Below are 144,179 nucleotides of genomic sequence, written 5' to 3'. Positions count from 1 at the left end.
AAGAACACACACTAGCACTTACCAAAACACCGCATTTTTCTCCAAATCCAGATGTAACACTACTGATGTTTAACTTAGGGGAGAGGGGGAGCAGAGAGGGATCATTCCTACTGTTACAAATTGCGGAGCATTTCACATCCCCCCTTCCTTCTTACAGAATATAAGGTGATAAATCTAGTTGATACAAATCAAATCAGTTATGGAAGAACACAAGCTTCCTAAATACATTTTTAAATCAAGGGCAGGATTCTCTTTCAGTACTAGATCAAAAGCTAAAGTTATATTTAAACTTTAATGAGAAGCAGCCTTATTTATTGGATGGTGGTTGGGGCATAATGCCAGGAAAGCTTCTGTGTTCTAACTCTTTACACGATACTGAATCATTTTACAGTTTTGGACAAGTCTGGAGCTCCATTTCTCCATCATATCAGCAGGGAGTATAATATTTAGTTACCTCACAAGGGCCTTAAGAGAATATTTTTAAGACTCTTAAGAGTCAGTCTGTGTTGTATTTAATAAACTATCCTGCAGGATTTGTAACCTAAAAGGAAGCATAAGAAAAGAGAAAAATTAAAAAAGAAAGTAATTTTTACATTAGAATAACACAATTTCAGTTCTGAAGAGTTATTTCTGCCCTGAACATCAGTAAGGGAGGGTCAGAGACCCTTATTTCTCTGATTGGCACATTGTTTAACAATGGCAGAAAAACACTCCAACTCACCCCCAAAAATGTTACACAACCTAAAAAAGGTAGCCAACCTTGATTCTTTCCTTGTATGTTAGTTTCATCCACAGTAGATGTTTCTTACATCAAATTATGTCCCAAGTTACCCATGCACAGCACAGTGTCACTGTGGGTATAATCTGGCCTGTGTGCCTCTCCCCCTTCCGCTCCAGAAGTGACTCTTCTAGGACACCACTGGGAAACGACAGCAAAGCCAGGTATTTGCTTGTGAAAGAAGCAGGAGAGACACCACCACTGTGGTTCTCCATGGAGCCACAAGGCATTCAAGAGGGCAAAATAAATAGGCATCACTACCCCTGAGGACAAGGATACCTCTGGAAGTGGGCTGCTGGCACTGCACTGCAGGTTCTGGCCATAGACACCTGAGGCACAGGTGCAAAGGCAGATAAACATGAGGAACAGCAGAAGAAGAATTCAATAGGACTAGAACATACACCGTGCAGCCGCTCGCCTGTTGAGACCAATGTCCCAAACTGCAGGAGACTATGGGTTTAATCACAGCCACATACACATCAACTGACCCACAGCTAGCATCCTTGCGCTGTCCATGTATACATACATTCCGTCCTCTGCCCTAAAAGGTCTCTCAGCCCTCTGTAGATCCAAGAGAAAAGACACGCTTTTCACCCTACACTAAACCAAAGCCACACTGGGGCTTACACATCTTTCTCAAAGTGCCGTGGACACACAAAAAGGGAAACACCCAATAGCCTGGGAGGTGCGCCAGTCGGACCACAGGGGAAGGGACGACAGCACGAGGCTGCAGCGGGAAACTGAATATTTCCACAGCAGCCCTTTGAACCTGTATGCTGCGGGAAGTAAAAAAGCTTGGGCTGAACACAGTGCCAGAGCTGCATGCCCTGAAACAGCTCACCAGGTGTTTAGAAACCAGCCCAAACAGCTGCATCTGGCACAAGGGGCAACAAGGTAGAAAAGAGACAGGAGCATGGCCCTCAAGATGCCAGAGCACTGGGAGCAGTGTAAGGTGGCAGCTGACTGTGCAAGTGTTGTGCTCGAACATGAGATTTCTAATGGTATACAAGCAGGTTCTAAATCCATGTTTTTCTTTTTTAAGTAAAAAACATGTTTACGGTGATCCCTTTCACACTTTATTAGTGGTAGCTTGTCCAAGTACCTCCAGTGATTTACATGGCAGTACTATCAGAGAGAGCAACCACCTTGTAAGGAAAAAAGTTCATACACCTTTTTTCAGGCTTTATAAGTCAAAGAATCTCAAGAATCCACTCACAGTGATGATTCTACTGCATATAGCACAACAAGAGAAGGGAAAAAGAAAAAAAGCTTCATTTTCTAGTCTCAAGTTGAATTTGTAGTATTTACATTTTGGAAAATACCTGTTTTCCCCATCTTTCATTATTTTTTATACTTGATGCCACTTCACAGTCACTTTTTCTAGCATAGAAAAGGCGTTATGGTTCAGACTTTTCTAAAGAGGCCTTGAAAATGCTACAGCCTGTATGGACTCAGCTGTTTAAAGTAGTTCTTGTCTAGAAAGCAGAGGATGTATTTTCGTGAAAGCTCAGTGCTATAAAATAGAAATGACCTGGCAGAAGAATCAGAAAAGATTTCAAGTTTCAGCATTTGTAAGTGCTTTTGAACTTGTTCTATGTAATACTTCAGAGCAGGTGTAGAGCAGGCATGGCTGCATGCTATATTCAATACTCCTAGTATGAACTACAATACCTGATTTTATTAAATAAATCAGAAAAGACTTTGGAGTACAGAAAAAGTTAAAGCAGATCACTCACATTTTTGTTTCTGACTCTTCTTTATCTGTTTAGAGATTCTGAGACCTTTTGTTTTTTAAACCAGTTTAACAACCTGCAGAACCTTGAGTGAATCTTCTGGTTTAAAAAAAAAAAAAAAAAAAAAAAAATCCCATGAGCTGAATGGCTCCACTGCAGAACAGCAACACAATTTCCAAAGAAGATGTAAATATCACATTCAAGCAAGTCACTGCTGCTCATAGGAGCAAAGTTTCAAAATATGGACATTTATGTTGTCTGTCAGCAAGAAGCTAAAATTAATTGGTAGTTTGAAAGCTGTTTGAACAGCAACGTATTCAGTTAGTATTTATTTGGACAACAGTTTATTGATATTTAAGATGAGAGAAAAGCATGACAAAAATCAATTATAGTTTAGAAAATAATTATTCTTAGAACTATTTTAACCTTCAAAATGCCTTACCCCCTAACTATTTTCAATTTAATCTTAATCCCATTTCTGGAAATTTACAAATCCAATGGGAGCATCTTATAAGTAGTAAATGATAAGAAGGAAGAGAAATGATGGTCAAGGGTCGGATTACTAGACAGAAGCTCAAGAGACTCAAATTCTGCATCATTAGACTCAACTTATAAAATGTTATGTAACCAACTTGCTTGCACAGGGGTATTGTGAATAAAAGATTCTCACAGTCTGCAAGATAAAATTCTACAGAGGCGAAGGACATAACAGTCCTTCTGTTAGGAAAATAGGACTATTAGGAGGTAATATGGTTTTAGTTTATACACAACGAAATACAAGTCCTTCTGCCAATTATGATTTGACACAAAAGTTGCTCCCACTATAGTGGGAAATTGAATAGATAATGGCAAAGTGATTAATACAAAGAGTTTTGAGGCCTAACAAACATTTTATTCAAAGTCATGCCTTTTAATTCCCAAAGTGTTTTTTTTTTTTTTAATCTCTGTGACAGTAGGAGTTGTGAAAGGTACATCCTAAACCAGGTCAGCTTAATGAAACAGCATTATTTGTACTTTAAGAGCAAATGACAAGCAAATTTGGGAAAAAAAAAAAAAAAAAAAAAAAAAAAAGAACAGCATATCATATTTAAATATAAAAAGTGTCTTTCAAATTAAAACAACAAGACCCGAAGCTGGAAGCCAGACTACAGTTCTTAATATATTAGCCATTAAACTAAGGTAAGGATTACATCTTAGAGTGATCCTCAATTGGTAGGACTGCCAAGCTTAACAAATATGTTCCAACAATTCACTGATCATGCTATAGAAACTAACCAAACTAGAGAAAATCTAGGGAAAATAGAGGAGAGAGGCCTAAAACTCTGCACTGAAAGTCAGCTGAAGTTCTTCCCTTCTCCTCGGCAGGAGATTTCTTATGTTACCTTTATTAAATCAACTAGGAACAGATTTCCCAATATACAGAACTCAAAATCATCAGTCTATATCTTTAAAATTGTTGAGTACCCATTTAAGGAATGAAATGCAGAGTAGATTTCCATGGGCTGCCTACTGCCATGGGGATGCTTAGGGATAGATTGCTCAGTGCTGAAAATTGCAAACTTTTAAATCTCTAAACTCCTTGTATTGAGGTCATGAAAATCTGATCCCTAATCTTTTTGTCCTTCTGTTTACTGTTTCTGCAAAAGAAAAAATACTACTTTCTTTTCTCAAAGGAAGTCTCATGTAATTAGATTGTAAGATGGTCAAGTTTTGTCTCTTTCCACACATGTAGAAAGTCAGACAGCAGAACCCTAATTTTAGCTGGAGTTTCTAAACACAACTATAATACAAACAAACCCCCAATCCTTTCAGTGTATTGCTATATCTTAACAGCCAGTTACTAGATATGAAAGAACTTATGTATGGAATATAATCAAACAATATTTGACAATGGAAATTTATAAATTGATTCAGTCTTAAAACAGAACAAAAAGATGAATAATTCTAAACCTGTTACAGAACATATACTGATTTCTCTTACAAAAATTAAGGCTATAAACAAAAATGCTATCTATACATTTAACTGCATTTTTGAGGGGGAAAGGTTTTCTAAATCTTACAAAAATATGTCTATATATTCCTTCAGAACAAACATGTGCATTTAACAATGGATGTGACACAATTTCACAACTATGTTCTCAGTGAAAAAGCTATGTCTCAGTGATCATCTCTCTACGTTGTTCCAACTACGTAAGAAATGATCTCTGAGCTTGCGCAGCACTACTAGTCCAAAAGCTACGCTTGAACAGACACGGACCTCCAACCTGTTAGCAAATAGAGGGCTAGCCTGAAATACTCTTCCACTGCAAGAGTCACAGGGGGCTTCCAAAGCCCTTGACTGTGCAAGCTGGTTTAGGTGTTTGCAGCTCTAATTTAAACACTCAAAGTCAATAGGTTCAATCACGAAGTCAATGTGAATTTTGGTACAGATCACAGGATGGAGCCTATAATTAGCTATAAGGACATTTAATGTAAGTATAAAATGGTCTTAAGAACAAATCAGCAGGCAACTTAGTGTAGTCAAGGCCTAGAGCTTCAAGTGAACAGATTAACCTATTATTTCTTTATAATACTATTACACACATACTACCTAGTCTTCCCTGATGTACTACGGCCTACGTGCTATTTTGGGTACCCATTTCCTCCTTAGGATAAATTAGAACAGGGAGTTTCTACAGAAATGAAGTTCCAGTTGTACAACTAGACTACAGGAAAATTATTTAAGCTTTCCATAAAAAAACAAAACAAAACAACAGAAAAATCCTACCATATGTCAAAATCACAGTCACACCTGCCTCTCAAGCTATGCAACTATGAAAAAAATATAACCTGTCAGGTGCACCATTACTGTTGGGGTTTATTTTGCTAAAATTGTGTCTCCTTCTTACAACTTCCCATATGAATTCCATAGAAGCAGTAGAATCATTTTTATGTTCTTGTTATAGCTCTTCTTTCTGCTCTCCTACAGTAACTTTACTCAAGAAAATAAAAAAAGATCAAGATACCTCCTTTCAAAACATATGTGTGTGTCTGAATTTGCATGTTCTTGTAATATTCAAAAGGATACATCTGCCCAAAAACAAATCCTTAACATGCACATGTAATTCCAAACACTGAAACTATCATTGAATCTGAAATTACATGGTAAACTCTAGGAGAAAGCAGTCTTTCCCAGGTCTTTTTGAATGCTCGGGTGCATCAATTTGCAGACCATTCTGGCCATTTCCCAGGGGTTCAGAACACTCTGACTTGTGAGTGTTATCAAGAGGGACCTTAAGGCATTTTCAGTGGGGTTGAAAGTACATCGGAAGCAAACAGATCAGAGAGCACTATATGGAGAACCTTAAGAGGGTAAAACTGCATTCACATCGCAAAGCATTTTCACTTTTTCAAAGCATCTAAGCTGTAGGCATTTTCCTGTCACTAAACTGCAAGATTTCTTCCTGAACTTCAAATTTAAGGAACACTGTGTTAAAAAAACACATTAAAAAACAGCGTCAGCAGCCACCACAATTTTTTCAGTCTCAAGGGGAAGGGGTGAGAGTGTCTATTACAGATCACATAAAGCATGTGAAGAAAACATGCCACCAGGTAGGGAGTTTATTCAATTAAATTCACATGTACATGCCAAGATAAGTCTTATTTAAATTGTATGGAGCTGCAAAAACACGGCTAGGTTTGATAAATTAAAGCTGGATCTTACCGCTGTGCAGTTTGCGCTAGTCACTCCTTTCCCATTTGCCTCTTCAGTCCCTGGACAACAGAACGAACTCCTTTTATTTACAGTATAAATCGTCTTCCTACTGAGAAGAACAACATTGCACCTCTCAGCAGAGCAAGTTCAGTGCATTATTTATAGTCCAATTTTAATTAATTAATTTTTTATAACCCACTGAGAAAAAAAATTAACTAAAAAGACAAGCAACGTAATTGTCCTAATTTTTCCTTCTGCACACTCAGGAGGGGAATTCCACAGGGTCTGTCTTCTCAGGAACAGAAAAGCTCATGCACCCCCTAAACAGAGCAGTATGTGTGGAGACTAGTGCTTCTTAAGAGTATGTTGTTACACCCCTACTAGGTACAGATTTGAAATGTTCTCTGAATTGTTAAGGAAAAATAAATCTCACATCAGCAAGGTAGCTCTAAAATACATGTCCATACTTTTTGAGCAGAGGATAATTTATCATTACAGAGGCAGCTTGTTACGAAATCAGCTCTCTTGTGGAGAGCCTTTTATGTAACCAGATCAAATCCTTGGTGGATTGTCCACAAACAGAAACTAAGATCCCTTCTTGAATCTCCAGAACTAGCATTTTTATTTTCATTTTTTGTTTTTACAATAGCGCACTGTTTCTTTTTCCTTGAAAACCAGGGGGAATGCTAAGCTTCCTGCACTTTATTCATAATGCAAAAGCTCCAAAATAAATCTGTGCAAACTTGCACTGAAATATTTGTCTTAATCTTCTATGAAAAAATAATTTAAATTTGAATTAAAAACTGCTGAGCACCACTTCAGGGAACATTCAAATGCCAGAGAAGCTTCCAGTAAATGATGCAAGAATTAAATAATTAGCTGGTTTATCTATATTTAAACCAGAATAACCTTTCCTTTGTCTCTCTGCTTCAGTTATAACTTTATTTTAAAATCAAATAGATCATTTTAAACTACACTAAAACATACCTGATTTATGAAATGCTGTTTAAACTGCAACAGTTTGAATAGGCCAGCATTAAAAGACCTAACAGTGACTGGTTCATGTCATTTACATCCCCTCTGTGAGGCAAAGAAAGATTTACAGGGTTTCATTTCAGTACTAACTTTGAATAAAAACACAAAATGGCCGAAGTACCTGATCCTGAATGAATGAAAATACCGAATCATATTTTCTAATCCTTTCAACATGCTTGTCAGTATTGCTTGCAGTATGTACATGTGCAATTACTGATGACTAATTCTCTACTAATTAAATATAACTGGTACTGTACCCTAATCAACAGTTGTTTGGGGATATCACAACATTTCTTTTTTTTGAAATGGTGACCACTGCAAGGCATAATTTAAGTCTACATCTACAACAAAATGCGTGAAATTCAGAACTGCGTGTGCGGTAAGAAGGCTTTCTCATTGCAGAGTTAGGCACTTCAGTAAAAGATTCAAGACAACGTTTGAGGAGACAAACTTATAATATGGGCAGGTAACTACTTAGAGCTAGGTAATACGAAGTACCGGGGATGAAGAAAAAACAGCTTGCCAGTTGTATGTCTCAGTTGGACTTCAGATGTTTTAATTAGGATTTCAAGGAAGTGCCTATATTCTTTGGGGATCCAAAGCGGAAAAAAAATGGTGTCCATACCCTTTTCTATTTGAGTCCTTTCTTGTGGCTTGAGGAGTTATTTTGGCTATTCTCTTTCCCATATTTTTTCTAAAATTCTGTAAAATTTTCACTAACAACAGACAACATCAGAGAGTGGGCTGTGTTTCATAGAAAGGAGGTTTTAAAGATACAACATTAGTTGTCAGGAGTTTTGGCACAAATTTACAATGAAATTTTGGTAAGCCTCTCAAATCTTTACTTTTGTTACTCATTAGGCTTAAATTCAGTGATCCACAGGAACTAATATTTCTCTGCCCCCCCCCCAAAAAAAAAAAAAAAACTCACCAAAGGCAGATTTTAGGAAAAGGGTTCAGTCACCTCTGCAGCCTTCCTTCCGGCACCACAACACACCATGGAAATTGTGCGAAGACAGTGGTAAGGTACAGGAGACATAATCCAGCCAGGAAGCCTGAACACCAGAGACAAGGAGAGAGGAATAAGGGAGACTGGCAAAAAAGGTAAATGCCATTATTGAACAGAGACAAAACAAAACACTTCATTTGTTGAATCATATATATAAATCAGAGTATTTGATTAGAAAATACCAAGTGAAATAACTATCCCAGTCATTGTTTTCCTAAGTGGTAAGTATTGCAGTTAAAAAAAAACAAAAACAAAAACAAAGAAAACATTAATTCCCATAGATCAAAGCTCAGGATTTCATGCTATTTTTCTCATAACTGAAAGAACAAGAGAGGTCTTCCCATAGTCTTAGCTGGAGCTATTCAGCTTTCTGAACTCTTCCATTATCTAGTCTACTTCATATGAATTGTGCAAAGATCTCTTGCCCTTATTAATAAGGCTCTCAAACTTTGATAGAGCTTTGAATCAATTCCTTACTTCTTCTATATAAGGGCAAATCACTTTAAAAACCAACATTCTTTGGCCAAAAAGGCCATTAAAGCACACCCTGCTCAACCATTTCACACTTAAATGACGGAAACATTTACATGAAAAATCAGAAGAGAGTGAGATGAAGAAAAATGACAAAAAAGAAAGGTGTGAGGAACAGCTTAGTGAGGGGAAAGCTATGGCTTCCTATAGACACTAGAAAAATGCAGGGGAATAGCAAAAAGTATACATGAAGAGGGAACGCAAGAAAGAAAGCTTGTTTTGCTTTTAAATCACACATTGATTTTTTCCTAGGATTACACTCCAGCCTCGCCAGTAACTCTGATAGGTTTACTTGCTGCTTTCTTTTACTTTTTTTATAACGCATAACTGTTAAGATGCCAAAGTGGTTCCAGTTCAGCCCAATATGCCAAGATCTTGTCAGTGGTCAGCACAGAGAATTTTCTTGCAGCATATAAAAATACATATTTATGTCTTTTTGTATCAAATCTGGTTTATGTCACGCTCTAGTTTAACTACTAACATGACACTGGATGGATTAATACAACAGCAAGTTTCCTAACCTAGAAAATATCCTATATTTTACAGTGAGGTTACACAAAAGTCCTCTTCTAAGAGACACTGACAGAGACTGATAGTAGATGCTGTAACTTAATCTCAGAACCCTGATGATGTCAAACCTCTTGAGCATCGTATGCAGTTTATGGTACGGTATCATCACAATCCTTCAACAGAATTACAGTTTTGTAACTAATCTCTCCCTATCAGTTACACAACATAGAAACTGTGAAGTCCAAATACAAAGAGACTATGGGTGTGAATGATTGCACTTGAGTCTTTTCCCCCAACCATATTTCTAAGTCTGAGAGTTATAAATAGCACACCAGTTATAAATGGGCAATAGGGTCAGTGGAACTAAAAGCGGAGAGTTCAAAGAAAAGTCACAATTCTTAAGAGTTCAGGAAGAGGCCACAGACTGATGTCGCAATGCTTCATGATAAATGGCCAGAGTTGTTATACTGCAATTAGAGAAGATAGTTGACTGGCAAATAACCGTGGCAATATGAACGCTACAGCCTCAGCCCATCCGAATCACCTTACTAGCCGTTAAACGTTAAAGCTTTTCCTTATCAATGTAAATTTTTTCCCGTGACAAAGACTAAATTGCCATAAAAATAGCCACAGGGAAATTAATTTCTGCAAAGGATATTAATTAGATGAATTAAAAATAAATCAATCACTTATATCTACACTAGTCCCCATGATGATGCTGAAGTCTGAGAGATGAGGGACTTCTCTCATTATGTCCATTAACAACATTTATCAAGGCAGACTGAAGGCCAAATCCACCGACCCAGGAACCAGCTTAATTCAACAGATCTGCATGGACACCTGAATCTCTGCATGTGCAAGTCATAAGGGGGCGGGGACGGTGTCAGCATCTCTTCTTTTGCGTAAGTGGTTTAATGTTTGGAACGTTTGCTCAGGCATTAAGAAAATTTGGATTTTAGACCCTCCCGTAACTCCCAGAATCCAATCACCACCCTGCTCACCAGGAGCACTTTCCACCCTTACCACCACAACTGTGCATTTCTGCAATCAAGTGAGCAAGATCGCTGGACCCCAAAGGAAGGCAGGCAAGAGGGAATGCAATGATGTGGCCTCTTGCAGTTCTCATGCAGGGGGCAAAGATCAGATGGTTCCTTATCTCAGCTCCATTATACTCCCACTTTTTAGACGATAATCTGATGTAAAAACAACCATACTGGTGAAGCCTGGAACAAGTCTCCTTTCTTCTAAGTAACGTTCATATAAGCTAAGTCAGCTCTCCAGAGGTGCTCCAGCTCTAGAAAAGAATTACCGAACAGACTTTCCTCAGCTGCATTTCCAGATCCCCCAAATCTTCTTATGTCATGATTTTATATGCTTGCTTTTGCATGATCAGAGCCTAAAATTTGAAATCAAAAGTGTTCATGTACTATAATACAAGCAAAGATTTACATCAGGCATTAAATTACATATATTTTCTAAATCCTCCACTCCGAAATAAGCAACCTCAATCCTTGCTTACTACTTTTTAATGAATCTCCGCAATAATGCTAAAAAAAAGAAAAGTTCTATGTCAAATATTTTACAGAAAAGTCTGAACAGTAGTGAACTAAAAATAGGTAAATATTTGCCAAAAGATACTTTGAGGCAGAGCATGTGGAGAATTTACATGGAATAGCTATTCACTCTATCTGAAAATATTCTCCAGAGATCTGTATCAGCTCCTACAATGAAATTACAGAAAAGAGAATAATTGGCCATCCTCACTATCATATTATAGACTTACACAAAGGATTAAATGTGCTAGCAATACTAAAACAATTCACCTATAAAATGAATGACAAGGGAGAACTTAAGAGAACTTGTTTACTTTTAAAGACTAGAGTTGCAATGGGACTAAGAAACACTGTTCACAATGGCCAGAACATTGGTAAATGTTACTTCAAATATCACTGTTTGACTTCCTCTGTTGAATCACCTCTTACCCTGGGACTCTCTCCATATTGTTTTCAAAATTTAAAAAATACTTTAAAAGTTTTTAAGTAAAACATTCACAAGGCAGGAAATGGGGAAATTAATTTTGCATCTCCCTTATTTGCATATACAGATTTGACATAGAGTCATAGTTATGTGCTCATATAACATTTGCTACAGCATTCACTCCCTCATTACAAATATCAAATGGGTAGTTACTCAGTTTGTCACCACTTTTGACTTACAAAGTTCCTAAACTAAAAATTGGTGGATGCTGGGAGAATGCTCTTGGGAAGTATCACCACATGTTGATATATTACATGCTCTTCCTTAAGCATCCACTTTTAGCTGTTGTCAGAGACATAAAACCAGGGTGCATAGAGTTGTGCCCTGACCCCATACAGCCACACTAACAGTACCAGGATGGTTACAGTCATTGGCTAACAAATGTTATACACGCAGTTAATATCGCCTCCTTTATTCTCTGATACCAGAGAATGGCATTTGCTGTATTTATTCTTTCCAGTATGCTTTGGAAGACAGGCTCACCTAAGCATGAATGATGCGCTTTCATCTAGTTGTACGTCTTGACATGTAATAGTATTTAAAGGCAACTTGTTAAAAGGAGCCTACCTTACCCAGTGAGCCTGACTGGTCTATAAAGTCATCTGCACCTTAAAAGTTGCAATAGTTTTATTTCATTTTCTCCACATCACGGGCTCCCCCTCTGAGACATGTCAGTATTTGAGCATTCACCTGGGCAAAGCACAGGCAAATCTTATGTAGTCTGATTCCCCCAGCACTTCAGAGCCAACCGCATAGGCAGGGCAGACAGGGAGGCAAGGAGGAAGTAGTGCCAGTTTGATGAGAGGCCTGGGGTGGGCAGTGAGGGAAAAAAATGAGGAGGCAAGGATGAAAGACGTGAGAATAAGGCAGAAGCTACATGGACATCTTCAGAACAGATTGATCTAGAGTAGTGGTTCTCAGTCAGCAGGGTAATCAGTGCCCCTGAAATAAGAATCGGTCCACAGGAACCCACCACTGTCATCCCTTCTTCAGCCAACCATTTTTTAGCTCTTTTCATGAGGACTGCACTTACTTTGTAAAGGAGTATCTATTTAAGGTGCTGTCTCTAGGGTATCATTGAGACAACTTGTCTGTAAGTCTATTGCCTCCTTTTGCACTTTCATCCTTGTGTAATTCCCTCCCTCATTATCTAGATGCCTTCCACAGCAAACCTGGGACCTCACAAACAACCCAACTTACTACACAACCCTGATTCATTCTTTGCAGGTGATCTGAGCTACGCATGGCATTTAGCAAGTATTCTGCGTGTGGTAGAAGGTCAGGGAGAGGCATATGATCACATTATCACATACTATCACTACAAGCTAAGAGAGTGGGGGCAGGGGGGAAGGCATTTCACATCATAATGGAAACCAAAGTTTGTCATTTATTCAAAATTATAGGTTTTCACATGGTGGAGAATCCATGGTGTCCAAGCTGTTCCAAAAGTTATTTCTTGGTGATTCAGAAGGGGGCTTTGAACCTTGGTCTCCAAGGTCCCTAAGCTGTAACCTGATCACCATGCTATTAGCTATTATGGAGAGGTATCTCCAGCTCAGCTGGAGCTATTCCACATTGTATAAGCAGTGAGAGAGACCCTGTATGGATAGCTGGTAGCTAGGAGACACCCTTCAGCCATGCAGGAGAGAGACATGGGAGCCTGCAACTCAGCTTCATGGCAGTGCCTTCATAACTGTATTATTTGCTATTTGCAGAAGATGCACACACACATTCTCTCCCCTCCCCCTTCCCACCCACCTAAAAGCTTGTCAAGAAAACTTCTTATGAATCAGCACTTTAATTTGAAAATTCCCAACTAGCTCCATTTATGCAAGGCAGAAGCAGAGCAAATTAAAAATTGTGCAGGCATTCTAATGATTCCAATGTAGTAAAAGTTTGCCTTTACAACCTAAACACCTCCTGATACTCTTTTGGGGGGTACACACAAATGCATTGCATCTGTCACAGATACAGTTTACATTTGTTCCTACTAAATGAAAACCAGAATTCACCTTTAGCGAGATCTGTTTTTTTCCTGTTACAATTTTAACCCTTGAGACAAAATCAGCAATTCTGAGAACAAAGACCACCAAAATGTGGAGTCTAGATGTCAGAAGGCAGCAACTGCAACAAGGCAAACACTGAACCTGGAAGTCCTGAACTTCCAATTAGGACTGTAAAAGTCCCTATCATTCACATTTAAACCAGTGATTTTCCTCCAAAGTACAGACTGTTCTGAAACTCTCTTGCAGAAGACCCTGAACTTTATCCTCCATTCTGAAAATACTGCTCTGAAATACAACTTGGCACTTCAAAAGAGATATTTGGCTTATCCTTGTCTCAAATGATTGCCCCTTATAGCCCTTGAACAATGGCAGCTTTGGGAACGTTTCAAAGAGAAATGCTCTAGCAACTTGCTCACTTGGTATCAAAGACAGCAGTTAATCTGAGTTTCTGTAATTCACATTATCATATATTCTGCATATGTTATACTTCTTAGCTAGAGATATAGCTTAATCTTCTCAGTCTTTTCTTTAAGCTGTGGTGGCTACCGCAGCTGATATTTAAGATTAGGAAAAGGTGTGTTAACCCTCCCCCCACCAATCAAATCTGAAGAAAGTAATAGCTGCAGCCATTTTGGGCAGTAATAGCTGAAGAACATTAGCTTCTTAAATCTTGTGGCAAAATGTAATCTGTTATTCTTAAGAAAATAATCACTATCTTTCATAGGCACACTTTGGGTTTTTTTTAAATTTATTTAGGTGACAGCTTGTGCATGTACACTTTGGTGTGTATATGGTTATGCTCTAAAATCATTTCCCATATTGGAAAAGCAGAATTCCCAATATCTTTCTGCATTTCATTTAAAACACTTCATTATTCATACTGCTTTCTATTAGGTTCTCAGATATGCGACATCTGATTTAAAACCTTACAGCAAGGCTACAAAAAGGAACAGAATCAGGTCACCACATTGAACTAGATTTTTCTTTTACATTGGCTCTCAGACAAATCTGGATATTTTCCTTGTTATTTATAAAGACATTAAGACGGTCTTGTTCTTTCTATCTTAGTGATTTATTCTTTCCATATGCAGATGTGGTAATTCTTTAGATGCTGGTTAATTAAACATTCTAGTAATAACAATAGGATCTTAACAGAATAACTTTGATTTATCGACCTTATAAAAGCTTCTGCCCTCACCTTTCAGGAATCTGATTTTACTATGGGATGTGCTAAATTAAAATAACAATTCTTAAAATAAATTAGTTAAAAAGGTCGATATCTGGCACCCCAAGATAGAGCTACAAATATAATCAATGCTTTGACATAAATATTTGACAGCTTGTTAAAAAACACTTACAAAAATAACCTGTAACATCAGAAAAATCAAAAGTTAAGCTAGTATTGAAAATTACCTGGTGAGAAGGGATGCTTTTAAACAAACATCTGATAGTGTTAACAAATACACTTTGCATAGTTGCAATACACTCCCACACAAAATTTTGTTAAAAAAAGAGATCAGGGAAAAACAGATCTTCATTCAGCTATGTAATTTTTTAAGTATATATTTTGCATTCAAAATAGGACTAGTTTTATTGCTAAACCTTTCCAAACTTAGCCTCAGCTATGAGGATTGGGTATTGGGGTGCAGATGTAAAGTTTTGGAAGTGCTTCTATTCAGATATTTTACACTTGGACTGTGTGGACCAAACATTTATAACCTTGATCTGACACAAACCACAGAAAATCTGGAACCTCATGTGTTTTGCTGACTTACTTCATGCTGCATTTAAATCTTTTAGGGGTCATTGGTCACCTCAGCTGTTTACTCTCACAGTCAAAGCCTGGCAGCCAGAGGTCTATCAAGTTCTTTCTCCTCGTCTGTTCCCCAGATCGGGAATTACCTTGTTCTGTCTTATCATCCCACCTGCAGAGGCTTGGGATCCAGTCCACATCCATTCTTACCTAGAACGCGTGTAGATCACATAACCCGCTGACTACAGCACTGAGCATACAAATACATGCGTTTAAGATTGCTCACATGAGTAGCCATAAGGAATTCAGTCACATCATAAAGATAAATATCAGGACCAGTACTATGAGACACGATATAACACATCACTACCACCAGAAAAACCTTCAGAAACTCTCTTCTGTTATCCTGCCTGCCCTTTCCAATATCATTATTTCCCTTATTCCCTCTAAAGAAAAAGACTGTGATTCACTAGGACTATTACATGTCATATATAGTGTCATTGGGTATGAACCAGATGATTCCCCTCCTGCAGAAAGCTGTCGTTTGTAAGAAAGTTTTTATTTTTATTTTTTTGGTATCAAAAATAACTGATGCACAGAGAACTGGAGTCGTTACTCACCCAAACTTACCCAGGCAGTTCCATGGGACAATTAATTGGTCACAGAAGCTTTTAGAAGAGAAGGATCCCTGTAGAATGAATCAAAGTAGTATCAAATTTACATGAGATGAAGAGCAAATTGCAAATGCACCAATGGATTCTGAAAGATCTATTGGTAAAACCAGAGGCACCCTTTTTTCAGGAGGCTATTTCTTAAGAGCATGCCATGCTGTGCTGAGCTGTGCTATTTGTGTGTATATATGTATTCAGTAAGGCCCAGTGAAAAATTCAAAACCTTATCTAAATTAACACAGTATGTGCAATCAAGGAATATGGTCTATAGCAAAGACACTAATGTTTGCTTCCTTAATTGTCAATTAGAAAGTTATACTTTTTCACAGGAAAAAATATTGCACTAGTAGACAGTCATACATACAGTCAGGTTTTTATGTATCAGCTTTAACATCATCCTTGTTGTGATCAAAACACAAGTACTACGGTCCTGCAGAATAATGACAACAAATAATTCTTGCCACTGTCACTGCTACCTAAATGTGTTCAGCGGCTTGCATGATTGGACATTAACCAAACTGGAACAGATTCTTACCAAGCCTGCTTTTGTCTACATTTAAGAAAAAAATGCTCTGTTCTTTAACTACTTGAAGTTACATAGCTCAACAACATATATTCAATATTCCTCCTGTAAAATTTGGTACTATGGTCATATCAAAGATACGGTTAACTTGCCTGGAAAGCCCCTTAGGAAAACTTACCTTATGTGGAGGGGAGAAATTAAACCCAAGTTTGCAGCTTGAGACTTTTTTTTTCTTCTAAAGATGAATTTCTCTCTTTTCAGTTCAGTACCTCTGTGCTCTCTTCTGACCTAATTTTGTCTGTGATAAATGCCAGAGTTTCAGTGGAGTCACTTGAGCTCCTGTAAGAAAAGAACTGAAGTAAAAAATGAATGCACTCAACATTCCTGCTCTGACAGATTGCTTGTCAGGACACTAAAAGCCTTGCAAGGCTATAGGTGAGGAAAAGCCTCAGAAGTGCCATTCTTTAGACAAAATTGCATTTCAGGTTTCTACTAATTACTCTGTACTAACATAATGAAGTTAAAGCTCATTCAGACTAAACAGGTCTACAATTCATACAGGCCTGATACAGACTGTTTTACAGGATACATTCCCAGGGGTATTGCATGGCTAGAGAACATTCAAATTAAATTTCAGCTGTGGTTTAGACAGAAGAAAGACAACACAAGCATTCTACTGAGAAGCACTACAAAGCATAGCTGCCCAAAGAAGTTTCTCATTTTAACGACTTTCTATTCTTTCCCTACCCAAGCACCTTGCAGGGAACGTTTTTCACTCACTGATAAAGGGTCAGCACATAGCCTGAACGACTGAGCACAGCTGGATCTGCTGTTGCAGAAATGGGTATAAAATGATTGCAGAAGCTGCAGGATAGCCTCCCTCCTCACCTTTCTGGATGGACCCCGAGACGCGCTGGAGAAGCTGCCGCCAAAGCCCATGTCACAGAATGAGGCAAGCAGGAAAGCTCAGCCACATTAGGTAACACAACAGAAAAATGGCTGTATTGGATGAGACCAAAAGTTCATCCAGCCCAGCATCCCGCCTCTGACATGATCTAGTAATGAATTATGGAAGAAATACAAGGGCAAGCATTTTGTGATTTTTTCCTCTAGTATATGCTCCCAGCTTCTGACAGTCTGCAGCCTTGGGATTTACTGAACCAGAAGGTATATTTTTCAAGGCTAGCAGAAACATAAGGGCTCATTGCTCACCCCTGTTAAACTCATCCTAGATTTACAGGACTCACTTAGAGGACTCTACCTCAACAACAGGAGAGAGTCCCTCATACAGCAGAGGATTTAGCTGGAGGGGAAAAATGAAGAAAGCAGAAGATCAGATAATCTCATAGCCACACATCATAAAACATTTAAGGAAGGAGAGTCTTTTCTCTAGAAACTTTGCCTAGAAGCTGTCCCACAGTATGTGACACCTTATGAAACAGTTGGAGGTGTATTTATTAATAAAGCCAACAATTAAATAATACATGGCTACATGATACACACAGTTAAGTCTCATGATAACTCCAGAAGCCTTGCAATAAAAAATTACCAAAGGATTGTTTACAGGAGATTTTGCACCAAAGTGTGCTATTTAAGTACCACAATCACGTCCAGTGATACATTCTAACCATTCCAAAGTACTTTCAGTTCATCAGAAACTGTGAAAATATATGACAATCCTTCTGTGGTCTCAATTTGTCGAACAGACAAAATTTTATAAAAAGGACTGCCCAGTTTCATGTCCTAATAGCAAAAGAAAAACATACCTTACCTGAAGCATAGAAGAGCAAAGGTTGGCTGCTTATGCTGTTAGTAAACATTAATTCCAAATGAGATGAGCAAGAAAACACTTCCAGTAAAAGAACAAATTCCCCATTAGAACAGCTCCTTTCTTGCTAGAAATGTCCTCTCTTTCCTCTGAAAATGAAAAAATAAATGAAAAGATCATCTTTTTTTAAAGGAACAGGATGAAGAGTTTTCTGAACTAATAGTAAAATGCAGTATTGTATACATGTTAGAGTACAGTATTTCTCAAGCCTATATGAAAAAATTCCAGTGTCTTAAAAGATTCACTGAGACACTGAAAGGTCAATATTTAATAATACATGTTAAGTCTTACTTTCAGATGCTCAAGTGAGCACTTAAAAAAAAATCAATATCTAAAATAATAAGCTACAGCTCTTCTTCACTTCAGTATTGCTATGAAGATGGGTAAATTCACATAGTTACCATAACACTGTGCACATCCATTACTTAGGTATCATCAAAATTGGCAGACCTACTTAAGAAGAATACATTTGTGAAAGTTTTTATAGTTCCCATTCTTGTTTTTGGAGGAAGAGTGGGCAGCTTTCATTGCTATTGCTTAAACATTTCTTCATCTTCTGGAACACATTTTCAAAGAGGGTTTACAAAAATTGTGTACTGTCCCCCAGCATCAATTATACTAGGTTGTTTAACTAAGTAGACTCTCTTTCGAAAGCTCACCCTCAATTACAAAGGAAATGCAAAAGGCATAGACGTATTAATCATTAGTATTCTCTCTTGCTTCATTCTTCCCCATTTCTTTCACCGTACTTAAATAGCTAAGCTGCATAGAAATCACAGTACAACTTACAAAAGCACCTTGATCATGTAGAACGTAATAGGACACAATCGGCTCTGTAGAAAACGCATTCATATGCTACTAAAATCTTATCCTAACTCACTTTTTCCACTGATGACTTGGGCACCTCAGAATCTTTTGCAGCAAGTCAGTGATATTTAAAGGCCTCAGTACTCCATTCACTTCTGAAAACAGAATAATATTGTTTATTTTCTCATGTTATTTTCCTCAAATAAATCATACTATTACTTATGCAACAGGCAAAAGAATATCAGAACACCAGTTATGGAAAACACAGCAGCAATACCTTCAAAAGCTTTGCATTATTGTTGCATAATTTCCTAATTTTGGTACTCCTTTTATAAGCACAACAGGCATCCTGGCAAAGGAAGGAGTTTAGGGTGCCATGTGGCAATGTGACAGTCCAACATGGAAGATTTTTCAAAAGAACTGCCAGCTGCATGAAAACTCGCCCTCCTTGTGAATCTACCTGGTCCAGATTCAGACCTGCTTCTTCTAAACCTTGTAGGGATCACAGAGAAGGAATTGCCTCAAGGCGTTTATACCACTTATTCCCAAGAATAGTTTGCACAGTGCTTTGGTCTACTATGATTGAGAGGAATGGAAAGCAGAAAGTTCTGATGCTAGTGATGACACCACACATTTCATTGATCGGGTTGTTCTTTTTTTCTTTTTTTGAAAGGGAAAGGAGGACAACTAAATAAAGACTAAAAGCAGAATCCAAGAAGCAGTTGTCACTAAATGATCATTTCAACAAGGCTGGTTTGCATTGGTATCCAAGTTGCTATGCAAACAGTGATCTATGGTAGCCATGCAAAAAGCCGTGTATGAAACAACTCTGATTTCTGGAATATTACAGTTCACTTGGGACACAGAGGCTTTAACAGAGAAAAAGACCTATAAACTAGAAACTCAAATTGACAGTTTGAGTCCCAGTTCTGCCTTTCATGTTTACCAGAACCAATACCTTGGCTGCAATTCCATATAGCAGAGAAAAACCCAATAGCTGAATAATTTGCTAAGGTGCACACACTCCAATACCTTTACTACTGGCATAATTGAATGAAAATGAATTCTAATCGACTTTGACATTAATCTAAAATGAATGTTACCCTGCTTAAAATTATATTTTAATAACATTTATTTCATATTACCTTGTAAGTAGTAACGTTATGCGAGACAAGAACACAGATTAAACTTGGAATATATATGATGAGATATCACATAGCAAAGGCTAATCAACAGTCTGAAATGTGTCTTTGTTCCATATTACATTCCAAAACTTGTATGCTTGTATTTCTTCTATTATCTATATAGATTTCTCCCAGTTTATTTTATATTTTCATATGCTTAGTTAGTGACATTTTGAAACTGATTTTAAAAATTATTATTTAGAATTTCAAAAATCAAAACAAAAAAAAATCTTGAAAGCTTTTTTTCAAGACTGCATATTTGCAAAGCTCTGGATGGTTTGTGTCAAAGATCTTGGTTATCAGTATACAAGATTTAGAACCACTGAGTCCTTACAAATAAATCTGTTTATATGGCAACCTACAGCCATCCTGATCTTCATAAAATGTGAGTTTCTGATGTTTTTTGTCTTTGCTGAACATACAGTATATTCTATTTTCTCCTCTGTGGAGGAAGTATCAGAATATATACAAATATAAATATATATATATATACACAGATGTGTGTGTGCACACACATATGTAATGGAGTAGAAATATGAGAAAAGCTACAGACAACATTTACACTGAATTGCAGGCTCTGGGCAGCAACTCTGCTGTCAGTAATATATAGGAGGAATAGACCAAGACTGAGTAGATAGCACATAATCAAGATTTGCTTTTAACATATTTTAGGCTTTCTTGAGTGGGAAAGAGGGAGCATTCAACAGTTTCTCTGACAGCTTGTGACTCTGTAAGTAAAATTCAACACTCTGGCCAGAAACTTAGTCCTCAAACACATGGCTTAATCTTATTTTTTTTCTTTCTGCTCAGTTTCCTTTCCATATACTGAGGAGAACATATCTTTCTCCGCACTGTCTTTTAAAATCATAACACGTTCAGGACAGACATTCACTCTTACCATTTATGATTTGAGTATGCTAACACAGCAGAACTTTCCTCTCAGTGGAGGTTTCAAGAATATACTCTAATGCAACTCAGTAACTGATGATGTAAACACAATAATATCTTTACATCTCATGCTGCACCTTTCCACAGGTGAGTGTTGGCTCCAATCGATCCAAGGTCGTATGCGCTCAATGATGCATGCTTATAAATCACGACAAATAGTACATCCTTCTCTGAAAATGAAAGCATGTTTCCAAGAGGTGCATAACCCACTTGAGCAGGAATCTTTATTTTGCATACTTTTATAACCCCTCATTACAACATATGACATGAAGATTTTTCCACATGTATGTAACTCTAAGCTATACAGCTTATAACTACATACTCCCACTGGATGTTTCCATTACAGCCTAAACTGTGATGAATGAACCACAGGCAGGAGACTTATAAGCCTTGATACATGAAGTGGGGTTGGGACTGCACTATGTTAGTTTTAATATATTAGACAGCAAGTCAGTAAAGAAACCTCCAAACATAGTCTAGAAAGACCTTAGCAACAGCAAAAATAAAGACCTTAATGACAAAAACCAATTTACTGCCCTTCAGCTCTGTAACAATGTGTACAGCTGGTGATAATGTAAGGTAAAACACCGTCCATTTGCAGTTTACAAACAGCTCTGCTTTCCTTTCACTTCACCCATCACTGTAGATACTATGTTAGCAAAAATCCAGTATCTCGGTCTGGAATTCTGTAGCTATAGGTTGCTCATTCCAGGTTAAACCCAGCAAATTAGCATTAAAAAAATGTGACAAACAATCCTTTGGCATTTCACCAAGGAAAATACAAAAATAAAAGTCAGTTTTTCAGAACCATCTCAACAAGGCCCAAGAGGGGAGGTGCTTAAAATCACTTCAGGTTGAAAGTCTGGAACCAAACATGTTTTATGTATTTCTAGCTACAGTTACTCTCTGAGAATAGATCAAGAATTGTGAGAGCAAAAATCCATGTGATAAGAGAACTGAGTTTTACTATACATGTGCTAACTCCTGGCCTTGAATTTTGGCAAACCTTTTCTAAACTAAAGAATCGCACTCCTCCAAAATAAACGAACACATGCGCACACACACACCCACCCACCCACCCTTACTGCTACTCTTCAGCAAAGCATTTGGAAGTGAAACTACCAGAAGAGCTCAGTACCAGAAGTATGACATATTTCCTTTTGCTCAACGTCATGATTTGCGATAGAGAATACTGGGAACCGAGGATGTCATCAGCCCCCAAGCTTCCCATTTGCAAAGTGACAGAAGTCTATCCTCACAAGACTGACACCATATGATGTTGTCAGCAATTTGCAGTGTAACACAGCTACCCAGTAATGCAGAGTTCTTGTAGCAGGTAAGGGAACATCTTTAGCCAGAAAAGCAGGAAGGAAACTAGCAAGCACAAAACCATGGCTACTTTAATGAAACCCATCAAATAGCAGCTCTTTAGCTATAACACCACAAGTGGCCAAATGCTGCAGTCCAGGTTCTGGCTGAGCGCTGTATCTTACAAACAGTGGAAGAATATGTATTACTGCAGGAAAGAAAAATGCAGCAATCCAGGTCTTGAGGTTTCTTTGCTTGCTTGTTATTAAATCCTCTTGTTGATAAATGAAAAACTCTGTATCAGAGAGATTTTGTGCTTTAAATCTGCCTTCAATTTAATAGGCCAAGTTTGAGCGAATAAACCTGCATCTTTTCTTGTCTGTATGATTTCTCATGGAGTGAGGCTGTGAAGGGGAAAAAGAAAATTTCAGAAGTCCAAAAGCATGTAGGGTGAGAAGAAATGCTCACAGGAAAGCTCTTGCAGATATGTTGTTGCAGACCCAAATTCCATCTATCTGTGTGATCTAAATCACCAGCACATCTAAGCATCTCAAGTTATCTCCAGTGTTCTCACAATTGTCTTGTGAAGTGCTATTTTGTAGACATGAAACTGAGTGACACAGAGGAGCAAAATTTGAGCATAACTTAAATTCATCAAGAACAAAAAAACTGCCAAAAGTCCTGGTCCAAAAATTGAAAATGACTAGTCTTACCTTCCAGTATGAGCAGCAAATAATACTGCTTAATATACGCTGCTTTGTAGCCTTCATCTCCACCACAAACAACTTTGGCCAGTCATTTAAATTTCTGTGTAAATTTGCATCTCATGGGACCTTGGGTAGAAGGAACTCCTTACTGCGTGAGGGATGCACAAACATCCTAATATGTGTCACAGAAAAGGCAACCCAAAGGAAAGACAGCAGAAGTCAAAGGGACAGAACAGTACTGCCCTTAGGGAGAGCTTACTTTCTTCATTCATGCTTGCAAGAAAGCCCTAGCTAGTTTCACTAGCAGTAAGCGATGCAGAAACTAAGGCAGAGGCGCTTGTGGGCACGCATCCAGCTCAGGGCAACATGCTTGGGCGCCAGCAGCCAACATGCTTGGGCGCCAGCAGCCAGAGCACCGTGATGCTCTCCTGTGCCTCTGCACACCTGGCGGAGCAGGTGCCCCCAGACCTATCCCTGTGCCCCCTGCCTCACCGAGCAACCCTTGCCTTGTTTGCCTGCAAGTGGAAAACTAGCCCAGTGCATGATGACATGCCATTCTGGAGAGCCTATTTAAAAGGTTAATAACTTTAAAAATCCAATTAAAGAGTCTAATTAGCTAAAATAATCTGTAAAGTAAAGTAATCAAAAAAAAAAGTCTATTAAATCTCAAACTAGGTGAACATAATAAAGATTAATCTCTTCTTCATTTTTTCTTAGGCACCAAAAGGATGCTGGAGACTGCTGAGCACCTCTGTCTTCAGGTGGGTGTCATGATGAATGCCTTCCTCAGAGCAAGTTCAAACACAGCAGAAAAGCTCAACTCACAGACCTCATGTACCATTGCGATGCTGATACTTCAGTCCTGAGAGGTGGCTAAGGGACACTGTCATACACACTAGAGTGGAGACTAAATTGCCATTTTTTGAGCAGCTATATTGGCAAGATGAGCAAGCAGGACCTAAATTATCTCATTTGCTAGAAATAGTGGCAGTTAAAATATGGTGTTGAAAATTATAGGTGGCAGTATCATGTCCTCACTCAAGTATCTCTGTGGATTTTTTCCTTTATGATTTACACCAGGTTAGATCAATTTATTTTCACTATTAGTTCTTCACACACACACATTTCCAAACAGGGCAAGAAGCCTGTTAGTCAGTTACTAACCCAGTAACCACTGCTGGTTCTAGGCATCCACTGAAATCCCATTCCAAATTTTGTAGACCATATTTTCTCTTCCCTACTAGACATCAAAAGCAATCATATACAATAAACTGAAATAACTAATCGCATAAAAACTTAAAGAAAACTCCAACAAAAACTCCCCAAATTCCAGTGTATCGGCTTTCCTGAAACTGTCATTAGCTCTTAACCTCAAGGACAGATTAAACTCACAATACATCAGATCATTTTTAAACGTCTTTTAATCAACTATCCTTCACCCTTACAAAAACCATTTTCTCAGGCACCATAGGGATTCAAAAAGCCCCACCAATTTCCTAGGAATGCTTCATGGGAACCTGCCCATTCTGCCAAAGAGATGTAATTGGTACAAATCAAAACATGAATTTCACAGGAAAAGAACCAGTCACTATAAATATAGTACCACTAGTCACTCATTTTAAAATCAGAAAGCTGTTTAGTATGAATGGCTACAGTAATTACAGCCATCAGAAAAACTACTGAAAGAAACCATCTTCCATAACAAAATAACCTAATCGCTTAAGGCTTTCTGTGTTAAAATACCTTGTTCGACCTTGTGTCCAATCCAAGCTAATTTTGCATTAGAAAAAGGAAAAGAAGAAACTGTTCTGATTCACATAAGACATTATCAGCAAAAAGTGTAAAATTATTTTCCCTTACTACAGACAGATGCAGGTATGAAACGTCATAACCAAAAATAAACTAATGCCCACAGGACCTCTAATATGCCTTTCTGCACAGGCAGGGCAAGCATGGGATTAACTACTGAAAAATCAAAATTATTTTAAAAGGTCACTAGCTTTTTAATGACTCAATTAGCTTTGGTGTTCATTCAAGAACTGGGCATTAGAAACATCTGTAAGAAACTCATTCTACATATCCTGTAAATAGTTAAAATAGGTGAGCAGTGGTTACCGGTACACTTTTCTGACCTTCTAAGACTCAAAAAGAACCAAACAAAAAAACAGAACAGAAGGACAGCTATTTTACTTAGCACTTGACTGGTGGAAAAACACTGCTGCTTTGCTGGAAGAACAATTTTTAATCACCAGCAGATGTCACTCCTGTTCCACAAAAACACAGCTGCAAGAGCTGTTTTTATCTCATGGGAAGAGATGCTACGCAAATTCCCACTTCTACACAGGAGATGACTACATCTGGGTAAACAAATCTCACTGGAGTCATGCAAAAGGAGCTATAGGAGCTCCTGGTTATGGGACTCATGTACAGCACGTGTTTTGATAGAATGAGCAAGTTTGTCAAAATAGCCAAAAGACATTAGCACGTCGGTGCGCTGACAACTTGAGTTTGAAGCTCTTTGGACATTGGCTTCAAAGTGTAAGAAATGAGACCTCCTGCCTCCCTGTGATCAAAAGCATTTTGTGTAAGGGGCAGAGAGCATGTGATGTTCTTATCCTGAAGTCTTTCATGGAATTATGCTCCGAGTGCAAGCAGCACCCCGTGGCTGCTGCTCTACAATTTCACTAAAAGTCAGACTTCAATACTTTCTGTAAATCTACATAGGCAGAAGAAGTTTGAAATAATCCACAGTCTTTTTAGCCTGGAGGTTAAAAATCCCACAGCCTTCCCAGATAAGTAACTGTCTGGGAAACAAGATTCCACCTCTTAAGGAAGCATTCTCATTTTTAATTGAGAGGGGCACTGATACATTTTAGGCCTTCACAAGCTCTGCATTATTACCTGAGACAACACATCATTCGGGATTCTGATCACTTATACCACTAAGCTCTCTAGAAAAGATAACATTAAGAGTATGATGAGAGTAAAAACAAACCAAACCTAGTCCAGACAAAACCCATAGGCATTGTAGAATGTGAAATATAAAAGCATTTTAAATAATACATATGTTTTCTACACTTAAAAAGGAAGAGCTATTCAAATTAATGTATTCGTTTTAAATGACTTCCTAAATACTCAACAGGAAAGCGCTATCAAAAAAGTTACTTATAGCATGTCATTGAGAGCTCCAGTGAGAACTTCCAGAATTCTAGTTTCAGAAGGGAAACCACTTAAGATAAGAAATAGAAACCTTTCAAATATTACAATACAGTAGGTAAGAGCATGGTCAAAATTAAACCAATAGGAAATTTCAAACAGGTTAATTGGCTGTCCTCCCCCCCCTTGGCAGGTTGTTGTCATGTAAGATTTTTCAAACACAAAAGTTTCCTTTTCGTACATCTGTGTTCATTTGCAGACTGTCTCAAGACATTTTAACATGACTGTTTATCCTTCTCAGGTGTAGAAGACCTACTATTAATGCTGAGATTTGTAACTGTGGGACGTAACATGTACATGACAGCACGGTGTGCTGGTGCAAAAGAGTCTACTGCAAAGTCTAATTGAACAAGTTTGTATAGGGAGCTTTGTCAATACCTAAGGGGAGAGACCACAGACCACCAGAAGAGCTAGCTCATTACAGTCTCATAGCTCTTAACTCTGCCTGAAATGGTTGTAAGGATGAAAGCTTATGTTTTATTCTGCAAAAGTTTTTGTTCAGCCATGAAACAGGATTTTTTTTGTTAGTGGGAACCACTTTCCAGTGGAAGCATTACTAGTGAAGGGAAGAAAGGAGACAGGTCCTGTAAAGATTTCTTCTTGGTCCATCTTTGCCAGTGAACTGAGAAAAAATAACTGACAACATTTTTAAAAAGCCACAAAATTTGATGGAAGGGTGTACATTGCCACAAGTCAGTCAGAATTGCTGTGTAACTGAGATTAGTCTAAGAGCTGGATTCACTTGTGTACAGGTTTAATAGAGGATTCTCCACTTGGCTGTTGCGGAAGAAAGAGTATCACTTCATTTATCTGACCAGGCTTGTGTCCTGGAGAAGAAAGATTCAGAAGAGACTTCGTTTTATAGTAAGCGAAAATGAGCTTCCAGGTGTGACCCGAACAGGACACCATCAAGGCAGGCACTCACTCAAGAAAGCAGGCTGCTGCTAGGCAGACTCGTCAGTGCTGTTGGTTGCTCCGCCGACATGTGAGCCCAGGAATCGCAGGCTTGCTGATCATGCAGGGGATGGACAGGTCAAGGTGTACAGACAGTGGCTCTTCCAAAAGGAGGGGTCTTCTCCCAATAGAAGCTATTGCTTCCCACTTCCAGAAACAGTGTGCCTGGCTCTCCAGGACTCCTGTCCAAAACATGCTCTTTTCTTCTCCTCCTTCTACAGCAGAAGGGAGCCCCGCTCTTTCTCCTCTTATGGCAAATCTCAGCTTTGTCTACATGGCTGAGAAGCCTTGAGCTGATCAAATGGAAGATGCGGGAATGCAGCAGCTGTACTTTCTCCCACTCTTTGCACAGATCCTGAAAAAATAGCTGTGTCCTTTCACACTGCATTGAGTGTTTTTGTAGATAAGACTTCTAATGTCTTTTTGATCTCTGCTGGGATGAAACTCCACAGGACTTTTACTCTGAAATCAAGTTCTAGACTACAGTACTTCAGGGGTCTCAACATTTACTCTTGGTCTGGTACTTCTTTTTAGACATTCTTTGTAAAGCAGCCTTTACAGCAACCCTTCTAAACACCATTTATAACAATTAGCACAACACTTAAAACCAAATTATTCAGTTTTAATAGCAGAGGCAAAACATAAGATAAATCAGTTTAAAAACTGTCTATATTACAGACCTCAACTAGAGCTTACCATTCTTTGTTAGGTACCTTAGGCCCTCTTGTAGCAAAAAGGTCTCTTTACCAAAAGACTGCTTTCTACCCCCCAAAAGAGGAATATTACACCCTACCATGAGCCCATTATTTAGTTTCACAAGCCAGCTAACAAGATAGAGGTATCTGCCAAGTTTTATAACTTCATTTTCGGTTAACAATAGCCTTCTGAACTCAACATGCTCTTCATTCCTTATAAGTGAGAATTGATGTCACGTAGTTATAAAACAAGCCTCTTGAAAACAAACATACATAAAACAAAATACTCATAAAACTACTACAGAGCAGTTCAAAATCCATCATGAATACTTTTGAGTCAGTATTTTCAGGTATACCTCTATTCAAAAATCAAAGAGAAGAAAATAACACACTATCATCTTCCTAAGGGATTATGGCCAGTTTTAACACTTGCTAGATTTCACCTAGTGGCTTTTATTTTCTTAGAAAAGGGACTCAACTTTCCAAATCTTGTGGGACACTGTGCTAACAGAGAAATTATTTAATTTTGTTACTAATTATAAAACATCATTATGGCTCTCCTTCTCTGTCAACTACAACTAGCACGTAATTAGCTCCATCATTTTCCCTTTCAGATAATTTCAGATAATTTCACAGAGCACAAAACACTAAAAAAAACTTTTAAGAAGCCTGGATATCACATTATGACACTGTGTCCAATGTAAGAGATATGAATAATTGCAAACCAAAGCAGTACTAATTTCCTTGTTCAGTGCAAAGCGTTAGAGTAATAGGATTAGACTGCACAAAAAAAGGGGAGAGGGAACCCAATGCTTTGAACACAGCAGCACATACCATTGTATGCAATGTACATTCTACAGAATGAATTATGAAGGGTTTGAGCATTTAGAAAACAGAAAACAAAGTGAGAGAAAACCCAGGCATGGTTAAATCATCAAATAACATTTAGAAAGTTCTCAAATACCCCCAAATATTGCAATGAAAGTATCATATTATTGTTGCAGACACCATGTAGAAGTGATTATTGTGCGGTCATAATAAAACCAAGACACCGAGCAGAAAGGTAGCATCACATCACGTAAACCTCAGTGATGGAAAAAAAACCCCACAGAAACTCTTTGCATCAGCTCAGGATACTGCCTGTTCCCAGGAGACTTCTTTCCCCAGCAGTGGTTGGGGTGCAAGATGGCACTGAGGGCCTTCTAACCTCTCTCCACTGGTCCTGCCCTCTGGAAGGGACATCCTTCTCTGGGCCTACAGCTCCCACTCCTAAGGGCTTGGCAAGGCCACTGCTACTGGCTCCTGGAGAAAAGGGAGCAGGACTCTCTTAATTCCTCCTTCAGGCCAAGTCAAGGGAGAGGTGCTGCAAATAGCACTGCCCAAGAGAGGGCAGAAGCACACTGAACACAGGGCAGACACGCAGAAAAGAAAACTAGGCCAGCCTTGGCCAGAAGTACCAAAGATGCTGCCTAATCATTTGTATAGCAAGTAGATGTAGTAGTATTGCTGTTACTGACCACAACCATCGCATGGTCTTGGATCTGGGGTGGAGGGTATGATCAGAGCTGGCTATTTGGCCACTTGCTGTCAAATACAAGAATTTGAATGGAGATCTCAGGGCCGTAATCAGAAGTAAATCTAAAGGCAATCCTGTCCAGCATATGTCAATCATCCATTCAGCATTCCTCTACTACTAAGAGTTAGTATTTGTCCCTAATGCCTCCAGTTTTGGTAAGTAACTTGATAGTAAAGGTAGGCTTGATTTACACAGGGGTGCTATGAATCTGTTAAACCATCTTTGGCAGCAGAAAGGGAATTCAAATGAGCTTTGCATGGCCCCGCAGTTCCCTCTGGAACCTGGTCTGCAGGGGAAAGAGCAGCAGGAGCTCCACCCACAGTCACGGTGAACATGAGGTCCTCAAACTTACCGGTGCCATTTTAATTTCAAATTTTGAAATTGAAGGAGATGCTGAAGTGAGGAATTGTATCACCTGGTCAAGCACTTTTCAGCAACCAAGTAACTAAAATCACCAACTGTGGAACAACTACGTGTGTGCCAAATGCAATGACGACTTTTAATCTCAAGCTAAAAGGTTTTGAAGACAACACATTTCCCTTTAAAAATTCAAAGAGAAATTTTACATGTTCCAAAACAAGGTGTACTTGTTAAAAACAGGCTGGAGCATGGAAGGGAGGAGATAAGAAATCTTTTGACCATCCAAATTCAGCTTGGACTTTCTAGAACAATATTCTTTCCCTCAGAGAAAAGTTGGGTATTTTGGGGGGGAGAGGGGGCAGGGAAGGCAGGAAAGAGGTTTGTTTTGTTTTTAAAACAACCTACTTCATGAGATACAAATCCTTCCAAGCAAAACAGCTTCATGAACAAATTACAAAAATAAATTACCTTGGCCTGTTAAAAGATTTTTGATAACATAGGCTCCATACATCAAAGTTTCTGACAAAAACCTAACCCTCCAACCTCTCCCTAAGAAAACAATCTTTTTCAAATTACACTACTTGATACTGAGTTTTTATTGCTTAAGAACTTACTAGAAAAAATGTGGGGTTTTTTTCTAATTTGTATAAAAGGTTACTATGCTTATCTAGTAAAATTCTAGTTCTATCTTACAATTACAAATTACCTATACTGCAAAAAAAGATCAATTTTTTTCAATCCCTTAGAGTCCACAGTTGAACTAAGACTTTAACTGCCACAGATTAAAGGTCACAGATAAAACACAAGTTTTGTTCCCTGAAGGAAGTCTACAGGAATTCTTGTTCTCTCCTTGCTGACTGCACATCTTTGAAATACAAATGTGTCCAGAGAACTTTAACATAGATCATAAAGATGATACAATTTCATATATGAAGTGATAGGAAATAGCTGCATACAGAACACAGATATGGGCAGGGAATATACAGATAACAGATTAGACACAGCACAGCAAGACCCGATAGCTTTTTGCTGAAGTTTATGTTTGACTGGAATTTTAATAACTCCTGATAAAATGGGAAGATCAGGTAAGATGAAGTGGTGAAGATTATTCAACATTAGGAGCAGCTTCTACAGCCTTCACAAACCCAGAAAGATAGGGCTGTGATTCTGCACTAAACAGATCACCCCTCACACTTCTAAAATGCTCATTCAGTTCAGAGTGTGCTCGGTTAATTTAGACACCAAGTTAATCAAAAATTCTTTTTTAGAAAGCATGTCAAGAAGCAGCACAGAGAAAATCTGCAGCTTCAACTAAGTAAGTATCCATACCTTTCCTCATTCAGCCTCTCAGATGTTAAGCTACCAAATACAAGGTGTGTGGACTGTGGTATTTCACCCCCAAATCCTGCACGCACATATACACAAGAGCGGAGATGAGAATTGAAGCTCCTGCTACTAAGATGGAAGTGGAAGTATCCTGGTTTCTGTATCACTAGCTATACCTGGTAATGAAGGCACGGTGGTAAGGCCAGCTGATGGTAAAGCAAAAACCACACAAGGCGGCTTGGAAGAATGGATACTCTAGTGGCTTAAACAGGGAGCAACAGGGCGGGGGGGGGGGGGGGAAAAGAGAGAATGAAAGAAGCATGGAAACAAAACACCTTTATTTGAAAAGTACTTCAAATAAGACATGAAGGAACAGATGAATGGTGATCATGTCCTTGATAATCACAATTAATCCAACCAGCGACCACCATCCTAAAATAAGCCTTTTCCCAGCCTGCAAGAAGGGATTTGGGGGTGCTCCTTACCACCGGAAAGGAAGTCAAGATGTTCTTTGGAAGTGCTGGCTCAAGAAGCCGTGTCTTAGAAGTGCAAATCTCTTCCTGCTACTTAATGTGAATACTTGAAATTCATGGAGAAGAAAAAAGTTCCTAGTCAAGACCAAGATTTTAGAGATGTGTAGAGATGTGACAGTAAAGTTGGAGTATGCAAGTGTACAGTAGCAATGGCAGAAGCTGCAAAAGTTTTGTGGCTTGGCTCTCTCAAGAATCAAAACTGAAATAGAAGAGCTGAACGAAGCAGAAATGATCTGCTGATGGAAACTCAGTGAGGTGAATGCCGATAGCTTTGGTTTGCCTACAAAGAAAGAAGCTCCTAAGGAATTAGACTGTTTTCGGCTAAAAGCTTCTCCATCAAGTCTGGGATTTCAAAAGATCTTCAAGGACACAATACATAAATAAAAACTGAAAATCAATCACATGGAAAATAATTCTATTTCATTGGAAGGAATGACTCCCCTTTTGAATTCTACCCACTGCATTTTGCTAAAAGACCTCTTTGGATAAGAGCTTTTTTATATCTATATTAATCTCCACTCCAAGAGCAAGTAATGGATAGCTGCAACCACTTTCCTCTCAATGCCATGACTGATGCCCATTTTTTTTGCATCCTTCTAGACATAAAGACAGAATATTTTAAAAATATTAACGTAAAATGCTGCACAGATGAGGTGATTTACGATATACTTTGAATGGTGCGCTTTTTCATCAACACTCTAACTTGTGTTTATATATAGCCTTCCACGGACATTTAGACTCATTGGATTTTGAGAAAAGGAAAGTTAACATGAAAATGAAGAATATAAACCACAACCCACTGTGCTTCTTCATGGGCTCTTACATTTGTTGGATAGTATCAGACTGTTTCACATGTGTTTCTATTTATATCAGTTACTTTTCTGGAGCAGCAGTTTTCACATGCATGTTGCAGTAGTAAATGAAAAATAAACTGAAAGATATTTGGGTATAATACCAACATGAACAGGTTTTTATTTTTTTCTAATGCTGGAACATGATGCATATGCTTTTAAATATTCCTCATACGTCATGTTTTCTAGAGCAAATCTGTTCATTGTATAGTCATTCACTGCTCTTAAAGTAGATTTTCCAAAAAGCAAAGGTAACTCAATAATGAGGTTCTAGTCTACCCATCTGATGTTTAGCAAGGTTTCCAGATGACCATTCCTAACAAGTATAATTCACTCCAATCCTTTTCATTTGTTTGGACTAATTCTGCTGCTGCTCATGGTCTTCTGCTAGACTGGAACTAACAGAATCGCTATGACTGCTTTAACTAGTGACAACAGTACTTCTGATACTGACTGAAACATCAGTGAAAATGCAGTAATACAGTAAGTCACCTGTAAATATGACACAGGAGTGCAAAAAAAATGGCATGTATCTGAGAAAGACTGCAGTGCCTTCGGAGTCCTTCATTTTATGAAGCAAAATCTGAAAAAAAAAAAAAAAAATCCTTGCATTTAATTCATGGTGCAGGTGATTTAGTAAATGACTTCTGGTTAAATTCTCTTATTCCTTCTATGATCTATACACTGAAAAGGCCTGATAAAGTCTCATGTTTCCCACAATGAAAAGAAAGTATTTACTTACGTAATTCAGTCAGAGATTATTAGTTAGCCAAATGAACCTACACATACTTGAGTAGGTTATGTGCTGGGGTAGTGAATGAGAGCTATCAGCTATCTTACTGCAACAAATAAAGCAACCAATTTAAAAACAGTATCTTAATTATTTAGCTGCAGGTTTAAATTAATACAGGATATTTAAAAGATATTTTAATATCTTAAAAAAACCCTACTCTACTCTTCAGACCGCAATTCTACTCAAAATTCATGTCATTGCAAATGAATATATATTTACCTTCAGTACTACGAACTTACCAATTATTTTCATATTTTAAGAAAATGAATAAACCCTGAAATTAAAAGAACAAATAATCTTGTCCTTGCTTGCTTTCTTGTAATTTAAAGATCTTAGATATTCTTCCCAAGTACAATATTTTCTTCCTGTTTTTCCTCAGAAAGTGTGCCTTTCTCTCGTTTTTCACAGAAGATTACACAGATTATATGGGAGGATCTGCAGGGCTAGTGGGGAGCTTTTCTTTAAAGCTTTTCACAAACACGTGAATTCCAAACCTGCTAGCAATAAAGAAATATAAGTCCTCTTTCACTTTTAATTGCTTTTAGCATTACTGAAGAGGCAAAGGAGAAGTTTAATCTGTTCAAAACCTTGTTTAAAAGTAAACAGTGTTAATTAAGCATATTATTCAGTTTCAAATGAAATGTGCAACAGATGCAAAACATGAAATCCTTTAAAATGCATCTTCGCTCTTTTCACAATATACATCTCTTTCTCCCTCAGAAGGTGAAATTTGAGATGTCAATAGCTTCAAGACAGAAAAAACAAACTAAAACACAAAAAATCCTGCTGAGTAGTACTGCAGCTGTAAGAGTTCAAAAAAATTTTTTAAATTGTTAATTAAATAAATGTATGGATTGACAAAATATGGCGGGCTGTAAGACTGAAAACAGAAGAGGAAAATACCCTTTAACAAATTTTGAAGTGAAGTATTACAATTCATACATCTCAAAAGCGAAAAACTTTCAAGACTGATTATGTGCTAAGACTGAAGTCAGCCTTTACTTGCATGTGAGAGGCCTACATTTATATCCATTATGTTTATTGTTGGTCTGACCTTAATCAATCCTCCTCTCCTTCTGTGCTATTTCTTTAGTAGAAATTAGAAAACACCCCACTTGAAAGCCTGTAATAAAAAGTCGATTGCTGCTCCAATAAAAACATACAAACAAATATTTACATATTTTACTGTTCTAACACAAAACGTTCTCTATAAAGAATAGGAATCAAAATGCCGTTAGGTAACAGGATTACCTAAAGACGCACAAATTTTTTTTTCCACAAAATAAGTTTTTTCATTAAAACCAGACAGTATTTCAGTTCTACAAAACAAGCTATATAGATCTTTTCTTTCACTTCTCTCAGAAACTCAATTAGAGCAGATAGAAGGTTTCTAAGATCTTTTGTTGCAACAACAGCAACCCATTTCAAGGAATTAGTGGAAGGTTTTATTTCTGGTCATTTACATGACTAAAATAACAATTAAAAAACTGATAAACTCTTAAGTTTTACAAAGCCCACTTTTTCCAAGCTCTCATTTACTCTACTCAAATAAGTGTCTAAAAATCTTGCTGAGAGTCTCTGTATAATATATTTCTACTGAAAATAGTTTTAATTGCTTTTTAAAAAAGTTTTTTCTAAGAATAGAAGGAAGGTGCCATTATTATTTAGCTTCAGAAGCCAGTCCCTACCATCAGAATAGACTTGCCATGGCCACACAAAAACAAGTGTTGAGGTGCAGTGTCATACATACCAGTAAAGAATATACAAAAACCATAGTGTATAATACTGTGACAGTTTTTCAATATATTCACATACAGTAATCTCCAACTACCTGTAGCTAAACTGGCCATAAAACCTGAAGAACCTTGTCTATAAATCGAGTAACCCATCAATATACTGTATCTCTTCTAAAAATACCCGTATTTTACACTAATATACAAGGTATCTGCTTGCAAACACAGGAGTAGCCATAAATAAAATTTTATTCTTTCATTTCATTTACAAGCTACCAAGTACCATGTATTTACACAGCACTGGACACTTAAAGTAGTTGCAGTCACAAAATGATCCAGACAGCTGTTGATAAAGTAAAGGATCTTAAGATAAAAGCAAAGTAATACTGTAACAGATAAGTGGCAAAAAAGCGGTTTTGCCATAATAATCAGACTTGCAATGTTGCATCAATTCTGGCTGAAACGACTGAGCCCCATGCGATTCTCAGCTTTAATTGTTTGCAGTCTGGCTAAAGTTTGTACAGTCATTTCTCTTTTGCAGTTATCAAAATAAAAAAAGTTAAAAACTATAGCAGCAACAAGCAAACCCTGTGATAGGAAGGCAAGGTTTAAGAACTAAAAAAGTTTATATAATGTGCTTAGGAAGGTTGCAGAATTTATCTTCCATCAGCTGGAGTTCGACTGAGCGACAACATGATTCGGGCATATCTTTCACACAGTTCATGTGTAGAGTAGGAAGGTAACTTTGGCGGGTCATTGAAACCTTTAATCTCTGTAGAACAATCTAGCAGTTTTGGCAGGAAATCTGTCAGCTTTTCTTGCAAGTTAGCTGCAAATAAAAAAAGAAAGCCAAACATTAACATTTATGTCTGCATGTGGAATTCTCCTTTTTCTGCTCAACACTTTTTTTTTTTTTTGGTGGTGGGAAGAAAGAGAGTTTCACCTGGAATAATTACTTTCTTCAGTTCTCCAAAGCATTAACTAGACATGTTGGTTCCTAGAAAGATGTAAATATAAATGCCCCTCCAAACAGACTATCAGCATGAATACTCTCCTGTTCCAAAACAAACAAACAAAAAACCCCACCACCCAAAATATTTCCTTTAAGGCCTGATATCCCATTGCAGTGCACAGAAAACTGCTGTCTATTTAAATGGGTCTGGGAGTATTCAAAAGTCTGGGTATCTCGAAATACATTACCAGTGAACAAAATATACAGGCTGAATTCAAGACATCCAAAACACTAAGACATCAAAGGTGCGTAAGAGCCTTTTACCTTAATGAATAAATAACTTACGTTCCATTTCTTGTCCAAGATAGGAACACCAACGGTTTCTCATATCTTCCACAGCAACAATATCTTTTTCTTCCATTTCATCCACCAGTAGTAATGGCAAGCATGGGACAATAAGCTCATTCATAATGATCAGGCCATTATTTACTTCCTGATCATCTCCTGATTCAAACAGTGCTGCAGCATGTTCATTTAGTTTCTTCACATACCACCACAAAAAAGGAAAGCCTTTAAGTATATAGCATTTCATGTTTTACCATGCATCAGCTTTTGTTTGGTTTAAAGCACAGTCTTCCTACGAAACTGCCTGCTAATTTGTAACAGTCATATTTGAGCTTTAACATTTAGAGTAATGATCCATATAGTGTACTAAACGATTTGATGCTGTTTAAGTCACTTGAACTGACACCTGACAACTCAACCTGTGTAGCTGTCCCTCTTGAAGACTGTGCCCTACCACCTGCTTTTGCCTTTTCTTCCTATGGCTAGAAAAAGTGACAGAATCAAGAAAAAACAAGTATTTCTCACTGATGCCTTTTCCAGTATTTGTCTCCCTGTTGAACTGTGGCAACATAGTGAGTTTGCTCACCAGCATTGTCAACTGTTGTTCATATCTATGCCAAACATGATGGCAGTGAGCACACTATTTACAATGATAAAGAAAGTGATTATTTGAACAATGGGGAACGCTTTGTCTACTAGTTCATTTCATTAAAGCTAGTTCAACTAGCGAGTTCAACTTTTTGAAACACACTTCACTCTTCACTTACTAGCAAACATTCTCGTCTGTAGTGGGATATCAGCTCTTCATCATGCCCTCTGTACGGACCTTTGGACAAGAGTTCTTTGTTATTCTGGTAAGCATAGATAAGGTAGAGCAAGGCTTCCATATAGCTAAAGCAAAGTAAAGAAACAAAAACATTAGATGCAACATCGAGGTACCATTTGTTTCAAGCTAACTGCTGTGCTCTTCAAAGGATTAATTTGGCTTACTTGTTTGACTAAGTCCACCCCTCCCCCCTCAATCTCTTCATAAAATTGCTTTTTCTAATACCACACAACTTCTTATTTTATGCACATAAGTTTTTTTTTTTAATCATCAAGTTAGATCACTTGCACAAGAAGTCTGATCCATAGCTCACTGAAACCAATGTATACCTTTCCATCCACTTCAAAAATGGCTTTGGATTAGCCTTGAATATACATGAATACCTAATTTTTCCTGCATGCATTTGTCGCATTAGGTTTGATCTTCTGGTGTCCTATAACTTGGCAGCAATCTATATGTTTGCAAATAAGATTTAACACTGTCTTATTTTCAAAACACAAACTGTAAATTTTTACATTTAGCCTCATTAACTATAAGTGCCTCCAAACCACTGAAGTCAAAAGTGATGGAAGAAGCTGGAACATCATTTCAAAAGCACAAGCACCAACAGTCTACTCGCACTTCTGCCTTTAATCTAAATGCCAATAATAGACATATGGCTCATTGATGAAGAATGAGTAACAATACCTAAGAACCTAATGGTTGATAATTAACAGAGATCTCACCAATTAATGATCTCCCAACATACGGCTGCATGCCATTTCCAGCAAACACCTTGAACTGTTAATTTTTTGACTTACAGAAACCCGGTTAAGACAGACGACCACTGAAAGCAATTCAGGCAACTCCCCTAAAAACGAGCAGTTAGAAATCTCATTTTTGTTGGACCTAGAACAAAATTCCATCCAAAAAGATAATTTTTCAGATGTTTTTCTAATGGGAAGTTACAGGAACAGTACATTACGCACTTACTGCTAGCGAGAACAGGAGGTGAAGGTTAGGATTTAAACTACCAAAACCAAAGCAGATTACTAAAAATGGCTAAAACTTATTTGCAAGCACACAAACCGAGCACAAAGGACACACAAAAAATATGTGTCAGAACTTTCCAAAGTAAGCAAATTCAAGACTGGCAGCAATACTTGCCAACAAGACAATATAAAAAGAAGGAAAAAGGTTGCTCGAAATAGTGATAGTTGCTTGAAGCTTTATCTTCAAATGTTCCTGTTTACAAGAACAAGATGAACCCCAACACCAGAATTTTAGAATGCACTGTGAAAGTATTTTTTTTACTATGACATTTGCTCATACTCACTTGTGATCCTAAGTATTTACTGCTTGAGTAGTGTACTGCGTAAATACAGTCACTATTCTCTATCTTTTTGCCTTCAAAATCCAAAGCTATGCTTTCATCAAAGGACAAAGTCTCATTCTCCTCTCCTCAAGTCCATTTCTCCTGCCCATGCAAACTCTCCACACCACTAATCACCAACTCAACTGACTATCCAGCAGAAAAAAACATCATGTGGGAAAAGGGAGAGGAAAAAGGGGTAAGATGAATACAAGAAACTGCAATTGCTGTATATGCAGCAAGAGGAGTAGAACTTTCTCTCCCTTTCCATTCTTGGTTCAGGTGTCTGTGAAACTGCACATTGAAATGATGGTGTCAACCATCATGATGAGCCAAATTAAAAACCTGCTGCTGGTGGCCTAATTCCCAGTCCCTCTTTTCCTGCTCCTTCCCCTCATTGCATGATCATCCCCTGAACCAATGATAGTGCTCATCTAACAGCAAGCTAAGTCATTTTGAATCACTTTTGTTAAGCAAATTTCAGAGATCTTGTATTATCTTTAAAGCCTGAGCAATACTACTACAGTGTAAATTAGCAAACATAGTCCATCTTTTCACATCTGAAGTGCATATAAGCTCTAGCCTATAAAAGCTCTGAAGCCTAAGCACTTAAAATCACTGAAACCACTCACAGAATTAGGTAGCTCGCTGAATCTAGGCTTTGGAAAAGAGGTAGAAAGCATAGGCTGGCTAAATTAAACTTTAGTACTGCTTTGAGAAAGGGATTTCAGTCAAGGCTGAAAAAACATATTGGCTTCCCCAAAAAGGTTAAAAAGCTTCCACTGATGCCTACAGTTAGTTCATTTCTAAGAGTAACTACCACAAGAAAGAGCTGTCTTGTGATGCAAGTAAAAAAGGTTCTTTAGGTGACTCCTGTGTTCATCCTATCCACATCAGGTGCCAACTCTATAGTACCATCAGTAAAAACATGCCTGAAGAACCCTGGTTCTTCACCTGCAGTGGAAAGAGGGCCTTATTAACCACCATGAAAGATCAGGAACAAACTTTGAAAATAGGCATGATTCCCAGCAAACAGCACCTCCATGTGATTTCTGTGGGATTCTCAGAGGTCCTAAGAAACTGTTGCTTCCTTTGTTTCCAGGTACGTATTCGCATGTTCAGCACTTCAGCACCAAGACCTATAAAAGTGGGCTACCAGCACTGAAGGAGAAAGTAGTACTCCAGACTATTTTTTTTAGTGTTGCTTTTGTGTTTGTTCAACAAACATACTACAGTTGTTTAAGGAAATCAGGGACTACCTGGGTAAAGGCTGATTGCTGGCTCTATCCAGATATTAAGCAGAATGTTCCTAGGCATTAGCATTATTAAAACTAAGAAAAGCAGCCTCGAAACAGTCCTGCTAATGAAGGTTATGTTTCAGTTAAGAAAGTTTATGTTTTTATAAATATTTTTAAAGTTACATTTTTATAATGTCAGGGTCAAGGAGGGAATCGTGAAAGGGAATCACAAGAGCTCATCAAGTAAGTTTCATTTTCAGAATGAGAATGGTAGCGTGGTCCCTTACAGTGTGCAAGAAGTGAACTGCAATAAATATTTCAGTCATGAGGAAACCTATAGCTGAAACACAGAAGCATAACTGCAATGGATGCCTTTAAAGTAGGTCAATAGATCCCCAGATCCCCACTCATCCTCCAACTATGCTTAACTACAGTCTTAGTATCTTCTTACTAAACACCTCTTTAAGCATTTATGAAATTACTTTTTTTGCCAAAGAAAATTAATGCTACACTTGTTTCAATGTTCAGTGAGTCTGACAACACTGCATATTTTTCTTTCTGTTCAATATCAGAGTATAAGACTGGTCATTCCAAGCTTGTTTGCTAAATTATGAAGATGCTTGGTAATAACTGCCTCATTCTTATTTTGCGAATTAACCTAAATACTGGAAACGCATACCAAAAATACTTTTCAGCATAGAACAGAGAACTGTGTTCCTCTGCCTCTCCCAGCCCAGTCAGAACAGATTATGGTAGGAGTGCACTAGTGAAAACACTGACATTTTACAGTGAAAGGTCCTGGAGTCTCAGTACCAAACAACCTGAAGATCTTCCTTTCCTGCCTGCGTACTTTGAATGCACATAAAGCTTGAGGGAAACAAGGAGGGTTCCTATACGCTGCACCTGTATGCCTGTGAATTTTTTGCCTCTTTAAAGGACCAAATAAGATGAGTGTGCTTATTTTTCAAATAAGGAAGGCAATCTTCTGACCAACATTTGCACATAAGCTGTTTAACACTGACAAAGTAGCGTACACAGATTTAGATTATTAATGAATATAGTATTTATTACACAGTAGCACCCAGAAGACAAACCAAGATTATGGGCTTATAGTGTTAGCTGTTAAACAAAGACATAGCTTGTCACAAAGATAAAACAGCTTTTTTTTTTTTTTTAATCAAATTTTCTTGTGTTTGGAGTCTTTTTTGTTTGGGGAGCGTGCAAAACAAGAAAGAAAGATGAAGCGATTTCCTACAGATAATACAGACAAGAAACTATGCTTGATTACTAGTTTAATTCTCTTGCTTATTGTGTTATACATGATAATCAGTGATTGATGTCAAAATTATTTGCAGAATCAGAAATTTGTATCACGTGATAGCTCAATTTTCAAAGAGCAGATAACAGCAACTAAACACTTAGTAGCTAATCATTTTGTTCCTTTGACCGGACATGAGAGAAAGAGGTCGTTTTGAACAATTCTCTTTCCAAGACTCTCTTCTGCAGAATGCTTTGAGGCATTTATATTGTTATTTTCTTGCTGCACGTAGTAAATCAGAGTATAAATTTTAGCTGCAGTGCATTAAATACATTCATGTCACCAATTTTATATATCCACAATTCCTGACCTGGTTAGAAAACAGAAGGCAATGAATTACCACTGCCTCATGTAGCTAAGAAGAGGAATTAGCTACAGCTAGAACCGTCATGCATGACAGTTCTTAAATATGTTCTCCTTTCCTGTCCTTTAAAAAATACCATGTGTGGAATTTTGCCCCCAACAAATGCAGAAGGCCAAACTCTGCTTCTGTGGGAAAAGCCAGCTAAGTAGGGGGGCTTGACCATGATGGCTGATGGAAATAGCTAAATGCATGTGCATGTATGTGGTGCAGGAGAAGAAAGATTCTTGAATCCAAGCGATACCTACAGACAGCCCTAAGAGTAGGAGAGATGGAAGAATATGGGTGCATGTGGGGGATGCTCTGAAAAGAGTCCGTGGCTTGGTTAGGAAAGAAGAAATCAAGATAAAGAGTAGGAAGCTGATGTAGATGTGAGACTAAAGAAATTAACGGACCGGCTAAATATTTAAATGAAATGAAGAACACATTAAACAGTTCTTAATTTTATAAATAGCTTTACATATCACTATTACATTTTGCCTTCAAATCACTCTACCAAATTTGAGCTCTGTAATACCACTTACCTCTTTTTTTGGAAGAACTCCAATCCTACCATAAGAAACATGGTTGTTTCCCTGAAATTTCTATAGTCTTGATGCCATCTCTGCATATAAGAAAGGGTATATAGAATTTCATCCACAAACATGAAATACAAATATTTTACACACTTTACTTAGTGCTGAATAATCACAGTAAATGATAAGGACTCCTAGTAAGGCTGCATGTGGGAAAAGTCAGTCCAAATTCCCCCACCCTCAATAAAAGGAAAACTCTTAAATACCTAAAATATTTCTAGGTTTTTTCTACTTTTTAAACAGAATGCATTATCATTTTAAAGAAATGAAAAGCATCTTTGGAGCACCATAGTCAGAATTATAGGAAATTCCCTTTTTCTTCACAGTAAGAAGGGGAGAAGCTAAATATTTTTTTTTCTTCCCTATATTACATTGAAGTATTTACTCAGTAAATGTGAAAGCCTTTTTATACACTAAGCTTAAATTTCAATATACGAATGAGACAGAAAAAGCCTGAGCACATTAAATGGGAAGCGACAAAAAAACCACGATGTCTTATTAAGCACTTCAGACTTGAGATAAAAACAGTGTTTATACTAGAGCAAAACATTAACGTTACTGCATCACCATTTATACAAACTAGTATGTTTTACAGGTAAGTGTTCTAAGTGCGAAAGGCGCTTTTATTCCAGTTGATTAGTAGCCAACTTCCAATTGCTCATTAAAGTTAAAATAAGGGACAGGAAACCATAATAGATAGCCATTTATGGATTCAACACACAGAGCATGAAAAAAGTTCCATGAAACACCAACTCACTATACAGGACAAATACTGATACAGTCTTTGGAGAAACCACTGGCTATGTGCCTCAGGAGAAAAAAAAAAAACAAAAAAACCCAAAAAAGTGCCACATATCTGCAGGGGAATAGAAGACTCCCCCCTTCTTAAAGTTAAGTCCAGAACTGTTTATTTTACCTGTGCAATGCCATACAGAAAATAGTAAGATACTGAGTCTTGCACAGTCTAAAACATGCAACAGAAAGCCCCTCACTATGACAGCCTTTTGTCCTTTCCCCTCACAGGCCATGGAGGACACATTACAATGTAGCAGCATCTACTGTAGGTCCTAAATCTGATAAAGAGAAATGCTGAGTGTGTATTTTTCACTCGGTTTGGCGAGGGGAAGATTACTTCCCTAGTCCTCCTGAACAAGGAACTGCTTGTACCAATGAGCATAATGATAAGGTTTAAGCGGTGCACTGGAATCTGCCTAGGGTACAATTAACCCCAATTCAGGGGCCTTAAGGTACAGGATTACGAGTTGAAACTGATGTAAAACCAACTACAAATTTATGTTTAAGTATGAGATGGAGTCTTTTGGCAAATAAAAGATAATTTAATGTCTGGGATTTGCTCATTTCTTTAAGCAACAATTCAAAGCTTTTCTACATAGTATAGGAGGGAAAATTAAATGCATAAGGTGGTTAAATGTGGTCTCAGCACATGGAAGTATCTGGTGCTTATAAGAGAATGGGAATGACTGCAAAGACAGCCAGAGAAAAACCACAAACGTGACCTTGATGCCTATGACACAGTTCTCAAAATGTGTAAGGCTGGTCTGAGACCACTCTCACTTCTTTACTGCTTAATAATTTCTGTATAGATAAAGCCAACCAGCTCTTATGTGCTAAATTATGAAATACTGTTAGTGACGTCAAGACGCATTAAGGAGTAAGGACAGACTGAATAAACTTGACATTTATCTACGGCTCAAGTCAAATTTGACCTCGGAACTACAGATATGGAAAAAAGGCCTACGGCTTTAGGTCAACTGGTCAGAGGAGCCTTCCTACTAATAAACAGTCTTTCAAAAACTAGTTTTAACTGCTCAAGACAAGACAAGAAGAAATTTGTTAAGATAAATTCAGAACTAAAGCATACTCATAATTATTTCATGTTACAGTTTTATTTACAGCATAAAAAATACTGACCTCATATTCCTCCATGTTTACTTCATCTGGCTTTATCATTTCAAGTTTAGCTTGAGCAACCTTCATTATGTTACGGCACCTTACAAAAAGCAACAACAAGTCATGGGAGATTACTGCAAATTCATAAAGAATATTATCTCTATAAAGACAGCAGCCTTAAACAGTATAAGCAACCGAGCGCTACAGCCCTATGCAAACAGCATGAAAACACTGTGCAAGATGTGCTATTTTGCGCAGTATGATCAGCAGGAAAGAACACGGGTTTTCATCACACCTACTTTAAAAATGTGCCGTTTAAGCTTTACTTCTTGTTTTACTCTTTTAAACTGCCGCATTGCTCACTCTTTCTTTTTAAATTAAAGTTCAGATGGTTTGAAACTCCCTGATACTCACTTTCCAAAAGTATCATCAAGATACTTCGATGACTGAGGATGAGAACCAGAGGCTTTACAGATGTCACTATGCAGAAATTACGCTAGTGTTCTCTACCTTTCAAATTGTTTTTAAATAGGTAAGTATATGGAATTTCAGTTAGAACACAGAAGTTGTCTTTCATTCAAATAAGCTACCTATTTAGCTCAGTATCCCATTTCAAGAGATGCAAGGCTTTGCAAGAGATGCTGGCTCACAGGCAGGTGATGAAATGAAAAGTACACGGCCTTGTGCGGTATTTCAAAAGAAGGTACAGAAATCTTTATGTAATTATGAACACCACCACTGAGTACTTCTCCTGATTTCCTATGGATAAAAACCAAACTTCTTGTTTACTCTTTTTACAGAGATTTTTATAAAGATTATAATTTTTATAAAATTTGTTCTTCCCTACGTCTAACACTTTGAGCAAGAAGGTAAAAGCCAAACAAATGTGCAACTCTTACCCGCTATTACACACACTATATAAACATAAAAGGGTGTCTCTAGCCTTCACAGAAGGCTCATGAGCATGGGAAATGAGACATGCTGATCTTATTACCTTTCATCAAAGCTAAGATTGTGATCTCCAAACTGTTCCAGTAACGTTCTCTCAATTATCTTCTTTGGTGCCTGGTTCTGGATGAAGTAAACAATTGCATGACGCAAACGGTAATCACATTCAGGTGGTGGATCTTCCTGTGCTAATTTTAGTAGTCGTGTGTATTCCAATTTAATCGCCTAGATAATTTTAAAAATATACTTTATTCTTCTTGGTTAACTTTTAACATGTAAATTTCACAAAACACCAGAGTAATTCACATCACATGGCCTACAAAGTATTTTTTAAACAATCCTGTATTCCACCCCCTCACAAGTTTAAACTACATTCAAAAAAGAACACCACACACACACACAGACATATGACAAATATGTTCCTGCCTCTCCCCAACTAACCCTGCCAATATCCCAGACAGACCTTTGCTTCAAAAGTAATCCCAATCCTGTGCTAAATCTCCCTGGGAGAAAGTTTATCTGATCCCTAAAGGGGCATACTGAATCATGTACTGTCCAAAAGCAACATAAGGTTTCAGACATTTTATTTAACGGGATCTTGTAAAATCTCCTAAGGTAAAAAGGTGCCTCTAACTCATGGTAAGAATGTGAATATATGAATAAAACAAATCCTACAGAAAGTTTAATGAGCGTGCATGATTTTGTAAACACTGTAAACCAGAATGAAAAATGTCTTACAACAAAAACCAAACTGTATGATTTCTAAAGAAAACATACTTCAATATTAATAGTATTAGCACCTTGTAGGGCAGGATGGACTCCTCACTGAACATTTTAGACTGACTTTAGAGGTCACCAGAAATGTTTACTTTTCTAACTTTACCAGCACATTAGGTTTTAACAAACATCATCTGTTATGTTAATTAGATTTTATGCACTGAAACTATGTAGCATGAACAACAGCAACAAGAAAAACAATTAGAAAAATGGTGACAAATCTTAATAAATTCCATAATTTATCTCTCAAAATACAGAAGTGATCACACTGCTAATTTTAAATGTCAGTTTGAAACAAATGACTTAGCACGGTAGCTTCACGCATTAATACCAAGAAAACTATCAAAGTTTCAATGCAACATGGAAACTAAATAAAACTCCAAAGCAGGTAGAAAAATATCCTGTTCAATATTCCACATTCCTTTATGCTGAAATACCTGGAAGTGGCATACTTCTTGAGGTGTCACTATGAGTGTTTCAGGCTCCCATCCCTCTCCCAATATGCACTTTGTTTCAAAACACTGAACACATGGGTAGGGCACTACTCATACAGAGTTAAATGGACAGTGTGTGGAAAACTTGAAAACTTAGAGAACGTCCTGTCTTAGTATTTGGAAGTGTTATTCAGATGCATTATTATTAAACAGGAAGTTTGGGAGAACTGGTTATAAATATCAGAAGCCATGGATAACAGTTTGCATTATCTTACATCATAAGAAGCGCTGCCATTATAAAGCCAACACAGACAACTACACAATTAAACCCCATTTATCATAGCAGGCCAGAAACAAAAATTAGTTGCTATTCTTTATTTCAGAGAATACTCAGAGAATATTATTCATTTCAGAGAATTACTTAGAAACAGAAAAAAATCTAACACACAACCTATATTTTTATACACACTCATTTAAAACAAATTAAAATGGTACTCTATGTATTTAGAAATCCTATACGCAGTGAAAAATAGCACTGTTTCTTTAAATGGCAAACAAAAAACGGAGCAATGGAAAAAAGTAACAGAAAAAAGTAAAGAATGTTATATAAAGATCTTATGGAAAACATTTTGCAAGAAACCAGCTATGAAGTTTAGAGAAGGATGACTGTAGGAGGTCACTGATCAATAAACATCTTAATAGGTTTGTGTTAGACATGCCTCAAGTTGGTGATCTGAAGGGGAAGTCAAACCTTGGTATGACCCATGTCAAATGGGTTTTGCCTGGGGTATACCAAAGCAAAAACATCATAGAAAAAAAACACAGTCATTTTAAAATACTCATATTATAAAAAACACATGGGGAAGAAAAAGAGTCTAATGATATTAAAAAAATCACAGAAGCTTTTCAGTAATTTTATGAAGTAACGTGAAATTTTATGTTATTTGTTTTAAGACATGAAATTCACTACTGAATAGAGCCACTTTATATGCATACTACATATACATTCATACTAAGCTATACCTTAAAGCTGATGTGTGTTCCACCTGTCCTAAGTTATTACAAACATGATTCAGCTTAAAATGAGTAGAGAAACTTTTCTATCGTCCACCAGTTTAGTGTCAGAACATTTTCTCAAAGAAAAATCCTTCCCCCACCACGCAGTGAAAATGTGTTAAAAATTAAATGCTAAAATTAAAAACAATGAAAGAAATGTGTAACTGTGCAATGCCTTGATAATTCCAAAGCATTTGCCACAAGTTTATTTTGAACTGCATTTTTTTTTGTTTTAAAATAATAAAAACACCCTTCATTTAAAGAAGAAGGTTCACTGTAATTAACCTTTCTGGTACAGAGCTTGATTTGCTCAAAAAAGCATTTTTTTTTTACATTGAAAAGAAATGGACAAGGAGAAGCTTTTCATTAAGTGAGAAATTTGAAAACACTGACAACTCTAAACAAAACCCATCCTATGGCAGGTATTTCTGTTCCCTGGGGGCAGGCACAGTTAACAGAAAGAGCCCTGGAAACAAATGCTGTGGTCATAACACTTCTCAAAGCATCTGTTTAAACAAACAAACAAAAACTCGAGATTTCAATTTCCTGACCAAGCTGTTAAAGACAATTTTCAATTGTATTTGACAGGATTTCTCTTAGTGTAAATACACCGTAACAGTTAAGATGGAAACAGAATGCTGCTCAAAGCCAAAAAAGAAGCTTCTTCCTTTCCTTGCAAAAAATCACATTTGAGAAGATTTTACATCGTGTCAAAGTAATCCCCTTGCTAGTATCCTGAAAATTCAAAAGGTTTTATGAGCTAAAAAAAATGCATGTAAGTTTGTGTGTTTAAGAAAACTAACACATTATTAAAATCTGGTCTTATTCTGAAGAGTTACAACCACAAAGGCCCCAATTCGCAATAATAAAACACACTGCATGAATAAAAAGTATTGACATCAAGGCAGTTAAACAAAAGAAAACAATTTATATTTAGTAAAAGTCTTTTAAGAAGGACAAAACAAGAACAACGTTTCTTTGAAATAACAAATATGACAGAACACTGATGTCCCTGAGTGAAAACACTGACGTCCCAAACAGAGTCTAGTGAAGGCATGCTTTTTGTTATGAAAAGGTAAAAATACATACTCTTGGCAATCCCACATCTAAGTTTCAAGTTACTTGCCATTACTGTTAGAGAGGTAAAATGCAGAAAAGTATTTAAGCTACTGATATCAAAACAATATATTGCTAAATGAACAGGGAAATAGCTATATATTTTTCCAGAGAGAAACATCTAAACGGAGGATTGACGTCATAGAAGAGTACTTATAAATGCTGGAAAAATCTTAAAATGCATCAAAGAATAGTCTGAGAAGGTAAATCTAACAAGAAAACTCAGAGGAGAAAAAAAGTTGAAAATGTTAGTTGTACCTTAAAGAACCCTGCTTCTGGCCCACACCTGTCATAAACATTCCTGGCTTTACCTATAGCCATGATAATACCTTGCATGTTCGGGGTCAGCATGACCTGCCATAAGGGATTTAAGGTAAAAGTTTTGAATGATTAATATTTTAATGATTAAATTCAATATGCTTTTAGTCTCATGCAAGATAAAAAACAACTTAATGCATGCATACATTGAAATGGCACGTTTCAATACAAGATCTGATGTGTGTATTCTGCAAACCAATCAAAGCACATGTACATATCTTTTCTATAACAACATATGATTTAAAGGAAGCTTACAAAAAAACTGAAGAATTGCATCAAATGCACTTTAAAAGTTACATGGTCAAAACCTCCCAGGAAAGGAACATGCATTGTTCAACATTAGTACTCATCAGAAGTTGCATACTGAACAAGTAATACCTGAAGAACCCATGGCCACCAAAGGATAAAATAAAAACTATTTCAAATACAAAGATCACCCAATCATACTTTATATGTACTACATTAAAAAGCATAGTAAACTATACTAACTATACTTTATGTGTTTCAATATCAAAATAAGGGACCCGTTGCTGTAAAAACAATTGGTCCATGAAGCATTTGCAGCCTAATTCTTAAAATAAAAGCAAGAAATCTGACAAACACAAAGCCAAACATAACATAAAAACGACCTCACAGTTATACATATCAGCTATATACACAAAATTTGTTACTTCTGGGTTACTCAAAAAGGCCTTTTCCCCTTGTTATCTGTGAGCAAAGGCAAATGGGCCCTCCCTCACTGCCCAAGGTCTAGCTGGCACAGCAACAGAAACCAGCCTTTAGGAGCAGAAGATTAGGAGCCTTAGGATTATTTCTGGAAAAGTTTCCCCCGCATTACAGCAGCATTAAAAAAATAAATAAATAAATAAAAAGCAGCAAATACATTTACAAAAGAAATGGACAGAAAAGAAAAACAAAATGGGGAAGAAAGTTAGCATCCTCTGGCATGGGGACAACAACAACAAAAAAGCAGGTCATTAGGGGAGGCTAAACGTTCCTGTCTTTAAAGGCGGAAATTACACATTTGCGAGAAGCCAAACTCAGTGCGACACTGTCAATTAGAGTATTTTGTTCCCCACCCCACACTGCCAGTTACAATTGCTCATAATTACAGGACAGAATGACCTGAAATACCCATTTGTGCAGGGAAGTGAAAGCTGCCCGCAGCCTACCCAGAAAACACGCTCAGATACCTGCAAATATGGGCTGCACCCTCTGTTCCCCACCATAACAAACACAGAGTGTGTCAAAGCAGAACAGTGAGATGACCTGGTAGTGTTTCCTTCTGCTGCCAAAAAATACTGCAGAAAATACTGCCTCTTAGGATGATGTGTGCCTCTCATCTGTTCCTCAAGTACTATTAGTTACATGCACAACCTCAGTTCTGACTTGGGAAAAAGCAAATTTATTTATTTTCTTAGGAAAGTGTTACACTTTAGGAAGTGGTATTATACAAAAAGGCTGTTATGAACTTTATGGCTGAAAGAAAAAGCAAGGAAAATATTTTCCATTCAGCTCCACCAGCCCTATCTGCTTCAGGTTATTTCCATGGACAAATTAACCCTTGGAGTCTAAAAAGCCTAACCTTGGCAAAAATGGCATCAGACTTGAACATCAGCTTTACTGGACTGACAAGAAAACACAAACATTCACAACATCACTCACTGGCCTGGCATTTTTTTTTTTTTAAAGGAACATCGTAGGAATCCACAGTCTATCACCAGCATTGCAAAAGCTATCTGGCCTAACACAGACATTCAACTTCCACAGCTATAAAGACAAAGATACCTTCAGTGTAAACTATACCATGCAAAGCGTGCCCGATTAGAGTAGCTAGTGTTTTCTTTTCATATTTCATTACAACGTAAGAGATCGTTATGGTTACAAATCGCTAAGCATTTAGTTATGCAGAAATCTGTTAGGTGTCACGATGTGCAAACATGCCAAAAATTCTCATCAGGCAGCATAAGAAAGCACCGAGTAGGAGCGGTGCACACGACTGCAATCAAATGTACCTCATCGTCATAACCCCCCTCCTCTGACTCAATCACAAAAGTCCCTACATCAGGAATCGCCACCTCTACAACTCGCTGGTTAGGAGCTGGTTGAGCTGGGGCATTATCAGAGCTCTGCAGAAGAAAATCATTATCAGTATGGGGGGGGGGTGAAAAAGAGAAAAATACAGAAAGACACAAACTGACAGCCTGATCAAGTAAAATGATGTGAACTGCTGAAGTTCTGGGGGGGGGGGGGGGGGGGGGGGGGGGGAAGAAAAAAGAAAAAAGGTAAATATCACATTCTCTCATCATTTATAATTTCTTAAATTTTTAAGCAGTGGATTTTTAATTAATCCATAATTGTGGAATTGTGTTGTTTTTCCTTTATTCACTAATCACACCTTCAGAGGGTGGTATGCCATTACTGCAACTTTGTAACATCCATTATAACTTTAAAGCAGTCATTAAAGGATGAGTCTCTGAACCACTATCTTTTTTTCATATATTCCACCAGAGAATTAATAAATACAACTGAAGTATCTGAGGAATTCATACTAAGAGATGGCGACAAGCCAAAGAATAACATTTGCTGATGCCCTGGAAGAAATACAAAAATGCCTCTAGCAGTTAAGATACTTGAAAGAATATCTAACGATGCATTACATTCAATAAGCTTTTTTTTTTTATTATTTTTTAGAAAAGTAACTACCCAGAAAAATGGAAAAGATTAATTAGTCAGTAAAAATTCTCATTATGTTAAAGTAAGCTTTTAAACAAAAACAGAGATCATCTCAGCTACTACCATCTATCATTATTTGATGGTCAGTTTGCAGAAGTTAAACCTTGATTCTAATCTGTGTAATCACAGTGTGGAAAGAAAGCCACACTACTGTTCTGCAACTATTACAATAGTTTCATTTTTCAGCAAAGATTCCAGAAACATACATAAGGAATGGTATCTATTCACCCAACATTGTATAAATACAAAGGAAGACCGTGCAGTCAGGACGAGGAGGGGGAAAGGAAAAAAGAAAAAAAAAGAAAAAAGATATGGGCACAAAATGGGAACAAATGTTCATGTGGTGAGCAGCTCATAATCCTGTTATATGTTCTGATGTTGTTTTCCTTCTTTTAAAATGGACAAATAATAAGTTGAGAAAAGCAATACACGCCTAGATGTCAGAATGCATGTGGAAGTAGAATTACAATTAAAAAGAGTAGGGAGGTAGAACTGTACTTTCCTCTCGGTGTAAGCTACCTTTGCGTATATGGACAGTAGCTCTTAAACATCAGTGAAGTACCTTTACACTAGTTTGGAATCAGCTTTAGATGCTAGCAGCTGAAAGACTTTTGTTTCTTAATAAAAGAGCTTGTTTCATTCTGCCCTTTCTCTTTTTTTTGGGCGGGGGAGAGGGGGAATGGGAAGACACCCACCTTGTTGCAGAACAATGCAGTGAAAATATTGGAATAAGGAGACTTACTTCTGCCTCCTTAAGGCTGTCATGATGTTTTAACCTTCAACTGATTTTATGCTTTACTTCTCAAATAAAATATATCCTTCAGTTCAACAACCATAGTCTTGTAAAGCCCTAAGGCTGACCACTGTGTGAAATGTCACTAGCCTAAAGTCTACCACTTGATCCCTGGAATCAAGTTTGTAAGGTTCCCACCGGGATGGATGCCCACAGACCCTACAAAGAGGATAGCATCAGGCAAGACATATAATCATGGCTTGGGTATCGTCAGAGTTTACCCTCTCAGCTGGAGAGGGCTCATTAAACAAGATCGCCCTGTGATGCTCAGTGTGCTTCAACGCAAAAAGCCAGATATGCAGTAGCCTGAACGTTAGTGGTAGAGCATCTTTTCATCCAGGGTTAGATTAGTTTTCCTGTTGGCTTTAACTTCAGTTTAGCAGAGACTCTGCTCTCCCGAGACCACAGTAGAGAGAGATGCAATAACTTTCATGTTGCAATAAGAGTCAACAAGTTGTCACGTCATTTTCAAGGGGTTTAAACAGACTTTCCTGTCGGCCACAAAGATACCTGGCACTAGACTAATTTCATTTAATGAGGATTCAGACCAGAACTTAGGAAGTACATTTGAAATTCTCCCACTTCTCCAAATTGTTCACATCACTAGTGGTGTCTGAGCAAGCTACACTGAAAAAATAAACTGATGTATTTTGTGTGCTTCATTCTGAAGGTTACAATTCCAAGATAGAGGCATATATTCCTTTAAATGCATTCACTTTTGTGGTAAATACGTTGATCATTTACCTATACACCTATAGTGAAACAAAAAAAAAAATTGCTGAAAGTAAAAACTGTTCAGCAGAAACTTAAATATTAGCTTCATTAATAACTCTTGAAGCAGTTAATTTCCAATTCTTCTTACTATTTGCAATATGAACTGAAGATACAGCATCACCCAACATTCTAGTTCTTATAATATACCAAATATATGCATCTGATAAATCACAAAGCTTAATTTTCAGAAACTTGTGAATTTGCATTAAAGCTACAGAACACTGTTAAACAAAAAGTTCTACTATATTGCCGTTTTTCTTGATGATTTTTCACCTTCGGAAATCCATTAGTTCTAAAGCTACCTTCCCTAGACATAACGTCCAAAAAAACCTCTCATCTTTAAAAGCTATTTTAGCTCCTGTGGTCCTTTTGAGAAAACTTAATTTATAATTTTATATTCCTCAGATAAAAATCATGTTTCAGGTAATACTTTTCATGCCTTTTATCTGGAATATCAATATTCACTCCTAAAATGTTAGATGATTCCATTTATTTTGGAAAAGATTGTTTGATGGTGGGCACCAATGCTTGATTGTTATTTGAAGAACATGCTGGACTCATGACAAGTACTGTAACCACATACAGGACATCTACCTTAATATTTATTATACTGTGCTCATTAACATATTACACTCTTTCTGGATGGATTTTTAGTGTTGGAGACAGAATCTTCTGTTCAAAGTTCCCCCCCGCTTTTTGTCCGTTTTCATCCTTTCCACTTGCAAAGTAAAAGGGAAAAGACATTTTAAGCTTCAAAATATCCTCACCGTATCCATAATAGCTTCTGGACCTCTATCCTCTTGTTCAGCTAAAGCTTTATTGATTGCTTGTACAGAATCTTCTTTTAAGTGCTTTGAAAGATCAGTTCTTGATGGTTGCTCTAAATATTCTGGTTCTCCTGCTTGAACTTAGTGACAGAAATAAGATAACAATTCCATATGTTAACATAAGCACGAATTTTGACTTGATTAGTTTTATTGGCATCATTGTCTCCTAAAGTAACCTGTACAGAAGATGCACAGAAGGTCATATCATTCACAAATCCAATATTACACTACATGTTTTCATTACATTACATGTTACATGACGTTTTCTGCGTCTTACAGCATTTAAAAATTTCACATAAATGGACACAATTTTACACTGAGAACATCTGACCCTTCCTGTCTATAGACTCATCAAAGCTCTCAAACGAGGGGTGTTTATCAGCCCTAAGAGGGAGGACTGAGAACAAAGATGAGATTCTACTTAGACTTTTAGTAGGATACATGCCCAATATATGGAATGATCATCAGCTACTAGAGCTCCAAAGATATCTTAACTTTACAAAATAATCAACACATTACAGTCTTCTGACTTAAGAGAAATCCCAAAGTCTCCCTCACTTGGGGAAATAAAACCGACTGGCATAAATAGTGTCTTATGTTCCACATACGAAAAGGGGAAATCTTGGCAGACAAAAATTACATACAATCATTTAATATTTTTCATTATTAATAAAAGAACTAAAACTAGTCTCAAGGCGTTTATGAAATCAAAACATATAGAAGATGAAGTCACACTCCACAGAATTTGCAAGAAGAAAAATACCATTAAATCACTGCACTTTACCTTTTATATTCAATTTGTAGTGACAGATGGTCAAGACAAATGTATGTGCAGTCTTAATGACTCAAGTACAACAATGAGAACATCTGGGCGGCAGTCTCACCATGCAAATCCATTAGGTCATCTTTGATATGATGTATGAACAGCCTTTTGCAACGGAGCAAAAGGTGGATGTAACCTAAAACCTGACAAGTTTTTCCACGTTGAAGCAGGCATATTCTTTATGCTGCTTGCCAGGGGTCTTCGTTAGTTAAGGTCCTAACAGCACTGGCTTTCACCATTGCTGTTCAGAGCATTTTGCATGGTTTTAAGATCCTCTTTTTTTAAAAAAATTGGCATAATCATTAATTAATTGAGCGCTATTATTGCTAACTGTATTCCACACATCACACCAAGTTGTTCTTCTCTTCAGATCTAAATTCTGCTCTAACTGAAATGAAAAGCTAGGTCTTCTACTCAGCTACTCCGAAGAGAAGAACATACATTACTCAAAGGCTAATTCTCAAGACTGACTGGTGAGAGCTGTTAATTATCTGTTAAAAAGGCCACAGTTTCCAAGTAAAAACAGCATTTTAATTTAGTACCAGCTAAACACAGCTGGGAATGGGAAAGAAGAACCACCAACTTATTTTTTTAAGTAAAAATTAAAATGCAACAAAAACCAATGGGTTAAGCTTCAAGTGCAGTTATCTTGGCCCAGATAAATATAATTCAAGATTACAAAAATTAACTTTGTCTTCCTTTCTTAAGCTGTGAAACAATGTATATACAAATCGATCATTTTCGGTTCTACTCCTTTTACAAACAGGTAGGAAAAACTAACCTGGAGCAGGGGAAGGTGCTGGCGCCCTGGGTATCTGAGATAGTAACTTTTCCTGCTGTGCTTTCTGAGCAAGTTCTGCATCCCATTCTTCAAGTTCCTTTTCAAAACGTTTATTGTCTTCCTTGACATAATCCCTCAAATCAGAAGGCAGTGTGTCCATTCCAACAAGTATCTGTCCTGTTTCTTTGTTAAACTCCTCTGTGGTAGCATAAAGTTTGTATTTCAGAAAAGGAAAGAACAGGTTAAAATAATAATAAAAAAAAATATATATATATATATAGAGAGAGAGAGAGAGAGAGAGAGAGCGCGCGCGCGTGAGAGCGTGCGCGCGCGAGAGAAAAACATTTACTCAAGTGAATTACTGAAAGCATGCAGTACAGCAGGAAGCATTGAGAACTGTATTACATTTACTGTTTTTATTATCTGTTGGAAACTTCTCTGCTATGGGGATGTATTGCTACTGTTCTTTCAATCTTGAGATTATACATACTTGGGCACCATTGGATCACTACCATTTTGAAAGATAAACCTTTTGGGCCATGAACACCATATGGTCCTGAACATTTGCAACAAAGGAAAAAAAAACCTGTAAGCTTGACTGTATTACTGCCATGTAGAATTGGGAACATTATCAACTTCCCAGGAGAAAAGAGGAAGGAGAGCGGGCCTATGTGGATTTGCAAAGGCAACTGATAAGAACGCGAGCTACATGAAGTAACCTTCATTTTTCCTTTGGGAATAATCTCGATAATAGTATCTCAGGTCTTGAGGGACAAACCAGCTGTATTTGTCCCCACCAGCAGGTCTCAAATGTAATTAGAGTGGCAAAGCCATCCTATAGGGCTCATAAACCCTACGGCTGCAAGTCTGCTATTAATTTGGCAATCTAGAAATGTCAAGGTTAATATCAATTCACATTTAAAACCAGACAAATGAGATTTCTAGCTTTTGCCCTATGAGAAGACTGGAACATGAAGATTTCCACTTGAAGTTCAAAACTTGTTGCTGAATCACTGGCCACTTTCAGAGCCATCTCCCTAGCCACCATTACCAGAGCCCATGAAACTCATGCTAAGAGGCCTTTCCTCTCACTCCAAACATTTCCTCATGAGCATTCTAGTTGCATACAACTGCATGACATGAAAACAGCCTTCGAGCCTATGCATTTCTTTGGTTAAAGATGTGCTTGGTAAGGCTAAGTTATTCACATTTCAATATACCACATAAAGTGTCAAGTTTCCACATTTCTGTAAAGTTCATTAGAGTTGTGAAGCTTATGGGGAAAAAAAAAGAAAAGAAAAAAAAAGATTGAGAGTATTTTCATTTTAACAGAGTCATTTTGGCTTTTCCGTATTTCAGTTTTATTCTTCAGTGAGCTTAACACCTCCTAAATACTAAACGATGTTATCATCTGCCTAAATGTTTGTGAAATGGCAAACAAATTTTGCTCTTTTAATATAATGCTGAAACACCGGCATTATCTTTATTAACCTTTATTTACGTAAAGTTGAAGAGAACTTGTTTCACCTGCAAAAAACAATATGACTGACAGTTATGAGCATACATACAACTTTCTAGCATTGTTTTTAACCATTCAAAACTCTGGAAATCATTCTGAAAGAAGCTCTGTCAATACATTCAGCTATTCTCCTCCATGCTGAAAACATATCCATGACATTACCTTGCATCAAGTATTGCTCCTTATCGTTGATATACATTAAACAATATGCACTGGCATTCCTGTAACCACCAAAAGAGTCACGTTCCAACTCTTCCCATGTTGACTTTGTCACAGAAATATCATTGTATTTCATCCATCTATTCTGGTGGTGGTCATAAATATATGCCCAGTAGTGTCCTGCATTAGCTTGACCTTCATGAACTAGCACAGCATGCAATCTATAAGGAACCTAAAAAACAAAACAAAACAAGAAGTCAAACTCTCCTTGCCAGCATTCAGTTCCTAGTAACCTGACAGTACTAATAGTTATATTAAATAAAATAAAAAGTAACAAAAATAAAATTAAGAGGATCAAAACAGAGGAAAAAAAGAGGTAAAACTAGCAACACACTAAGCTAAATGGCTTTGAACTATTTCAGTTACCATTGTTTTTACAAGAGATCTTAAAAACTTTAGTGGACCCACAGTATAAACGTCCACTCTCTTGTCTTTACTGACAGGTACCCTCTTTTCTTCTTAATTTTGTGTCAGTCCTACTGTCCTTGCATCTCAAAAAAAAAAGAAAAAGCCCTGTGTGTCAGCCTTTAGTGTCTGTGATTTGTTCCAACCCTGAACTGGTAAACTTATCCTGAAGTTTAGAAAGGCATATGTAAATTCAAGGTAATAAACTCAGTGCTTTTTATGCGTCAATGGCCATTAAGTGATTTTGTTGAAGGAGAATCTGGGAATTAAATACTTCCATTTTGAAAAGGGAAAATCCTTAGAGTGTTAATGAAACTATAAACATTGCAGAACAGGAATACAACTGTTTTCCAGGATTCAATAAATCAGTAAAAGCAGTGCTAAGAGAAGGAAGAAACATATGAAGAAGTTCTCCCTCTGAGGCAGAGAAGGAAGATATCAGTTTCCAGGACCAGCAATGCAAAAAGTATCACTGGTGATGTGTGTTCACCTGCCAGGAAGGAGGAGGAATGGAATACTTAGCTCTTGCTTAAGTCCTTAGAAATCTCAATGCTAGCAGCTTAGCTAGGATGAAAAACTTGAAACCATCTTTTCCTGCTGCCACAATTTGGACTGTAGATAAGTGGTCTATTTTTAACATGCTGTGTACTAAACAGCTGTAATCATCATCTACCACCACAATAATCAGTAACCATAAATACATATGTTACTGTGATTTGAGAAACTCTTTGAAGGTACTCTTAACCTGGTCATTCTCTTTCAGGCTACACAAAACTATCTGAAGATTCTGCAACCTCCCTTGAACTGTAAAGCTAGCTGACTGCACAGCAGCTGAAATCAGACTGCTATCCGAGAGCCTGAACCTCACGCTTTCTAAGTCTCCCAAACAGAAGCATTTGCAGAAGAAACCCTAGCAGCTCCTTAAATCTGAGTGCTCTAGAGGTTTTTACACCTGTTATCAAACCAGAGTGAAAGCCTTCTTAAAGTGATTGCAAGTCTATGCGTATGCACATAAATATATGTAGATCCCGATTAAAAAAACAGGCAAGTGAAATCTCTCTAGGCTTCTATAATAAAATTTCCTCCCCTTAAAATAGCACAGTGCAAACCCCAGCTGATTTAAAATAATTTTATTTAAAACCATGCTAACTGAGTCAACTTCAAGGCCTCTATCTTTCTCCAGCCCTGGAAAACTGGCTGTCAGTTGTCTGGTCTGAGTTTCAAGGAATGTTAACTGTTAATTGTGACTGGACAGACATACAATCCTGACAGGTGAATTCAGTCTCAAGAGAGGTGTCTTACAATAAGCTGTTACATCAACAGCAATTAGTGGCACATGGCAACACACTAGGTAAATAGTCAGCATTAAGATGCACAGCTTACACTTAACTGATCGTGAAACAAAAATGGAATTTCCTCACCTTCCTCACGTGCAATCACAGGACATACCAGAGCAGCAAAATGAAACAAACAACAAAAAAACTCAAAAACAGAGACCTGATAGGAAAAGTAATGAAAATCTGAATGGTGTCCTCATAACGTTAACAACATGACTGACACGAAGAGTACTTCACCATGACACAAAAACTTCAGTCAAGATACTGCACGCATTCACCACTGGTCAGTTTAGTAGATTATTGTTCAGAATCCTCCTGGACTACTTAAACTTTTAGATTAACAATATTTTCAAGTGACACTGGTGATGTCTTCACTGATTATATGACTTCATCCCATCTGATAAGCAGTGAACTTATGTATGTACAGCAAAACAGTATAAGGGCATAAAACCACCAGTCTAAGAGACTTAAGCTAATTGTCACTGTAACGATCCTCTTCAGCATCACAGGTACCCTGGGTATATTTTTTCCCTTTTTGGTTTCTAAATTAGGGTTTTACAAAAACAGAAGGTTATGTTCCATCTTTATAAGATGCTCAATAAGCCATTATACAGGCTATTGCAGAGGTCATCTGCAGAATCAGGGTAACGTCCATTGCTGTCCACTCTGCTCTCTAAATACAATAGAGTTCTTTTAATAGTAAGAGTGAGATCAAGCTATGAAGCTTTTCTTAGTTCCAGCTTGAGACTAGGACGAATTCCCATAGGAACAACAGATACCTCTTATCTCTTTTCTTATCCTCCACAGCCAGTTCATGAAAGGAGGAAAAGAGGGGACTCATACGGAGCCAATGAATCTATTCATTCATGAGGATGAGACAAAATAACGATTTCAGAATTATATTTCACATGATGATTTGACAAAGGTTTTATGGACAAGCATAGTTTCCTTAGAATCAAAATAATACACAAGTAGTAGCTTATTAGGAGCTTCTTATATAGTTCATACAGACATAAGAAAGTGTCCTGCAAGTATCACACTACTTCCTTACAAAACAGTTTAATTTTATGTGCCCAAATGTCACTGATTCAGAAGAGAAAAAGTCCCCCAGATAAGAGGCTAATACTAAACCATCCAATCAACCAGATGCAGAGATGGGCAAGGGAAGGTAAATAGACAGCTATATGCACCTGCCTCTTTCCTACTTTACCAAAACACCCACCTGGATAAGACAGGCTGAGTTGCAGAAGGGCAGCCTTTACTTCTACTTTGTGATTTCGGACACGTTCGGCAGCTACTTGTTCTCTAACAATCATGTAACAACACACATCACTACTTTCAACTGCAGGCATGGTACAGAACTCCCTTCTACAAGTCTATGTGCTATCTTGGTCTTCTTCCATTTCCAGAATTGTTTCAAAAGGGAATAAAAATAAATATCTACTCTATCTAAATAGATATCTATTATATAGATCTGTACCAGAAAAAGTGGCTTTTTTTTTTTTTTTTTTAAACCAAGTGGCCTTTCTCTGGTTTAATATTTGCTCACTAATATCCTAGCCAGGAAGAGGTATTTCTTCCTGTAACAGGTAAGCCAACAAAGGTACAGGTTATTTGCATGTAAGATCACCTCGAAAGCAGAAAAAATAAGTGCCTTTACCCTGAGTTGCATAACAGTCCAAAAAACTGACTAGCTGCACCCAGCAGTTAAGTCCTCAAATTACTTAATGTACTGTTAGATGGCATGTAGCCTGTAGCCTCCCTGGTACAACACAAGTCTTTGGGGGGGAAAAAAAAATGCCTGCCAGTAGAAAATTTAAAGAAAGCCATCCAGGCAACTCTGCCTGAAACTCTTAACATCAGAGTTCAGCTGTCATGAACTGTAACAAGCTATGTACGAAACTAAAACGTACCTCAAGGAAGAGTGTAGGCTGAACAGACTCTAATTGGAAGGAAAATATTTCTTCTTATTAACAGAAAGTAACAGAGGAATAAACCTTAACCTTAAAACTTGCCTAAGGAAGTGAATACAAGAATACCACAGAAGGCACGAGTGCATAGTAAAGCATCCTAAAACTCCTGTTCAGATTACAGAACATGACAATTTTCCAAGTGGACAGCTCAGGCTAATAGTTAGGATTCTCATCAGTATTAAATCAAGAGAGAATTAAAATAAAAAATTATCACTAGCATTATTAACGACAAATTTAAAACAGGAGCCTTGAAGTTCTGCATCTTGATATGGAAGTTGCAAAATACAATGCTAATAAGTACTAAAGTATACAAATAATGGTTTGCTGTATATAACATTTTGCGATCTTAAAACCATCAGACTATATAGCAATATGGTCAAATCATGGTGAGAAAAGTTTACTGTGCTACAGGAAAAACTGAGGTTCTGAATTCTCGTCAAAAGAGCTGATCAGAGATGAAACCTATTTTGGCCTTTTGTTACAAAGTCAGTTAAACTTACGCAAGTTGAATGTTAAACTTGCCTTATGTCACCTGTAAAATACTATAAAGCTGCCCTTCACCTAATTGTGCATAATCAAAAGGTTTGCAAAAGCCATTATGATTTTCCAATGAAATTTCTCAAACTGTTTATAATAGCTGGATATTTGCTCTATTTTTAAGCAGCTAAGAGTTGTAATAAAAGTGACAAAAAGGATCTATTTTGGGTTATCTCATGCAGAAAGTTTACTTACTTGGACCATTGTTTTGTCAGAGTACATCAATTCAATTGTCCGATGTATTCTAGATATACTTTCTTGTAAATCTAAAGGAATGATAAAAAAGAAAAAGAAGAGTGAAGCCACACAATGGTACACTGATACATCTTCATTTTTTCCTTATTAAAGGCTCAAACAAGAGTACCTATTTCACATTTGGTGCATCTACAGGACAAACACTGAAACTTTTTGGAAGAAAAAGCAGATAGAATGATTCATGATATGCCACAGCTTGCTTGTTGGAGCTCAACCAATTCCACCCCAGTTATTTTATAACTAGTGCCCCTTTTTTCCTCAGAGCAATACAACAGACCATAAGCTCTACCAACTGCAAAAAGCCTTTGCTCAGAAATTTCGTCATTTCTCCCTCACAAAAGGTGGTTATCTTAAACACCCCCACAGAATATCAAGATAAAAAATCAGCCCAACCCACTATCACACTGACAGCTAAATCTTCCTTGTAGAAAGTTTTCTGGCATGGATACCACTTGTGCTCTACCCTATTCTTGCCAATGCCTTACCATACACACAGAAACCTGTGCAGAAATGTCCCCATGTGTTACAAGCTCAATGCCCAGGTTGCATCTTCCTTTTATATACCTCTAGTCTACTAAGATCTGGTATAACTAGCTTCCCTTCCTATGAGTTAGAGATAAGTTTAACACTAATGAAACAACCTGACACACATATATGCACATGAAGGCTATTCCCCATCCCCCGCTTCCCACTCTACAGATCCTTTTCAACTGCAACTACTTTCTCCAACTTGTGGCAATACCTCTAGTGTCATTTTCTACTTCAGTCCTCCAACGATGTAAACAACCTTCTAGAACAGAAAGCTCTTCCTCAGTGATGTGCCTTGGTGCTGGATGCATCGGCAGATCAGGAGGAATTCGTGATTGTGTGAAGGGTTTATGTATTACTGATCTTTGTACAGGAGATGTGCTTGGAACATCTGAAGAGGAAGGCCCCTGCTGCTCCATTGTGCTGCATTCATTCAAAACATGAAATACGAAAGTGAAGTCATCCTGTAAACGAACTGAAAGCTGCACAATAAAAATAAGCTTTTTCATCTGAATACAGAAATTTTAAAGCTGGTAAGTTCCTTCAGTGCAATCCAGACAAGGTACCTACAATATCAGTGTGGAATTACTATACAGTTTCTGAAAACTTTCTGCTAGAGCAGCAGAATGTTAAAAATTAAAATCTGTTACCAATTTTTCTCCTCCCATCAACTAAGAGACCTATATGGAGTCCTAGACATAACATGAATGTGAAGATCCTTCTAGCAAGCCACTGCTTATTTACTTTGGGTATGGCATCATGACGTCGCCTGAGGAGCCTGGAGTCTTTAGTAATTTAGAAAGTCCTGAGAACATTAAGAGCTGACAATACCACTCTACATAACATACTTTCACGTTTCTATAGCTTGACAAAACAGTTGTAATATCTATATTTTACAATATAAACCTCCTGCATACCAGTTTGAACACAGTATAGTACTTTTGATACTGTAGTGCAGGCAAACAATGGTATCTTTTTAGATTTTGTCTTCTCTTATCAGTAATCAGTATCTCTATTGGCATTATATCGGCAAGGCATCTGAAGACTTTTACAGGCTTTTTAGACTCATTTACTTCACTTTTCTGAAGTACAGAATCTTCACTGGACCTAGAACCCAAGTTGCAGAACCCAGTATCAAAGCTCTGACATAAACCCAGTGTCCACACAGCCAAGTCTTATCCTAATTTATACAGCCACTCTCCTAATTTCAATAATGAGTAAAACAACATTACTGGACCTCTATCTCTCTGATATTTGGCTATTCGGTGTACAAGAAGTCAGAATGTTTACTTCTTGACAATGTCAGACAGCAAGTTAAGTGGCAGGGCTGAAGCGCTTAACTCTCAGGAAAAAAAAAAAAAAAGACACCACGAAGGTGTGCAGCATGCATGTGCTGTCCAAATTCAAATTCTTAAAAACAATATAGGCTACCTGAAAAACAATGACATCATCAGACATCATGTTTATCTGGAGTTGTAAGTGTCATTTCAAGTACACAAGAGATAACGACCCGGTGTTTAGAAAGCTAAGCAAGCACCAATGTTCAACACCACAAAGCACTACAGTCTTTAGTTTTACTTTGAAATTGGTAATTCTCTAATTTGCTTATAAAATACAAGTTTTTATAAGCATATTAGACAATCTCATATCTATAAATCTATCATACTAGCAAATACGTCTAGGAAGAATGCAGAAACTTTACCTATCCCCATTAAGGGACGCTCAGTTTTACTGGCACTGTGAATTAAATAGCTGAATTCCCTCTCATCTCTCTCTGCTCTGGAGAGACACGGTTCCATTTTAAATGGTTTATTACCCGATTCCAAAGAGAGTTTCTAAAAGCAGGGGGAGCAGACGTGGCGCAGAGTGGAGGGGCAGTGGTTACCTTGGCGTGGTCTGCACAGGCAGCGTGCCGCTAGAGGGAGCGCTGGCATCGAGATCATCAACGGGAGACGTGCAAACGGGCTTGCTGGAGGCAAACTCCAAGGCATACTGCAGTACATCTACCAAGGGGAATCGTTTAGGACCAGAACCATAGCTTAAATATCTGTTAACCACAAAACGTATTAATGCCATGACTCACAGATACAGGGAAAAAAAAAGAAAAAGAAAAGAAAGAAAAAAAATAAAAATGGCTTTCTGGCAGGCTACAATTAAATAAAAGAAACCTTTCCTAATAAATTTAATGCATCAAAACTACTGCTTTTATACAAGTTTCCAAGTAAAACAGTAAAAAAAAAAAAAAAGAGAGACACAGCAGGGAAATTTAGAACAAATAACTACTACACACAAAGTGTATAGATGAGTTATTTTGTTTTACATAGCCCATATTACTTGCATTTACACTGAGAACAGTTATCTATAGTACCGTTCTAATCTTTGTTGTAAAACTGTGAGGTATTCTCTAAGTCTCTTGATTTCATCCCGTTTAATTCTTGTTATTTCTCTGTTTTTGTGCATGTATCTGTAAAACATGAAAGTTAGAAAGACATGTCAGCGCATGGTATACAACACAAACTGAATTCTGTATCCGCCAGCCATGCCATTTACTGCCAACAAGAACCTCAAGCTCTCTAGAACCTGATTTATTTCACCTACAACATGTTAAGCTGTAAAACAAAACTAAGAAAACAGTAAACCCATTAACCCCCCGCCCATGACTTCCAGATGATGTTTTAACCCCAATTTCAAAAAGCTCTGTTCATACCAGAGATGAGTCTTTCAAATCTGTATGCAAACAAGTATCAGAAAGCTTTTAAATTAGGTGGTTTTACTAGCATCCATGTAGTAACACTCCTGTTTCATTGTTTAGGCTCACAAAAAACCACTTAGTATTTAACTGAAGGCCATGATGATATTTCATCTCTACATATAAAAAAGCATTAACTGATGCTGAGAATCCCTATGTTTCAAGTATCTTCATTCAAACCATGTGGTGTGTCTGAAACACCATGCAATACGAGACTTCTCACCCTCTTTCCCAGATGGACCAATAAGCACACCAAGGCAGTGTGAGCTTTTAAGGTATTTTGCCGATGTATACAACTAGCTAGCAATAAACTGGGTTGAGGACTGAATTGTAAGCAGGTTTTGGCACAGAGGAACAACATATCTGAAACTGTGTAATTGCATTTTCTGAAACAGTCACTGAAACCCATAAAATTACAACTAGTCCAGCCTGAACAGAAATTTACTGTAGTTTAAGCCAGCGTAAGATGCACTAGCAATTTTACCAAATTGATGAGATTTAATTTATATACATACTAGGACTTTGCTGACAATATTATACTGTACCTGTCCAGATATAAAATTGGAGGAAATTCTAATTTGTTGTGTATCTTCTCTGGTCTCCCCAAAGCCTGATTAAACTCAAATCTTGAGAGCTCAAAAGTTAAGACAGGAGGAAGTTCAGTGAACCAGTGCTGAGCAAAACAAAAAACAGAAAACCCCACAATGAATGACTTCAAATAACAGAACTTCAGATATAACGGTATAATACTTGCATACTGACAGCTATGGGAGAAATTGGTTTTAAGACAGTGCATCAGCACATGCTTTCCAAAGTTCCCATTTTCCAGCTTCACAGAAAATGAAGACCATTTGCTTCACTCATGCTGCAGCAAAGCACTACAAGTCACCTACTGCTAAGTAGATAAAGCAGAGCAGACCCCATCTCCTCTAGCTTCTTCCTTTCACATTTGTCTCTCTCACCTTGAAAGCGGCCCACACTTGAACCTGCCTGCCTTGCCAGTGTCCCATCCTCCTTCTACTCTCAAAGGCCACTGAATGAGTTGGTTATACTGTGTGGAGTGCTCTTCCCTCCAGTTTTGTTGCAGTTTCTGACCCTTTTGCTCACCTAAAATCACTCAAAGTTTCCAACGACCTCGTGAGCGGGATCAGTAAGTACTCAGTACTCCTTGCACCAGGTAACCTCTCTCTGCTCTATCAAACAGATACTCTTTCTTAAAATCTCCTTCCTACAAATATCCTCTATTTTCTTCTCATCTCTCTAATCATTTTTATTGCGTTCTGAGACCAATCCATGCTGCTGCATCTTCCATGCTGTTGCATCTTCCAGCTTTCTTTGGGAATTGAGCAGGGGTCTATCCTTAGCCCTTATCTCTTTCCTTTTATACTTTGTTTCTCAGTAAACGCAACTAGAAGACGAATTCAGCTACCATCTCTGGCATTAGAGTTGCTTCCCCCCCCCCCCCCACCCCATCACGGTCTATCCATTTAATAAATTTTGGATGTCTAACCATCAAACCAAGCTTCTCCAGATTGCTGTATTCATCATTGCTACACAGTTCTGATGCCAGTTCAACCTGGATGTGAACACGTGGCTCAGGGCTCACTTCACGTTCTCCTATCCAGCCAAATGTCTTGCACATTCTTTTCAAATAACACCTCCAAGACAGCCTTTTTTCCTAAGTTCACAGCTAAAACCCTGATCTAGGTTCTCATTTTACACTTCACTGCAACGTGCTCTCTTTCCCTCTCGCGCAGCCTTAACAAGTGCAGCCTTGTCACACTGGCAACTATCCCAGGTGTTGCTGAATCTTCCTAGTCCACTGCCTTCAGCATCACTCATATTTTTACATGTTTACACGCAAAATAAGCTGCCTTCATTCTTCTTATGTCAGCTTCCACTACCCACCTTTTAAGCTGTAAAGGAGACAATCATGACTTCTCTCACAATTCCTTCACATATCAGAATGTTTCACTGCCAAAAATCGACAAAACCACATCACTACCCTTCCTTAAAATAATTTTATTGCAATGTCCCAAAAAACTTAACAATGACAACACTGCTGATGTGCTAAAGTCCACCAACCATGATACCAACAAATGTTACCTCATTTTCCCTCTGCATCTACCAATATCTATGTACGCTGACCCCATCTTTCCTTCGGTTTGGATTCAAGTTTCTTGGGACAGGGAGTGTCTTTTTGCTCTGTTTGTACGTTTCTTGGCATGCTGACACCTTAACTGTGTGGCTAGGGCTTTTATGACAATAAAAATAATGAAAAACTAGCTAAACACACAATTAAAAGCAACGCATGGAAACAAGAAGAAAAGGAATGTTACTTATTGGATAAAATGCATCCCCCAGTAAGTGCAACTACCACACCAATATTATTATCTTAAGGCTCTGATAATTACACTGGCACAAATGCCACTTGAAGTCTTTGTTTAGAAGACATAGACTTTGCAAAAAATATAAGAAATTCAGCTTTCTCCAGTAATTCTAGATCTTCCAATGCATGGTAACAGTTCTGCGGCATTAGCGTTTGATCATAACTACTAACAGCAGCAGCAGGTACAAGTTAATTGTTGAAGTCTAGGGAAATATAACTTATTTGCTTGGCCCTGGTAATTATACAGTTACATATTTTTGGATTAGGACTTAATATGTTAGCTTTCTAATTCTGCCACCACTGTCAATATGTTATATGGCTATTTCACTTCCATATTCACAGGCAAAGAAGCTGAACTGATTAAAATCCAGACAGTTTCACAGAATTCAAAGCTCAACATTGTAGAACAGCATATGATTATCCATTTCCTGTAGTTTTCTGGCATTGCAGGTTCAAAAAAACCCAAACAGCAAAAAACAACACAAGTCTGACATTTCTAATCAAGAATTTATAGCTGAATTGACATTTTATACATGAATGCACACAAGTTTTAACTACAATCTTCAGTCCATAAGATGGAACAATCTTGCTTTCATGGTACCTACATACAAGATTACACATTGCGTAAAGGAACTGTACTTTGAATTGTACAAAGATATTAATGCGTTTTTTTCTTCCCAGTTATACTTCAGAAAACATGCCTATTACAATAAGTTATTTACATAGGTGCTGGAATAAAATATATATATATGATTTGGCTGATCATTATTTGATAAAAAATAGCTAATGAGAAAAAGGGATTGCAAAACTGAGTCTTTTATTGAGCACACAAAATTGGAAATACGACTTCAAATTAGAGGATGGTTTCAGTATGCTTCACTAGGCTTTAGTAATTAAACACCAGTGTGTATGTTGATATGATTAAAGGAACTAGAATTTTACTATTGCAAAAGATTGGCACCAAGAAAGAAACTATATCTAAACTTTTTGTTCAGGTAGAACACCCCTTCTAGGATTTCACATCTTTAGAGTAATTGTGATGAAACATGAATGATTGTGTAAAGAGAAAGTAGTTTAGCCTTTAGGGGCAATGGTAATTACCATATTTCCACACCAATAACCTGCAGGTCATTAAATTAAAGAAAGACCCCTGCCAGAAAGAAATACTGTGCATATACATGCATGCCAGCAAGAAGAGGGGATTTTTTTTTTTTTTTTTTTTTTTTTTTTTTTAAGAAGAGTCCACCCTCTAGGGTCTGCAACCATTAACCACCTCTTTTCCCTACCCCTTGACTTCTGCAGCTGAAGTCTCATTTGTCACCTTATCCCCACATCACATACCCCTCACTCTGTCTCAGCATCATTCCACCTTCATGCCTCCACCCGTGTCTCCAGCATGCTCTGGCTTTTGGCAGACTCTTGCTCTAGCAGCAGCTCTACTGGGAGGAGAAGCGGCACCTAGAGGAAGCCAGCCTAAAGGAAGCCCCTAGAGGTCTGTCCACCACAGTGAGCAAAGAGGAAAAAAAGAACCCACTACTGTGTGCAAAGAGGAGGATGATAGGAGAAGCCAGTAAAAGCAGGGAGCGAAAGGAGGGTAGGGTGCTGAGGAAAAAAAGACAGAATACAGAGGAAAAATAACAATCCTCTGAAGGAATGGTCAAACATGCAGCTTGCGCATGCTCTCTACAGTACGGCACAGCGCGGTATGTCAGTAAGAGCAGTGGTCAACTACTGCAGGGCATTACACCAACAACCTCTCTGCAGATCCAATATCAGCAACAGGTGGGAACCAGCCTATGCCAATCACAGTAAGCACTTAATTGTGCCAACTTTTAATAAGCACTAACTTCGTAACCTATGAAGAATACAAAAAGATGACACTGTATACTTCAAGAGAGATAACAAGCCCCTAAAATTAACAATCCGATTATGCCAGACATTAGAACCTGTAGAGCAGCAATGAACAGCGGTTGCCTTAAAAACAAACAAAGAAAGCTAACAATTTGCTGATTCTTCCTCGGGAAATAGTTCAATATGAACTGGGACCTGAATCCAACAGGAATACTCCAAATAAGTTCAGCATTCTTTGGACAGTGCACAGCACTGTTTTTCCAAACTTCTCACCACACTCATTGCTAGCAAGACAAGGTCTTTACTCCAGGCAGCATTAAGTATGTAAATAGCAGCTCATAAGATCTTTAGCACAGCATTCTGTAGGCTGTAAAATCCCAATGAAAAATAAAGAGCACTATAAGAATGCCCTTAGAGAAGCCCACAAGAGCATTTAACTCACCTCCTGACCAGACTTTGCAGAGTTTTCTGAATGGAGAGATTCAATTTCCCCTTCAATCATTGCAGCTTCTAGGCACTCGTGCAGATCTTTAAAGCCATTAACCTGGAGTGGATACTGGCCAAACATTTCTGTGTTTTCAAATTTTTTACCTTTATGTGAGAGATTAAACAGTTAAGGGGGTAGGCACATGCATTCAATCTTACAAAAATCTAATTCACGTGGAACTAGTATACTGAATGATATTCCCATTAATATTCTCACAATGATACACATGAAAACAAGGTACTTGAAAAAGTAGCTTGAACACGATATTTAAAATGACTACATTCTCCTCTTCAATCTGTTTTTATGTTGTTTTTACATTTATCAGTTACAAGCAAAACTCATAAAATGACACAACACTGCAGATGTATGGCAAGTTTTATACAGGTAAAGCACGTGTAAAACTCCTCTTCCAAGTAACAGCTCAGTAATACAACCCTGCTCATTCGCAGCAAAGTCAGTGGAACTGCTATTAAGACACAACCCTTTGTATAAGTACTCTTTGCAAAATTAAACCACAGAAAAGAACAGTCAGGATTTATGTCCTGAAAACAATACTGTCATTTAGTAATAGTGGACAATGATATAAGCTCAGACATAGGCAGAAATATGGGTGGCAGGCAATTTCAATTTACAGTTTTGATTTATTTCTTCCTAAAGTCAGAAACAAGTCTTCTTATATGAGCCAGCTGGGTTTCCCCCTCCCACCCCCCCATCTCCTCAGTTTAGATATGAGAATGTGAGGGATGAAAGTACCCAACTGGAAAGGAGGGAGAACATGCTAGCTGATAGGAATGAATACGGAGAATAGTTTTGAAATATGACAAACAAGGCATTAGACACAGCACTTCTGGCCAAGGAACAATCTGGAAGCCTCTTTAAAGATTATAGATGCTTCATGCAAAAGCATCTTGGGATTCATTCACTCTTGGGAGAGGGACAGAACCAGCAACATTTAAAATACCTTCACAACAGCTGCAGCTGCCTGTAAATAAGAGAATGCTGCAATTTTGCAAATCTGCTAATTACCTGCAGATAAGAAAGGGAAGTTTGCTGCAGAGTCTCTTCCTCCTCACTACTCTCCCTGCTTCTCCCTTGTGCTCGTTTTCAGCTACTTGTTTTCAAGGAACAATACTTTTAGGAGGGTGAATTAGCCACAGCAGAAACTGTGTATAACGAAATGCAGTAACTGAAATTTTAAATTGCGTTAAAGCAGATGGAGAGAGAGTGCGAGACACTTGTTCACTGAAAAATTGTACCTTTGCCTTCTGTACACTATTAACAAATAGTGGCAAAAAATACACTGTTAATCAGTTCTTGCAAGCATCTATGCTCAGCATCTCACCCTAACTTCTGCTTCGCTTAAGGACAGACATTCAGTTCCTGAAAGCTATCAGAACAGTCTTTCCAGATCACTGAATTTCACTACATTTACCTACAATCTCATATTCTCAGGACAAACTTTTTGTCACAGGCTGAATATGTATTCTTGAAGTGTATATCTGCAGACAGCTAAAATGTTACAGCTGCATCATTCGCCTCTGCACTCAGACAAGCACTGAACAGATATCAACACAAAAGGTCAAGTAAATTCAGATGCATACCTTCAAGTACACCTACTGCTAGAAATCTTCCATAAAACAACTCTACCATTGGGTTCTTTGGCTTCTCTCCATCCCTGAAAATATGAACTATGTTACCGTAAGATCAAACACAAAGCCACGAGCCTCTACCAAACACAAGCAGAACATTTTGAATTCATTATGGAAATGCTGCTTATCTTACTTAGTGTACGTTAAGTTTTTGCTTTCTTCTAATGACAGCGATTGACTTACTTGAAGCGATAAAAATTATATTCTGAAAAATGAGTTTCTGAAGCATTTCATTCTGGGAGAAGTTATCTGATTCAAATTCAAAATAAAAATTCAACTGGTTAAATTGTACATGACCTTTGTAAAACTTCCTCCAAAACTCCAGAAACAATTACATATTCAAAAGGCAGTTTGCAGATGTTCACTTACACAAACAATGAGCATTTATCTTCCGAGAAGAGAAACAGGAGCAAGGTTTTGAAGTATTTAAACTGTGGTATTGAGAAACAAAACTGCATTCAAATGCAAAAAAGCCTAGCTGATTACTTACAATATCCGTCTTTACTATCTAGTTACTTTGGACTTCATTCAGCAAGATTTCCAAAATGAAATAAGGAGGTGGAAAAACACAATTCACAGAAAATCAAAAAGTAACAGCATATATGGAAAAATACCTTAACCGAAACAAGCTACAGAGTTGGTTCTGGTTCAATCATTCAGCGAGAAGTGGGTTTTTGGTTGTTTGGTTTGCTTTTTCTTATCATAATGTTCAATAGACAGGGTGAGGAAAAAAAATCTTACCTCTCTTCTTCAGCTTTAATCTGGAAGGCATCTTCTAACCAGTCTAATAATTTGTGTGTAAATTCACTAACATCTTGCTGTTGGAAAATATAAAATAATCAGTATACATTCACATAATAATAATGAAAAATAATGAAAATAATGAGGTGTCATCCTTCCAAGGTCAGCATAGCAGTATTTCCCCCTAAAAGAACTCCAAGCACAGTATATCAAAGACTACACCAAAACTATTTTTCATGGGTGGCTCTCAGAGCACATTAATTTTCTAGTACTCCTCACCCATTGCACTGTCCTGTGATCCTTAATATTTTGGCTCAGTTTTCACACTGTGGTAGTCCAAAGGCATTTTATGAATCACATTGTTCAAACCCTTTGGTATCTAACAAGTGGTGACTAGTATTACCTTCACAGAGCACTAAATTCAGCACGTTGTTGTAATTAAGTACTTTTACCACATAACCTCGTGTGGGAAGACTAAAGTATCTGAAAAAACATACTGTTTCTCACAAAACCATTTAGGCACACTCCCCAAATATGAGTATTGAGACTCTCCAAACCAATAACAAATAGTATACTTTGACTATACAGCCCTAGATGTACTACTTTCAGATCAGAAGAATAAACCTCATTCAAAAACTACTGACTTAGAAGATAAACTAAACCCTGAGAGCAAGTGTGTGCAACTATTAATAAAGTCTCAAAAATGAGGTTAGTTAGTTTACTTTGAGGTTTCTAAAATAATAGGAAGAAATGGATTACGGTAGGTATACTCTCTGGAATTAATATTTGTGTATAGAAGTGACTGTAAGAGATCAAGTAATATTAGAGAAGTTTCTTAGTTAGTATCTGGGGAAACTTTGGATTTTTGATTGTCCATTTTAAATATTTCCTATTACTCAAAGACCCTAAGAAAGCACGTTTAAACTTGAATGAAAATATATAATTACCTGCTGGGAATCATTTGATTTAAAAGCATCTTTAAGGATTTCAACCGCTCTAGATGGGTCAACATATTTTCTCTTTGAACCAACTAGAAGTGCAAACAGGTACCTCAATTCACGCATGAAAGGCAGATTCCTATGTTCCTGTATTTGAAGAAGAATTAAAAATATTTAACAAAATTGTAACAAAAATATACTTTATAGAAAAGTTACCAAATGAACTAAGCATACAGTTCAGCCCATCATCATAGAAATATGTAGGCTTACTTGCGGCACTACTAAGGTGGTGTTACATGCATTTTAATTATTAGTTTTACAAAATAAGATGGTTCTCTCAAATACTATCAAAATGAAGTTACATTTCAGAAACTGAAAGCTCTCTGAAACTGCATTTAGATATAGGTGTTTGACTTGAAATACGGCTGAATGGACAAGTGGTGACAGCACAGAGCTGTATTTAACACAGAACAGTTGCTCCCAAGACTTTCTACTCAGTATTACACACCCAGGGCCCACATTCTTATTTCTACTGGGCTGGTGTCCCCAATTCTGCATGTCGTTTGTCATCAAGCTTATTTGGAAGCCACTAATTAAATGAAAGCTGATGAAAACAACCAATAACCACTAACTTCGGAGACAGAGAGGCAAAAAAGAAGAGATACACTTTCCCTGAGAATTATCTATGGAATTTCAGTTTTATTAAAAAAAAAAAAAAAATAATAATAATAATAATGTTTCCCATGAGATCCTTTGTAGCATCTCACTATCAAGTATTAGCTATTCCTATATGAACCACACAAATCTGGCATAGTAGAAGTTAAGTAGGTGGGTTGGCTAAATGATGATGGGGTAAAATTATTTATAATCATTGTGTGCATCTGAAACTGAAGAGAAGAAAAATAATTTCCAAGAGGGATCCATTACTAAAAAACAATAAGAGTAACGAGATGAAATACAAGAAATAGCCTGTAGGCATTGTTTAATGGGAGAAAATTGAAAGAAAACAGCATACAGCCCTACCAGTTAGTATATTCAGAAAGGCTTTACAAAGCCTTAAGTAATACCCTCAAATAATTTCTACTAATTTTATTGAAACTGGTATCCCTTTATACCTCTAGCAGAACTGCCGTTGAGCCTACTCCATCCCTAGTACATTTTTAAATTTATTTTTCACTGAAGACTCTCCATTTACAAGGTATAAATGGATTATCATTTCTGTTGACAGAAGCAAGAGAAATAGTCTGTCTTCCTGTCTACCTATTTTCTTGAGTATAGCTCATGGAGAAAAGAGTTCTTTTTCTGGCTTCCAGAAGAGAAGCAAAGGAAATACTTCCTGCCTGTATAATGAAAAGCAAATAAACCGAAGCACAATCAGTCACATCGTAGATTAAACCACAAGTTCCAGTCTTTACAGCAGTTGTATCTCTCTCTTACTCCTGAGCAGGGAGTTGGCACATACTTGTGAAATTAAAAGCCGTGAAATACCCACTTGTATTTAGAACAACAAAATATCATTCAAATGCAGCACAGATGTCAGGTGCTGGTCAAACTGGTATTACTTGATGGTAAACTATCGCACATACTGATTAAAGAGCAGACTCGTTTAACCAATCCTATGGAATTATATACAGCATGCATAAAGCATTTTGTATATAATGTCTGTTTTACTTCGGTTTTAAAAACTACGTGTAGTGAAATGGGGTATGTTCCACATTATACCTAAAAACTATTACTACTCATGTAAATTCCCAAGAAGTTTTACTTGCTCTTCTAGCCTACCCTGCAAAACACCTACCAGTTATAACAACATTCACAGAATCCAAAACAGCTGAAGACATCATCTAATGCCACCTTAATTCAGCATTAAATCATCAAGACTAAGATTAGTCTTCTGTTTACATATTTCAAGCAACTTTAAACAATAAAATGAGGAAACAAATTGTGAAAGTGATTTTTCTTATTATTTTCATAAAGTGATCTACTAAAGATAAACAGAATTTCAAGTTTTAAATACAGATATTTCAATACTAGAGATTATCTGTTCATATGCATAATATAAATGATCGTCCACACAATACCCAACATCTCACCTTCCTTTTGTTAAATCCGAAGTACACAGGAAGTGAGCATTATTGTATTACAGAACTTAGCCAAATCTACAATACTAATTTGGCTAAGTTTTAGGCATACTTGTAGCTTTAGGATGAACAGCTGGTCACTGATTTCAGTAGCATTACTCAGAACAAGCATCTCTATAAAGCCTACAAAAGTTCTCTGAATCTAAAAAAAAATCTTTGTGGTGTTTTTTTCTGAGAAAACTGCTCAATGCATTAGTCACGATTAGACCAGAGTATGTAGGCACTACCACAGCAGACAGTAATTCTGACTAAACAAAGCCTAAAAACTTCAAGTAGCCACGAGCCAGTCCACAAGAAAATATATACAGGTCCACTAAGGACACGCGCGTAAGAACAAAAGGAATTAGTGAAGGCAACTGCAGCGCAGCCTAAGGCTCTCAGTTTTAAAGCTCACCGTATGTACAACAAAACAGGTTAAAAAAAAAAAAAAAAGAAAGAAAAAGAAAAATATCAATCTGGAAATAAAAATTGTATTAGAAGCTTACAATCTAAAATGTTCTGTATTTTATCACTTATCCTGCCTGCATAAACAATCTCTTAAGACACTGATGTAGGAACGATTATCATTAAAAAATGCTTCTAAAGCAACCTACATGTTTCATACATAGCAAACATTCATTACTGGTTGCTATCCCAGAATGGGGGCATAGCCATCACGCTGACACAGAGGGAAGGATGTGCTAACCTGTGGGCACAGGTAATCCACTTCCTGTGGTAATAAAAGTTTCTTGACAATATTGTCCAGACCAAATATCTACCTTGTTCAGCAAAACAGACCTGTTCATATGAGAGCATGAGGAAAGAGAATTCCAGGTCACTTGCTCCCAGTTAAGGAGTCGCACAATTGTTAACCTCGCTATATGTTGTAGGCAGCGTAACTTTCAGAGAGCAAACAGGCTGCCATAACTACACAGCACCATGTTTTGCTCTACAGAAGAAAGCAGAGTAAGAAACGAAGGAAGGAAAGCAAGTTTCAAAGGAGAGAGAGAGAGAAAAAAAAGATTTGAGACTAAGTATATGCCTGAGTTTGAATTCAAGAATAGCAAAGTCCAACTAGCTGAGGCAAGCAGGTTTTTAAAAAGTCAAAATTTATGCCAGTGACTTTCAGACAAAAATTTTTTACGTGCTAAATTATTAAATACTTGAATTCAATATATTGACTGGAAAGAACAAAAAGACTCCACCAGGCAATATTCCCTAAAGTACAACCACATGCTTTAATTTCAAATTGGGAGACTGTCATGATCTTAGCATTAAACTCTGCTTTCCACCCACTGGAAGAAGAAATGGATATAAATCAAGAAACTGAAAATCTGAGGTTATAAAAACCTGGTCTTTATTAGCAAAAAAAATTGATCCTAGCTCATGTCAGTAGCGTCCAGTATTTAACACTGGGTTTAAAAGCAAGCGAACAAAAAACCACACACCTAAATTAAGCCAAGATAGTTTTAAAACAAGTAAGCAGATAGAGGTAAATTCAAGGGCTTTTTTTTCTTTTTTTTTGGGGGGGGGGGGTCAACTGGCAGTATATATTACAACTTTAATTTAATCTATCTCTAGTAGTCTTCACTCCGTAAAGAAATGAAAACACTGTATTTGGGAGCATTCAAATTTAATTCTTGTATTTGGCAAAGTCCCAAATAGTGGAATGTTCCCTTTTCCTAAATTCTCCCCAAAATTTATTTCAACACAAATCCATGCTTTTTAGCAGAAGATAAGAGATATGAGTACACAGGTTTAATTATGTCATTCCATTCTGAAATTTAACATTAGATACAAGAGAGGATACAAACCATCGCCAGAAGTTCTTCCTAGTAGGCTTGTAGAAAGCAAGGCTCCTACCCAAATCTGTGTATGCTTGGCTGACGTCACACTATTTCACACAGCCTTAATGTTGTCTGCCATGGTCCGAATTTCTAAGAAATAGCACTTTGGAACTGCAAAATGCTTATGGCTGCTAGTGCCAATGCCTGAGCAAGAAGTTTTACAAAGACGACATCTTGATGTCATCTATATTGTACCACCTCTTAGATGTCAGCTACTTCTTAAGCCCTGAAACAAAGGCAAAGAACTCCAAGCACTTGCAGATGTTACTAGAACTAATTATGTGACAAATACCGAAATGCTGAGCAGAAAGTTAATCTAGACATTGAGAAGGAACTTCCGCTACATGGTACATTCCTAGAGGTTTCAAAAATGGACACTGGCTTCTCTGTATTTGTTTTCTTTTGCTTTTTTTTACTTAAAGCTCTTATTTTTGCTATTGAACATTCCAGTCAAACCTGAAGTGCCAAAAAGCTAAGAACAGGCTCACAACACACTCCGCTTTCTAAAATTTGAAAGAAAGGCACAAAAGGCAATAATCTAGTTTCTGGAGATGCCAAAATTCACTGCTCTCTAACTTGATAGAATCAGGGCATCAAATGTCTTCATGCTTCATACAGCCACGTCCTCTCCCCATCCCTCCTCTGCAGCTGTTCCATAACACACAATTCAAAGTACCCCCATGCATCCTTCCTCAGGAGGTATTCATGAAGGTAGAAAATTTGGCCTGTTTTGCCCCTCGGTCCGTGACCATTCCCCCCTCATTCATCTGAGGTCACAAGAAATCTGAGCCAAACCCTCCCCTCCACACACCCAATTCCACAGGAGTACCAGAATAAATATGGGAAAATTTATGCTTACAATCACCTCATGAAAAGGCCAAAAGAGACAAGCTAATAACAGAAAGTTTAATCTCAAATCACGAGCTGCAAGTAATTAACATCCCTCAGAAAACAACGAAGTGGCCAAGCCAACACAAACTACATTATTGGCAAAGCTATGCAGATCAAAAATATATGGGGTAACAGAAAAGCATGCCTGTAACTGCACAGTGTGAGAGGACTGGAATAAAACACAGTTGCTAATATGAATTACATTCACATTAGAAATGCTTTCTCACTACAGTCAGTACTGCCACAGCTGTGTCAGCAAAGCCCTTCCATTGGATCTGGTCTAAGCAGCAGAACTCTGATCAAACTCTAGATGTCTTAACACCCTCCTCTGTACTCTATTGTGAGACTAAAATGTTTTTTATACCAGATAAGTGATAGGAAGCTCAGAGAAATGTTAATTGGCACCTGTAAAATCTGTGCTACTTTGAAATAGAGAGCAGTGTAAAATTCAATTACAATAGAGAAATGCCCTTAACCACTAGAGAAGTTAGTTTCTAATTTTACCTTTTGGTTTCGGGGCAAATCTTGAGCATTTGCAGGAGCACTGAAATTCAAAACTAGTCTTCGAAACTCCAGCAGGTTAAATAATGACTGGGGGGGGAAAAAAAAAAAGTTTAAGCACTTCTGCAAGAAAAAATCTTCCCAAATGTGCCTTAGCAAAGTAAATGTAATGTTAAACATAAGCAATGCTAAAGTTTCATTTCAGAAGCTACATTATTTCACTTAAATTTGCTTAATGTATTTTCAATAAAGGACAATTATTTTTGCCAAGAAAACTGCATAATTAAAAAATACCTTATTTAAACTTAGTAATCACATAAATGAAGCATTGTAGATAAGTGGAATAAGTTACATTTTACAACAAGAATTCCATTAACTCTATAACTGTCAGTTTTAAAAACAAATTGAAATTAAAGCCTGCTTAGCCATGTAAAATAAATCTCATAGCCCCTTTATCATCTAATTCCTCAATGAAGAAGGTACATCTTTGTACATTCAGCTAAAATCCACTCACATTTATCTCTATTTTTTGCATTCTGTCCATTCCTCCCATTATTATAGGATCTGAATACTTTCCAACAGTGTAAGGAAACTGAATTAAGTATCTTTGCAAGTAAGTAACTGCTGTTATTCTCATTTTATAGACAATAAGGCAGGAAAACAGGTGTCTACAGGCACACCTATGAAGAACACCACAGTGTCATACACTGAACTACTGAAGCCAAAGAGCCTACAAGAACAAGAAGCTAGATAGCAAAAACTAAAATCCAAAGCAGTGGCTTGGAAATAAAGTCTTTGACTGCCACTTACATGACTGAACCATTGCTCTTCTGTAAGAGCAAGAACTGCCTATCTCTTGCTCAAGTTCAAGATCTAGCATTCCTTAAAGGTAATTTAGACTTAATACCGTTACTTTATTCCTGCAGACTGGCAATTAGACAAGGAAAGGATTGCAGAAATGGTCCCAAGTATTTTAAAGATGCTCATCATCACAGAAGCACATGAAAGATTTTCCCTTCTCTCCATTCCATTTGCTTTTACAATCTATAACTATTTATAATTTATAAATAACTTTCTTTTCCTGATCACATATTAGCTATTTATTTTGGAAAGGGAGAGCTTGCCTACCCTGGCAATATGCTTTGATCCTTCAACTTGTCCTATACAGGTAAAAACTTAAGACTTCACAGACCACAACAGATTTAATAGGGTTTCAGCTCCATAGTGCCAAGAAAGCAAAACTCAAATTGTAAAGGGGCACTAGGTTTATTCTAAAAATACAGAACACTTAAAGGTGGAAAAAAGATCCATTTGTTATAAGTTGCAGCATTCATGACTCTCCTCAGAAAAGAGCCTTTTCCAAGTTTGACCTCTTCCCATACTCCAAAGTACAGCATCTCTAACAAAAATCCAGACAACCAAAGCTGTCTTATCTAACATTTTTGGATGTAAAAAGAACACACCTACAAAAACACCAACCAGAAAAGACCATCTCAACCTCCTTAAATCAACACAGACAGTCAAGTAGAGAAACTTTTCTTTCTGCTTTGCTGTTCAAACTGCAGGTTCTCCTTTTATCCTTCCTTGCAGAGAAGAAGGATCAAAACACTGAGGCCTTTGTTTAAAGAGTAGAAAATGTTAATATTTAATTCATGTGTTATTCTAGAAGTTCAAGCTAATTGAAGTTATGTCTTATGATGTAACAGCATTCCACCAATGGGCTTTTCATCAAGTAAAACATAGCAATGTCTTACACACAAAATAAACTAGCTGATGATATATAATGTCCAAAGACTGGCTTCTCTCCAGGACTAATCCAAGTGCCATCAGTGCCAAGCCACTGAACTGGCCAATTTCATAATATACACAAATTAAGTACAGAAAAATGTCCAGAAGTTTATGATTTTCACTCAGCATTCAGTCCACACATTTTTCAGAACAGCCACATTTCTTTAATCTGTAATTTTAAGATGTGAATATGGAACTTCATACTACTGAGCTGAACTTCTACTTTTTCTGCCACAGAAAATAAGTAGAGGATTGTTTGATACACTCCTTTCAACCCCTTCATTCTACTCAAAATTTCTAAATCAATATGTTATTAACCTTCTCAAAAATTAAATTGAGTTTTACAGTATATTAATTTGTAGATCACACTGTCAGCCACATTTAATCACAGGAACAGTATTTTACCATACACACAGTCATACTGAGAGATATCTGAATGCTCAGAGTAATGCACTGCCAGCAATACCATCAGGACAGTATTGTTTGTAGTTACTGTCTGCTGAGCTATATCAACTTCAGAAAGTTTGTCTCTTCATGAGAAAAGAAGCGCATGTGAAGAGAGGATTTCACAGATTATTAGAAATCAGATACTAGCGTGTAAATAAGTATCCAACAAGTGTGTGTACGAGGCCAATCACTTTTTTCAAACAATTAAGAAAGGAGGAGAGAACGAAGGCGAAAACATCATGGCCCAACCATAGGACAATTCAGCTCAGAAAGGACCTCAGGACTTCATCCAGTCCAACCTCCTGCTCAAAAGCAGGGTCAGCTACCAGAGCAGACCCGCCTGATCACGGCTTGGCCAGTCGCGTCTTGAAGACCTCCAAGGACAGAGGCACAACAACGTTGCGGAGCAACCTGCTCCGCTGCTTGACTGTCTTCAGCATGAGAAAGCTTCCCCCGACAGACACTACGAGCTTCCTTTATCTCAGCTCACACCTACTGTCTCACATCCTCTCAACATGTATCACTGTGAAAAACCCAGCTGCATCCTCTCAGTGACTGCCCCGTAGGTACAGGCAGGCAGCTGTTGGGTCCCACCCAAAGTCCTCTCTTCTCCAGGATGAACAACCCTTGGGCCCTCAGCCTCTCCTCACAGCTCAAGTGCTCCAGCCCTGGCCATCTTCATGGCCCTCCGCTGAACTCACTCTATCAGTGTCTTTCTTGCAGCAGGAGGCCCAAAACTCCCCTCCATCTACCAGCTGTGCTCCTAGCCACACAGCCCAGGACACTGCTGGCTGTCTTTGCGACCAGTGCCCACTGTGGGCTCACGCTCAGCTTGCTGTTGCTGTTGGCCCAGACCCCTTGGGCCTTCCCAGCAGAGCTGCTCCCCAACCAGTCAGTTCCTAGCTGGTATCACTGCAAGGGGGTCTCCCTTCCCAGGGACAATATTTCACTTTTGTCTTTGTTGATATTCATAAGGCTCCTGTCAGTCCATTCCTCCAGCTTGTCCAGTTTCCTCTGAGTGGCAGCTCTGCCTTCAAGGGTATTGACTGGTTCCCCCCAATTTGGTGTTATCTGGAAACTTGACGAGCATGAACTGCATCACCTTTTCCATGTCACTCAAAGATGTTAATAGAGGTCACAGGACAGACCCCTGTGGTACTCCACTCGTTACTGCCCTCCAGGTAAAGAATGACCCATTAATCACTATCCCCTGAACCCGATCATCCAAGAAGTTTTTTTATCTATCTAGTTGTTCACACTTCCACACCATGACATTCTGATCAGTACACAAGAACATTGGAGGATACTGTCAAAAGCCTTGCTCAAGTGAGAGTAAATGACACCCACAAATCCTAGACATTTCATGATAGAAGGGTATCAAGTTAGTCAGGCACAATTCGCCCTTTGCAAATCCCTATTGGTTATTCCTTATCACCTTCTCCTTCCTCATGTGCTCATGAAATGTTTTCTTGCTCCATGATTTTCCTTCCAGGAACCAAATCAAGGCCACTCAGCCTGTAGCTCCCCAGGTTGGCCTTCTCCAGTTACCTGAAACCTTCCCAACTCTCCATGACCTTTTAAAAGATGATAGAAAACAATCTTGAAAAGACTCTCAGCACCACTGGATGCAGCCCAACAAATCCCATAGACTTATATGTGTCAAGTTCTCTCAAATAATCTCTGTCTCAATCCTCATCCATGGTTCCTCTCCCCCTTGAAGCATATCTCTATCTGCAAACATGGGTATGGGAGACCTCACTGAAGACGACAGAGGCAAAGAAGGCATTGAGCCTTATTTGAATCCACTGTCACTAAATCACCTGCTCTATTCAACAGCAAGCCCATGTTCTCCTTGCTCAGTCCTTTTATTACTAGTAAAGCAGTAAAAGCTCTTCTTGTTGCCCTTGATGCCCCTTGCAAGCCTCAACCCCAGCTGAGCTCCTGCTTTCCTAACACCATACCTTCATGTCCAGGCAGTGTCTCTACACTGCTCCTCAGCAGCCCATCCATGCATTTCCACAACCTGCCCACTACCTGCCTTGTTTGCCTCATTAAGCTGCCAGAAAATTGATAATTTTTGCTGTTTTTTTTCTTGCTAGTTTAACAATGGCTTACCAAGCAGACAGATGAGCACTGTAGTCATGAAATGGGTGGAATCACAGCAGTACCAACTTATATCAATGCAAATTATCATGAAAAGCAATAATTTTTCAGGCTACCTGCCTCCCATTATACAAAAACAAAACAAAAACAAAAAACAACAAAAAATACCCCACAAAACCAAAAAAAACAGTATCAGTTTCAGGCGTTCAAGCTAACTGTGCTGAAGGGCAACAGACATACTGCGGCTTTTACCTGCTACAGGAGGTAAAGACATAGACATATTTTCTACCATGCTGCAGAAAACAAGGTAGAATGCTAATTTCAAAAAGAGAAGATACTAAAAATATTAATTTCTCTGAGTGATGCCTATCCTCACTATATTTTGTAAGATATGTGAAATGTGATCCTGATCACTGATCCAGTATTTAATGCCTCACAGAGACGAAACAGTTTCAGAATACAGGCAGCCTCAACTTCACTTAAGATATCTTACCTGCCTTTTCCCCTCTGAATGTCTAGGATAATCAAATATAAGGACCCTGGCAGAATTTAGGTTGCCTAAACATAGGAATACTTCTTAACATTGATGTACTGTGATGCTGCGTTAATACAACAAGTATGAAAACTAGTCAGCATATTAAACCCATAGAAATATGGTATATAACAGATCATTAACAGCTGCCAACAGAGTATTAAAATAGTAAACGTATTGACATTAACAATAATTTCAGAGTAGGAACACTCTTCTGCATCCAGATAAAAGCTGATCTATCAAGCTGTTGGGTTATAGCATTAGACAGGCACTCTGAGAGATTCTTGCAAGTTTTCTAAGTACAGGGCAGTAAAAACAGTTGTTTCAGTGACAAATGTATGAATGTATTTTATTTGGCAAGCAATTTTCTATGTTTCCATCTTTAGAGAACAAAGAAAATCCTTTTGAGTAAGAATTGGTGAATTTTCAACACTGATTACCTTTCTAAAAGGTTACATGAAAAAGACAATTTGATAAGATAAGCAGTGCAACATCTATCCATTGACTTTGTAAAGACTAAGCTCAGAAGGCAGAAATGACTTTAAAATTGTTCTTTGAGACTCGTATAAAGTCATTTCGACTACTAGTTCTAAACCAATCAGCAAGATGCCCAAAACATTCTCATTTGGCAAGAAATCAACTATGATGTTCAGGTACAATGAATGCAATTCAAACAATGTTATAATGCCTGCAGAAAACCCAAACCCCTAAGGTGATAAGTAAGAAGAAATATCTTGGTTACAAATGAAGCCTAGCAATCAAAATAGTACATACATGCTGGCAGACAGCTGGAACAACACTGGCACAGTGTGAAACGTGGTCATCATTTAGGGTTCTCTTCCTTTTTCACAAGAGCAGCCCCAAGAAAATCTACATAATTGCCATTCTTGTGGCATGCTAGTTTGTAGGGTTCCTTTTACCAAAGCGAACTGGTAATGGTTAACAATGGACAGGAATGCCACTGCTAGTGTAGATGAGCATGACAATACCGATCTGTCAGCAGCAGAAAAAGACAAGGAGTCTGTCCAATCTAGTGCCAAGGCTTGAGATTTAACAGGAGAAAAACATGAAGACTCGCTTGAATATTGGCAAGAACAATTTAGTGAGGACTTAATTTGGCTAGAAACCAAAATCTAAAGCTATCTTTTTAGTACCACTTGAAAGCAACTTTTAGTAAGGGGGGAAAGCAAAGCATGGATTCCTACAGAGCTCTTAAATGAACATCAGGTACTGGCATTAAAGTAATACGTGATCCTGTATAAGCAGGAAGCTTATATATGCATTACAACATTGCAACATCCATTCACCACATGTACTTAAGCCATCTTGGGCCTTTTATGCATGTCCAGTCTCATAATTATTCTGATTTTAAAGCCACAAAGCAGAGACCATATCTACTTTCATTTTGTATAGTAAGCATAGAGCAGTCTTAAAAAATGCATACGTTATTATTGTTCTAAAAATAATGAGCAGAAATAGAGCTTTGCCTATTTCACTAAGTGTAGTACTTGGAATAGAGTGCCTCTACTAACATGGCAAATTAGACTCACATTCTTACTTCACTTTAGCAACAATATCAACATTTTACCGTACACAGAGCTAGTTTTAGTAAACAGTCATTAGGGTTAGCTTCCGTATTCATGCTGATAGTCTTAACCAAAGGAAATACAGAATGGTACAGACCATAGGCCAAACTCTGCACACATTAGCAGATAAACTTTCCATTAGCATTAAGAATTTCAAATTTATTATTTACCAATATTTGCATTATTAAGGGTTCAAAAATAAAGTACTCCAAAATACTGGACTTAACTTTATTAGTGACTTAACACACCTGCAAACCTCAGACTAAGTATCAGTGTCCAGAAAAGTGCACACACACAAAAAAAGCAACCTCACTAGCAACTAAGTCCACTTCTGTCCATCCCCCGAGCCTTTTGGGCTTTCTATCATTAATTCGTCCCCTCTTGCCTCTCTCTCTTGTCTTTAAGGTCTTCCCCACCTTTTCCTTTCAATGGTCTATTTTACCTTTTAGTTCATATTCTTGATCCTGCTCTTCCAACACTAAAAGCCCGTGAAGTGGCTATTTGCTGCCATTGCATTGTCCGCTCTGCTCACACACTACGCTCCTTTCCACCCAGCACCTACTTGTGCGTGTCCTATTCATGGTAAGTGGTAAGTCCTCTTTATCAGAATAGAGGCTAATAACTGGCATTAAATACAGTCATCAGACCTATATTTAAGCCTACACATACGTCATACAGTGTTAAAAGACAGTCAGCAAGTATAATACTATATGAATTCTTCCCATGTAACAAACAAACTAAAAGGAAATTGACTGCTATACTTATCGGCATTATTATTCTTTATAAGATTAAATGAATTTTACATAAAATGTACAATACAATTCAAGTAACATGACTATAGAAAATTTTAGATATATTTTTAATATGCATATAGTAAGCCTGCATATTGTCTTTCACCTCCTAGGGAAAAGGACCTTAGGAAAACAAGGAAATCACCCAAATCATATTCCTGATATTGCCTCTTCCCCCTTGAAAACTTGGCACAGTCAAAATGTTTCCTGAAAATCCTCACATTCTTTAGAAGGTTGTGTGGAAGGAGGAGAGAAGGGAAGAAAGGCAAACAGCTTAAAACCTGGGACTTCAGCAAGCTCTTGTTCAAACTTACTTGTGAAAGTACAGAGGAGTCTTTTCTCCCTCCTCCTCTCTAAAGCAAAGCTCCTACAGACTGTTATGGCACATGGTACGGCTCATGTTAGAATTTGTGCAGAACAACCCCATGTACATAGTGATAAAGGTCAGGAAAATGTTTAGCATTTTCTAAAGTCACAGAGGGAGATTCAATTGCAGCTCCTAAAAGCTTTGAAAAGTCTCTCGAAAAGCACATTTTTATTCATGAACAAGTCAACAATTCAGCATTCCACACTGGTAAAAACCAAAGTATAAAATGCAGTTTTAAGCTGTCATGTTTCGTTTTTCCGAAAGGCTTAGGTGTAACATGGAAGAAGATGGAAAACAGCTTTCACACTTCTTGATCTAGAAAGTCAAACTGACTTAGCAGACTTAGGTTAAGTCAACAATTTTAAATAAACAGTTCACTATGGTATTACCAGTCTGCTTTAAGAGAACACTTACTGGTTTATAGCAACAAACTCAGAACATTACTATAATGCAGAAGGCAGATAAGCATGATCTGAGATGCTTCCAAAAGAATTCACTTTATTCTTGTGTCTTGGCACATACTAGCATATGCCATCCAACTACTCTTCTATTACATGCTCAAAGCTAGAAAAAAAAAATTGTGTTAGGACATAAAATAGCAGCCAACATCTCCTTACATGGTTAAAGTTTTCATGTTTTTGCCTAAATACATGAGACTTATGAAAGAAGTTTGTGGCATAACTTTAAATAGGATGCCTAAACAATTTAATGATTTCATGTCCTATTAAACCTAAAAAATGGCATGTAAAATCAAAACTCAACACTTATATTCTGTATCCTGTATTTTAATTAAATGAGCAATCATGTTATTAGTCAAAGCTAAAGCCATCATCCGTTAAAGCTTTCTAACCCTTCAAAATTGAAGTTTCACGAGATTATGTACAACTAAATATAAGGTAATTGTTTAAAAACTTACAGGAGCAACCAGAAGAACTAGAGCCTGTAAGGGACAACACAAAGAAGGAGGAGGAATATCCCATCAAAAAAGATTAAAAGATGGCAGAACTTGGCAGAAGTGACAGGTAGCTCTTTACTCAACATGGAGATGGAGGGAAGGAGGGATGGAAGGAGAGACTAGTTTTCCAACTTCATTACTCCTCTCTCCATGAAACCGTTTAGATCGGTTTATATTATATCCTCCCTCCCCCCAAGCTGTTCCACAAAGAAAGTAGCAGAAAGAAAATACTCTAGCAATGACTATTACTCAACCAGAGATTGCACCCTGGATCGTCTTGACCATCCAATCTTCCATTACACATCCAGGGAAGCAAGGGAATCATGTACAATCTATGTATACACTACTACTTAATACCAAATAGCCTATTATTGATGAACTCATTGGCTGCATCATCCATCATGATCCCTTTAATTCAACATGACAAATCGGAAAAACAAAACAATGCAAAAGTTAGATTCTTGTCATAAACTGCTTCAAAGACAGTAAGAACAATCGCTGAGCCACCAATATAGGAAGGAAATACTTCATTCTCCTCTGTCAAGCTGGCCTTCTTCCTCTCAAAACTAAAAGCTTACGATCAGATCAGATCCTAACCCCAAAGATGACATCAGGAAAGCAAGAAGGTTGTCCCAAACACAAAGCAACAGAGTCAAATGCCAGAGGTGGCATCAGGGTCTCAAAAAATAAAGGTTAAAGAACAGCCATGGAGAATTATGCTCGTAAGACTGTAGTTTGTTAATCCTTTGCTCCGTATGCCATGCACCACTAGGTAAAAAAAGATTTAAAACGTCTCATTTTTGAGTGACTAACCAGACTCTGTTAGACTTGTGGAGAAAAGAGCATGTAGATGCCTCACCCCATTTGTCCTGATGGGATAGCTCATTTGGTAAAGTGGGGAGCTACAACCCAGAGAAGCTCTTACGAAGCTGTAAGACACAGCAAAAAGCTGCAGCTGGTACTTTGGTATGGGATGGGATGAGGAAGAAAAGAGCAGTATTTATGGTACAATTTTCCTGTGATTCCCCATATATTCTTTCTTCCCTCTATCAGACCATGATCTTAGTGCACTGAGCAGACTGCATTTGCTAAATGACCAAGTATTCAGTATCTGCCACCACACCTTTTTCAAGATACTGGCAAAGGCATTACTTTCTGTACTTTGCTGAAATGCTACTTGGAACTCAGAAGGCTAAAGTTATTGTTGTGCAATATCTCAAGTAAAACACCTTGGAGACAACTTGCACAAGTAGCAAGCCTACAAACAACGCCAAGAGACACTCGTTAGTGCATCTCTGTCCTGCGAATTACAGTCCTTAAGTCCTGCAAACACCTAATTCTTATTCAATTTGACATGGAAAAGCTGCTTAACAAGCTCAGTAACTCTACTATTTAGAAATCATTTTCAGACCCAAGTTTCAGATTATAAACTCTAAAAAACAGGGAAATTTGTGAAGCTGTCTTTCACAAAAGAACCACAGAAATCTACTGCAAAATGTAAGTAAAAACACTGGGTAGTATATTCATGTTTTGTTTCTTTTAAGGACTTGATAAGTTCTACTTCAAGAGCAGAAAGAGCAGATACACACACTTAGAATGAGAATTAGAAAAAAAATCCCAAACTTCTGGAAATATTCTAGTACCTCAAGTTTTAGGGATCCCTTTATAAAAATGAATTTACATAAACAGTTGCAAAACATGTATGGATGATCTTCTTTCAAAAATTTTGGTTTATTAAAGGATCTAGAGGAGGGAAACAAATCCTTGAAGGACTTGATTCTTTTCTTGGCAGATAAGCAAAGAGCTAACACGCTTTATCAAAGCTTTGTTTGGACATATTTACTCATGGACTCAGTTTTAAACTCAGTTTATTATTGAGTCAAAAGCCTTCAACAACAGGAAGTATTTTTAAAAGTCATGTTGGGTAAAAATATAACTGCTGACTCTAATGATGCTGCGTATAACTGTTGTAAGCAAAATTTTTTTCAGAGCTATCTGAAGAGAGACTCCTTCCCTTCAAAAGGGGATGTCTTCCATGTGTGTATTTCTTTAGCACACAAATACAGATAAAAAGATAGTATTTCAATAAACGGTTGCATCTTGTTAGAGTTTGCTGTCACTCACAGCAGATGGATCTTTAGGAATTTCATGCTCTTAACACAATTGTCAAGTTAGATGCATCTACATAAGTTGGCTAATTGGTCGCATTAAAAAAAAAAACATGCACTACATAGGAAAACTGTTAAAATGTTGAAAGTATGCATTTTTAAACAAGTACTCCCTAACATATATTGAAGACTTCCTTTACAATTTTGTTTTAATTATATTACACAAAATATTATTGTGACTGACAGAGGTCAACAATATCTAAACATTAACTTCAGTGATACGCAAAGCTGCAAGGAAAGCTTGAAAATACTTCTACACAGTCAATGCAACCCAAGGAGTCAATCTGCCCTGTGGATAAATAAGTATGATATTAGCTAATGCTCTAAATTAACATGCATTAAATTTCCTGGGACAGTTGTTTGGAACATAAGTCTTCCTGGCTGGCAGACAATATTAATAATCTAAATTTTCAACCAACTAAAGCTATAAATCTTTAAATGGTTTACTTGAATTACATTTTATAGACCTAAATATGGAAGTTTAATTATCTTTTTGGGTCAAAGCACTGCAATTCCAAATGTCACAGATTTTCACATAATACGGGTGATGATCATAAGAACTGGCTAGTCCTCTTTATAATCCACCTTCAAGGTATAAAGTTGCACGTTGGGTATAAATAACATGAGATCATAGGTCTAGCATAGATTTTTGTATTCCCTAGCCTGTTCTTTATCTCTATGACTAATTAATTAAAACTCAAGTTCCCTGGAAAACATTTCTTGAAATATTTGCAGTTTCCTATCAATAATTAATTCTGTTTACAGAAATACACACATAAAATCCGTTATCTTGAGATTCTGGAAGGACTTCGGAATGAGAAAGCTGATTACAGAACAACAACAAAAAAGGTAAAACACTAAGTCAAAATAACTCTACAAAGTTATGCCTTCATGGAAATAAGATCTGCTTCTACACTAGCACCAAGACAGCGTATCTGCTATTGGAACAAAGCTATGCATGCGAGGGAATCAGGAAAGAAAGAGAGGTGAACAAGGAAAATATTAAAAGATCTCAAGAAAACATAAAATTCAAGCATCTGTATAATTTGATAATTTGCTATACACTGAAAGGAAAGAGGCCTAGGAATGTGAAACCTTAGATGGGAAGGCAGGTGGCAGGCAGAACAAATACAGAAGTAAAAGTCTTTCGGTTTCATTACCTAAAGCGTTACCTGTAACTACAGGTAGGTAAATTCTGCCTTAAGAAAAACATGCAGTCCTTTGAAGAAGTCAAAAAAACCATGGATAACAGCAATCCAATTTATACAGTCTACTTAGATTTCAAAATGACTTCTGAAGAAGTCATTCAACAAAGGCTCTTAACTGAACTAAGCAGCCATCAGATAAGATGGAGGTCATAGCACCAATAAATAGCTAAGTAAAAAGAAAGAAACAAAGGGCAGAAGTAAATGGTCTATTCCTGTCTGAAGAGTTGTTACTGCAAATTTACAAGGTCTGTGCTGCAGACTGCGCTGGTGAGCATATTCATAAGTGATCTGGAGAAGACAGTTAGCGTCAAGATGACCAGGTTTGCTCAGTTAAGATATTCAAGGTAATAAAGGCAAGAGACAATGAAGAATTGACAGAAGGATCACATGGTGTGGAGTGACTGTGTAATAAAATAAAATTCAACACAAGTAAGTGTAAAGTGATGTACGTAGTGGAAAACAACCCTAAACTGTATAGAAGAGGATGGGCTCCAAGCCAATTATTGTTACTGAAGTAAGACAGATTTATGACAAATAGTTCCATAAAGGTATCTGTTCAGTGCTTGGCAGTAGTCAAAAGGCAAAGCTCAAAAGGGACCTCAGGACTTCATCCAGTCCAACCTCCTGCTCAAAAGCAGGGTCAGCTACCAGAGCAGACCCGCCTGATCACGGCTTGGCCAGTCGCGTCTTGAAGACCTCCAAGGACAAAGGCACAACAACGTTGCGGAGCAACCTGCTCCACTGCTTGACTGTCTTCAGCATGAGAAAGCTTCCCCCGACAGACACTACGAGCTTCCTTTATCTCAGCTCACACCTACTGTCTCACATCCTCTCAACATGTATCACTGTGAAAAACCCAGCTGCATCCTCTCAGTGACTGCCCCGTAGGTACAGGCAGGCAGCTGTTGGGTCCCACCCAAAGTCCTCTCTTCTCCAGGATGAACAACCCTTGGGCTCTCAGCCTCTCCTCACAGCTCAAGTGCTCCAGCCCTGGCCATCTTCATGGCCCTCCGCTGAACTCGCTTCATTTCATCAGCAGGGGACCCAAAACTGGGTGCACTGCTGACGAGAGGGGCTTAATCACTCCCTTCAATCTACCAGCTGTGCTCCTAATCACACAGCCCAGGACACTGCTGGCTGTCTTTGCGACCAGTGCCTGCTGCTGGCTCACACTCAGCTTGCTGCTGCTGTTGGCCCAGACCTCCTAGGCCTTCCCAGAAGAGCCTCTCCCCACCTGGTCAGTTCCCACCTGAAGAACTGACCCTACCCAGTCAAGGGGGTCTCCCTTCCCAAGGGCAGGACTCTGCACTCACATCAAGTGCTCTCAAATAATCCCTGTCTCAATCCTCATCCACTGCTCCTCCTTGAACCCTGACTCTACCTGCACACATGGGTATGGGAGATCTTGCTGAAGATAACTGAAGTGAAGAAGGCATTGAGTACCTCAGCCTTATTTGAGTCTGCTGTCACTAATCATCTGCTCTATTCAGCAACAGGCCCATGTTCTCCTTGCTCAGCATTTTATTACTAGTAGAGCAGCAAAGACTCTTCTTGTTGCCCTTGATACCCCTTGCAAGCCTCAACACCAGCTGAGCTTGTGCTTTCCTGCATGCTCAGGCAGTGTTTTTAAATTGATCCTCAGTAGCCCATCCCAGCACTTCCATATCCTGCATGGTCTGCTTGCTTTGGAGCTCTGCCATAAGTTCCCTGCTCGGCCGAGCCAGTCTCCTAATACGTCTACTTGTTCTCCCGAGCAGTGGGATGGACCATTCTTGCACCTGGAGGATGCTGTTAGCTTCCCTGAATTCCTTTGCCCTTCAGAACTGCTTCCCACAGGATCCCATCTACCAGTTTCCTGAACAAGCCACAGCCTGCTCTCCTGAAATCCAACGTCTGTACTCTGCTTCTGTCCTTTCCTTACTCCCATCAGATACTTGAACTCCACTGTTTCATAGCCACTACAGTCAGGGCTATCTGTATTGCTGCATCTCCAACCAGTTCTTCCTTCTTAGTGAACAGCAGATCCAGTTGTACATCACCCCTGGTTGATCCAATCAGTATCTGTACCAAGAAGTTGTCCCTGATACCCTTCAGAGACCTCTGGTTTGCTTGCATCCTGCTGCATTGCCCTTCCAGCAGGTGTCAGGGTGGTTATTAAAGTCCCCCACCTGAACCAGGGTCTCCCCTGAGTTCTTCAAAGCAGGCTTTGTCCACCTCCTCACCCTGATCAGATGGTCTGTACCAGACTAGCCAGAGTGTCATCTTTACCAGCTTCTCCTCTCATCCTGATCCACAAACTCTCATCTTGTCCTAAGCAAGCACTGCACCCATTTGAGCTGCTCTCTCATATAAAGGGCAACCCCCTTCCTTGTCTTCCATACTTGTCTTTCCTTAAGAGCCTGGCATGCATCCATGGCAGCACTCCCTGAATTCATAGTCCACCTCCATCTTGAGTACTTTCCTGGTCCCTCAGCTTGGAAGACAGACCACCAACATGTTGAAACAAAAATATGGTAGAAGTCTACAGAACTGTAACAGCAATCAACTTTCTACTATCTGTTCCATCAGGAGACAGGGGGGAAAAAAAAAAAAAAAGAAAAAGGAGGCAGTTCTTCATGCTACATGCAGTACAACTATGCAATTCCTATCAAAAGGACCCTATGGATGTAAGAAATTTGCAAGGGTTCAAGGAGAGACAAGTACTTAAAAGGGAGGTCCATGGGGAATTACTAACTAAACAAACTGCAACAGGACCAAGAAATCCTCTGAGCCAAAAGTAGCTGGAGGCTTGGGAATGTTTTAGGAGAGCAGTATCATACATACTTATCTCATTTGTACTCTTTTTAAGCATCCATTTGTGGAAAGTGCTAGAGACAGAGCAGTGAGCTAAATGAACTCTTTGCCTGAAGTATAAGAGCCATCATTATGAAAAAAACAGTATTAGTTTATCTGAAGTCCTTCAGCTTGACAGTGATTTGTTGAAAATAGGTATTAAATATCTAGTTTTCTTTGTCTCAAAATGTCAGACGGTATCAAGAGTTACAATATGCTGAATTTACTTCCCATAAAATAAAAAAAAAAAAGCGCTCCAATCACATTTCAGTTTCATCCACGATTTTCTGTGGGTTTAGAGACTTTTGAATGTATCTACAGAAGCATACAGATTTAACAATCACTGCTAAAAAAAATCTCTCAAAAGCAGCACTCATAAAGCTTATGTACAAAGAATGCTCGATATTACAACATTAGATTTCATAGACAAGTTGCTGTATCCACATTCATTTTCCCATTAAACATACTTTAAAAAAATGAGGTGGCTTCTTCTACTTAAGTGAAACAAAAATCTTCTACATAGCTAGTTGAACTAAGCTATTATTACAAGTCAGCAGTCAGCTATATATACACACAAAAACAGAGTAACAGCACAAATACTGACTGTAGTAAGTAAAGTAATCCCAAAACAGATACATCTGCATCAGGCCTTCACTTTCCCCTGTCTCAGGTTCTCTCCTGTTACTCATTCCTTTTTCACCGTATTCAGCCAAACATCTCCTTGCAGCTATTCTAGTAAGTATTCCATGACTGAGGGCTTCTCATTTCCTTTACCTACACTGTCAGCCACCGCCTTTCAACCATTTGCATATGTTACTTTTTATATAAAAAGTTCGTTCCACATCCGTAATCCAATTTTTACAGGTTTTTAACATCTGCATCTGTCACTGAAGTCAGCATGAGGTGCGGGCACTCAAGACATTCAGAGACTCAACCCCTTGCCTTCAACAAGTTTTAATAAGAGACATTTATTTTGAAGCTTCACTTACTTATACTACAGTATTTACTACACTTCAACCAGACATACGCATGACCATGTTTAGCTATGTGATAAATAAGTGATGCTCAAACATGCCTCATTCAGTGGCCTAAACTACCCAGGAAAACAACACTGAGATGCTATCTACTTAGGATAACTCACCTAACATTAAATCCAAGAAAGAGTATACATAGCTAATCAGAGCAGGTTCTTACCTGAATGACAGCACTAAACCAGCATGTGTTGCCAACATTCTTTAATCCTACTGGACAGTTGTCTTGCCGCTTTCGATCATAAGGGTTTGGAGAGTCACTCCACACCTCTGGATGCGTCCTCTTTAAACTCGCTTTATTTTCTGCAATACTGGCTTCTAGAACTCTTCAGAACAGAAGGGAGGGAAAGACGTGAGAAAAAGCAAAAAGACATTTTAAAACACTTTTAGTTACAGATGATCCAGACATCATAATTATAACATCTGATTTTTTTTTTTTTTTTTGTCGCTGAGCTTGTTTTTAAAGCAGATATATGTGCAATAAGATGCTGTTTTACTTGTAAATATATTACAATTATTCTGTTACCTTTTGGAAAATGAGAAACTCTCCTATGAGAGCACTAGGTACAAGCACCATGTCTATAAGAAGTCAAATACTTAAGAATCAGATTCAAATAGGATGGACGACAAGAAATATGAGGCAATATTTTTAGTCTGTCACACAGCACTTTCACCTACAGATACTCTTAGTGCTATGTAAAGCACAAAGTAACCAATATTTATTTTACTGATAGGAAACCAAAGTCAACTAGGTAACTTTCAGAAAAAAGGAACCCAGCTGTTTAATTTCCATTTCTGCATCTTATGTCACTGTATTAATTGCTTTACATAGCAAGTAATTACTTTATGAGCCATGGAAAAATATACCCCCACAATTTTTAAATTGTCACCCTACAAATTAATTGTATACCACCCTGCTTGCAGGAAAACTGTTCCTATATGATTTAAGCAGAAAGATCGTATTTCACATGATAATCAAATCTGATAGTGTGTATACTCCCAAACTCAAGCTTCACTCAACACAGTATTTCTACCTCAGCGCACATCCTCAGTCTGGTGACAAAGGACACCTTAAAGGTAATTTGCAAGAGCTAGATATTCTAAATAGGAAGATATGCATGGATACATTAAAGTCATAGAACGAATGCTCTAACTGATAAGCAGATCAGTCTGGCTTGGGGACAGATGACAAGGTGACTGTTTGCAACTATCCAGTCGGACTCTTATACAAATGGCTGAGCTGCTACTGAGCCACCAAGTTCACCCCAGCACAGGATTTCAGAAGTTAAATGACAAGCACTTAAGTTGTCTATGTAGTCTGAAGGGTCATCTTCATCTGTTCTAGACCAACTAAACAGCAGAGAGAGGCAGGTTTAGGCTGGTCTTTAAAGAGAATTTCTAAAGGACAAAGTTTGAACATCTTAAAAACAACAACAACAAAAAAAATCATCAAAAACCCCACAATCACGTATCACTGTTTCCCAACTGCATATTTTTGTTTCAGACTGTCCCTGTCAAATTAACAAAAGGTGTCTTACAAGACTTGCAAGAACTATGAAGCACTATATGAACTTACTGCAGACCAACTGCTTCAGGGAACATACTGATTTGCTATTATTATATATTTTGAAAAAACAAGAACATTTAGAATTTAAGAGTTCATTTGGTATAAATACGTTTGCAACAATAAATCTCAGAAGAACCTGAAACTTGGAATTACCTTTGGATTAGTCAGTTTCAAACGTTTGATTTTTGACAGATACCCTTATAAATAGCACATCCTTTTCCAAAGGCATTGAAAGTACATATATGACCTTTGAAGACTCTGTGCTCTCTTATTACTGTTCAGTAGAGATCACTGACATTTCTTCAAACAATGCGTAGTGATGTAACCTGATTCTTCAGTGGTAAACAAAGACTCTTACACAGTGGTCATCTAAAACTCAGGAAGGTAACATTATCATTGCTAGGGTAACTGCTTTGAGAGTACGAGTTAGCTGATGACGACATTAAAAATGAAATCAAAACAAATGTCATACACATTTAAAATAATTTCTCATTCAGAAAGAATGATCTAAACTCTAGTTTAAAGTAAACTGAAGGGAACTTTAAAACCTAAAGGCTCTGACAGACTACAACACACTTAGAATATTATTCTAACAGGACTACCACATATATATAAGGCTGTATATATGTCCAGCTTAGGAAAAGATGGCCAGGCTAGGCCAACGCATGTTTTTCCTAGACAGCTTTTTCCAGCAGAGTTCTGCTAAGCCCCACCTGCAAATCAAAGCTCGGATCCTCGAGAGGAAAAAAAGGAAGCCTGAGTTACCTTACTACGGGAGACTGGTTTCCTGGCACAGGAAATGATCGCAGGCCCTTGTACCTCACATAGAAGTAGAGCCCAAGAGTAGTGGCATTTATCAATTTAATTACTTATTAAAATTTCTCCCTCATGTTTGCTTTCATATTTCTGTAGCAGGAGAGGGATTTCCTCTTCCTCGAGGACTCCCTCTCAAATCTGTTTTCATGTTTTAATAAAGTATTTAGTTCTTATAGCTTCATGAGATTCTTTCCCAGAAATAAAGAACCAGTTCTTGAGAAAAGTTTACTTATCACATTATTTGTCCTCAGAGAGCACGTGCCATACCTGTACACCTTATAAGCCAAATTCATTTTCAGCTACAATGATAGTGTGAATCACTCTAAAATAAAAGTGAGCATATTAAACAGGAACCCAGTGATCAGCTCAAAAGCTGCTCAGTAGGAATGCATTCACCAGTGTAGGAAGTACCCCCACTTCCCTTATACCATAACGTCACTACAGCCCAAAGAATGTGATTTGGGAGGCTATCTTAAAGTATGTTACTAATGTGTTGTTCTTCAACCAAATGAGTACCTATTCAGACAGTTAGCACAGGATTTGGCAATCTGATCAAGCAGCCAAAATACACCCTTCAACACCATCAACAGAGACCACAGTAGGAATCACTAGTAACAGAGCCATAAGCCGTGCGTGGGATACGGCACGTCACCGGCTTCATGGGACGAGAGGCTTCCCCATCTCCTTGCAGTGGGATCCTGTTCAGAGCGTAACTTTCACTGAAGGTTAGTTAATGCCACCCTTGGTTTGGGATGTTTTCTTTCTCTCAATAACAAGCTGGGCATAGCCAAGCAGCTTTCCAGAGCTCCTTGCACGTGGTTAGCCACACAATGTAATAAACCTAGGGCAAAAACAGGTCCATAGCATGAAAGTTCAGCCAAGCCATTTTGAGGAAGCCCATTAAGCATACTGAAGAAAAGCCACTCTGGCAGGCTACTTGGCAAAGAAGAACAAGGAAAAAAATCTACGTATTGTGGCTTTCTTCCAGCTGGACATCCAGAAATCCCCCCAACCCTATCTTCCTCTGCAGTTTCACCTTTTATCTGCACAGATACTGCATACCATAGTGCAGAGTCCCCAGCAGTTTCAGTGACCATGTAAAGAAAATGCCCAGAGGTTGTGCACATCTGTATGCACCGAGTATGGACTCTCACTGAAACATGGACACTGCTGTAGACACAATGCATACTCTCAGCTACTTTCCCCTTCAGTCATCTTACTGGTCTTCCCAGTGAACCCCTATCTGGCCAACCTCATTCTCCTTCAATCCATTAAGAGTATTACTAATAGGAAAAGCTTTTTCATATTAGTAAATGCACTGAATGTAAACATATCACTGGGAGATTTAAAGAGGGAACACTAAACGCTTCAAACATGCCATGCACAAAACGTTTAGCTTGGACACTCTTGGACATTTCAGCTACACTCCTCAACATCTATGTAGTGATCAGATCTGTCCCCACTCAGTACCACAAAGCAATTATACTCAGGAAGAAAAATTCTACATCCATGCAACATTAATTACACATGTTAAGAAATGCCAATAATGTTCCCCGAAAAACTCAAATAAAATCAGCGCAAATTAGGTTCTAAAACCCTACGTGTACCTTTGAAAAAACACTCCTCTATTTCGAAAATTATTTAAATAGGCACACATCCTAATTCATTAAAAATGAAAGATTTCAGTATTTGAATTGACTTATTATTGAGCTCCTATTTGATCTCTGCTTCTTACTTAACTTAGAAAAACAGAAGAAAGTGACTGCAGCTTGACTTGTTTACAACCACTGTGTTTTACTTTTTGTTTTCAGAAGTCTAACATGCATACTCTGTTTTTTTATTGGAATGCCAACATTCTTCTGTGGGGTGTTAACCAGAAAGTGATTTTTTTAAAAAAACAATCTGCAGTCTGATCCTTAAGAAAACTGACCAAATGGTTCTGAGCAAGAATTCTGAATTTCCTGTATTTGTACCATTCAGAAATAACTTGCTATCAACTCAGGGCATATCTTGGTAAGTAACTGAGTTGATCTAATACCTCAGCACTGCCAAAAGAGGCCGATTCTTTCTTTTCTCTGCCTCCATCCACAAAGTCCTATTCCCTTTCTTATGCCATGACACTCCTTGAATCCTTTAGTAAATATTTTTGCTTAGGTTTGTGAACTGGATTGTCCGAACAAACACTGCAAAGAATAACACAGCAAGAAAAAGATATGTGGTATGGGGTATAGGCCCTATCCCTCTTGGTAGCAACAAGCTCTGAAATTAGCATACACATCTTGTGTAACTGTGCAATCAAATATATGCCTCTAATATAGCTTCATCAAAAGAGGACCAGTATTTGTCTCTGTATATAACTGAAGAGAGTGCCTACACGCTTTTGCACACGCTATGTATGAAAAAAAATGGCATACTACTTCACTCTTTTCTGCAACCAGGAAAAAAAAACCCACATAATTTAAGTAGAACATTTATAATATTTAGTTATGGAGTAGGTAGATAAGACTAAAAAGAACTTTTTAGTCTGACAAGTGGAAAACACAAGGCCACTGGAAAAAAACTAAAGCCTCCAGGCTCACACGAAGTGAGCACAGCAGAAGCAGTCAAAGTCTGGCGAGAAAAAAAAAGACGAAAAAGTCTTCCTAATGCAGAAACAGGTCTGTTTCCCTGAGCTGCCACCTAAATCACAATGCTGTAATTGTGAGAGTTCTGGCCTTCACAGAGGAACACACAAAAGCTGAACCAAAACCAGACAGAATTTCTACCATAACCTTGTATGCTAAGCATATGCTGAGGTCTTAGAAAAAAGAACCCTTAAAAACCTTTTTCCAATTATTGATGAGAATATAAAGCTCCCTCATTTCACCACTCTTTCCTAAAACTATGTTATCCTACACTCAAATACTATTTTTGTCACAAATCTTGTCACCAAAAAAAAAAAAAAAAAAACAACCCACAGAATTTTGTCACAAATGCAAGAGGGCATAATTTGTTGGTATGTTTACTCTCACAACTAATCCACTTGTTTTTCAAAAGAAAAAAGAAAATCATGGTGGATAACGTAACGGAGAGACAGTCTCAAAGATGGGCTTTTCTGAGAGGCCATCTAGTCTGCCAGACACAGGGAACTGGGCAAAAGAATTATTGCTGTGAGCCTTGCATACCTAAATCAGTCCTTTTTAAAACTACTCTCTTACAAACGGGCAGTACTTAACCTGCCAACATGAGAATCAAATCAATGCCATTTTCCAGCCACAGCCAAAAAATAAAAAAATAAAAAAAAAACCCCAAAACATCGACCACACAACCCAAAATCCAGGTTTAGTTTCAAGTTGCAAGTACTTCGTAAGTATATTTACATTTACACATAAACACACACTGTAAGAAGTTATTGTAAGTTACTGTCAAATCTGATCAAAAGTTAACTTACAAACTCTTACACCCCCAAGTTGAGAAAATCAAGTTTATAAAACATTAAGGTGAAAAGTAAGCTTCACTTAAAACTTATAAAACCTGTTTGTTAAACAGGTTAATAACATACTTTATCAGCTAAAATATCATGGTTGCTCCTAGTACACTCAGGTCATAGCAGTACTATCTCCTCCCCCATCTCGGCCTTATCACAGAGGTAAGAAAGTGTTACTGTAAAATGAACAATGTAAAAAGGGGATAAAGACCTTATTAGCTTCTTAATTGTATTTTCTTTTCATCACTTTTTACCCAATACACAACACAATCTTTCAGTTTTAGGTCCTATTTAAATATGATCATATATTCTCCACCTCCATCCACTTCCTCAATGTTAAAAAAAAATACACGGGTGTGAAACATGCTATTAACTCCTAGCCCAAAGATAATAAACTATTTTCCAGTGTAGAACATACAATATATTAAAGCAACATCCTGAAGCCAAGCATATCAGTAGCATAAGTGAAAACAAACAAGTTATTCTTTGTTAAATTAAAAAAATTATAAAAAGCAATACAGGCCAATCTCCAACTCTTTAATTTTAATTTCTGCTTTATATAAGTTGTTTTGTTTACCTGCTAATGGCTTGTTCCTCATCTGTTATTCCAGTCTCCCTGAATGCCCTGTTTGATTCCTCCAAACTCAAGGCAATTGCCCTCTGAAGATCATCTTTATCATCTCCAGTGAGATCAATCACATCTGAAAAGCAAAACTATCTTTCTCAAAATTAAAAGTGAAACAGAATGAAAGGTAAGTCTTACTGTAGAGGACACAGAACCCATGGGGATTGCTAAACTGCATTCAAGTCCATCCTTCTTGTGGCCTGCTTTCTTCTAACGACTAGCTGTGCAAATTGCTCCCTTCCACCTCAAGGCCAAATAAGAATCTCAGCAGCTTGCTCTCGCTAAGATATGACTGAAAACAGCCTTCCTTTCTCCTAAGGATCTTAAGTTTCATAAAGCTATGGGCCAAATTTACAAATCCATAGTTTCTGAAAGTCCTTTTAAAGCAATGCATTTTAATGTATTACTTCAGCTACCGTAATCAGTTGCTTCCAGGATGCACACGATGGAAACTACTTTCTCATAAAAAGGATATCTTCATTGAGCATAGTTATTCTTCCTCCACATGGAGAAATGTGTGCTGAATTTGCCCAAAATACAGACAGAAGCCCCAAATCTTACAAATATTTTTGTACATTAGTAAGCCAAGTACTTTTACACAGTTTCGCAACATGTGGGAGAGTTCCTGACTTAATCTACTTCTTTTCTATTTTATTTGCATATTCATTTTCTGAACACATTTAAATATACATTTAAATCCAATTTGTCTACTGGAAACATCCCATCTAAACAGCAGAATTAAGGAAACAAAGTCAAAATGAGGATCCATCCTTTGGTAAGTGAGGAATGCTGGTGGGCTTCTAACTGGGCAATAAAGATGAAAACAAGCCTATTTCTTTCTTCTTCTCCGACACTAATCTAAAGAATCAGATGCTAATATTCCCTATAAGCCTCCCTGCTTCCTGTACACAGCAACAACGTTCCCTCTTCTGAGTAAATAGGAATTTCATTATTCACATCACGTTGCTAAACAAATCATTCCTCCGTCAGGCACAGCCACGCTTTCCAAAGCGGTCAGGGCCAACAGGAATGCCTGTTAGCTGCAAAAGACTTTCAAAAGAGCCAAGGTCTTTGGTTATCATGACTTCTAGGGCCAAAAATCTCATTTTGCAAGTCAGCCAGACAGAAAGACAGGGGAAAGTGCATAACTGACCTTTATGTGCAATGTCAGACAGGCAGACACGCACACAGTGTGCTGGTACCCTGCCATTTTCAGTCCGTCTCCAAGGGCAAAGTTTACCCAAAGAACTATTAAAAGGATAACTCTCCAGCCTGGGGTTTTAACATTAGAAGTTAAAAGACTGTGGAAGAAAGAGAAACAGATTCACAACTGGTGGCTGCTCACAAAAAAAGAGATGAGCAGCATGCTTGCGTTTCTCCTCCCACCGGCCAGCTCAATAACTCATTCCCAAAGAGCTTCTCTTTTTAGCTTCTGACTTTTCTCCTGGATGGCCTGACTCACTGTAGAGCTAGCTTTCATTATTTCCCTGGACTTACTTGGCTGTGATATTTCTCATCAGATCAAAATAAAATTCTGAATGTATGATACAACCATCATTTCCATAGCTACGTATTAACAGCAAACAGGACCACTTGTACTCATGGAAGACTGAAACTGAAGAGAAGTTGTAAAAGGAACTTTTCTGTTAACACCAGCATCTTTAAAAATTACTTTCTTCACGCATTTCCACATAATAATGCTGTTTTGTTGAATTTCAGCTTAATTTAGTGAGCCTTTAAGCAAAGCATTCTTACCTGTAAAGTAAGCTACACAAACTGTCATGATCTGGAAGTATGAAACAACACTATGGCCAGAGAAGCAGCAGCACTTTATGTATTTTATTCTTATTTTTCTATAGTCAGTTCAGGTCTTTCAGGATGTCAGAATGATACTTTAACTCGGATGCCTGAAATTCTCCTTTGAAAGAACTGAAGAAACTATGGGAAAGACCAGCAGAAGTCACACCCACAGCAGCTTTGAGATACGAGCTGTCATGTGTTGAGAACAACATAGGGTCAGGCTAAATAACCACCACAACCCAGGCTGCATGAAAATATGGCTTTGTTCTGCAATGTGACAGCAGAATCAAGGGTAGAAAGGCCAGCAGTGATGATGGCATTGTGTGGCTTCATGTACTACATACTGGGCTTTAAAAATCTGTGACTACAGCTTATGTCTATTTTCTACCCATTTGCAAGTATTCACACGTAAATGCTGCATCTCCACTGGAGACATCCTGTTTTTCTGAAAGTGGTAATAGTGGTCACAACTGAAGATGGAGTAAGCTTAAATTTAATAGCCACACACATTGGTGATGGAACTATGGGATTACTCTGATCATTTACTCTCAGAGAAAAAGACTCCTTCAGCTAATCTCTTCTCAGCTAAGAATGATGAAACTCTTATACAGTAATAACAAGAAAGCTAGATTAAAAGGTGAAGTCCCTTATATGGGGAGTATTTTGCAGAAAAACTCAAACTAGCTGAAAATTTTGCTGCTAACAAAAGCTCCCACTGTCATACAAACAAACAAACAAAAAAAAAAAAAAAAAAGACAAAGACTATCAAGGTCAAATCCAACTAGCACTTTCATTAAATTACACAATTTCTTTGCACTGCCCTAGCTTCTTAATCTGTATTAATCTGTACCACCACACTATATGTTCAGAACTTTATTACCATTCATATTACCAGCAATTACATTATTTTAAAATTAAAAACCAAAATCCTCAACTTCAGCTTTCTTTCAGAAACCAAGTCAACAGAACAGACGCTTCACCATGCCAGGACTTTGGAGCAGACATTATAGGATTCTCTTTATAAATGTTATTTTCATATATGCATTGTCCCTGACTGACATAAAAAAAATATAATACAGTGAAGACCTTCTACCACATGTGAGCAGTGTAATTAATTCATGTCATGGAGGGTTCACCTACCATACCTAGAAATTTATTTTTGTGACATAAGTTATCAGATTATCCAGGGTAACTGACTGAGCTCTTACTTTGTAAGAAATGTGAAATAAAATGGTTTGGATATTTAAGCTGATGTATGTTAGATCTTGCTGGTTGTACTTGGAGCTGACACAAGGTCTTTTTCAGCATCACAGCTGATACAGTAACTCATTAAGCTGCAACAGCTCACATATGTCTTGAATCCTAAGCATAAAGAGGAGATCCCAAAAGAACTCATAACAGAAGTGACACAGCTGCATTCCCAGCATTCGATTATAGATTACACAAATGTACTTTCCTTACCTGAAATTCATGCAGTGTTTTTTTTAATCTCATGTTTTGTAAATTCTTATATGGGAAAATGATTTTTAACTGAAAAGCAAGATGTCCAGTTTTCAAGCAGTTACATTACAAGTATAATGATTTTTGCATTCTCTCAAGACTGATAATAAATTCAACCCTACACTATATTTTTGGATGCTTATTCCACTGGGACTGTATAGTGCCCATGCCAGTGTTTATTTTACAGCAATTAGTAGTGGAATTCATCCACAAAACTCATCTACTGAAGCTTCCCATCTGACCAACTGATTTCTGTGTTCAAGTTCTGAGTATGGGGGAACAGCAGGGAGGATTTCTACCCAAAGTATTTAATCAGACATACATATGAGGTCAGAGTAGATTATTTTTTCTTTTATAAACACAGACACATAATTTCTTGCCCACTAAGTTTTCTGTGATTGGCTGAAGGATGCAACTCACAAAAGTATTAAGATTAATGCCACATTTCCAAATTTATATTTACTGTGTTTTAACTCATGCGTGTTGATTTTGTTATACCCCTCTCATTTAGGCTGAAGAACCCTGTAGTTCCCAATGGCTTATCCTCATAAAGGCACTTCTTACTGTAAATCAGATAGTTGTTTGCATTTTTTTAGTACTAAGCCATAACTACAGAACAAACAAAAATTTTTATGAACTGCTAAAGAAATTGCTCAAAACAATCTGGCTAACCACATTCATGATGTTTATTCAACTAAAATTAATAGGCAGAATTAATAAGCTGTTTTGCTAAAAGCAATATTTTTGTTTTACAACATATTAAACTATGATGTGTGCTGCTGGTACATAAGATCCAGCGAGTTTAATATTCTTTGTCATTATAGAAAAGCAAATAAGTTGTATATTGAAACTTGTGACAAATATACAGGTATATATAATACACATACATATATTGTGTGTGTGCATGTACCTTCTTAAAAACCTTCTTATTCAGTGTGCTTATTTAGGAAGTTTGCATCTTTTAAATAAATAATTCTTTCTTGGCAGTTGCCTTTGTCATTAAAATAATTACAGTGTTATTGACTTACTAGTTGTACAAGGAGAAGGTAGAGGGTAGAAACTTCAAACATAAGTAGGCTGGGAAACTCAGCATGAGGGACAGATTTGAAGTAGCAATTGAACACAGGGACAGGCAATGAACAACCATAGTGATGCAACTGCTGGCACGGGGAAAGGAAAATAAAGGGGCAAGCCTGATGGGTTCAACGGATAGTTGTCAAGTTTGGAAAGCCAACAACATGACTACAATTTCAACACATCAACATTATGGGAAGGGGGGAGGGGCAAAAAAAAGCAAGACATTAAGATTACATCACTTTTATTTATTACTAGCAGAGCTAAGCAAGATCCTATATCCTATGGTCTACTCTGTGATGTTTAACTTCATGGTGGAACTGAGTTCCTGCGTCTAGATTTAAAAGAATGCTGCTTATGCTGATTTGGGTAAAAACTGAAGTGGACGAGACAGAATATATCACATCCCAGCAGTTGCTTAGCCAAACCAAACAGCTCTGATGAAACCTGTCTATTGATGAAAGCTGTCTACCGATGAAAGGGCAGACATGGCTACCCTACAGGAACTTCCTCATCTCAACTGCACTTAACTCTTATACTGTCCTAGGATGGTAACACCTTAAACTGACTATTCTCATGCTAACAGGAATGGCAAGGTGACAGGTAGTCATGGAACAAAGGAGGAAGTGAACCAGCAAGATCAAAGGAGGACATCAAGACATAAGACTCCTGACATCTTGCAGCAGGGATCCTGCCATATCACCTGGAGAAAGTCCCAGGAATCAAGATGGGAGATGACACAAATAATCCCTGAAACAGAAGGAAGTGTTATGAAGACACACAGGGGTATATGAGTTTGGTAAGGTGACAGAAGAAACTGGTGTCAAATTCTACTCATAAACCTCAAACAATGAAGCACACAGCTATAGAATGAGGCCTGACTAGGACTCGTGCCAAAAAGGATCTGGGAGCTGCAGCTGATTCACACTTAACTTGCAATTCTCATCATCATAGTGCTAAAGGAAATAAAAAGTGTTATACTGAGGTATATCAACAGAATATTACACACACATTTAGAGGGATTTGTTCATTTTTCTGAACATTGTTAAGACTCAGCTGGAGTCTTTGTTCTTGTTTTGAGTGCTGCAGTTCAAGAGAGAGGCAGAACAATTAATGAGGATCCAGAACTGGGTTCCTATGCCAGGATTAAAGGAAATATCATATACATCAATTTGGGTAAAAACTGGATGGGGGAGGAGGGGGAAAGAGTAACAGGGCAAATAAAATGGCAATAGGTATAGAAAATAGAGCCAAAGACATTGAAAAAAATTTGGGCTGCTTAGTTTAAAGCTGAGAAAACTGAGGGGAAGTCATGACAAACAGTCTTTAATCACACAACATTTATACTAAGACAAAAGGAATGAACTGTACACTCCAGTGACAGGGGATAAAACAGACTAAAGGGTTTCCCCAAAAGTGAGAGGGATTTAGGTAAGACATTAGGAGTAGCTTTCTCAGAATAAGGACAGTGAAGCACCTAAACAAACTGCTTTATAAGTTTTTTTCAGAAACTCTAGAAGGCAAGGGGTTTTTAAAAATAGCTTACATAAACATCAGTTAGGAAGGGTCAGGTGCAGTTAAGTCTGGCCTTGTGGGAAGAGGCTGACTGAATGATTTTTGAAACCTATGCAAAGGACTCAAATTCTAGGAACAGGAAAATATAAAAAGCCAGGCTCCAAGAAGCAATGAAGTCTACAGTCCTCTAGCTGGTGTGTGGCATTTTATAGTTACATTATACTACGCACTTAAAGGGCTTCAAATCCTTTGTCTTCGCTGTGGTATGTGCAATTGCAAAGACTAGTTTAGTGTCTGTGAAAAAGAATTTTCACATTTTTTGAGTTTTCAAAAGAAAGGTGAGAGGGAAATTGTCTTGACAGCTATTTCATTCAAAGACAGTACTTCTAAAATATGCATCTTCCCTTCATTCCACTGCTTCTTTTTGCTGCTGCAATAGGGTTCTGCAAGTTTCTCAAATAAAGAGAAGGAAACTGATACATGGTTAGCAATGCTATAGTTCTGTTCTGCAGCCATAGATGCAAATATATTGAGTTACTGCAAATGAAAACACAACTTTGAATGCTGTGCCTAGGATATACGCAACTAAGCAGAGAGTTAAGGTGATCTTAGATGAAAAGGCATGCGCGTGTACATTGCAATCCTAATACTAAAGCACTTCTCACTAACACATTGTAGTATGAAAGACAGAGTAACACCGCCTTTGCAAAGGGATCAAATAACCTATGCACCACTCTCAACATGAAAAAACTGCACTTGCTGGTGCTTGCACATGCTGTTTTGAACAGGCAAAAAGGCCGGTGTTGTGAATAACACAGATTGTGCAAGTCGGCCTTCGATTTTAAGACAGGACTACATCTTCATGCAAAGTCTATTAATAGTTTTTGCAACCACTGAAATGCTGCATTTGCTAAAAATTGCCAGAAACCAGGTAAGGACCCTGCTTCTGTTGAGTAGCTTGGACTTCCTTGTACTTCCTTACATGCTGAATGCAACTTCAGTGCTCAAGCAGCAAAATGACCATTGTCAGTTTTTGAAGACATAGTGCACAATCCAGGCTAACAGCTGATTTTTAAAGTATGACATGCTGTTAGACACACATTTATTTTATCCCTTATCTAATTAACCATCTTTCAAAGAAACAGTCAGTCAAGACCACAGAATAAATTAAATAAACCTTTATGCAGAGCATACATTCAAAAACCTCCATAAGTGGCTGGATTATTTTTTTCTGGTATAGAAGACAGTTCTGAAATTTATCTGTTACTCTTATTCCCAGTTTGGATGACTTAAAACTTGGTGGGACTGCAAACCTAGGTTACTCACGACATGATAAATTCCAAATGCACATGTATGGTTAAGCAGTAAGGAAAGATAAGGGTAAGGTATAATTACCTTCATGTAATTAATTATACCTATGTGGAGTAGTAAAAGGGATTCAAATTTGGAAGGCGAGATACTGGCAGCAGTTCAGAATTACTGATAAGTGGTAGCAGCATTCTTTTTTGCAGAAGGGAACAGTGATGGTTGAAGCTATCGTTGCTTTATATTTTACTTCCATCTATGTCCACCCTTCCATTTTCTTCTCCCAAATCATCCACTGTATTTCATCACATTCCATTACATGACAGCGCTTACAAATGTATGGCTGTGCCACTTGTCCACTTTAAATGTACTGCATTTGTGAATCTGTGAACCAGATTAATTACAGTCAAGCAGATCAAAGTAAGAACTGTAAAAGCTTCTTGCAGAAAACATGTATGATCTCTGCTTTACAGATTAGGGGTCCCTATGATCAGAGATTGGTAAAGCAGGCAGAATGGTTTAGCCTTTTTTTCTGCTGTAGGTGCTTAGTTCTTTTCTCATATCCCCTCTAATATGAAGAAACAGAGTCAGCCAAGGGGCCTTGATCTCGTAACATGTCTTCAGCCTATAACCTAAACAGCGAAGGCTGGCGAAGGGCTCATCTTTGCTGCCAATGAGGACCTGATCCCATGACTACAGAGCTCACGTAAGGGATGTCTGTCTGCTTTTTCCATAACAGCTAGTGCTAGTTCTTAATTACTGACTTATAGTGCACTATTGGGACCTGCAACTCAAAATCAACTCTGCAGGCTAGACTCCACTCTCTCTTGTATCTCTTGTAACCTCTTATCTTCAATAAAGTTGCATAGCATATTAAGTGACAGCAAAATTTAAACACTTCTATTAATGAGATTGGTAAGAAATCTAATAAAACAGACTGCACCAGAACCCAGCTCACTATTCCACTGTCATACTAGATCTTCAATATTGAAGACTAAGACAAGTTAGTAACTAATTAATTAGTTACTTGTTAACTATGTTTGTTGAAAATAGTCTCCATTTACTCAATGACAATTTTTTGACATTTAAAATTAACTCTGTCCGGTGTTTCTTTTTGTCTTTATAAAGACAAAAACAAACAAACAAATCTTACTTGGGGGATACAAGACTTCCCATAATGTACTCAGTGCACTTTATGCAGGGTGCTAATAATAAGGATTGAAAAGCAGTTTCTGATCAGAGAATGCTGAAACTAAACTCATCCCTCATTTAAAAAAAGTCTAAGCTTTAAAGATGTTCATTTCAAGGTGTTAGAGACAAAAAGAAAGGCAATGGTACAATGGACAATGAGTTCTAAGTAAACTTCCTTACAATGTTGCCACCACAACCATCTCAGTGTTACTGAAACAAAGAAAAAAAATCCCACTTTGCATGAAGTGAAATATATTTACACTTTTCAGTAACAGATAAGCACCACATATGGTCAAATAGTTAATATATATTTATTTAAAAATATTGTGCGTCTATGTTTAGAATCTTGGAAGGCAAATACAGTATCAAGAAACTCAGATTTTACAGAAATCAATCCAGCTGCATAATTTCCTTTCACTTTTTCTTTCATCTTATTTCGTTATTTATTTGCAGAATACACTTAACATGCAGGACCACAAAAAAGCAAAACTAGTTTCTTCAATAATTTCCAAACCATCACTTCATAAAAAATACAATTGTTTTTAATGTTTCTTCCTCTATGTTCTCATAAAAAGAACTATGCACTTAAACATAGGAGTTGAAGCTGGAGACAGAGTAATATAAGGTTGTGGAATCTCCTGTATCAGTTAGGTAAAACCCTCAAAGCGGAGCATTTTTAATATTACTCTCACATATAAAATGCTTGCTCTTTTACTACAAAATCCAAATCTGACTTCTCATCTATCCCTTTGGGAAAGCCATCCCTATTAGGGAGAAGCTACTGTTAAGTCTGCTTTAGCTTATTAAAAAATACATTCATGTGTGGTTACACTTGCTCTTTTCTAAATGTCTTTTTAGGTTGGCAGGTTGCGCAGCTTTTGCCTTTATTTATTCCACACCCCCAAAATAAATCCTACAAAAGGGGAAAAAAAAAAAGGTATGAAAACCCAGTTATTCACCTTCTGTTTACTACCATAAATACATGTTAAAGGTATGCTTAAGGAGAGCTAAAATAAAAAAATATGCTGAAAGAAGAAGAGAAAGAATGAGTAAGTCTAAAAATTGTTAAGAAAGAATTATCAGTCAAGATTAATGGTAATCTTACAGGCAAGGTTTTACTCTCCTCATCTTTAAACTGAATTTGTGAAGAGAAAAATACCTACTCGTGTCTGCTTGGCTGCCCACACTGATGTATCTGTCATTTCCAGGAAGTGCTGTTTGATAGTAAGTTGCCTCCTCTTGCTGGGGAACCTTGGCATTCTTTGCAGTGAGGAAAGCCACAGCCAACTCCAAATTACCATTGCTGTCCTTTAAGCATTAACAAAAACAAGAAATAAGAGTCCCCATTTCTTTTTCGCTTTGTTAATAGCAAATGACCAAATTACATGCAACTTATATGATCAACGACACTGTATTTTCATGTGAAATACTGTGAGAAAGTTTCCAAACTTGACCCTCATTCTGCACACTTTACTACTTTTTAACTAAAACAGAGATAAGACATGTTCTAAAAATTTACTTTGTTAGAGCTCCACCTACCATAGAAAAAAATTAAAGGTATCGTAGCACAGGTCAACTCCTCAACTAGCATAATGAACATAATCTCAAAGACTTTGACAGCAGTTAAGTGAACTATTCTGAAAATCTGCCATTTCATTTTTAAGGATAGAGATACCAGCTTTAGAGGAGTCAGGAGCAACAATTATATGTATGACTTAAACTGATCAAATGCTTATTTACTGTTTATCCTTTTTTATTTGCAGATTGTTTTGTGTTGTGAAAGAGCTTATGACAGTTGAAGAAACAGCGATGAAGCAATGCCAAATTAGCAAAGGGTGACAAGTCTGAGAAGAGTTGTTTTACATATTGAACAGGACCCTTCCACGCTAGAAAGCTTAGCTAAATCTTGACAAGGAAATAAACAGTTCAACCCACCAGGAGTCAACCAGTTATATTAGCATCAAAGTACCTCAAGACAATTTAGACAAAGGTTACTTTCAAGATGACCCATACCATTTCTATCTTTTAAACGTCTGAACACCAGACTAACTTTTCTGCCAATATCAGAACAGATTGGGTCTGTTTCGGAAGCGAACAAGCTTTTTCCCCCAAAATGCATCTAAACAGAATTCAAGCTGGGGAGGGAATGGAATGGAAGAGGACCAGGAAAGGGTGGGTCTTATAGCTTTCACAGGCAGTTAATAACAACATGTATACATTTAGCTGCAAGTCAGACATTTACCAGCATGCATCTTACCTTCAGTGCCTGCTGTAGTACCTGGATGTCATTGATACCAGTGATCTCCCTTAGCTGATTCAAAAATGTTTGCTGGTGCTAAAAACAAACACACAGATTATCCAAACAAGATCCAAGTAACAGTAAAACTACTGTTTCTTATGACAGTATGCTTCTCTGCAGATATTAAAAGCATTTCCAAATAATCTTTATGGTGGTACAGCTTTCATTACTCGGCTTTTAGTTTCTGCAACTAGGACACTTAATCATCCTCAATCTTTTTTAAAAGAACACTGTTAAAATTGAGAATTAAGTTAAGCTTACTCAACATGGGTGCAAGTAGTCTATATCAAGCCACAAATAGCCCTCCTAAACAAACCAACTGCATGACTTGGTCTTCAAAGGCGGCAGGGGAAGTACTTTGTTGAACTCGGGTCAAAACCAACTTCTTCAAGTCCCAATTATCCTCAACCCTAGTATTTCCTTAACGTTCACAATTCCCAGCCATTCAAACCTCAAAACTAGAAAGTCATTTTTAACCAAAACTTTTTAAAGTGCATTTTAAAAGAAACACTATAAAAATATCCATGCAGAATCGTTTCTCAAGACTAAAGCAAAACACCAGGAATCAGCAGTAACCACATTTCTAGACCAGTGGATTCCATTCTTGGAACTCAAAGCTAACCAGCTCCCATGGCTAAGTTTTTAAGCAACACTTACTTAGAAAAGAATAAAAGGTTGCGTGAAGCTTAAATACTCAGTACGAATTTTGAGGAACAACCTGTTCCTACCACCTGCTCTCAGCCAACAGATGACTCCCTCCACTCATCCTCGGCTAACATGTTTCTTTTTGCAAAGCGCAAAGTAGGCATTACTTTGTAATAATTCTTGAACTTAACCATTAAAATGATGAAGACACAGACGACTGACCATTGTTTCAAACTAACAAATTCCATTCTTCCTTTGGAAGATGGGAAAAAGATGAAAAACTTGATGGCGTTTATGAGTGTTTCTTTTTCATTGTTTGCCCACCACATCCTGAACTCAAAACAATTACTCCATCTACAAAAGAGATATTATGGAGTACAGGGTTTTGTTTGCTAGACAAAAAAGCATATTTCCTATCAATGACAATTAAACACTCTCACGTTACTCTCCAAATTTAATAAAAAACAAACCACAGTTGTTGTGCGACTAACTTCTAAAATACTTTTACTTAACATGAATTATTTGGAATCGAGTATTCAAATACCCTCACTCTCTCCGAGCACAGCTTTGTACAGAGGAGGAGATTAAGAATTGCCTGAATGCTGAATTCCCCAGTGCAAAATTAACCTAGCAGGCACTGCTTCATGCCCTAGTAAGTAGGAATAGAAGGCCTATAGTCCAGAATGTTTATGAATTACATACACAGTCTTCCCTTCATTTAGGATCCTAAGGGACACTCTTAACAATCCAATTTGCCCCCCCCCCCTTTTTTTTAAACCCTGCTATCAGCACAAGACAAGTGAACCAATAGGGGGAAAAAAACCCTCTCACTCTATCCCTGTTCCCCTTGACCCCTCATTTGTTTACTGTGTGCATTTCATAGCATTGTACAAAGCCAGGAGTTGTTTCCCATCAAGCTGCTTTCCTGCCTGTGGGTCTGGCAACACAGAAAGAGGGAGAAAAAAAAGGGGGAATATTTTGGAAAAGTAATTACAAAAGCATTAAAATTGGCAGGAACAATTCTAGGGCAGTGGAGAGTACCTCAACTGATTTATTTTTGTATTAACTACCAACTCAATGGTTAATAAAATGAGAATAGTTGCAATATAAATTACGCTTTCAAGTTACATCATATTTCTGCATCTTTCACAACATTTAGAACATTTTGGAAAGGCCAAGATGAGCAGGATGACTGGAGAATATTCACACAGACTGGAGGAGGACTGAAGAGAAGTGGTTTACCAACGTATAATCTTAGCAGCTCAAAATATTAGCTGTTACTGTAAGAGCCCAGCTGTGATTTATAAACCTCTACCTGTGCAGTTTATGTCCAGATTTCAGTCCTCAAGGGTAAAGTTGTAGTTCTAAGCCCACTTCCCAAGAAAACATACATTTAGCAGATGAGAAACAGACCCAGGGATACTCCTTCCCCAAGAAATGAGACGATTTAAGTACCTAAATATATTTTTAAGGTCGAGAGTTTAGGCACTCAGCTCCAGGATTTCTGGTCGATAGTTAAGTGAACAACACAGAATCCATAAGGATCCCAGTTACAAATGACAGAAATTAAGAGGAATATGAACAGTTATCTTGAATACCTTAACGGGAGCTAACTGCTTTGGGGCCACAAACACCTCATCTAGACATTTCTGGCTTTTAAAACACAGGAGTCCTCAAAGTGACTTTGCCAGCCAAAGCTGCCATTAATTTTTAATCGAGTCATTTCAAATCACACATACATTTAATAACAATAATACATTTCACCCATGGAAGGAGAAGAAAAGTAAATAAATAATAAATAAAAAAACACGAACCAAGAAGAAACGTACAATTTAAATTGCTTCCAGCTCATCACTGTGTTAAATACCTGCTTACAATCAACACTAACAGGTCTTTGGAAACAATTTTGAAACAGCGCAGGGCAGTTTAAAAACTCCTTAATATTGCATTATGGTGCCTTTCTTTGCAAGGCATTCACCATTCTCCCCTCATCTTCTCAAATGTGACATTAACTGCATTATGTTTACTGAGCACAATCTTTCTTGCAACTGCACACGCAGCTTCACCAATATGCCCCTTTACAGTTCTGCTGTAGATACATTTCCACCCATGGAACGATACTGATACAGGTAATTCTATTTCTTTTCATTAAAAAATGACACTGCAGGTAATTACTATCAGATCCTTTCCACATTCACTAATCGGAGGGTGAGATTAAATTTTCTTTTTGTCTTTCTTTCTTTTCAGCCACACTTAAGAAGTTTAGCACATGCAGTGATACTCACATTCACAGATCTGACATTACTTGATTCTGATATAACTTTAATTTAGTGTATCAATACTAGGCTGCCACAGTCAAAAATTCAGTGAAGCCTATTTGTCTTTGAATTAATCCCTTTAGAACATGCTGCTGTGGTATATAGGATGATAAAAGGAAAGATATTTTATTATTACCCATGACTGAAACTTGGAGATCAATTTCTAGGGGAACTGTTAAACTATTAAGTCTGTCCTGTAACACAACTGTTATTTAAAAAAAATACTTAGGCCAAAGTTCTGCATACAAACTGAGCCATCCTTCTAACTCCTTCTGGTTACACCTACAGTAGAAGCTTTGATCTTCCTGCAGCTTGGGCTAACTTAAGTTGAAATGACTGCAGCACGTATACTCTTCAACATCCATGAACACTAATGTAGATGTTCTAAAAAATGATCTTAATTCACTTGAGGACTTATCAAAAGCTCATGCTACAGTAAAGCAAAACTAGAGAATGAAGAAGAAAATGCATACAGGTATTTACAAGGATCTGAAGCATCTACATTAATATATGTTAATCAAATTGGGTCAGTGAGGGAGATTTAGAATGCACCTCCCAGTTTTAACATAAAGAGCTCTGGCTCTTCCCTGATTACGTATTTTCTCCAATATTGCATTAGTAGACTTTCAAATTCTGGATCATAACTCACTGTATTTTAATTCAATTTAATAGCCAACCTTGACCTTCACATGCAGGTCCAAAACATTGTTACAATGGAACCAGGAGCAACTACCACTGCTAAGAAATGCACTTCAATTCTTTTCAGATCTTATTTATCGATTCCCCTTTATATTTGCCATTTTTTCCTCCAGAATTTCAAATTTACATGCCAGTCTATCCATTCCACAGATGCTGCAGTTTATTTAGTAACAAAGGCTCCATATGTATCCACAGTGTACATGTACTGTGTGGTACATTATACACACATGTATATATGATATGTACACACAAACACCCCTGTGGCTTGAACTGCATTTGAGTCAACTTGAAAAGGGCTCCAAGGCTTGGTCTGTGACACCAGGCTCTGCTGGTGCAAGTGCTGCAGGGTAGCCTGAATCCTTGACCATGGGAAAAAGAGAGGAGACATGGTCTGTTGATGCTATAGTTGCTCTGAGATCCAGCTGCACATACCCCTCAGTCCCATCACATAATACAGCAAGCAGTTCCCCAGTGATTTCATGCACAAGCTATTCCCAGCATACCCCCTTCCTTTGGCTCTCTGAGGTATGTATCTTGAGGCTTTCAGCTCTCAGAAGATATTAACTAACAGGAAATGCTCCTATTTTCCTGGATGGATGCCAAATTTGTATATTAGGAATGCCTGCCTGTATTTCCAGTTGTTTCCTTTTTCAGCCATCCCTCCCTCTCTCTCAGGAAATGCCCAATTAAGATTATCTGGTTTATAACCTCACACAATAGCATATTCAGTAGCTATGCCACCACTAGTAAAGCAGAAAAGGATCTACACCGCCATCTGCTTAGGAAGATACTATGCCCATATTAGTTCCACAACAGTACTGTAAACTCTGAAACTTGATAACTTATCAAGATCAGACGCAAAAGTTAAATTACACCAATGCTTTTTTTTGGATAAGGTAAATCTCACAAATCCACTGATTCAGAATTACAACGTAGATACATTCAGAAAAAACCTGCCACCTTTTGATCGGTCTATTTTCTCAACTCTAACTTCTGAAGAATTAAATACAAGCTTTGCCTTTTTCATGGCAACATCCAAATATCGTATTTGCAACATGAGCACTGTAAGACTTACAAGATAAGACATCCCTCTTCAGTTTCCAAGCATACACCGAAAGTCGCATGTTTAGTGATAAACAGGATGGCCCAAGAGGAAACAAGGCCTATTGCCTCACTACACATTTCATTTGAGGAACAGCACATGATGAAAATGAACCACAGGAATCCCTCCTTTCTCAAGGAATGAATATTCGTACTAGAGACAAAAAAAGACCAAAAAAAGCCAAGGGAGCAAGATCAATGCTGAGAATAGCATCTCAAGACAGTTCCTTCACATAGATCCCACTTGCTTTGCTTTCATATGCAACATCGACTCACAGGAGTTACTTGTTAGAGGAAAACGGGATGGACTTTGCACAAAGTATTTAATATATATTAGAAGAGAGAAAAATTTTAATAGAAACTGACCTTTGGAGGAAGTGTTAATGGTACTCTTCACAGACAAGTAGCTAATAACGTAGTTTCATCATATGATACTTCTGTAATATGAAAAATACTGAGATATCAGAGGAATATAATCCTCTACTCTATAAAAAGTCTTTCAGTTTCTGCTCCAACAAATAAATTAAAAAAAAAAAAAAAGGAAACATAAAGGATGAGCATACCAAAGATCCTCAATTATTACTACGAATGTCATTTTCTGCCGCATTAATTGTATCTCCCGGGAATGGTTAAAAAGCCCAAATACACTGCTGACCATTATGGTTTCCAACAACACAGATATACTATCCATCATGTAAATGAGCTATGGGAAAAGTTCCAGACTGGTAAACAAAAGCTAACTTCTTCCATGAAGATACTGGGTTGAAACACTGGGATAACGTGCAGGCAACCCCAGAAGGCTTTGTTGCATGTCTTCGTCCTTACCATTTTTGTTGGAAAGATTTGTCTGCACTTCTGTGTGTGTGCGTGTATACACACATATATACATACATAGTCTTTTGCCATTGCAAAGACCAAATTTTAAGTCCCTGCATTGGCTTTAAGGTATTCACTCTTACAATACCTTCCTAAAGTATTGCAGAATTAAGTCTCCCAGCCTTGTATCTACTAAATGGCTTTGCTTTTGTCTGGTTTTAAAAGAGAAACCTCATATATGATATTCCATCCTCTAAGAAGTAGGTAAACATGTAATTCGATTTTTATACACACACAAATGTGAAATGCACCTCAGCCTTGGCTTGCAATGATCACCTATGGAGAGAAAAGGACGTGCACAGAGACTGCACACTTTCAATCTGCAATTGCTCTGGTAAGACTGCCAAAAACTGACAGTTACAGCAGCAGCCTGTGTGAAGTGGACATTTATTCACCTGAAATTGCACTGAGATCAAACTTATTGCAAGCACACAAAAGAACGCACTGTATAGCAGTCATTTTCAGCCAGCCACAATCTGGACTGAATACAAGTTTGAAGGGGGAAAAGGCTTGAGCCCTTTACATGCACACATACCATCCTCCCTGAGTGAGGCCCTAAACTCAAATTTCTTATACTGCTCATGGGGCAGAACAGTAATGAAAGGGGGAAGTATCTCCTTGTTATATGGATCCTCCTAGACAAGCATCGGGACGTTAAAGAATTGAAGTAATGATGCAGACAGTGGACAGTATATACCCAGTGGAGCCTCTTCTATAACACGGAGAACATGAGGCAGTTTCTGAAGCAACAAAAACAATTCTGTGACTTACATGAGTGTAGTGGCTTTTGTCTCATTTTCCCCTCAAGCTACAGAGGTACTGAAACTCAGTCCTAGGCTCAGACTCAATTGCTTTTAGTTCCTTCACCTGAATTACAACTAAACATGCTAAATTCATATGATCAAGAGATTCCCCCCTGCCAGGGTGGGGGGAAGCAAAACAGTGGCAGAAGGCAATAGTAGTACTCATCATAAAGACAAAGCAAAAGTAAACACTAGGAAGGGAACAAAGACATTTAAAGTAACTTACAAGAATAAGATAAACAGCGTGATCTGCCACAACAGAAATGTAAACTAGTTCAAAATCTTGTAATTTCCATCCAAGGTTTAGAACCAGTCTTCCTAAATGGGGGGGGGGGGGGGGGGGGGGGGGGAAGAGGAACAAACAACAAAAATCATAATTGAAGTTCCATCTTAAAATTAGTCTATGAACTGATATATAAACATTATTGCTTGAAGGAAGAAGTATGCAAAGAATTGCTTAGTTCCACATTTCTAATTCCTATTGATAGCTATTTCTCAATCAGCTTTGGCAACAGGCTCACTGTCAAGAAAGCATAGCAAGTTTTAATCCGTAATACCACACTCAAAACAAAAGGTGTCAGGAACGTAAAATTTTGGGGCATTTTGAGGTTTTTATGTTTTAAACTACCACCATGATTTCTCACACCCTGCTCTGCACAACAGAGAGACTGTCCCCAAAAAAGTGTCAAGCTAGTTCTTTGCTTCTCACTCTGCTGTTACTGTAATAATGGCAACAATTCTAAAATCATCAATGTAAAACTAATGAGATCTTTGGACTCATTTAATCAGTATAAGTTAAATTTCATGTTGTATCCAATCGAACAGTTATGGGAAAGTTTGCTTTGATTCTTCCATACTCCAGTAAATATGACAATAATTAGCAAAAATCTGTCTCGTTCAATTAAAAGCTGATGCGTTAGAGTGATGGGTTTTTTCCCCATTCCCAGTACAAGCACACATTATCTGTAAACTATGCATAAAATTCAGAAGGATTCCTCTGAGAATCCATTTGTGGACAACTGTGCAATGCCATATCCTGACCGGCTGCTTGAATGTTAGTTAGTATCCCAGCCCCACATCTGTGCATGCAGACTGACAGCAAGAGAACTGACAGCAGCATGCACAACAAGCCATGGGAAACTAAAACCAACTGGGTCAACGAGAGGCCACACTAAACAGACAGAAAGCATAGGGAGACTGAAGGAGGGCAGATTTAAATATTAAGAGCCAACTCTCTTAACACTTTTCTCTCCCCCCCCTCCCCAATTCCAATCACTCCTGGCCACTTTCTAGCATAAAAGGGTTGGTACTCCTCCCCCCCCCCCCCACCCATTCTGTTCATGGACGTTTACCATCACGCCCAAATGATGAACTTTACAGCATCTGCCCATGTAATTATCACTGGGATAAAGCCTTCCTCCACACAGGAAAAACTGTTGCCCAGAATATCGTAATTTTACTACCTCAACTATTACAACCGTCCCCTTCAGTGTCTTTCAAACAGTTAATGAAATCCTGTCTTTCTAAGATCTAGAGCAACACTGTGAAGATCCACATTTTTAACTTTCTGCTTTGAGACTTTTTTTTTTTTTTTTTTTTTGCATCCCAACTACAATTTAACCCATCATGCCAAGCACAAGCTATTTTGGTTCACTTTCAAGTCTCTTCACAGTCTTTTCATTACCTATTTATCATTTGTTTGTTGAGAGGCTAAGACCTACCTCTCAACTCAAGATGGAGATCTGCTAAACCATTCAGGTGTCTGGGTTTTTTAATGTATTTTCTTTTCTTCTTCAAACAACCATCATGATCCCACATCCTGCTCTGCACAACAATGATAAGTTCCCAAAACAAGAGTGTCAGGTGAGTTCTTTATTTCTCTTTGCTGTGCTGTTTATGATGATAACAGCAATGATTCTGGAAATAAATAACCAAACTCACTCTGGAAGCTGCTAGGGTGCTAAGATCGATGAGATCCTGGTCTCTGCAATACTTCAAAATAATAAAGTTGAAAGCAGCTGTTGGACCACAGGCTGTTTCTGAACAGCCAGCTGTACTTCCATGGTTGTAGTGTCCTGCCAACATAAGCCAGCCTACGCTGATATTGCCAGGTCCCATCGTCTTTCACCACTAGACACTCCTCCCTTTGAGCCAATACTGTCACCTGTCTGAACCTAGGGAAAGCCAACCCAGGCTCTCACTAAACCAGCAGAAAGCTCATCTTTATTTTTAATTAATTTCCTGCTGACTTAGTGAGAACCAGAGCTGGCACAAGGGAGGGGACAAGCCCAAGGCTGTGCCCATTTAGGCTGGATTAAATTGGTGCAGAAAAGCAGCCTTATGAAATTGAGTTGTTTCTCTGCCTTTGTTTTAATCTTATCTTTATCAAGTCAGAGAAAGTGACAGGGAAAGAAAGCCTCTTGCAGTCCTTGGCCTACTAAGATGCTGCTTCAGAAATCTTACTCCAACAGAAAAATGTAAAATTAACACAGCAACAGAACACCTGCACTGATACAATGCTCCTGATGCACTAATGGTCAAAAATGTACACCACACTACTTATACACACCAAGACCTATTTCTGCATGTACTGAAATGGCATGCTGTTCTTTATTCCACAGTATTCGCATCCAAAAAGATCACTTTTATTGCAACTGCTAACAACATAAAGATTAAAGACTCCTCTCACCTCAAAACAACTCTGCTGTGTGCCTCAGATAAGCGATACCAGGACGCATTTCACAAACTAAACTTTTCATAGCCAATTCACAATAGTACCGCATGAAAATCCTAAATAAAAACTTAACTGCACTTTCTAAGACAAATATTTATGAGGCAGAGTCTGTGGTGAGTAGTGGGGACACATCTGGGCAAAGTGATTTCACTCAGCTGCCCGATTCACTAGAGGAAAGGGGAAGAAAAACAAACAGAAAGCTTTTCATTAAAGGCTTTTCCATTTAGTCTGATTAAAAGAAATTACTAACCTGATTTCCTACAGGATGCAATGCCAGCGCGGGCATGTACTGGCGCACGCCTGCCCTTCTGTCTCTCTGAAGCAGTAGGTGGAGGAGCCAGAGGCCAACCCCAGATGGCTTGGCCGAGCCTGGCAGGCCCCCAACACGCTCGGCAGCGCCCCTGGGCCGCAGGGGCCAGCCCATCCCACAGCTGGAGGATGGCGCACAGCTGGCCAGCAGCACGCAGCTCCGGCCTGTGCTGCCCACCACCCACTTTACAGGCTGAAATACACGGGGTAAAAAGGCACACGGAGCTGGGGAAGGGGAGCGAAACTGGGAACCTGAGGCACTGCGATAAGGGATCCTGGAGGCGAGCTCACGCTGCAGCCTTAAGTCACTTCCTCCTTCCCCCGCCTCCCTGAAACTTTTTGACTGAATTACATTACAAAGAATCCATCACAAGAAGAAAGTACCATTATTTGCAACATTCAATAGAACGATTTAATAGTTTATATTACCCCCTATTAATCATTTAAGAAGAAAATCCTGTGCAGAGACAGAAACTTTTAACTTGGGGGGGGGGGGGGAGGTAAAAAAAACGAAAAAAGAGAGAAAGAAAAGAAAAAAAAAAGAAACATTCTGCAGTAGAACAAGACTACAGACAACATGAAGTTACCTAAAAACTGGGGCAGTATCTAACAGGCTGCCTGCAAGGCTGTAGTTTTCTGACAACAGTTCCAATTTCTCTAGCAAGAAAGTCTTTCCTAAGTCAAACACCAGGAAGCCACTGGCACGTGTTACGTCCCTGCAGAAAGGCTACTGCAACACTACAGACTACCAGGCTGTGAAGGTCAGTGAGCAGCTTTCATTTTTGCCACGTAATAATCTTATCAGATGCAGACAATTAGAATTAAAACAAACGTTAAACACAATGGAAACACTTTAAAAGATGTGTTGAGATTTCTACTTAGGATCAGCATTTAATTTCACTACTTCACAATTTAAAAAAATAAGTTTAACAGTACTCTTCACAGAGGAAAACTGAAATGCTCTAGGCCATTTTCCTTCAAGGTAGAAGGAAAAATTAAAAAAAGAAAAAATATCATAAGAGTCTTGTTTTTGTTTAATTGAACTTTGAATTATCGTGTATTGAAATATGCAATATGTCAGCTCCCACAGCGAAAGAGCTGAACATGTTATATTCTAGTTTATTAGAATATCGTTTCATGAACCTTATGACAACTTTGGTTTATAACTGCTATTTGTTATAATTTAGCCATGTCAGTCTCTCACGTCTCTGTGGTATCATGGCAGTATCACAAATGGTGACTCACTGCTGTCCTTGATCACCACTCACTTAGCTGAAACTTCATAGGCTGACTTGAGTAAAAGGAGTATGCAAGACCCCTCTGAAGAGATCTCATTTTTGAAAAATAGCTTGAAATGTATAAAACTACAGTGCTGTGTTGCCCTCCTAGCAGCAACATTATGTCAACACACTCCCCACCAAACAACAGAGGTACCATGCTCCAACAGCAAGATTTTCAACCCAATCAGAAAGGTCGCAACACTACTGTGATCAGCATCTTTGCTAGGGACACAGGGCAGCAGCAAAATCCTTCCCCAGTCTGAAGCAATGCAGCAGAGTGGATACATTGCACGCATGCCCGCTATCAGCACTCCTGAGTAACCGGCACAATAACCAGACTTCTTCACATCTTTCTGTGGGGCTGCTTCAAGGTAACACGCCAAGTTAACAAGAGCTGCGACTCATGACAAGCCAGGGGATATGACCATCTTCTGAATCTGCCCATCAGTAACTCCAGAGGTTATCAAGCAGGTCAACAGACTGGTACCCAAAACAGCAGCCCAATCCACTTCAGCCGAGGGCACAACCATGATTCAGCCAGCGCTGTCACATGAGATGCTCCATAGCTTTCAGAATCAAGTCCTGTAAAACATATGCAAGACTGGAGAGAACTGTTAAAACTTGCGTGTAAGATGTTGGTTATTTTTAAATTTCCAAACAGGCAAAGGGATACAGAGACAGAGAGCAAGATTTAATTCTAGCATTCCATTTAAAAAGAAACAGGGGAAAAAAAAAAAGAAGAGTAAGCTATAAACTTAGGTGCCCTAATCAAACAAGCTTGCAGATGACCATCACCAATAAGGACAATGTCATAAGGCAAGAAAAGAAACTGGTAGTGGGAACATCTCTAATCAAAGTCTGCCTGTTTACAAAACCAGAAAGAGCATAGCCTTCAAACAGGTGAGAAATTACAGAAGAGACAAAAGTGGAATTTGCAGAAAAGCAAAACAAACTAGAAAGTAGATTCTATGAAGCAGGAAAAAGCAATTCTCCAGAAGCAGTTCAAAAGCTTTTTTTTTCCTCCCCTAAGACAAAAATTCACAAGTTTACAAGCTTTCCCTCATATATTTTCCCATGGTCCTGTACAGAAAAAAGGAAAAATATGATTTGCAAAATAAAGAACTGCTTTCTCAGTCACAATATAAAATTTCTGGGAAATGATGAACTATACAGCATTCAGTCCTCTAACTAGGCCATTTATACCTACACACTTTTAGAACCCTAAATTTTATTTTAAAAAGTGACATCACAGCACTTTCAAGAGATACAGCTGTGTTCCCAGGAGAAATTTCTTTTTAAAAGCAGCTGACTGTCAGACAAAGAGAGTCAAATCGTGAACATGAAAGGAAAGAAGTCTGTTGTCATTATCTCCTCTTCTTCTGAGGACAATGAAGCATGCCACGTGCCCATGCACACCCATGCTTTTGCTGCTGTTCACCTTCAAGCATTCTCAAAGCATACACCTGAATGTAAATGAATACTACACTCTGCCCCCACATAGCTTTCTTCTTTTTACTGGCTTACCACAGCAAAAAAACACAGCTAAATTCAACTTCTCCAAAATGAACCCATGCAAACAATTTTACTGAAATTCAGAAAGAGCAATTTTTTTTCGTCTCAAGAACAGGAATGGAAATTTTTATCTCCGGTATGTCACTTTTCTTGAAGTTATACAGCTATGAGAAGAACAGCTATCACAGAAACCATGTGCAAAGTCAAGTCTAGCATTTACTATTCACCAAAAGTAATAGCTGGCATTATATACAGCTACACGATTCACAGTCCAAAACTTTCCCATCTCAGATCCTAATGACAAATGAACATTCTGGGTAAATTAGAAGGAGCCCTCTGGATTACAGAGTACAACACATGAGAAACTGCAACACAGCCATTGGTAGGAAAGAGTCACAGAGGTATATGATGCTATTACACACATGTGTTAATTTCCATAAACTGTGCCTATGTTGAGGCAAGATATAAGGGTCAATTAAATGTAAACAGCTATGGATCAGGCCTTTAAAACAGTACTGCCCCTCTGAAAACCTTGCAGTAAACACATTATTCTGCCTAATGTGCTTACTGTAAAGCTAAAAAATATGCTTTCACCTGATGGTTAAAAAAGCCATAGTCAAGCACATTATAAGCGCAATTTGCATTTGCTTAAAACCAAACCTTGATAAATTTGACTGTTGCCAATTTGTTAACAGAAACATTTTGAAAGAAACGTCATGCAGGGTATAATTTTTTCAGCAAGAATATACCAGTTAAAGTAATTTAGAGACCTACTATAAACAATAGCATTACGTCAAAACTGTGCATCTCAGAATAAAAACTACTATTAGAACTTGCCTGCGGATGTTTACGTTACCTTAAAAAATGCTTACATACATAAACTGATATGAAGCGTTGTTTCCAAAAATTAACCTAATTGCACTCCAGCCTTCAAATTATTCCACATTGCAAGTCCTTTGGACTCCATCTCTCTAACATCCTTACTTATGAGAGCTACGTTGAAACTGCATAAATCCAGTGATGCCATCTCTCGCAGCCATGCTGTTTTTGTTAAAGTCCCATCATAGAAAACACCAGAGTTAGAAAAAAAGCCTCATGCTCATGGCTTTCAACATACTTCTGAATTTTAACTATTATGGCAAAGAAAAGCACAAATACATAACTGCTGATACTCCCAAAAGAATACAAACAACAAAAACCTAAAAATAACAAAAAAGCATCTTGTTAAATCTCAAGACTCCAAGTCTAAATGGATTTAAAAAAAAAATCACTACTCATGATTTTTAAATGCTTGCAATTGATGTTACTAAAGCAAGCCCATGATCAAGTAACAAGAACTCAAAATGCCTGTCGTAGACAGCTGTGAAGTTATCACAATGTCTTAGGACATTTTGTACCAACCTGTCCTATCTTAAGATCCAGCTCTTCCTTCATAACACTTGATAGGAATTTTACTATTGTCTTAAAATGTTGCTTAATATCTTGTTCCTATCAAAGTCTAAAACCACAGTTTCTGCATCACATTCACTACTAGATAGTTTAGGATGTTAAAATCACCCCTCTACCAGGAGATACAGCCCCACAGCTATCAGCAGAAGGCAGCAAACACCCCTCAGTCACTCCAGACAAGCACACTGGCCCAGAATATCAAGGCCAGGAGGTGTAACCTGGTGCAGCAGAAATACACATTTACATTCCCTTTATTCAGTTTTAAAAAACAGGGTAGTAACTTGCAGCAGAAAAGTGGCATCGATAGGACTGCTCCAAAAGCAGTTGCATCAAAATTTCCCATTGTTAGTCTGTGGAGTCCCTAGTTAATTCACTGCAAGGTTTTGTCTCCCAAAGAAATCTACTGACAGAGAGGTCTAAAGCCGGCAATACAACGAGAGCATGGAAGTTTCACCGCCGTAAGAGTGCAACGTTTTGGATGGTGATTGTGTCCTGCCATGGCATACATTAAGGCTGCTCTCTGTTCTACCTACAAGGTTTGGCTAAGGACCGTTAGCACAATATAGCATATGACAATGTTTATATTTAGCACAGCATTAATTTAGGGTACCATTACAAAAGCCCGAGATATGCTTTTCAGAATATGAAATAGTATGAAATAGTGCCTTAATATGGTGACAATGCAAGTGTTCACAAATAATATCAGCTGATACCATTTGTCAACCTGATGCAGGAAACAGGAACATGTATTTCCTTTTACTCAGCACAAAGCCTGTGCTTGTCCCATTATCCTGTTCTGCAGCGAGGCTTGCCCCCACTATCCTGTTCAGCAGTAAAGCCATGACATCATCTTAACTTCAGCCTCACAGCTTTATATCACTTTGGCTCCATATTTTCACTTTTTACAAAAAGGCCTACAAAGGTCAAAAAAAAAGTTTGGGAGTCTACCAGAACAGTTTTAGTGTCCCTCTTAGTTTACATACAACCGAACATTGTGATTTATAGTGCTAACTTTTCACTATTAATTATACTTCACCACCTATTAACCAGAGCTTCACATGTATTATAAATCTTCAAATTCCAAATGGTGGAACAAATGACCACCCTATGTATTGCACACTTAGCTCTCTGGCAAAAGGTCCACACAAGTTATAGTAGTTTCACTGACTTTGTTAAGCCAACTTTCACTTCATGCAAGCACTTGATACTTTTGGCAGATACGAACTATTTTTATAGCCCCCAAACTGAAAAAGTATAATTATCAACTAACTGGAAAAAGAGTGAAATCCATCTTGACTCATAAAATCGTTTTGAAACATGTTGTTGCGACAGTGTATTCCAATATTCTGGATTGTTATTTGCATCATGACGCTACCGTACTAACCCTAAGCATGAAGTCAGGAACAGCCCCTGGTGAGAAACTGAATACTCCCAAATTACAGGCATCCAATTGCTGACTAAAGACCGTCACTCTATTAACTTAGTTATTAATCTTCAATGGTGAGGTTTAACAAATCCATTTAAAAACACACACATGTATTTTCTATTTTGATTCAACACCATCTTCACCATCATTTATGTAACCGCACTAGTTAGCACAGGAGAAGTAGAAAGTGAAACTGCTCAGGATACTTTTGTTTCCCAAAAAAGAGAGGTTGCTCTCACACATATTTCTTTCCTACTCAGTCTAGGCAAAACACACATCTCTCAATTCTAAGAGCTCTGTTCTGTAGAGCTTTTAAAGGAATTTTTCCTATGTGAAGATACTGTTCTTAAGCTTTTTGTTTACTTTTTTCTGCTAAGAAATATCAGGAATGTCATGTTTGGCTCTTGGCTTGCGCCAGAGGACTGACTGGGAACTGCAAATCAGTATTCTTCCTATTTACTTTCTTGAGCGAGGATAATAAAGGAATCACAGAAGCATCCACTCCGGGTGCCGCGATAATTCCCCCATCACTGACGCTGCAAACAACAGTTTTAACAGCGGCTTCTGGAGCACATCAGACAAGCCCTGGCATAGGAGAAGCGGGAAAGCTTAGATAGCTCACAGTTCTACAAAGATCTCGGCCTCATCTGAAAACGCAGCCTCTGATTCGGTTAGGACACAGCAACTCAACAACTGCACCAGTCCCCAGAATCCAGGATCTTAACACGAAACTCTGCCCCTCAAGCCAACCACTCAAAAAACTAAAGTTATGATGCTAGAGCCTCACAAACCTTTAACTGAATGAACAGACTGTTGAAACTTAGGCATGTCCTTCAGTCAGAGATAAAAGAAAATATAGCCAAAAACAGAATGCAAATTAAAAAAGAAAAAACTTCCCTTCCTTGCTCATTATCAGAGTAAGAACATAACAAGCAAGCTCATTTCATTGCATCTTTAGTTAAAGAAGTCCAGGAAAACCGAACAGTTTGACAAGGTTAAAGAGATGCTACTTCCTGCCTTAACATACCTTTTCAGATACAAGAGTGCAAGAAAAGCAACTGCTCAATTATCCTCCCACTTACCTTTACAAAGCACTTCTAAAACTGTGGAGTATTTTGCTATTTAGAGATAGAGGTAATTTGCTTTTTGACTTTTTTTTATAGAAGCTGGTATTTTTGTAATCTTTTTTAGCTCTGTTCCTAATAGCTGTAGATACAGGGCTATATCCTAGACATGTTTTTCACAAAGTAGTGAAGATATTTTAAAATAATAATGTTAAAGAAACTTAAGAAAAAAATGTGTCTTACATTGTAATGTTCTGAAGCAGGTATTTTTTCTTTCAAGGTGTGATCCAGAAGATATTTAAAGACATTACTTGAGACAGATGCTAATGATTGTACTACAGTGGTAAACTCCTACTATGACAATCCAAGTTATCGCTAGATTTTTGTGAAAGGTTTTCTAGAACGCAACAGGTTTTAAACTGCTATTAATGGTTTCAGAAAGGTGCATGTTCATAGCGTGTTATGCTAATTAAATTTTTGAAAATTCCTTATTTCATAAGGATTGAAGAACAAAATAACCCTCCCCTCCCACCAAATGCCATCAGAACAGTCACAAAAAAATCAGAAGGTATTCAACATGCTAGTCTGACAAGAAATTTCAAAATTACCTTCTACCATCGGTCTTTGTCCCTTGTTCTACCTTTCAAAACATATAAAGAGGAGCCTATGTAGAGGGTGTAACTATTTATAATACAAACTTTTTTTTTTTTTAAATACACTAGAAAATACAAGAGTAGAATACATAACGAGATATCTCAAGAGTGGCTCAGCAGCACGCCAAACAACCCTTGCAAATTACTTAGTGGTTTGTTTGCTTTTGGTAAATCAGTCTGGCTCTTCTTGCTTTTCTGGCCAGAAGAGGTCATAAAACTTTCTTTACTAGCCGCAGCACGTAGAGCTCCCCAAATTCAAGCCCATCGTGTGACCAGCACGCCTGTCACACGGTCCAAATGCAGGCATCCCATTTGTGTGAGGAGACACGCAACCCACCTGCACTGCACCATTCTGCGTGCGTTTAATCAGCTACAGGAGGACACCTGCTTCCCAGTCACGTGAAGGAACAGTTCTCACTGCACCATGACAGCAGGAGCCTGGGACCTCCTGGGATTTCAGCGCATACCAAATCCTAAGGAGATATGCTCCAAGATCACCTCCAGTCATTGAGACTTGAATAAACACCACTATTTCAATTGCCAGAGACATATGGATGCATCACTTTTCCACATTAACAATGACTGTAATACTAAGAAGCTAGTGACTACTGCTTTCAGGAAAGAGCAGCAGCCAATACCATACTACTAACTAAATGTCTCAAATACACGAGATGAGCAAAGAAGAAATACACACAATAACTAACAGAGCTTTCTCTTTAGCACCTCTAACAAGGGCAAAAGGGAAGAAGTTAAATTGTGTTAGACCCTGGTTAATGCCATGCACTATTTCAAGTGGTGAATACCCTTAACCAAAGGCTTGTGCTTCTTTATAACAGAGCTGAGCTTGCCACACCTAACTTTATTCTACTATTCCTGTGACTGCACGGCTAACATACTGCTGAATCACAGGTCTGAAATAACAGTGGGTGCGGAAGACCAAAGGACTGATAAAACAGACTTTAAACCCATGTATCGACCAACATCCAGTCTTTCTCCAAACGCAAAAGCACTTGATAATACACGTTGTTCAGAGGCTAGCATAGCAGCACCCTTCAAAATCTGGTTTCTTGAATCTGTAGTTCCAAGACCATCACCACAATCAGCAATAGCTACATGAGTTGGAAGCAATATGCTGCGGAAACACATATGACCTCTTTACATCCTCTTTTTCCTTCCGTTGCTGTACCCATGGTCTAAGGCATATTGACCTAGAGAAGAGTGCAAGGCTTCCACAGTAAGAGTGACAGTCTTCAACTGTGTTCCCCTGACAGGAAAATTTACAGACACATTCAGCAACTTTAACGGACCCACGGCAGCAATTCAGGACTGCGTGGAATAGAGGGAATCAAGCAACACCAATTCTTTGGCTTTCAACAACAGGAAGCCTCACAAAAACACTCTAGTAGACAGAAATATAGACAGAAGAAAATCCGGTGAAACCAGAAGTTACCTATAAAAATTGCAGGCCAATTCACCTCTATTCAAATACTTTAGTCTTAATATGAAGATTACAGATAACCCACAAACACCTAACAGTGTTACAGAATCACAAAAAAAAGCATTGAAAAGGAAAAGATTAACATGATTAGTTATTTGCTTCAGGAGATAAATTACAAGTTTTAACTTGGAGTCAAAACGACCAGTAACTTGAAAGAAAGGCTGACTTTTGAACTGATCCAGATTCTTTAACTATGCAATAAACTAAAGGTAGCTTCAGTGGGAAACGGGCTGTTTACAGTCAGAGCATTTAATAATAAAAAACTGCATCTCTAAGTACTGTTGAAACTTGACACATACTTCCTGTATGACAGTAAGAAAACATCTGATGAACAATGCTGGGAATCACAGTTGTGAATAAGGTAAGTTGATGTCTCAGACATCTCTTGTAAATCCAATATATTTCTGTTTGCATGCGGTTTCTTCACACTAACACAAAACAATCATGACAAACTTTGAGGTCTCCAGAACAAACTCCCCTTATTTACAGAGTATGGGACTCTCTCCTTTTGAGGGAAGAAAGAGAGGTAGTGGTATGGTAATCTTTCAGCCGAGCATTAGCCCAAAGTAATTTCATAATTTTTCTTCCTAAATGAAAATAAGCTAAATACGGTGTTAGAAGTTTGTCATCCAATTAGCTATTCATTACTATCACTGTGAGCAATGAGAGACTCACTCTGCAGTCAAATAATTTTTCAAAAACATTCTCAAGATTGTTCCCCCCCAGCACGTATGTAAGTAGAAAGTAGATTACAATGAGTTTCAGATAATGCAATAATCAGATGATTCAACAGAAATAAGAAAAATCTCTGCCGTGAAAAGAGCTTGTTATTTTACGTAGTTTCTGCAGATATTCAGACAACTAATCATCATCCAGGGAGAGATTTCACTTTAAATTCTTGCTAATTTAAACTCCCTATTCCAGTATGGATTACCAGCTGACGTACAAGAATCAATCCTAACCACCCTTCAAGCTTGTTCTTGACTTGAAATTAAAGTAATTCTGAACCACTGAGCTGCTACCAGTAGTTTTACTGAAAACCGTAACCTTCCTTTTCCAGCATTACTGTCAGAGCTGTTTGTTTGCATTTTCTGTCAAGTGTTTATTGGGTATTATGTAACAGAATATCCGCTACGGTAATTAAGGAATATTTAAGTAAGCCAACAGTCAACAGAAGGTTTTGTAAAAGAACTTACTACTCAGGAAAGACGCCAGCTATACACCAGCAGCAAGTGAAGCTCGTAAACACAGCTTAAGGCTGAAGCGGGCAGCAAAAGGCAGCTACGCTAGTCTGTTAGCACACCTCAGGATAAATCAGTATTGACTGAAGAACGAAGAGACAAGTTTAGCCCATTCAGCCTTTACCTTCCCACTGAAGCTACCGAAATACGCGCTAGCAGCGAAATACGCTGCTAACCATGGCAGCAGTCTTGGGAGACACACGCCTCTCCCTCCACAAGGGCTTCCTCAGTGTTAACTTGTACCACTTCAACCAACTATACTTTAATCCCCACACTGCCACTGTTCACTTTTACGATCGGAGCCATCAGACTTCCACAGTGGCTATACCAAAGTAAATAAACCTTTAGCCTCTTACAAAAGCCTCACGTGTCATACAAAAAATCGTGGAAGGAGGCAGTCACACCTCCCATGAGCACGCTTGCATTACGAGCAACAGTTACCTCGAAAATAACAGTCATAAAAAACTGCCATGTGATTTTAGGCTTCTTTTTCTCCTATCAATCCACTTCAACCTAAAAACAGCTACAGAAGGCATCCATTTTTGACAAAGAGATATTTTCCAGCAATTCCTGGTCCACGCTAAGAGATTCCTAAATGACACTGTTTGCTTAACCCCGTTTCATAATGCACATTAAGATGAGTCCCTAAACACAAATCCCCACCTTGTGGGGTTTTTTTTCTTTTTTTTTTTTTTTTTAACTTCAGCAAGACAGCGTCACGGGCCGCTGTGTGTCATACGCCCAAAATAGCTTTCACCTTTAGCACCGGCTGGTATCAGCACAGCATTTGCATGCCCAACGCATGCAGCATCTCTCACCCCATGCCCGGCTGCACGCGGGGCTCGGCTGCGAGCCGCCGGCGCCCACTGGCGTAGTAATTTTTATTTATTTATTTATTTAGGGGGCTTGGGGGGGGGGGCGCTGCTTGGGCGCGGGGCCCCCGAGCCGCCGCGGCCACCCGTGGCCCGGCCCACGCCGCGCAGCCCCGCGGGGGCTCTCGCAGCCGGGCGAGTCCCCGCGGCCCCGCAAGCGCGGCCCGAAGTTACGACGGCGGCGGCAGCAGCAGTCCGCCGCGTCCCGCCCGGCGCCGCCGGGACCGCGGCAAGGGCAGAGGAGGCCGCGGCACGGCCGGGCGCGCCCCCGCCGCGGGCACGGCGACGGGGAATCGCGGCCGCGCAGCACAGCGCGGGCCGCCCGGCGCGGAGCCGCCCCCGCGGTAAGGTCAGCGCGGCCGGCGCGAGGGCCCCGGCGCAGGCGGGCGGCGCGGCGGGCCGGGCCCGGCTCTCACCTTGGCGGCGCCGCCGGGCTGCAGCACGTTCTGCTCCACCGTCATGGCCCCGCGCGGCTCCCGGCGGCCCGGGCTGGGCGGACGGCGGCGGCGCCGAGTGGCAGCGGCTGGGCCGGGCCCGGGCTGGGCGAGCGGAGCGGGAGGCGGAGGAGGGGCGGGGGAGCGCGAGTCACCGCCAGGCGGGCGGGCCGCCGAGGCAGGCGGCCGCCATGGGGCAGCGCCGATCCGCTCAGGCCCCGCTGTCACTCCCAGCGCCGCCGCCCAGCGTGCCCGCAGCGCCGCCCGCCCCGCCCCTGGCCCGCCGCTGCCGGGCCCTCCCGGCGCCGCCCCGCGCACCTACCCCCGCCGCTTCCGACCTAACCGGCTGGCGGAGGTAGCAGCCGCCCGCCTGCCGCCGGGCGGGGCGTCGCAGCCCGACCGCCCCCCGCCTTTCCTTCTGCAGCCTCGTTCGCATCTGCCGCCTCCATCTTGGCGGTGGCCCGCGAGGAGCCTGGCGCCACGCCGCTAACGGGAACCGGGGGTTGAAAGGCCTCTTCTGGGGGAGGGGCGTTTGGGTGCTTCGGTGCCCGCCGGGGAAGGGGCTACGCTGGCTGCGTGCTGGGTCTGCGTGTTCGGTCTCACGGGGACGGCCTGAACGCGTGCTGTGCTTCATGAGAAAGCCAAGTTTTGCAGAGGTTGGGGGAAGTGAGAGCTCCCTGGTGCTCAGCCAGCCCTCGGGGGGATCTCCCTTGGTGTCACAGCATGGTGACACCGGGGATAACTCACTTCCGCAGAGAAGGTGGGCCCCGGGGCGGCCCTCGCTCCCTGCTTGCTGACCTCTGCCTGGGAGCCAAGGGGCATCCAAGGCCTGGGGCGTCCTGGCAGGCCAGCCCGGGTTTCAAAGCCCTCTGTGTATTTCTCCTTCAAGAAGCAGGCACTTTCCAGGGAGGCTGTGTTTTACCAGAAATTTCTGACTAGTTCCAGCACTAGTTGCTTGTATCCACAACAAACCTGAAACAGTACTCAAAGCTGCATTATCTTCCCCTTTCCCTCCCCACTTAACATTTAGCTCAGAGAGCTGTGAGTGATCATACTCAGCATGCAGGGTAAATGCGAATGTTATTAACTGTTTCACTGCTAGTGAATCATGTATAGGGAGGATTTCAGATCTCAGCAATCCACAGTGAACTCTGGTGCTGCAAATAAGTGGTATTTGGAAAGCGACTATCATGTTTTTTATTCCAGTCTGTGGAGTCAAGAAAAGGGAAGGAAAGACAGAACTGTGAGGATCAGGGGAATCGGGGGAAGTCTGTCGCAGGCAGTCCAGAGGGTGTTCAGCGCTGCGGGAAGCCAAGCTGCCTTCCTCATGTTGCAGGCCACCAGGACAGGGTGTTTCTGCTAGCTGATGGGGTTGGCTCTAATTGCAGCTGCTCCGTCCACTGCCAGAGTCTGCCTGCACATGCGGTGGGTGCTCCTGCTGCTGCTGTGCTCGGCTCAGGCTTTCAGTTCTTCACAGTCATGAGGTAGGGTAGGAAAAAACAACAACTACCAGCCCCCTCCAAAAAAAAGGTTTCACTAATTTCTGCAGCACATGATTATGTTGGTTATTGTGTGTCCAAGACACATTTAAATGGAACCAGGCACAAGGATAACAGAAGAACTCATCTCACATTTTGAATACCCGTGCTATCTATGGTGGCTGTGTCCCAGTTTGGTTTCTTAAATTCGTGAAGCTTGTAGGAATTTGTAGGAAAAGTAGGAAAAGCTGAGGAGAGCAGCACAGTACTGATAACCTTAAGTACCTAAAAATCTTGAGTTGGGAGCCTGTCTCAACAAAATGAATTGTGGCTACTACTCATTTGTCACACAGAGCCTGAGCCTTTAAGATTCACTAATTCATTTTTTTCCCCCTCAAGATAGAGTGCTAATCTTTTTAAAGCTAAGATTATCAGGTAATAACATCACTGCAAGATCTTGGACTTTAAGAAAAATACCAGATGTTGCACAGCTCCTGACAACCTGCAAACACTGCCTTATTTCACAATAGCTTCTGTGCAGCAGATGTGGCATTTTGATCAATATTTGCTCTTCTAAGATGTGTAGCTCATAGATTGTATCCGTTTTAATGTTTTTGCCTTTTATACAGCAAGTGGACTAAGCAATTTTTAAAATTAATGTTCCCAAAGAATTTATTGTGTAAAAGACAAGACACTATGCAAATAATAATAATAATCTAATGAGATCTGAAGTGGCTTGCAAATTACTTTTCTGAGTGCAAATTTTATCTGCACTCAGACTGGTAGCTATATGTGAGATTGATAACAGTAGTAGTTTGTTTCTTTAAGACAAGTTTTCTGCCCCAAGTGCTGTAGCAGCTTCTCTGTCCTCCACTTTCAATATATAGTCTTGCATCAGTCCATGACCTTAACTATATTGGCATGTAACCTGCATTAATTTTTCTGGTACAATTTTAACAGCTTCTTCTACACTGTGTATTTTTGATTCATGTTCAGATAGGAACATGAAAATACTTGAATACTTTGAAAATACTTGTTTCAATGTAGCATTTTTTCAACAATTTATGGTTATGTCTTGTAATCATGTGTTCAAGTCTTGTCCCTGTTTCATTTAACTTAATGGAAAAATTTCAGAATGGGTCCAAAAAGAATGTGCTGAAAATAAATTTTACTTTTTTGCCCAATTTTAGCTCAAATCAGGATGGGATGACAAAATATCATGTTCCACTAAATTTCTTTTCTTCCCTCTCCCCTACTTCCCTTTTTTTTTTCTTTTTGAACAGCTTGAGCAATCCACTCCTGAGGCATGCATTTATCACTGAAATACTGACACAGTCTGAAACATGGCGATGCAAATTATGATTCTGTAGTGCATATGGTATTGCTGAAAAACAGACGGAATTGAGTTTCGTGTTCCATTTGCAACACAAGTTCCATATTAAGTACATTTAGTACAAGACTGGAATTCATACTTCATCAGAAAACAATAAGGATTTTGTCAGGGCCACAGTTTTGAAAGAGCTCTTGACTTGACGATGTTAGTATTCCTTAGTGTCTACAATGTAATAAAGAATTACCATTACAGAAAAAATGAAAAAGAATATTGCTTGGTTTCTAGGGATCCAATCCGCTGTTCCTTTTCTATCCATCAGCTCCCATTGACTGGAACCCAGATCACTTTTGTTTGGGCCTAGCAGAGAATTAAGCATGGTAGATCAAGATGCAAAAGCTGTCCTACCTGCAGTGTTATAGCACAAAAGGGACCATATAGGATTTTCTCTTTCTTGGTTAGTTATGTAATTTCTTCTAAACTCCTACAGAACAGTGGGTACTGTACTTTTAAGTATTGGTTCTGTATTGGCCACCTTAACAAACAGAGTCCACAGTCTTCAATATCTGAACTCCTATTGCTAGTCTGCAGTGATTATTTAGCTGTCATGCTTCCACAGCTGCAAGCATTTTCTTGCTAGTCTTATTGATGATACTAGTACACAAAAAGAGAAGTGATCATAAATGGATGTTTTTCGTTCACAGAAAAATGAATGCTGTGTGATCACATTTGCTTATGAGTCTCAAGAGCTGAAATAATATTTATCTTACTTTTTGGTTCCTGCTGCTTATATTGTTCCTTACAAGATAGGAAACACACCTTAAGTCAATGTCTTAAATAGTATATGCCATAGCTGTATATATTTCCCTGGAAATTCATCCTACTTCCACTTAGAGGCATCTCATTTTTTAACCATGTCACAGGGTTTCATGGTTAAACATTTGGCAGCAGTGTCACTTAATTTCTCTAGGGAGTCTGTATGTCCAGCTGCTTGGTCCCCTCCACAACGCTACCAGTGCTTGCCTGCTCACATGACAAGCAGTACCGGAGAACTGATCCACCTGAAATATAACTACAACTTGCCCTACCCCCAAACCAGTTATCTTTCTGCTAGATCAGTTCCCCAAAATGGTTCAGTGAAGAGCTGTACGAACAGCTGTGCTGACCCAAAAGAGAAAGTGGCACAGGCTGAGCAACAGCACACGTCAAGCTTCGTTTCACCTATCTTAAATCAGTAAGTGATCCTGCCTTCCTGAAGGCCACCTGTTGGACAGAAAAAGTGTTCCTGCTCACAGTTCTCATTGTCTTCCCACTTTTATGAAAGGAAAACAAAACATCAGCCAACCACAAAGCACTTTAGCACATGTTTTATTGTATGTAAAGATCATGTACAAGAAGAAATAGCTCATTATTTCCTTCAATTTTCAATAGGCTTGTTTCTGTCTTTAATTAAATGCATCATTTATTTAGGACCTTAATTATACTGTGGCTCTGTTGGTTACAGCTGGGGAAGTACAAGTCAGGACTTCTTGGTTTTCTTTTCCCAAATGTGTAACCTGTTATATTGGCCATGAGAAAGCACTGTTCTAAAACCATCAGTACAAACAGAATGCTGTAAATGCTAAAAACACACAGCTTCTGTAATTAATCCTGGAAAAAGAGTTTCTCTAGTTTTCCATTTCTAAAACCCATTTTGGAACATTTTTACCTAGGCCTTTTTGCTTTGCAGAAAACAGTTTAGCCATTTGAAACAAAAATGACACCACTCAGGAAGCTTTTTAAGCAAGAGACCTTTTAAATCATTATTTAAAAATTACTCTCTTTGTCACTGTTATCTGTTAGAGCATTGCTCTGTGCTTGCAAAATCTAGTGTTGCTTATTCCCTGAGGGAGCCAAAACAAAAACTAACCAAAGTTGTGATGCAGGAAAGAGGGCAATCATTACCTGAAAGCCATTTGAGAAGTAGTTGTAAAAGTAAAACTAAAATGATATGGGTATAGGGTTTTTTTTTCACTGAACAAAACAAATACACATAGTCTATGTCTTATGTATCTTAAAGATCCCTCACCTTCTGTTTGCTTCCTGACAGGAGATGCCTGTTCATATGCCTTCTAAAAGTCAGGCTCTATATTCAAAATAAAAAATCTGAGTTTTAAAGTACCAAATACATGTAGCTCCAGATGCATTCCACAGAAATTAAGGATTCTCAGGGAACCTGATTCAGGTGCCTTACATTTAACCTTAGCCATCTTCATATTTTATTTGCTTTCTTGACCACACTTGTGCATTGATCATATATTTCACACAGCTGTCCTGAGAGGCAATGAGGGTTTTTTTCCTATGGGGCTAAAGGTAATTTAGAGCTCAGCAACATCCAATCGGCATTACCCACCATTTATCAAGCAGTAGAGTGTTTCAGAACTTTTCCCAGAAATACTTTTTCTGTCATTGAAAAGGTAACTCATCTAAAGGAACACATTTCACAACAAATTACAATTTCCATTGAACTTCCTTTTGGGAAAAGATATTAAAAAAAACTTTTTTACACTTCCATAATGAATCTTTCCAATGTTTATTTTGAAACTATTTCAGCTCAAACATTTATAATTTTTAGCATTGTGAATGTGTATGCACTCAGATATTCAAGATCTATATAACTTATTTTGGCTCACAAAACATTTAAGCAAATTCTGTAGCAAGTTCCAAATCTTTTCATTTTTACTTTGAATATATTCATTTTTCAGATGGCAGAACTTCCTGCAATGTAAAAAGTCATATTCTTCTCTTCCATTCATCTTCTCAATCATCTCTTGCTTTCTATTCAAGCAGATACCTATTGAAAATAATGATAGCCTATCATATCTCCCGGACAAGTTTGCCATACATGGAATCAAAGCCCTCTTCTGTAATTAAATAATGAATGACAATTGCTTCATTAGCCAATGACTTTACATTTGACTGCTTAAGTGGATAAACAATGATGCTGGTGCTACCTATCAGTATCCTGTGATTCACAAATAAAACTAGAATGAAAGGATATGGCACTAGTGCAGAAAAAAATCACATTCTTTGCTTTTCTCATTTTTTGATGCCTATTTGCTTAGTCTCCCATGATCTCTTACTCAAGGACAGAGACGTGAAAGGACCGGGACCACTGAAGTGCATTATGCCAGGCTTTAGGTATTCAGGTATATTTAGATACTGTTAGATTATCAAAAACCTTAGCTAGTCACCTAAATTCCCTTAATAGGTATGGAAGAGACAAAGATGCAAAATGGGATCTGTAACACTAGGCAAACTACGACTTGCTGAAATAAATTGCTGAGAGGCATGTGTCCAAAATCCTACCCCTGCTAAGGATGGGGCAGCTACTTTTGAACAGGTGGGAAGCTGCTTTAGATCAGGCTTCCTGTTTCATAACTCGAGCTTAATGATTCATGTTCATGTCCAGCCACTCCGCTTCCTTATCACAGCGTAAACTACAGCCTCCTTGCTTGACTGCTCTTCAGGAATGAGGGGAATGTGGGCTCTACACCCCTTACCGTGTAGGAGGGCCCAACACCCAGATCTGCCATCTCCTGGGTGAGCACTCTAAACACTAAGGGATTAAATAAAGAAAAAACATCATTACTGCCTCCTTCGCTGCCTGTATTGTTAAATGTAAGTAGCCAAGGCTGCTGTGTTTCATGCCAATTCATTTCTGTCAGTGTGCTCAAAGCATAGCTATCAAATGGTCTCCTCAGGAAAGATGAACTGAGGAACACCTATTCCCTTTTAGGGAAAGTTGCTAGGCAGTCAGCCCTGACAGGATAGAAGCACATGTACAGAGAGCTTCCAGCACTTAAGAAACTTTACTGATGAAAATGTATTTGTCTAAAAATGTAGGTGGGAGTTGGAAGCTTTTGCTTTTAGATCTATCTTTTGCATCAATCCACGGGTAGGCAGATATTACATAATATGGTGGTCACTAACAAAAGCTTCATTGTATTCAGCCCTTAGAAACATTAATGACAGACAGGTTGGACAGTCCCTCACAAGTGATCCTGATTTCTATTGCAGGATTTACTTACAGCTTTTTTCCAAGAAAAAATGAGGACAAAACTCCAGGGTTTTATATCCTCAGCCAAGAACTTTTTAAAATTAATAATTCTCAGCCAGCATCACACCAAACAACTGAGCATCCAGTCTAGGTGTAGTTATTTTTGCAGACTGAACTGCGTGTTTGCCGATTTTATATCGTGTGAGTCTTTTTATATTGTCTCTGTTATATTCAGTTATGGGACCACATGCACATCATTTTCTTGAATAAGTAGCAGTTTAAAGTTTTGTATCTTATTACTGACTGTAAGATATTATTTGTAAAAATTCAAGTAGATGTGAAACTTTACTGACATATGTACATGATCAGGCTTATACATATACAGTCCTGTATTTTTTACCCGTATGTAGAAAATTCATTCATTCCAAAATATTTTTTGTCAGAAAATAATATATTCTCCCTGTTGTTTCAATGAATCATGGTATTTTACCACATTCACTGGCTGCATCAATAACAGCTTTGTAAGTCAGAAGGCATCTGACAAAATGAAAACCTATTTGTTTTTCTTTTCTTGTCATGGTTTTAACCAACAAGCCTGGCTCATTGACATCTTATCTGAGCACAGTGTTCATTTGGGTGATTAAGAAGTTAACATTTTAATAACTAATATTGGGGAGGTTACCTACCAGAAAGAGAGAAAAAGACTTAAATCAGTCTAACAGAAAACTTTAAAACCTCCTATTGCTATTAATCCACTCACAGAACTGTTGAGGGCAGTGTGACTGGTGTCAGTGGGTGCTCTAGACATAGTTGTATGGCAACCTCTAAATAAATGATCAACTATACTCTTCCTGTATTCACAAGAAGGACAATATTGGACTCGAAGTGTGCAGCTGGCATCACAAAATCTGTCACTTAAAATACTCTAATGAGTTTTCCAATCCCACTTGTGCTGAGCAGACCAACTGAAAACAAAGTAGTTTAGTATGTAAAACATTTAAAGCTGATTTTGTCGACAGATTTCACTGTGACTCTTCCTCATCACATTTGCTATATAAAAATGAAACCCATCTAATAGTACACAGCTTAGTGACCTTCACTACTATAGTATCAGGCATAGCAGACGCAAAGCCTATAAATGTTAGAACATGAACAGCTGGGGTGAAACATAAGACTTAAAAGAGTGACACATTAAATAAACTGAAGCCTGATGAGATGGGCTCATAAATTGCGGTGTTAATCATACTGCTTGACAAATGATTTTCAGTGGCACTTGCTACTCAGTGGGGACTTTCATTGATGATCTTTAGTATTCTATTTCGAAGAATACTTAACACGAAACCTGGTAAGATCTTATTCATCTAGTTACACTATTACACATTTGTTACACGTTACCAGGAGAACCATTCTAGGGGCAAGCTTTAGCGGCATGAAAGTCAACATTTGGACAGAAATTAGGGAGTGTTACAGTAGTTAGGACACTGTGCTGCATCCATAAAGCAATGGTAATTTGGGGAAAGGAGATTCTGTGAATGAAAATGGAAACAGAACTGATGTGACATTACACAATGCTTTTGGGGAGCTTGAGACAGTCTCATCTGTCTTTGTTCCATCAGAAACACTGAGTACAAACTGACAACAAGAACCAGTCTAAACAGCAGTTATCTTTTATTAAAGCCAATGCATATACTTTGGCAAGCTCGATATAACATTCCAGAGAATCAATGAAGCAACAAAAACTCCAAAGGAGAAAACCTATGGTAAGTATTTATTGTGAAAATAGACAAAATTAATAATTCATCACATGAACAGGATGTGGATAAATTTTCTAAGTATGAAAGCAGAGACAGATAAGAAGCTTTCCTAACAGTAGCTGGTCAGCATTACAGACAGGTGAAGCCTCATATGTCTAGTTCAGTGGTCCAACCCCAGAAAATGTGTTGCAGATCAATTAATTTTGAGGGCTCTCACTATGTTTGTTTACCAAGGCTGGGAGATGGTATGGCTGAAGAGTACTATGGGACAGCAAATGTTAGCTGTAGAAGGACATACATAATTGCAAGGAGGGGCTGTGAAGAAAACTCCCTAGTATGAGTGTAACAGGGACTCTGCACCAGGTTAGGCAAATTGAGTGGAAGTTCTGTAGCCCTGCAGCTTGGGTGCTTGCAGCACTGGAGTTTCTCCCCATCGTGGTTTATCAAGGAGAAGTGACAGTGCTGCACTGGAAATACACGAGTTCCACGCATGTGAAGAGAGAGCAAGACAAATAGGGCAAAAGACAGAAAATTCCTCATCCCACCAAATGTATATCTGAAGTAAGGTGAGAAGTTCATGTCTGCACATCTTATATGATGATTTTTTTTGCTTTCAGATAGATAATAAAAGGGAATTCAAACTGGTTTCTATTCCAGCGGACTCTGGCCACCACAGAGAAGAAATGTGGATCAATGTAATTTACAACTGAAACAGACATCTTAGCGCAGTTTTCTGCAACTCAAAGGGTAGGCCCATTATTTCATGAAATGACAGAGTTTGGATCTTCACTAGAGGAATTCAGTGAAGTAAAACTTTGGATCTCGGGAACATACTTGACTTAAAGACCTAGCTCTATGGACAACAGAATCAATTTCAGCACTAGAAGTCATGGATTTGAGGACTCATCTGGAAAGGTCCTGGGTCTACTTTCTGTAGATTAACATTGCTTCTTTTGATCCACTAGGATTTTCTTCTCAAAGCATGTTACCCTTTTAAAGTGACCTAAACTTAGATTCATGAATGATGTACTATTCACAGGCACCTCCTAAAGATTTTCACAGATAACCAGGAGAATTACAAAAGGTCACCTGAAAATCTAACCTTTTGAGCTCACTACTCTCCCTTCTCCCTGGTAGAACTTGGACCACAGATTTTCACTCAGCCTGCTCCACTGCACAACAGAGCCTGTGGGGTAATAGTCTGCGTCTGACAAGAGTTAATAATCACTTCCTTCTCAGCTGCTTACAATAGCAAATCCTTCAAAACTTAAGTGTCTTCCCTTTTTCTAGCCCTGCCAAGACCCCCTTATAACAAAGCTGAAAAAAACAAGGTAAGGAAGTAGATGATATCAATCCATCCACAATCACTGCTTAGGAACTTACAGCACCTTCTGGTTCGGATACAACCGTGACTGCAGCAGTGTCACCGTATCAGATACCCATTGTATGCATATTCTGGAAGCTTTCAAAATGCAAGGCAGTCAGAAGTCAACTCATTGTATGGACTAGGTAAAGGACCTTCAGCTTTGCTACCTATAACCTGTATCTCCTCCCCTTCTAAAAGGCAGTTGCATTCTCAACCACAGTGCTGTAACTTCAGTCCAGCTCCCCAGAGAGGCTGCAGTGCTGCATTAAGAACATGCATCATGGCATAGGAATGGAAGGCAGATGCTAACTGCTGTGGCTAGAGCAGACCTATTTGCTCTGTGTCTACAGTGAAAAGCTGCAGCCCAGTGCTGTGAGACCAGCTGTGCTGATCAGGAAACAAAGAAATGGTGACAAATTGGGAAAAACCATAAGTATTGGGATTGTTGCTAGAACAAAACTTAACTGCTTGTGTCAGAGTTTAAAGTGATAAATGAACAAACACTAGCTATAAAACCAGCTTAGGTAGCATCTGACCCATCTAACTTTGGATTTCTTACCTTGCCATGAGGAAAGCTGCAGCAAAATTGATGTCATGTTGCCACATATGATGTTTGTAACAGCTGCAATTCTGCCTTGCCCTATAATCCCACTGTACCTTTACTGTTTCAACATAGCAAGAATATACTTGCTAGTGAAGCCCCATCCCTCCCAACATTAAAGAATTCATTTTGCTTGAATAGGTTAACCAGAAAGCGAAGAGAGCGCTCAAGCTATTCCAGGATGGTGGCAATAGTTTGTTGTAAAATATTGTATTCTTTACATGCGTACATATGTTACATTTCCATTTAGGTGGTGCCATTCCTCGCATAAAATTTACTTTGCATGCATAATTACAGGCAGTTTTGCAAAATATTTATTTATATTCTTCAATGCTTGCATGTTATCTATTTTTTCACTTGGTTGAGAATATTTATAATAGCCTTCTGCTGTAGCTATTTAAATAAGGCTAAAGATTGATTTCTGCAATACTCTAGAACAAAGTCTACAGGCCTTTGGAGACTCAGACCACAGGAGCATACTCACAACAGAAATGACTAGTGGTTTAAGAAACTATTACTTTCTTCTGCATCTAGCCGCTCCACAATTTGTTACCACCCGTTTGCCAGGGGAAAACATACCCACAGCAAAGCAGCTGGCTCAGGCTGTGTCTACATGCCTTAGGTGCAAAGTCCAGCAATTTACTTTAAAGCACTGATGAAAGCGGGCTTGTGCTAAGACAGCAGACTTTGTGCTGAGACATGTGCAGGTGTTCCATCCTGCCAAGCCTGCTATGGGAGGGGTAGCCTATAAAAGAGGGGCTCAGCAGACAGCTGGAGGGGTTGCGTCTTAAACAACCTCAGCTCAATTTGCCAGATTGTCTCTGCCCGTGTCCTTGGACCAAAAAGTTGGGTAAACTGCTTTGTTCAAGGAATAAACACAAGTACTTGTATTACAGATGAAGTAAACCTGTGACTCTTCCCATTTCCAAGCAGAACAATTCAGTAGGGAAAATGCTGATTCATTGAATTTAGAGCATTTAGTTCACAGCATCTCAGGTTTGGTGGACTTTTGCTGAATCCCAGGTGGAGTTCTGGTGAAACTTTACACGATCACTGCACACAGCCAAGAGCAAAAGACAACTACTAAGTTTTGTGGTTCTGAGTCAGAGCCACCAGACAAGATCATAAAAGAAAATGGGCATGTTTACACAGTACCAAGAGGCCCTGGAACTGCAAGTAGCATCACCGCCTCAGTACAGCACTGTTCAAATAAGCACGTCAGCTTGAGCGCATGCTAACAAAGTGTCATACCATACTAACGCAGCTATGCCAGTTGTGACTTTCTGAACTGCTCATGCTGTGAAACATGGATATCCCAGCCTGTGGGGCTTCAATGCTAAGTTTGTTAGCTCCTACGGCATCTCAGCAAAGGAGATGAGGACAAAGAATACATCAAATGTGGAATATGTGTATGTGGGCGGGGTGCGGTTACTGGG

The 144,179-nt window shown here is 38.4% G+C and overlaps 1 protein-coding gene across 7 annotated transcripts; it reads right to left on the bottom strand.

Moving 5' to 3' along the window:
• Positions 1 to 35,330: 35,330 nt before the first annotated feature.
• USP25 (ubiquitin specific peptidase 25) lies at positions 35,331 to 132,437 on the bottom strand. Of its 7 annotated transcripts, XM_064523490.1 has the most exons (26): positions 132,158 to 132,436; positions 111,220 to 111,297; positions 110,126 to 110,270; positions 100,530 to 100,653; positions 94,267 to 94,429; positions 78,299 to 78,385; positions 72,946 to 73,083; positions 71,999 to 72,075; positions 71,210 to 71,283; positions 69,564 to 69,712; positions 65,427 to 65,554; positions 64,501 to 64,596; positions 64,018 to 64,179; positions 62,347 to 62,555; positions 61,545 to 61,615; positions 57,041 to 57,269; positions 55,360 to 55,557; positions 53,696 to 53,835; positions 50,641 to 50,754; positions 48,566 to 48,661; positions 44,971 to 45,149; positions 43,998 to 44,076; positions 42,015 to 42,094; positions 37,164 to 37,287; positions 36,397 to 36,592; positions 35,331 to 35,928 (listed from the first exon to the last, which is right to left on the bottom strand). In XM_064523490.1, the coding sequence occupies exons 1-26, from the start codon at positions 132,200 to 132,202 to the stop codon at positions 35,756 to 35,758; spliced, it is 3,354 nt and encodes a 1,117-aa protein (XP_064379560.1). In that variant the 5' UTR covers positions 132,203 to 132,436; the 3' UTR covers positions 35,331 to 35,755. The 7 variants fall into 7 exon arrangements, with proteins under 7 accessions (XP_064379560.1, XP_064379569.1, XP_064379563.1 ...); XM_064523499.1 differs by lacking the exon at positions 50,641 to 50,754; XM_064523493.1 differs by lacking the exon at positions 78,299 to 78,385.
• Between the last annotated feature and the right edge of the window lie 11,742 nt (positions 132,438 to 144,179).

Source organism: Dromaius novaehollandiae, chromosome 1 (genome assembly GCF_036370855.1).
Source record: "Dromaius novaehollandiae isolate bDroNov1 chromosome 1, bDroNov1.hap1, whole genome shotgun sequence".
Classification (NCBI taxonomy): domain Eukaryota; kingdom Metazoa; phylum Chordata; class Aves; order Casuariiformes; family Dromaiidae; genus Dromaius; species Dromaius novaehollandiae.
Note: the sequence above shows the minus strand (reverse complement) of the source record. Positions and strands in the feature narration are given on the sequence as shown.

What these genes read in the sequence shown, in the direction of transcription:
- USP25 (XM_064523490.1), bottom strand. Translation starts at nt 132,202, where the DNA reads ATGACGGTGGAGCAGAACGTGCTGCAGCCCGGCGGCGCCGCCAAG. An exon ending in GAGTTCTTCCAAAAAAAGAG is followed by an intron (nt 37,288 to 42,014) that starts GTAAGTGGTATT and finishes ACTTTGCTTTAG; the next exon opens with CTATATGGAAGCCTTGCTCT. An exon ending in TCTTGGACAAGAAATGGAAC is followed by an intron (nt 35,929 to 36,396) that starts GTAAGTTATTTA and finishes TTTTATTTGCAG; the next exon opens with CTAACTTGCAAGAAAAGCTG.